This window comes from Rosa rugosa, chromosome 3 (assembly GCF_958449725.1).
Source record: "Rosa rugosa chromosome 3, drRosRugo1.1, whole genome shotgun sequence".
Classification (NCBI taxonomy): domain Eukaryota; kingdom Viridiplantae; phylum Streptophyta; class Magnoliopsida; order Rosales; family Rosaceae; genus Rosa; species Rosa rugosa.
Window position 1 is genome coordinate 4476236 of NC_084822.1, and position 120448 is coordinate 4596683.

At 38.9% G+C, this 120448-nt stretch overlaps 10 protein-coding genes and 2 pseudogenes across 12 annotated transcripts; 7 read left to right on the plus strand and 5 right to left on the minus strand.

The window, feature by feature from the left end:
- The first annotated feature begins 12918 nt into the window (after window positions 1–12918).
- Window positions 12919–14486, plus strand: LOC133735929 (uncharacterized). The gene is made up of 2 exons (XM_062163375.1): window positions 12919–13251; window positions 13566–14486. The coding sequence occupies exons 1-2, from the start codon at window positions 12928–12930 to the stop codon at window positions 14484–14486; spliced, it is 1245 nt and encodes a 414-aa protein (XP_062019359.1). The 5' UTR covers window positions 12919–12927.
- Window positions 14487–14739: 253 nt separating this feature from the next.
- On the minus strand, window positions 14740–16077 carry LOC133737051 (uncharacterized). Its single transcript, XM_062164682.1, has one exon. It carries the CDS (start codon window positions 16075–16077, stop codon window positions 14740–14742), a length of 1338 nt encoding a protein of 445 aa, XP_062020666.1.
- Window positions 16078–16962: 885 nt separating this feature from the next.
- Window positions 16963–22852, minus strand: LOC133738068 (aspartate--tRNA ligase, chloroplastic/mitochondrial). The gene is made up of 14 exons (XM_062165506.1): window positions 22308–22852; window positions 22111–22220; window positions 21854–21965; window positions 21648–21719; window positions 21398–21489; window positions 21133–21253; window positions 20357–20479; window positions 19600–19795; window positions 19317–19504; window positions 19149–19220; window positions 18415–18513; window positions 18219–18299; window positions 17987–18044; window positions 16963–17416 (listed from the first exon to the last, which is right to left on the minus strand). The coding sequence occupies exons 1-14, from the start codon at window positions 22815–22817 to the stop codon at window positions 17247–17249; spliced, it is 2004 nt and encodes a 667-aa protein (XP_062021490.1). The 5' UTR covers window positions 22818–22852; the 3' UTR covers window positions 16963–17246.
- Window positions 22853–29884: 7032 nt separating this feature from the next.
- Window positions 29885–32554, plus strand: LOC133737052 (pectin acetylesterase 12-like; annotated as a pseudogene).
- A 6399-nt stretch (window positions 32555–38953) lies between these two features.
- LOC133738067 (uncharacterized) lies at window positions 38954–41830 on the plus strand. The gene is made up of 3 exons (XM_062165504.1): window positions 38954–39182; window positions 39288–41362; window positions 41495–41830. The coding sequence occupies exons 1-3, from the start codon at window positions 39044–39046 to the stop codon at window positions 41567–41569; spliced, it is 2289 nt and encodes a 762-aa protein (XP_062021488.1). The 5' UTR covers window positions 38954–39043; the 3' UTR covers window positions 41570–41830.
- An 886-nt stretch (window positions 41831–42716) lies between these two features.
- Window positions 42717–46626, plus strand: LOC133738065 (uncharacterized). The gene is made up of 6 exons (XM_062165502.1): window positions 42717–42833; window positions 43511–43640; window positions 43722–45840; window positions 46030–46119; window positions 46195–46276; window positions 46383–46626. The coding sequence occupies exons 1-6, from the start codon at window positions 42767–42769 to the stop codon at window positions 46403–46405; spliced, it is 2511 nt and encodes an 836-aa protein (XP_062021486.1). The 5' UTR covers window positions 42717–42766; the 3' UTR covers window positions 46406–46626.
- A 2746-nt stretch (window positions 46627–49372) lies between these two features.
- LOC133738063 (serine/threonine-protein kinase TOR) lies at window positions 49373–75180 on the plus strand. The gene is made up of 55 exons (XM_062165501.1): window positions 49373–49791; window positions 50536–50874; window positions 50952–51026; window positions 51227–51498; window positions 51904–52063; window positions 52187–52333; window positions 52531–52700; window positions 52799–53003; window positions 53110–53289; window positions 53961–54113; window positions 54382–54503; window positions 54601–54700; window positions 54805–54900; window positions 55592–55722; window positions 56159–56261; window positions 56350–56532; window positions 56822–56914; window positions 57023–57058; window positions 57820–58017; window positions 58101–58263; window positions 59863–59987; window positions 60116–60168; window positions 60784–60907; window positions 60999–61166; window positions 61760–61912; window positions 62025–62177; window positions 63039–63110; window positions 63300–63434; window positions 63513–63574; window positions 63825–63922; window positions 64943–65052; window positions 65124–65297; window positions 65887–65952; window positions 66414–66482; window positions 66629–66739; window positions 67618–67758; window positions 67845–67973; window positions 68091–68256; window positions 68337–68551; window positions 69101–69307; window positions 70394–70507; window positions 70607–70810; window positions 71086–71166; window positions 71419–71493; window positions 71573–71639; window positions 71722–71882; window positions 72012–72185; window positions 72510–72638; window positions 72740–72823; window positions 73028–73089; window positions 73171–73243; window positions 73346–73480; window positions 73859–74032; window positions 74112–74377; window positions 74813–75180. The coding sequence occupies exons 1-55, from the start codon at window positions 49672–49674 to the stop codon at window positions 74829–74831; spliced, it is 7395 nt and encodes a 2464-aa protein (XP_062021485.1). The 5' UTR covers window positions 49373–49671; the 3' UTR covers window positions 74832–75180.
- Window positions 75181–76665: 1485 nt separating this feature from the next.
- On the minus strand, window positions 76666–81764 carry LOC133738070 (inositol-tetrakisphosphate 1-kinase 4-like). 3 transcript variants are annotated; one of them, XM_062165508.1, is made up of 10 exons: window positions 81344–81764; window positions 80255–80336; window positions 79973–80005; window positions 78814–78934; window positions 78573–78665; window positions 78142–78261; window positions 77875–78051; window positions 77741–77796; window positions 77580–77664; window positions 76666–76994 (listed from the first exon to the last, which is right to left on the minus strand). In XM_062165508.1, exons 1-10 carry the CDS (start codon window positions 81502–81504, stop codon window positions 76903–76905), a joined length of 1020 nt encoding a protein of 339 aa, XP_062021492.1. In that variant the 5' UTR covers window positions 81505–81764; the 3' UTR covers window positions 76666–76902. The 3 variants fall into 3 exon arrangements, with proteins under 3 accessions (XP_062021492.1, XP_062021493.1, XP_062021494.1); XM_062165509.1 differs by lacking the exon at window positions 80255–80336 and having other exon boundaries at window positions 81344–81468; XM_062165510.1 differs by lacking the exons at window positions 79973–80005; window positions 80255–80336 and having other exon boundaries at window positions 81344–81476.
- Window positions 81765–85860: 4096 nt separating this feature from the next.
- On the plus strand, window positions 85861–86664 carry LOC133737053 (uncharacterized). The gene has a single exon (XM_062164684.1). It carries the CDS (start codon window positions 85861–85863, stop codon window positions 86662–86664), a length of 804 nt encoding a protein of 267 aa, XP_062020668.1.
- A 669-nt stretch (window positions 86665–87333) lies between these two features.
- On the plus strand, window positions 87334–90979 carry LOC133738069 (pyruvate kinase isozyme A, chloroplastic-like). The gene is made up of 7 exons (XM_062165507.1): window positions 87334–88141; window positions 88457–88544; window positions 88637–88827; window positions 88955–89073; window positions 89285–89528; window positions 89616–89850; window positions 90452–90979. The coding sequence occupies exons 1-7, from the start codon at window positions 87605–87607 to the stop codon at window positions 90778–90780; spliced, it is 1743 nt and encodes a 580-aa protein (XP_062021491.1). The 5' UTR covers window positions 87334–87604; the 3' UTR covers window positions 90781–90979.
- Window positions 90980–100807: 9828 nt separating this feature from the next.
- On the minus strand, window positions 100808–107230 carry LOC133738066 (cysteine-rich receptor-like protein kinase 7). The gene is made up of 9 exons (XM_062165503.1): window positions 106400–107230; window positions 104859–104974; window positions 102853–104234; window positions 102643–102771; window positions 102328–102509; window positions 102002–102212; window positions 101528–101765; window positions 101283–101433; window positions 100808–101201 (listed from the first exon to the last, which is right to left on the minus strand). Exons 3-9 carry the CDS (start codon window positions 103964–103966, stop codon window positions 100902–100904), a joined length of 2325 nt encoding a protein of 774 aa, XP_062021487.1. The 5' UTR covers window positions 103967–104234; window positions 104859–104974; window positions 106400–107230; the 3' UTR covers window positions 100808–100901.
- An 11081-nt stretch (window positions 107231–118311) lies between these two features.
- Window positions 118312–119431, minus strand: LOC133737054 (class V chitinase-like; annotated as a pseudogene).
- Window positions 119432–120448: the final 1017 nt, after the last annotated feature.

A 120448-nucleotide genomic window follows, 5' to 3' on the forward strand; every position in this document is an offset into this window, starting at 1 on the left:
GCAACACTAACACCAGGAACCTTAGGAAGCTTCACCAGGTCAACCACATGTCGAGGAACAGCAGTATAAACTAAGGAGAATGGTGACTTCCCTGTTGCACTATGCACAGCACTGTAATTATAAGCAAACTCCACCTGTGGCAAAGCATAATCCCACTGTTTGGGTCGATCTCCACAAACACTTCGAACCATGTTACCCAAAGTTCTGTTAGTAACCTCTGTCTGTCCATCAGTTTGAGGATGAGCTGTGCTGCTACGGTTCAAAGCTGTACCAAACATCCTCCATAAGGTAATCCAGAAGTGGCTAAGGAACTTTGTGTCTCTATCAGAAGTAATGGATTTGGGTACTCCATGCAAACGAACCACCTCCCTGAAGAACAGTTTGGCTATATTAGAAGCATCAGCAGTCTTCTTACATGCAATGAAATGCGCCATCTTGGAGAACCTGTCAACTACCACAAACACTGAATCCACACCCCTTTGGGTACGGGGTAATCCCAACACAAAATCCATAGCAAGATCCTGCCAAATATCTTCAGGAACAGGTAAAGGTAGATAAAGACCTGTGTTTTGGGACTGACCCTTAGAAACCTGGCAGGTGTAGCACTTCCTCACGATAGTTCCTGCATCTTTTTTCAACTGTGGCCAGAAATACCTCTCCTCAAGGCTGGCAATAGTTTTGTCTCGGCCCAAGTGCCCACTCAATCCCCCTCCATGCAGATCTCTGATCAGTTTCTCCCTCAATGAAGAACTAGGGATACATAGCCGGTTGCCCTTGAATAGATATCCTTCATTCTCATAAAAATCTGCAACTGCATTATTGTTGCTGCACTTGGCCCAAATCTCCTTGAAATCAACATCTTCCTCATACAACTCCTTCAAGAGATCAAACCCCACAATCTCCTGAGCTAAAGTGACCAGCAAGGAAGCCCTCCTACTCAAAGCATCTGCAACCCGGTTAAGAGTACCAGATTTATGCTGAATCACAAAAGGAAATTTCTGCAGAAAACTTACCCACCTTGCATGCATCTTATTCACAGTTTTCTGGCTATTAAGGTACTTCAAGGCCTGATGATCAGTGAACAGTACAAACTCCCTCTGAATCAGGTAGTGCTCCCATTGCCTCAATGCCCGGAACACTGCATAGAATTCTTGGTCATAAGTACTCCACTTCTGACGGGCTTCATTCAGCTTTTCACTAAAGAATGCTACTGGTTTCTTCTCTTGTGACAACACAGCACCTACCCTCACGCCACTAGCATCACATTCAACCTCAAATACCTTGTCAAAATTAGGAAGAGCAAGAACTGGTGCAGTACAAAGTTTCTCCTTGATTAGGGCAAAACTTTTCTCTTGTTCCTCTCCCCATTGGAATTTGCCTTTCTTCAAACATTCAGTAATAGGGGCAGTAATGGTACTGAAATTTTTCACAAACCTCCTGTAGAAAGTAGCTAAACCATGAAAGCTCCGCACCTCAGAAACTGTTTTTGGAGCTGGCCATTCTCTTATTGCTCGCACTTTCTCTTCATCAACTTGAATGCCTTCTTCTCCGACCACAAATCCTAAAAATAACAGTTTGTTGGCACAGAAAGTACACTTCTTCAGGTTAATGTACAGTTTATTTTCCTGTAAAGCTCCCAAAACCTGTCTCAAATGTACTAGATGTTCTTCTTTGGTCCTGCTATAGATTAATATATCATCAAAATAGACCACGACAAAGGAACCCATAAAAGGACGAAGAACCTGGTTCATAAGCCTCATAAAAGTGCTGGGTGCATTAGACAACCCGAATGGCATAACCAGCCATTCGAACAAACCATCCTTGCTCTTAAAAGCTGTCTTCCACTCATCTCCTGGCTTGATTCGAATCTGGTGGTAACCACTTCGAAGATCTATCTTGGTAAACACTTTGGAACCCTCCAGTTCATCAAGCATGTCTTCCAAACGAGGGATGGGAAACCTGTACTTCACAGTTATCTTATTTATGGCTCTGCTATCAACACACATCCGCCATTGATTGCCCTTCTTAGGAACAATGAGGACTGGAACTGCACAAGGACTCATACTTTCACGAATGAACCCCTTTTTCAACAAGTCTTCAATCTGCTCCCTCAAAATCTCATTCTCCTTGGGACTCATTCGGTAATGTGGCAGATTTGGCAAACTAGCTCCAGGAACCAAATCAATCTGATGTTGAATGTCCCTCATAGGCGGTAGTTCGTCGGGCAACTCATCTGAAATCAACTCTTTAAACTCTCCCAACATATTCTGCACTTCCTTAGGGATCACCACATCTTCCTTTTCTGCCGCTAACAACCCCTTTATCACCACTGGGCAGAAAACTTCAGTTTCTTTAAAAGCCTCCTCCATCTCAAATTCACTGCTAGACAAGGTCAGGAAACTCTCCCCTTTCTTTCCACCTGATTTCTCAAATTGACATACAGCAGCCATAGCAATTTTATGACTATGCCACATAAACATCATCACATTATCTTTGCCTTTATAAATCACATCCACATCATATTGCCATGGTCGTCCAAATAGAATATGACAAGCATCCATATCAATAATATCACACAGAACTTCATCTTTATAATGCTTACCAATGGATACCGGTACTTTGCAGGAATCAGTAACTCGAACTTGTGGGCCTTTCTTGACCCAACCAAGGGAATAAGGTGCTTCATGAGGCTGCGTAGGTAACTGCAAGTATTCCACCAGCTTCTTGGCTACAAAGTTTTCACAGCTCCCATTATCCACAATCAAATTGCACACTTTATTATTGATGGAACAAAATGATCTGAAAATATTGCGTCGCTGCCCATCTTCTTTAGGACATAATAAGACCCGCTGCAGCACAATATTAACCCTTTCAGGAGACTCCTCCTCAGCAAACTCAGCCCCATCATAATCGTCACCTCTTCCTCCTTCTTCTTCTTCATCTTCGTCACATTCACCTATAAGAGCAGTTTGTCTCCTCTCAGGACACACATTAGATCTATGCCCAGGCTTGTTGCATCGATAACAGACATCTGTTGTAGGTCTAGCATAAGGATTATTAAACCTCTGGTTCGGGGTCCTGTTTTGAGCACCACTAGAACTGTTAGAACTGTCAGCCCCTTTAAAAGGAGGATTGGAAGCCCTAAAAGTGTTTTCTGTTTTCTGCAGTGTGGTTTTACCCTTGTCAATTGAGGAGTTAACCAAATCTGCGCTCCTTTGGTAGTTATATCTCTGGAAAGAAGAAGCTCGTGAAGGCTTCTCTAACAACTCTGCCTTCAATGCTAGGTTTGAAGCTTCGGCCATAGTATGAACAGTTTGTAACCCAATTTTATCCTGAATAGAAGGCTTCAGCCCACTGATATAGCGAGCCACCTTCTGGCCTTCAGATTCTCCTAGTTCGTTACGCTCTGAGTAGCGTAAGAACTCAGCTGTGTAGTCAGCCACTGTCCTAGTTCCCTGGACACATTCGATATACAACCTGTATAGAATCTGCTCATAATCATCTGGCAAGAATCTCTCCATCATTAACTGCTTCATTCTTCGCCATGTTCTAACACCCTGCTTCCTCTGTTTCTGTCGAGTGCTCTGCAACTTATCCCACCATACTGCAGCAGTACTCTTCAATCTCCAGGCAACATGCTTAACCTGCTTGTGTTCAGGCACTTCCATAATCTCAAAGAATCTGTCCACCTGAAGCTGCCAATCCAGATAATCTTCTACACCCAAGTTGCCCGAAAAGAATGGAATTTCGGCCTTGACTTTGTAATCCTGGTCAGCTTGTCCCTGTTGTTCATATTGCAAAATTTCTTCTTCAGGCTCAGATTCTGAAGTATTAACAACAATTTCACCACGTGGAGCCCTAACTCGCTGGCCTCCTTCCCCGCCTCTATTCCGATTATTGTTGTTGTTGTTGTTGTTGTTGTTCCTCTCACCCAACAATCCACGAATTTCTCCGATCTGATTATTCATGGAATTGATGGCAGCGGTAAACGCTGCTGTAAGAGCTTCGATATCTGATTTCGTGACTTCACCCATTGCTACTAAGGTCAATAAAAGAGACAGGGAAGACCTGCTTTGATACCACCTGACGCAGACGGAATGATCGGATTGATAAACTAGGTTTACCAGCAATAAACCTAAGCAAAGATTCTGGAGTCCACCAGAGATAAAAAGAGAATACTCTCAAATTGTTCTTCAAATTGGGCTGCCATCCATTCTGCATCACGTAGAAGCACAAACAAGTTACTTTTAATCCATTTTTGTTATTTGAAAGAATGATGTGACCTGAAAACCATATTTGAAGTTGGCTCAAAAGTTCAGACCAAAAAAAAAAAAGTTGGCTCAAAAGAGTGATAAATTTCATGTTAAGAAAATGATGATGTTCATAATATACAATTTCTAGATCAATTATTCTTCTATGCGTATATGGTCTATAGAGTTCAGAGGTCTTTCAAATTAGAAGTTAGTAAATTATTGTGATATAGTTGTAGATACCACATGAAGATTAATTGGGAGATATACTAGCACCCAGATATATACGTTATTGCGATAAAAAATCATATACGGTTCATACGACTAAGGTAACTACATTCATGCATGAGGGTTACAAAATTGGATAAGATGTATAACGATCTTGCTAAGAATTGAGATCATATCTGAGAAAAAAAGCAAGTTCATCACATATATACTTAGGAGATTGCATCATTTTTTATATTTGTAGATTTCATACTAAATTACTCCTGTTCCACCTAATCATATGAAATAGTTCCAAGAACAAATTAGTTGCAGTAAGAAAATGATATTTTTTGAATATTTAATACAATTTCTAGATCAATTATTCTTATATGGTCTATAATTTTACTTGCTATTTTTCAGGTTAGTGAGAACGAGAACAAAATTATTTGCAATATGCACATTTAAAAGGTTGTAAATTTGTAATAATATGCAATATCCAATATAATAAGTCAGAGCTCCTCCTGGATGGGTGAAATTGAATGTTGATGGTGCTAGAGCTCAGAATGGAAGTATTGGAGCTGGGGGGTTATTAGAGATTGTGATGGTAATTGGATATCTGGTTTCTCTACTTGCTTAGGGAGTGGTTCTGTTCTTGAGGCAGAAGCTTGGGGTCTCCTGCTGGGTTTAAAGCTCACATGCTCCCTTAAGTGTGCTTCTGTTCTCATAGAATCAGATTCTGAAATTTTAGTTCGAATGCTTAATCAAGGGGTGGATGATTTTTATCCTTTGCATAGTGTGATAAGGCAGTTTCCGCAGAATAAGCTCTCTACGTGTGAAGTCTCACATGTGTTTAGAGAGATCAATATTGTGGCTGATATTCTCTCCAAGTCCAGATTGGGGTCTGAGTTTGGAGTGCAGTACTTTCAGCAACCTCCTCCACAAGTTGTGAATGCTGCTCTTGATGACTTGTGTGAAACTGTTAGAACTAAGAACGTAGTTTTTACTTCCCGATTGTTTTCTTTGTGTTTGTTCTTTGGGCCTTTTGGCCCCCATATATCCAAAAAGATAATATATATAAAATAAGTCAGAGGTTTAATCCCTTCCGGTGGAACTCAAACACAATGAAAATACAAGGACATAATACGTTTTCTGGAAAATGGGGATTGCAGTATACGGATCAATCCCTACTGGGCAGAAATCAGAGATAACGAACCAAAACTCCAGATTTTTGGTTACGCAGTGAAAATCTCAAATATGAGATTAAAAACACTGTGGGGCTCTTACTCTTGAGAACCCAAAATAAGAACAATTGAATTATGATGAAGGATATGTTCTTTACAACTTCAAATAGCACTAGCGCGGCTACAATGAATAGATAAAACTAATATGCAGTTTGTCTTCAATCTCGAACTCCTTCTTCACTTGATTGTTCTTCGATTTTTCCTTTTCTTGCTTCACAGCAACTCTTCAGATCACAAGTAACTCCATACGCATGAGCAACTGACCTATAACACTTAACCAAGGAACAAGTGTTTAGGATTTTTATCACGACACAATATCAAGCAAGACTCTCAATTATTCTTGCGTTCCTCATTCGCTCCCTGTGCAGTTTGCATCCTCTATATATGTGTAGAAGCAACGCCAACCCTAATAGACTTCTAATAGGAAAGGATCTTGGTGATTGAATATTGACCAAATAAAATATCAAGTCCTAGAAAACTTAGGATTACACTACATCACCTTAAAAGCCACGGGAATACATTTTCTAAAGGGTTATTATCACAAATGGTACCTGAAGTTATCCTCTATTTTATCGATGATACCTGAACTTCAATTTTGATCACAACCAGTACCCGAACTTTTCGATTTCATTTTAAATGGTACCTAGAGCCACCTTTGGTCACTATTCCGGCCAAAAAAGGCAAATCAAATTTAAAAAAAAAACCAGTTCAAGGCAAGTCTATTACCAAAAAGATCATCACTATAATCGCAGCCCTTGAAATCACCAAAGATCATCACTATGATCACCTCACATGCCGTTTTTAGTCGGAATAGTGACCGAAGGTGGCTCTAGGTACCATTTAAAATGAAATCGAAAAGTTCGGGTACTGGTTGTGATCAAAATTGAAGTTCAGGTACCATCGATAAGATTGAGGTATAGTTCAGGTACTATTTGTGATTTTTACCCTTTTCTAAATAAACATTGAAACCAAAAGATAATTTCCCTTAACAGCATCTTTAAAACAACATATCAGTTTGTATAGGAATGCCAATAAAAAAAACCGTATACCAATAATCTCCCCCTTTGACATTCCTATACAAAACTGCTCTACCATATGTAAACTCCCCCTCAACAAGTACTTGAGAAACATCACAACTCTTCATTCATTCATTCCTGAAACTTTATCACACATTAGTTAAAATGCATAAGATAGAATAACGTTATCACAGTTATGAATCTGTTTTCTCCCCCTTTTTGAATAGGAGGATCACACATAGATGAGGCACAGTAGACACTAGCCCAAGTCGAATCAATCAGAGGAAGATAGTCCAAGTATTAATACTCCCCCTAAGTGTGATCATGTTATGAAAGATGCAAGAATGAAATGCAAACACACAATGAGTGGGGTTGTATCCAAATGCTAAGAACAGATTTAATTCGCATAGCTTTTCCAACAAGAGCAATACCACTTAACCAGAAACAAGAGTGCAACAAAATAAGTTCACACGAGTGAATTTATTCCAACAATCACAAGGTAAGATAGAGGGTGATCGAGTATTCTATACCTCTTGTTGTGAAGAGTGAACATATCTCAAGATGGGGTGTGTAATATTTGTGGAAACCTGAAAAGCAAGGCTCACATACGAAACACATTTAAGCACATAAACTTTAGGGGAAATGATCATTTACCCAATTTCTGCTTAACAATTGCCCACTTGCACAACGAAGAGTTTAAAAACCGCATTTACCCAAAACACTCTACGATATTATTTCCCCTTTACCCAATTAATTCTTTTTTAATTCTTTTTATTTATTTTTGGGACTTTTTTGCCCTCTCCTTCTTTCTCACTTAGAGGGAGAAATCATCATCCACCTTGCCGGACTTCGGTGACCAGTGGCCGGCCTCGGACTCCGGTGACCGGTCCCCAATAATACCCAGTAACCATATTATTGCCCCCCAAAAATCATATTATTTCCTCCCAAAAATTATATTATTGCCTCTAATAATCATGATATTGCCGTCCAGTGAATTGTATGAACTCCCAAAACCAAAATGGATACACTACATGCACAATTGATCAATTTATAATCAAATTATTGGCTCCCAATAATCATATTAGTGCCTCCCAAAAATCATATTATTGCCCCCCAATACAAAGTCCAATGTCTCTACTGCCTCCCAATAGACCACCAAAAATGCACCATTTTGTAGGATTCACAGATAATTTGACTATAATACACAGAAAACAACAAGTAACTTATCAAAACACCACACTATAGTGATCCCTGTCCATAGTATCAAAGTCTACTGGGGGCCAATAATGTGTCTATTGCCTCCCAATAATCATATTATTGCCTCCCAATAATCATATTATTGCCATCAAGTGAAATGCATAAACTCCCAAATCCAAAATGAAACAGACGCAATTGATCAATTATATATTCAATTGTATAAGTTCACTTTTTTTTTTCTTCCCCATTCTCAGAACTCAAAGTATACCAAAAAAACAAAAACAAAAAGTTGCTCTGGGCACCCTATTGGATTGACCGGGATGAAGTCACCGGCAATTGCTCTGGCCCAAAACCACAAAGCCGTTTCACCGGACAAAGACACCAGCGCCGAGATCCGTGATCATCATGAACCTCGACAACCGACCTTCGCTTCACGATCTGCAGAAGCTAAGAGGAAGGTCGCCACCGATTTTCCCGACCTGTTCACCTTCCCTCCTCCTCCGAAGTCGCCGGAAGCCTTCCTCGCTCTTCCCCTCCCTGCTGACCTGGAAGATCGCCCTCTGGGTCGACCCCGCCGTCGTAGTTCCCTTGGATATCGTCGAGGAGGACGTCATGCGCTCCAGGCGATCCATCTACTGTGACCAGTGCCGAGTCGTGGGTGAGAGAGAGAGATCGGTGAGGAAGGGGAGGAGAGAGAAAATCAGTTTCAATTTAATAATAGGGGGCACAATTGTCAAAAGATGTTAGATTTGGGTAAATGAGTTAAAAAAAACTCTTAGTGGAGTAAGTGGGCAATGTTTATGCTAAAATTGGGTAAGTGGTCACGGCCCCTAAACTTTATTCCCCCTTATAACACCGTGTGGGCATGATTTTGAATTTTTCTTTTGGCCTTTCACACAAAGTAACATTTTTGCTCAAGAAGACTACGACCCATGTAACGAGTATTATGCTAGCAACTCCCAAGTCAGATGACTTTAGGGTACTAGATGTAACAAGGACATCCCAAAGAGCACATCTACTCGAGTCAATAGTTTCACAATCCACCGGGGTGACCAAACCATTCCCGTTTCTTCCCAATCCTCATATCGTTCGTCACGACCAAGGCCTGTTTACTTTGGGAATAGCCTGGCCATGCTCCATAAATCATTCTTCTTCTTTTTTTTTTCTTTTTTTTTTTAAAAGGAGCAACACAAAAGGAATAATTTCGAACATGAGAATTGAGAACAGGCCAACCAACAAATATGACTTACCACCACTTAGAGTATGTGTGCATGTGAGGATTCAAAGTGATAGAGAATATGTTGTTCAAGCTCACAATTACATAGTGATGCAAGAACAAATTCAAAACATGCTAGGCACCTCATTGCACACAGATTTAAGGAAAAGAGTATGGCCCTTGTCAATCTAAGTTCAAAATAATCTGTCAGACACTCGGGGATACAAACCACTATTTTTCAATCTTGAATTTCCAGAAACTGAACCTAACAATGCAGAAACGTAAAGAAAATGCACCTATACTATCATGAAGACATACACCATGAATGCATGCAAAATGGATCAAATGAAGTGAGAGTATCAATACTTAGAGCATCCACCAACGGTGCTTCTAAGTGATTCAAATTGAGTTCTGTCTAACGGCTTAGAAAAAGAATTAGCCAATTTATGTTCAGTAGGAACGAAAGCAAGCTCAAGCATATTACCAAGATTATCTGTATGAGCAGAAAAATGATTATTTGAACCTTTTTTAATCCAGATTTGCTTCTGCTTTGTTTTTGTTTCCAGATCCACGGGGATTGAAGCCAGCTTTGCAATCCTGGCGAACAGATTCAGACCCTCTTTCAACTCAGCTTGCAACGAGGCATGTGAGTTAATTCTCAACGTTTTACTCTGATTTTGAGTAGCCCTGCGAAGCATATTGCACCTAGGACGTATGTGTCCTAATTTTCCACAATAATGACAAGTAGGAATAAAGTTTTTGGGGTTGTTAATATACCTGGGCTGACCAAGTTTGTCAAGACTTACCGAGGAGCTTTTCTGAAGTGTTTGGTGAGTCACACGTGGTTCTGATTTTGCAAGCAACTTGGAACCAGACCCATTTTCACAAGACTTTTGTGGCTGACTTGATGAGCTTTCACATTCCACACCTTTTACAAACCTTAAAGGCTTGCAGGTCTCACCATTGTATCCTAATCCCTCTTTGTTGCAATGAGCTTTGCCTAATCCAATCATTTTTTAGACTTTTTCATACCCTATAGAGAACTTGTACAAGCTTTCCTTGACCCTTAATAATTCATCCTGCAACTTCTCATTTTCAAGGGTTAGTGAAACATTTAGATTAGATTGGGCTTTTATTTCAACCTGCAAAACTTTGATTTTGTTAGTGAGCTCATCATGTTCCTTGTCCCAATCTTGAGACCTGGCCTTACCCTGCAAAACTTTGATCTTATCAACAAGGTTAGCACGCTCTTCTTCCCAATCTCTCAAAGAAATTTCAAAATTTTGCTCAATTTTTTCTTTTTCCACTCTCAATGATTCAACTTCTTTTTCAAGTTTGTAATTTTTTCAAAGAACAATCCTAGAGGCATTATACAATTTCTTGCATTTTTCATTTGTTTCTTCATCAAGAGTATCAAGGAAGTAAGAGCAAGATTTACCTCTTCACCATCAGATTGAGAGCCTTCATCACTATCACTCCATGTGGATTTTAAAGCCTTGTTCCCATGTGAGTTATACTTCTTGTTGCCACAATTGGCAGCAAGATGTCCAATTCCACCACACTCAAAGCATTTAGGTTTGTTAGGAAATTTTTTTGAAGAGTTTCCAAAGGAGTTTTTGTTTTTTCAGAAAATTTTTGAACTCTTTTGTCAACAACGATAAATCCACATAATCATCATCAACATCATCTTTCTTTTTAACAGAAGAGAAAGCAATATTTTTTACATTTTTCTCAATTGGCAGCAAGATGTCCAATTCCACCACACTCAAAGCATTTAGGTTTGTTAGGAAATTTTTTTGAAGAGTTTCCAAAGGAGTTTTTCTTTTTCAGAAAATTTTTGAACTCTTTTGTCAACAACGATAAATCCACATAATCATCATCAACATCATCTTTCTTTTTAACAGAAGAGAATGCAATATTTTTTACCTTTTTCTCGGGCTTGATCCTCATCTCAAAGGTTTTGAGATTACCTATCAATTCGTCAAGAGAATAGGTGTCCAGGTCTTGAGTCTCCTCTATGGCAATTTGCTTGGCTTGAAATTTTGAAGGAAGAGCCCTGAGAAATTTCTTGACTATTCGGTGCTCCTCAAATGGATCATCAAGGCTACGGCATTGGTTTGTCACATTGAGAAGTCGAGCGTGAAAATCATCAATTGATTCATCTTCCCCCATGGTCATGTTCTCAAATTCCAATACGAGTCTTTGAAGCTTCTGACCTCTAACCTTCTTGTTTCCCTCATAAGTAGCCTGAAGTAGATCCCAAGTTTGTTTGGATGTGTCACAGTGGCTAATTCTCATCCTCTCCTTCTTGGACAAAGCTGTGAATAGTGAATTCCTTGCCTTAAAGTCACAAGTTCTATCACGAACTTCCTCTTCTATCCATTCCTTCATAGGTTTGAGAACCCTTGTAGAGGACCCTTCTACTTTCTTTGATTCTTCTGCCTTGGTTGGGTGTTCCCATCCATTCTCAACTATATTCCACATGTTTTCATCTTGAGAGTAGAGAAAACCCTCATCATGATCTTCCATTGTGAGTAATCTTCACCATCAAACAAAGGAGGGCAATTTATCGAACTGGAGGCTCTGTTATATTCATGTTCCATCCTTGACCACGGATCAACTAAAAACCTTTAGAACCTGCTCTGATGCCAAGTGAAAATACAAGGACATAATACGTTTTCTGGAAAATGGGGATTGCAGTATACAGATCAATCCCTACTGGGCAGAAATAAGAAATAACGAACCAAAACTCCAGATTTTTGGTTACGCAGTGAAAATCTCAAATATGAGATTAAAAACACTGTGGGGCTCTTACTCTTGAGAACCCAAAATAAGAACAATTGAATTATGATGAAGGATATGTTCTTTACAACTTCAAATAGCACTAGCGCGGCTACAATGAATAGATAAAACTAATATGCAGTTTGTCTTCAATCTCGAACTCCTTCTTCACTTGATTGTTCTTCGATTTTTCCTTTTCTTGCTTCACAGCAACTCTTCAGATCACAAGTAACTCCATACGCATGAGCAACTGACCTATAACACTTAACCAAGGAACAAGTGTTTAGGATTTTTATCACGACACAATATCAAGCAAGACTCTCAATTATTTTTGCGTTCCTCATTCGCTCCCTGTGCAGTTTGCATCCTCTATATATGTGTAGAAGCAACGCCAACCCTAATAGACTCCTAAGGGCAAGTTCACCGGGCATCCTATTGCCCGGGGCACCACGTCAAAAGCAGCAAAAATGGTGACCCAGCTCACTATTCACCATTCCACTGGGCTTGGGGCAAAACCACAGTGGGAGGCCCAGGTCACGAACTCGGGTAGGAGGGTGACTGAGCCCGTGACCCAGGATGCCAGCGTGGCCCAAAAAGAAGAAGCTCGGGGAGACGCGCCGTGGGGGGGAAGTGAAGCCCAGTTTCTTGTCGTCTAGCGGGGACAACGTCTGCAGGCGCGTAGCAGCCGTTTTTTTTGTCGTCTTCTGGCGTGATGCGGCGACGTGGCGTGTAGCCGTTGGGCTACTTTGCAGATTTGAATGCAACGGTCCACAGATCTGGACCGTTGCTTATGAAAGTGAAATGGATCTGACGGCTGGAGATCAAAATCGATTTGCAGAGGTTAAAAAAAAAAAAAAATACCGTTATATTTCAACGGTAACAAAAAAAAATATAACCACAATTTCCTATAAATACCTCACCTCCTATTTTACTTCTCACACCAAAAAAATCATCTTTCTTCCTCAAAATTTTTTGTTCCTTCTCCTCATAGCTTTCATACTCTACACTTTTTTGATTCCAATATGAGTGTACGAGGCAATACGATTGTCCAACCCGTAGGAGATCCAAGTATTGACGGGACACGTTGGCAGACTATTGAAGACATTCAATTGTGCAAGTCTTGGAGGGCTGTTAGCCAAGATCCGGCAAAGGGTACGGAACGAAGAAAAGATGATCTATGGATAGAGGTACGCCAACACTATGCCGAACATTGGGATGGATATGTCCGATCATTGCAAGCTTTTCAAGGGAGGTGGAAAACCTTGAAAGTCGAACTTTATGCTTGGCATTGTGCGTTAAGGCAAGCGAAGCTTTGGTACAAGAGTGGTGCGAATATGATTGATGAGGTATGAATTTGTAGTGTAACACGAATATTAATTTTTATGATTCTTTTAGTGTATATTAAAATTTAATTAGTTGATACATCTTACTTTAAATTATTAGTTGAAATATTTTGTTGATAATTATACTTTAAATTATTAGTTGATATATTAAAATTTAGTTGATAATTATACTTCAAATTAGTACTTCATAATCATACTTTAGACTTCATTTTATTTAAATTATACATTATACTCACCTTATATTTAAATAGTTGATACATTGTACCTCGTTTATATTTGTACTAATAGATTTATACTTTTTTGTTTAAATTAAATAGCTACGTCAAGCACAAGATTTGTGGAGAGCTGCGATGACCAAATCGAAAGGAAAACCAAAAAAAGGTGATTTCATTAGTTTAGAATGTTACGAGATTGTTAAGGGGTTTCAACAATTTGATGACATTCCAAACCATTCCTCTTCGGCTGGAGGAACCTCCAGGGGAGGAACTGAACGGATGCACACACAACAATCCGTTCCTGACTCTCATGTCCAGTTGGACATAGATGTAGATGAGGTAAACGCTGATGCAACTCCCAATCCTTCGGTGAGGCCTCAAGGAAAGAAGGCTGCCAAAGAAGCTCTTCGGAAAGGAAAAAAAGCATCTAATGATTCCAGTCCTCTGACAGCCGCTGTGGAGACTATAGCAACCAACCAAACATCAATGTTGTCTGCCAAGGAGAAACGTGATGAGGAATATGCTCGACATCTCCGTGACCAGCAACAACGAAATTATATACGCTTGCAATTGGATATTCAAGAGAGGGAATTCAAAAATCAAGAGAGGGAAGAGCGTATTATGGAGATGGACACAAGTAAGATGACGCCAACCAAAAAGAATTACTGGCAAAGAAAACAAACAAAAATTGCGGAGAAAGAAGCTGAAGATGCAACCCGTGGATCTGGCTTCCCACAACCACCATTCACCGGTGGATATTATCCACAACCTCCTTTTGTCGGTGGCTATTCACAACCTCCTTTCCCCGGTGGCTATCCACAACCTCCTTTCCCCGGTGGCTATCCACAACCACCATTCCCCGGTGGGTATTATCCACAATCTCCTTTCCTCGGTGGCTTCCCACAACCACCATTCACCGGTGGTGTCCCTTCCCCACCTTTCTCTTCGGGTGAATCCACCAACCCCAACCATATGGATGACCCCACAAACACAAATTGGATTCCTAATGAAGATGAGGATTAGGAAAATTAGGGAGTTTTATATTTTAAATAATTGTATTGTTATGATTCCAATGCTTGGTTTTTCACTTATGTAATATTAGATTGATGAAATGAAAATTTATTTGAAGGATTAATTTATTTAAATAATACCCTTACAAATGAAAAGCTAAATGAAACCACACAAACATAATTAAAAACATAAAAACTAAAGTAGAAACCACACAAACATAATTAAAAACATAAAAACTAATAGAAAACACACACAAATAGCAGATCTAGATACTCCTATTGGCTTGAAATTCCCAAAAGTGTTGAATGAGGTCTTCCTGAAGGTTGGAGTGACTGTCCTCAGATCTAATTTGTTGGTAGCGGTCCATGAATCCGTTCATATGATGAGCATCTCTACCAACAGGATCAAAGTCTCTACCGGTTGGTCCCTTCCATACCTCAGCAATCCTGGGCCTCATATTGTTATCCTCCTCATCATCGGACTCTAACTCATCATCGCTGTCTTCAGGTCGTTCATTTTCGACAATCATGTTGTGTAATATAATACACGTCAACATAATGTATCGAATGTCCTCTTTATGCCACCCACGAGCAGCTCCTCTAACAATACCAAACCGTGACTGCAATATACCAAAACATCTCTCTACATCCTTCCTATACCCCTCTTGAGCCTTTGCAAACTCGATTTCCTTGGGCCGTGTAGGATTTCGAACAGTTTTCAAGAAAGTCGCCCATCGAGGATAAATACCGTCGGCGAGATAGTACCCTAGACTGTGGGCTCTATTGTTAACTTGGAATTGGATCAGAGGTGCTCTACTGGCGGTAAGCTCGTCAAACAACAGAGACTTTGCCAAGACGTTCAGGTCGTTGCATGCCCCGGGCATTCCAAAGAATGCGTGCCAAATCCAGGTGTCGTAAGATGCCACTGCTTCCAGGATGATAGTGGGGATCTGTTTCCTTCCACTATATTCTCCAGCCCAACCTGTCGGACAATTCTTCCATTGCCAATGCATACAGTCGATGCTCCCAATCATTCCTGGAAAACCTCTCCCCTCAGCTTTGGCAAGAAGTCGTCTGAGGTCGGCTGCAGTAGGAGCGCGGAGGTATTCTGCTAAGTAAAGATCAACAATTCCTCGTGTAAAGTGCTGAAAGGCTGCGACGGAGGTGGATTTCGCCATCCGACAATACTCAGCACATTGATCTGCCCCTGCACCGTAAGCAAGCATTCGCAAGGCAGCTGTCATCTTCTGCTCCGGAAGCAGTCCGACTTTGCCAGTAGCATCTGACCTTTGAACAAAGTAACGATCATACTGGCAAAGGTCAGTAGATATACGCTTGAAGAGATTGTGACTCATCCTGTAACGTGTTCGGAACACCGGATCTTTAAACACTGGCCGGTCGACAAAGTAGTTGGCCAACATACCTTTGCCCCTTTCTTCTCTAAGTCGTTCCTCATTTGGTGCACGACCCGGATGAGAACCGCGCCCTCGGTGTTGGTTTCCAGATTCTTCTGCGACTGCAGCGATGACAATGGCGTTGGTGGCCATCATCTCTTCATCATCTTCATCCTGAGACCGTCGAATTTGATCCCACAAATTGTTCATTGCAACGAGGGAAATTTAGGAAATATGTAATGCTAGATATATGAAAAGGGTGAAGGTTTGTTAAGCTCGGATGGTGTGTGTATGTAGTGAAAACATCATGTCTATTTATTGAATTTTTTCACACATAAAAGTGTCGGTGGGTTATCTCTCACTCATTTCAAAATTTTTGTCGGTGGTGTGCATGTGATAAAAGTGACGATGGATTTTTAAATATTTTCACACTTTTCAAAAAACTTGTCGGTGGTGTCGGTGGACAAAATTGTCGGTGGAGTTAAAAAAAATTTCACACTTTTCAAAAATTTTGTCGGTGGTGTCGGTGGACAAAATTGTCGGTGGAAAAGCAAAAAAATTTCACACTTTTCAAAAACTTTGTCGGTGGTGTATATGTGATAAAAGTGTCGGTGGAGTTAAAAAAAAAAAAAAAGTGTCGGTGGACATATAATTTGTCTACCAATAAAATTTTCTTTGATTGCATTTTCAAATTGTTTATCAATACTATTTATTTACATCATACATTTCTCATTTTACAAAAAAAAATTAATAAAATATTCGATGAACAGTAACTGACTGGTGACCCTGACCCAACAGGTGGAAGCAAAGATCCAGTGGCAGTGAATAGGTTCCTGCCCTGGTGACCCAACGGGTGAACTTGCTCTAATAAGAAAGGATCTTGGTGATTGAATATTGACCAAATAAAATATCAAGTCCTAGAAAACTTAGGATTACACTACATCACCTTAAAAGCCACGGGAATACCTTTTCTAAATAAACATTGAAACCAAAAGATAATTTCCCTTAACAGCATCTTTAAAACAACATATCAGTTTGTATAGGAAGGCCAATAAAAAAACCGTATACCAACACACAAGAAATGGACGCAAGATGGAAGCAAAAAAGAGTCATCAATCAACACTATTATTCTTCAGACAAATAATTATTGCGTTTTGCTTCGTCAATAACATTAGGTATGGTTACAAGTGAGCTTGTCCGTATGCCACAAGCTGAGGATCTCGATCATGGATCATTATAGTACAAGCAGTATTACCGAGAAGAAATTAGTCGCTATGGTTTCCGTAGCTATGACATCAAAAAGGAAAGACCAAACAATACTAGTACCCTGGACCATCAAAACTGAGCTTCCTCGGATAATTGAAGATGATTGTAGTCTTCTAACGAGTCTGAAATGACAAATCCTTTAGCTGCTGGGGATCCACCTCAGACGGTGATCTGGTAAGGGCACATTGTGCGGTTGTAGTTTTAGGGAAAGCTATGACATCCCTAATGGAACTAGCACCGGCCAACAACATGACCAATCTATCCAAGCCATAGGCGATTCCTCCTGCATCAGATAGCAATAATCACTCAGCAATTTTTTTTTTAATTGTTTTGAAATAAAAATCACTCAGCATTTAAATATATTAATAGAACATGAATGTGGTATCAGACCTACTTTATTCAGTTAAAATACTTGTCTGATATAACAAAAGCAAATTCAGATTCAGGAACCATATTTTCTGTCTTAACAGGCATCCCATGGTATAGACAAATAGACAAAATAAAACATAAGATGGCAACCCTACATATACATCAGAACAAATTTCAAATCTATAGCGGAACCTAAGCACCTTGTTATGTACAAAATTATTAATATTATTTATCTCTATTTAATCAGAGATAAAATAGCTAAGAACATTCAGTTCTTTCTCTGAAACTTCAATGACTTGAGGTTTACTTTTATTTTCAGATTGCAACATATGTTTTATTCATATTATATCTGATGAACAAATAACAACGGAAGCATAGGAGGTCCATAAAATAGAGTAAGGAATAAAATATAAGTGACCGAAATATCAAACATGCTCATACTGCTAGTTAGACTGTTATACAGCGATGTCATAGAATTCAATACCATGTGGAGGGGCACCCATGTCTAATGCCTCAAGAAGATAGCCAAACTTCACTTCAGCCTGCAGATGATGTACAATGCCACCACATTAGACATATAGTATATTAGTAGCCAAACTTCACTTTAGCCTCCACTCACTCAAGCATAGACTAAATTTCATTTGAAAAGACTACTAAAAAGTAAGAATCATATGCCCACATGCCCAATTCGAATAGAAAATAGATGATGTACACACCTCTTCAGGGGAGATGCCAACAATTTCCAAAACCTTTTGCTGCACCTCACGTTTATAAATTCTCAGACTTCCGCCACCAATCTGATGGTACCATAGGAAACAGCATAGCACATCAATTTATTATCTAGGCGTGTATACTACCAAATGCATTAGACTTGAAACTGCTGGAGAAAAAAACTAACAAATGATAGTATACCTCAACTCCATTGTAAACCATGTCATACGCTAAAGCACGAGCTGTAGAAAGATCATTTATGTCTTCAGGGTTCGGGGCAGTGAAGGGGTGGTGCAAGGCCTGAAACAATAAGGAGTTTCAGCATATATGCACAGGCAAGAGATGAAGATGCAATAAAGAACTTCAACTTTAAGTCACAAAGTGTATTTTCAAAACCAATTACAGTACTCAAACAATTATGTAATTTCAATTCCAATCAGTTGTCTTCGTTCTTCACTCAGAAACTTTCTTTGATCTAATTAAATTCCACTGAAAATCCATAGGCCACATACAACCAAAATCCAACAAGTACTCTAGGCCATTATGCCTGGCATGCAAAAAGCACAACATCAGGTTTTCAAACACTTTCATCTATACCCAGAACTGAAGTCCATCTACAACATAACTGCAAAAGGTAGTAACCAGGGGCCTAATAGAAAGATGAGAAACATAAGGCCAGAACTTATGGGTATACTGACAGAACTAAAATGAGGCGTTCCCTGATCTAAAGCACTGAACTCGGATATACAGAAAGAGACAAAATGTTGCAGCTCATAAACATCAACTTGGTTGCAAGGAGTAATATCACAACCAAATCAAAATTCCCATTGATGAGTGATGATAACTTAATTATGAGCGGTGTTTAGTACAAACGTGTGCTGAACAAAAACATACAACACTTGGAAAATATAAGCAGCAGGAGATGTGATACAAACCTCGAGCCTTTGCTCTAAATCATTCCATTCAAACATTGGGAAATCAGTCACCCACAGAACTGAATGCCTGGACTACATATCAGCCATAAAAGCCAAAAGAAAAAAAAAGGGTTAGCAATCAGAAACACTATGATAATGTTCACCTCATAACATGAATGGTACACTCACATCATCAATCAAATCAAGCTCATGGGCAACAAAGACCCGTAATCGATCTAGGGTTCTATGAACTGATGCCTGATGACCCACTGCAAACAAGATCAGATCCCCTGTTCTAGCAGAGCAACGACTCAGAAATTGCTCTATCTTTGTTTGATCCAAACTAGATGTTAATGCAGGAATTCCCTCAACTCCACCTAAAAGAAAGTATAAAAAATATCACTAGTAAGTAGTGAGATACTGAAATAGAGATATCTCTTAAGCATCACAAAGATTATAAATTACTTATTACCATCATCCAAGACCTTCAGGAAAGGCAAACCCTTCGCTCCAGACTTGATTGCTTGATTATAAATTTCTCCCTTCTTTAGAGCTGTGTTCGAATATCTTTTAGCTCCAGAAGGCACACATAAAACTTTTATAATTCCTCCACTTGTCAAAGCATCAGCAAAAACCCTGAATGTGGAATCTGAGAAAATATCAGATACCTGCAATTCCCATCGAAAGAAACATCTTTTCAATACTTGTTCTGAAAGCATCGGCAAAAACCTTTCTTGACTTTCTAATTAATGTAGTAGAAGACTGTATTGGTTACATAAGGAAAGATAAACCGAACACTTCAAGTTTGACTGCAACATGCAAACAATTCGAACTTTGGTATTAAACATATACATGCTAGAAATACTTCAAACTTCTGGTGATATCTACAGAAGATTTGCAAAAAGGAAAAAATCTTTTGAAATGCCAAAAATTAAGAAAGATGCAATTATATGCAATTTAAATTTTCAGAGGTTTGACTGCAACATGCAAACAATTCGAACTTTGGTATTAAACATATACATGCTAGAAATACTTCAAACTTCTGGTGATATCTACAGAAGATTTGCAAAAAGGAAAAAATCTTTTGAAATGCCAAAAATTAAGAAAGATGCAATTATATGCAATTTAAATTTTCAGAGGTTATTAAGTGGCTGGTTCTGTATGATCTGTTATCCGCTATCTGAAACCCATCAAATGTTAAAAATAGTAATCAAGGAAAAGATTATTACATCTTTCAGCTCAAGATCGAATCTAATATCTGGCCTGTCCGAACCATATCGACTCATTGCTTCAGCATACGTAAGCCTAGGAAAAGGGTTTGGGAGATGTACACCTTTGATCTCTAAGAAAACCTGCAACAATTATAGATTAGATTTCTAATTATAGCAGTAAGAGTGAATGAATATCAAACAGATGTAAAATTTATCAATATATGCAAAGAGAAAGTATAAAGAAGTAAGATAAACTTATGAAATCAAAAATTGATGCATCGAAGCCACTAACTTTCTGAACATGCCTAAAAATAACCCAAACCAATAAGTTTGTATAGCCTACTTGATGAAACAACTCCAGCACATAATTGAACTTTAAAAGAATCTGGTTGAGGAATATTATATAGCTCAAATGGCAGAAAGTTATTATGTCATGTACAAATGAAGTAATGAAAAGGCTCATTCAATTGCTAGATAAAAGTTCAACCACATTATTCTAAAAGGGAAAAGGGGGGAAAATGGTTCCGTATGCAACTTAGACATTCAATTTCTAAGTTTTTTGCCCAGTAGTTACATAAGTAGCTTCTTCTGCCCCCTCTGGGATGATTCAAAGGTTTATATTTGCTTTCATATAGTTGTGTACGTGTTAAACAAACTTGTTTGTGAGGCCCTAAGAAGGAAATGCTTTTAAAGGCTTCCAAATTGAATAATAAGGATTGTCATATTTCAATTTATTATGATCTCTCTAACTCCTTTACCGCTCCCTCTGACAAAATTAGGCAAGTAACGCTAACCTTTCTAATCAAATCTTCATTAAGCCTCAGCATGTCCTCTAAAGGAGTGAAAGCGAGCTCCATATCAAGCTGTGTAAACTCAGGCTGCCTATCAGCTCGTAAATCTTCATCTCGAAAACATCTGCAGAATAAGAAACCAAATCTTGCACCGTTAATCCTAATATTGGTAGAAGTGGCATAAAAATCACTTTTGAAATGAGCAACTACTAACAGTAAATCAACTCAAAAGAAAACATCTCAGACAAAAAGACAGCACAAAATTTACCTTGCTATCTGATAATACTTATCAAAACCAGAAACCATCAACATTTGCTTGAATAGTTGCGGACTTTGAGGCAAAGCATAAAATGTCCCTGGCTTCAAATTACATATTAGAGAAAATAAGCTCCCCAGACTAAGATGGAAGTAACTATTAAGGTTAAAAAAAAAAAAAAAGTATGAATGTCCACTGTTGCAGTTCGCAGACAAAACATCAAAATTATGAAGTGAATGCCAGATGAAAAATTGTAAAGTACCTGAACTCTCGAGGGTACTAAATAATCTCGGGCTCCTTCGGGTGTAGATCTAGAGAGTATTGGAGTCTCAACCTACCTTATAACCACGTGTGAATATCAGAATCAAAACAAAACCTTCCCATTTCATCTTTCCTTCTCGAAAAACACAAGTACGGAAATCCAATACATAATGGCATTCCTTTTTATCAATAACTAACAGACTGTACCTCCACGAAATCATGCACATCCTCTAGATACCTTCTCATCAGTTTCACCACCTTGTGCCGCAGCATTATGTTGGATTGCATTTGCTGCCGGCGTAAGTCAAGACACCGGTACCTATCAACAAGTATCTGAGTAGCATTACTAAATACAGCTCCAAACAAACACTCTCGGCAACAGAAACCGAAAACAAAGAAACAAAATTCAAGTCCTTTCCCTCGAAAACAAACACCTTCATTAGCAAGCTAAGTGTGAAAATTACCTTAACCGAATCTCCTCCTTCACCGAATCCTTTGCATCCTCCACAGTAGTAACTAAAAATGGCAGCTTTGCCCTCACTGCATTCAACACTTGAACATTCTCCGCCGCAATCTGCCCCCAACATTGATATATCAAACACTTTACCATTGCCGAAAATCGAATAGCGTTTCGGAAATAGGGTTCAGGGTCTAGGGTTACCTCAATTGAGCCGGTTTTCATTTTCTTGTTGACGGAGTCGGGCGGTCTAGACCGGACGAGGCCTTCAACGGCGACGACGTACTCGAGCCTCAGGTCGTTTACGGCGGAATGCGCCTCGGGAAAAGCGTCGGGGAGAGTGGTGACCTGGACGGAGCCGGTGTGGTCCCTGAGGTTGAGGAAAGTGAGGCCGCCGTGGACGCGGTGGAGGGCGACCCAGCCGCAGAGGGTGAAGCGTTTGCCGACGTCATCGGCGGAGAGTTGGCCGCAGAAGGCGGTGCGGGGGACCCAGAGGAGGGGAGATGGGGGTTTGGGAGTGAGGGTTTCTGGGGGAGGTGGGGTTGTGGAAGAAGGTGAAGCTGAAGATGAAATTGGGGAGGAGAGAATGGAGGTGTGGTTGGGGAGGGGTTTAGAGAGAGAGGGTTTAAGGAAGAGGAGGGTGTGGGAGAGAAGAGGGAGGGGTTTAGAGCGGAGAGGGAGGAGAGGGAAGAAGGTTCTGCGGAGGAGGGACATGACTGTGTGTGGGAGTGGATTATGGAAGAGAGGAGAGTACCCCGGATTTGGTTTTGGTTTTGTGGGCTTTGGTGGTGATTTTGAATTGGGTTAGGTACGTTTAGTGGCCCAATAAGTTAAAGCATAGAAAACATCAAAACAAACATAGCTTAAGGTATAAAAAACACAAAAACATCAAAAATATTGAGAAAAATTGCTTTGCCTGATTGAAAGGAATGGAGTACTCAAACTCTTAGGAAGGATTACGAAACCAATCCCAATCAACTAGGGGAGTTGAGGTGCCCAAGGTTCTGAAGAAAGGTAGCATCACAAGAGCCAAAGATATTGTGTCCGACTGAAAGCTATGTGGTGGAGGCATGCATCAAAGGTGTCTTGTTCTGGTAGTGGAACGGGAGCAGCTCGATTGAAGCTTTACGTGAACTTACGAAGTAAGCTGCAATTGGAATAGAAGCTTCTGAAGTGACTCGATCATGAGCTAGCTATTTGAGGCGGATTTTCTAGTTCATGCACTACCACTCCCAAAATAGATAGACAGGGGGCTGATGATCAACTTTCATGCGAGACCTCAATGTGAATGTCTTTCACTTCTCAGTAACAAGTCGATGAGGCGAACTGGCACGTGTTACAACTCTTTTTGTTTGCTTAACAAAGGATGATGAAGGAACCTTAGGTGTTGTCCTGTAACGTTTTCATGCTTGCATTTTCATTTGAAAATAAGATGAAAATGCATTCGATGCTTATTTTTAAACACGTGAAAAATAGAATAGAAAATATTTTCAACTTTTACGCGGAGAAACTGAAAACAACAATTTGACGTTTTCAATTTTTTCTTTTCCCAGTTTAGAAACTATGGAGAATAATTTTTTGTTAAACTAGTGAACACATTTTCAAATTTGAAAAATACAATCTCGTTTTCTCATTTTTATTTTTTAAAAAAAAAATTAGATTATTTTTTAAAACGTTAGCGAACATTCGAAAAGGTTGCCTCTTGGAAAATTCGAAAACTGAACTAAAGAATAGTAATTAGAACTGGTTCCCAAATCCACCTAAGCTTGCAATGCCCGCATCAAACTTTTTCACCTTTTTGTAAATATTGCCTGGGTAAAAAGAAAAGGACATTTTTCAATAAAAAAAAAAAAAGATTTTCTTGGATGAATAGTAGAATTTTGATATCAATGTCATTAAATGTTTTTAAAACAGAACGCTTTACTCCCATTTTTTAGTTAATTACCTTTTTCTATTCTAAAGTTATGAGTAGATGCAGCCTGACTAACATGCAGTTAATTTCCTTTTTCATTTTGAGAATACTATCATTTGTGAGTAGATGCAGTAAATAGACTAACATACATCAATAATACCATATTCAAATGTCAAAGTTAGGTTTCATGGTTCACACTTGAGTTAAGATAATGGAGAAAACTAAAATTTCAAAGTTACCAACTACTAAGAATCGAAAAATTCATAAAGCAAAGAAAATAGGAGAGACTATTTACAGACTTACAGACCAAGATTGGCCCGTAAGAGATTTCAATTGATGAAACTCCAAACTGAAATGAGAAGTGGCGTTGCCACACTCCCCATGATCAAACCCACCAAAACCAAAATTGTCCTCTATTTCACAGACAAGGACTTAAGTACTTTCCACCAAGAAAGCTTCTTGGCCTTCGATTGTTGGACTCGTGCTTTGGCGTCGACCTTTGCTTCCACCCTCTCAGATTCTCTTTTCTCCATCCTTCTATACTGGTTTGTTGTGACATAGGCTCTGTCCAAGGAACCCTTTTGGGGTTTATGGCTAAAGATGTTTGACGAGGCATGATGATGAAGGTGATGACGATGACGGTTTTTGGGTAATGGGATTTTTGGATGAATGAAATTAGCTCACTACTGCACTTATTCTTCTTTATAAAGTGTTTGTAACAACCAATTTCAGTCGTAACAAACTCTTAGTTGGAAATGTTGCGAATTTACCAAATTCACCCCCAAAATGAAAAATCACGTTTTACTTACACCCAACAAGTAACAATGTATTGAGGCTTCTTACTAGAGCTAGTAACAGGACCAGAAGTAGATCCCACTCTAAAACCCGAAACAGGCCCTGCAGGGCCTACTTTAGAAGTACCAAAAATTTGGCTGAACTTCCCCTAAAAGTGGATTACCCAAACAGAGAACATTTACAAAGAAATCGAAAAAACGAAAAAATGAACTAAAGAACAATAGAATCCGGTATCCAAATCCACTTTAGCTTACAATGCCTGCATTAAACTTTTTCACCTCTCCGCAAATGTTGTCGGGGTAAAACGAAAATGGCATTTTTCAATCAAAAAGAAGAAAAAGATTTCTTGGATTAATAGTAAACTACAAGAACAGCAAAAAAGAAATGGAAGAAGAAACTTACAGGCTTTGTGGATTGGGATGCCCTCAGAGCAAAGAAAGTAGAAACGAGGCTGTGCAGCCGGCCAAACCTAGAATAATCAGCCATTGTGTTGTGGAGAATCCGCGGAGAGTTGTGAAAAATCCTAGGTTTTTTTTCCTTCTCTGTTGCGATTCGGCAGCTTGGTTTGCTTTGTCTTCTCCTCTTTGGACCTTTCTCTCATTTTTCCTCTTGGCTTCATTATTGGGGTGCACTTTTTGATTGTGCACCTCCTATTCGTGATCAACGGTGTGGTGTATGGCCCCGCCATGGATGGTGATGTGATTTGGGAGAAAAGCAAAGGGTTTAGGAGTAAATGTGTTGATGGTGATGTGTTTTGGGAGAGGAAACATAGGGTTTAGGAGTATAAAACAGGGGTGGGTCAGGTAAAATGGCGGGAACGGTTGGGCTAACCGCTAACGGAAAGCATAACTGAAAGAAAAAAATGTAAAAGAGTTGAGAAAATATGTGTTGTACAAAATTGTTAAATACTTTTTTTTTTTTTTAGGAAAATTTAATTTTGATTCTCTCAATAAATATTTTTCCTCAACTCAGAATGAGAAAAAATCAAACAACACAAAATATAGAGAGTTTCGAGAGGCAAAAAAATGCATGACAAACTTTAGTTCTCCCTAACCTTTGACTGCTCTCATGATGTGTGCGGACGAACGGGTACCGTTTCCTTTTGAGCTAGTTGGCTTCTCAGAATAAGGCTTCGATGGCTACATCTGAGGGCTCTTTGATGACAGTGACAGACGCAACAGATATCTTTCTCAAGCAGGTGGCTCTGCAATAGTGGAGAAAGGCTGTGAGGGCAATGTGGAGATTCGGTGCAGGGACGTACATACCGACATAGCAAGAAGGGATCGAGTCAAAAGGTTGGGTAGGAATGTTCGCTTTAAACGGATATGGTGGGTGCTGACTCCATTCCTTCCCGCAATCCTGTTGTTACATTGTAATGATAGAGCGATGACGTTGGTGGCGAGTTCGATGTTGGGCTATAGAGTTGACTCAATTTTGGTCTTGCTGGTAGCATTAGAGCAGGCAAACTTTTCTCCTTGTTTAACGGTTATGGGGATGTGACGGATGTGGTGGTACGCTGGTGGCGGTGCTGCGATGGTCATGGTGGAATGGCAAGGATGAATAGGCAAAGCTGGGCTCCATTATTGGGCTGGAGCAGTCTGTATGCGCTCTGGCTTAGGTCTTGGGTCTGGATTCAATTATTGGGCCCAAATGGGTTTCTTTTGCTTTTTTAATGAGTTTCTTTTGCTTTTTTAGCTCTAGATTTCCATACCCTTTTTCTGTTGGGTCAATGTGGCTTTATGCCAGTCTGTGCTGTATCCGCTGTGTCTATCCTAATTAGGTGGCTAGTTCCTTATTTTGTCAAACGATCGCAACCTTCTAGTGGCAGAATAAAATGAAGTGTCATTGGATCCAGTTCGATCACTAGCCCGGGGAGCCCTAATAGTGGAAACCCTAGCCTTTCATCCAACACTGCCAAAGTCGCCATCCACTTGGAGGCTGCGCCGCCCTGGAAACCGCCATCCCTATAGTCGACAAGCGACGACCAAAGCCCAGTACTTGGCTGCACAAGATCTGAAGCCAAAACCGCATTGCCAATGCCACTAAATCTCCACTACCGTCTGCGCTGGGGGGGGGGGAGGGGGGAGCACAGCCCTCGTGCAGCACTAACAGAAGAAGACCTTCCGTCATGCAGCAATGTATTAAGAAGGGGATGTCGGCCAAGCCACCTAACCGTCACATCAATCCTCTAATCCGACAAAGACCGAGTTGGATCCAGCTTCCACCACTAAGAAACAGGAGCCATCCACGGCGCCAAACCGCCCTATCCCCTCTCATATATCCACCACCGGGATCGACCCCCCACAAAATCGGGTAAGATTTAAACCCAATCTTCCACACCGCAACCATCGCTGAAAGTGGCAGACACACAAAGGTGTAGCAGGAGAAAGCCTGCTATGGTCTCCGTTGACAAATGGAAAAGGTACAAGAGATTCACGTTGCAAGGAGAGCCTCTCTCAAACCCTAGCAGAGCACTAGATCGGAAATATAATAATGTAAAGAACATCTTGTGGTGAATGTAAAGTTTAATATTTTTGATGGAGTTGTGGATTGGTTTACTTTATTATAAATATTTGAAGTTATTTATTCTAGAGGAATAAAAGTATTATTATGTTCAAGTTGTAAATTAATTAGCAGAATTTTTTTCTTCAATGCTATCACTCTTGCACACATAAATGAGTGAGAGTTGGGGTATAGTGATTTCACACATAAATCCGTGTGAATAAGATTTTGGAATAATTAATTATTACATGATTCACGAGCCCCCTGTTTGGCTCCAATTTTGTTGCAGCTGGTCAACAGTCTCTTTTCTGCGCGGGCGTGCCAGCACCGTTCGGGTGCGGTCGTCGGGGGTGTCCCTTGACCTGACTTCTGTTGAGCGATTGTAGACGAGGAGAGCACCAACCTCGTCGTGGGATTCTTTCTGCCTCGTGGTGAGGACTTTGCTGAAGTTTCTTCTTGTTAACACAATCGATACTCAATATTGTAGATCGAGCAGAGCGACATCACCGGGAAATGTTGAGATCTTGCTAAAGCGTGACTTTAGCTTGGCTGGGTTGCTAGGGCGTTACCCTTGCTTGGCTGGTTCTGTAACCGTTGTGGTCGCGGCACTACCGTCGGCTCCCGAGGAGACTAGGACCGAAGCACGTTGACAGAGGGTTTGGTGGCACTGAAAGTCGGCTTCTGAGAAGACTAGGACTAGGAGTGTGATCACCGGTAAGAGAAATAGAAAGAGAGGGAGAGGAGTTGCTCTTAGAGAGGTTTGCTCTAGAGAGAACTTAGATCATCTTAGAGATGTTTTGATGTTGTGTTGTGAATGTGTCTTTCTTGGTGTCGGTGTTTGGTCGTGGTACTACAATCGGCTCTCTAGGAGACTAGGACCGAAGTACGTTGACAGAGGATTTTGTGGCACTAATAGTCGGCTCTTGAGGAGACTAGGACTTAGAGTGTGATCACCGATAAGAGAAAGAGAAGGAGAGGAGTTGCTCTTAGAGAGGTTTGCTCTAGAGAGAACTTAGATCATCTTAGAGATGTTGTTGTTGAATGTGAATGGGTGTTTTAGAATGAGAGGAGAAGGTGTTTATATAGGGAAGAAAAAGAAGAGTGAAATGATGAGTGGAAGAAAAATAATGAAAGTAGATCTAAGTTCACTTGTAAAATATGGAAAAGATAGAGAAAAGATGAAATGAAAGCAAAGCATGAAGGTGCAGCAACATGGAAGTGGTGATGATCTATTAAAGAGATTGTAGAAGAAAAATATATCCAAAGAAAAAGAGAAAAGCATCTAGCTTTCTTCATGAGGGTAGGAAACATGAACATGTGAATATTGACCTGGTTTTAGGTCAGTTTCTGCCCCTTTATTCCTTCAATTATTTCTCCAACAAGACTTCATAATGAGCTTTCGACTTCTTCATAAAAAATGTTCCACTATGAGTGTAGATCACCCTGACAAATTTTCAGAGCTTTATTCCATGAGGTTGGGCTGGAAATGCTGCTGGACCTCTTACAGGTCCAGTTTTCCAGTTTTGCTTCTGTAGAAAATTGGACTGATTTTTTGAAGGCCTTCCACTCAAAAACATCTCTGGCACTCTTCATAAGAAATTATCCTTGGGCTGTCTAGAATGGATCTGCAGAGTTTCAGCTCATTTCAAGTTCATTTGGTCAGTCTGCCGCCCCTCCTTCCTTGTTTAGCTCGGTTTCTCCTAGCCGAAGTAGGAAAATGTGCTAAAGTTGACTTTTCATGTTTCCATGTTTCCATAGTAGGCTTTATTTAGCCTCTAAATATATATTTCGAACTTGTCGACAATATATAGCTTGAGCCACTGACATTGGCTCAATTTCTCCAAGACACGCCTTGTCAGGCCAAAATGTTCATTTTGGGTCCAAACACCCCCCAAATCTCAAGTCTGTGAAGTTCTCATAGATTTTGGAATAGTGGAAGTCAACCGATAACTTTCATACTAAGTGTGCTACATCAATATTTAGTGATATTTCGTGAATGAAACTAATGTGTTTATTTTATCTTGTGATCATGAATGCTATTATTTGTGAGCAGATGCATTAAATAGACTATTGTACATCAACAATATCATATTGAAGGATCAAATTCATGTTTCATAGCTCACATTTGAGTTAAGATAATGGAGGAAACTAAAATTTCAGCTTTTGTATGCCAACCAATTTAACCATATTACATGAAGTTCATAGGTGTTGGGATAGAGGAAATCAACCTTTCATACTAAGAGTGTGCTACAATGATATTTCGTGAATGAAACTAATGTGTTGTTCTTATGATTGAGAATACTATCATTTGTGAGTAGATGCAGTAAATAGACTAACGAACATCAATACAAAGTTGTTCTTATGATTGAAGAGCTTTTTTAACTTTTTACTATCTTGTACTCCTAATATAAAGTTGTCGTCTTTAACATTTTTTGTAAAAGGGTTGCGCATGAGGTTGGGTCTCTGATTATCTTTTGGATTACAGTAGTAGTTTCCCTTAAGCATTTCCTCTTTAATAGGCATGAATTTTTATTGAGGTTTTCCTGGTCACAAAATCTTAAAATCTTTACATATGAGGTGAATGGATTAGTTTTGTGGCTGGCAGGCATGTTTTTACCTTTTAGCTTCACTCTATACAATTCTCAACATCACACTGCAGTTAAGTGGTGTGACCTATTGATCTAATAGCTTTTAGACGAGAAACTAATGATAACGCCTTCAGTGGTGGAGTATCTCTAGTTCAATTACAAACCATATCCATCGACCGTTCTCCTGAAAACCTATTAAATGTATGAAGACCTCAAAGTGTGTTATGTATTGAATATTCTGATTTGTAGAGTGTTTCTTCATTTTCAGGCTGCGCGCTCAAATTAATTTTTGAGGGCAAAAGATTTGGTTAGTTGCTATGGATGAGTTGATGTTCAAGGGAATGCAGAATGCTAACAAGGTTTTTCACTGAACTAGCATCAATGTGACTGGGCTTCGATACTTTTGAGTTCCATTGTTACAATTTATGTTTTCAGGCTCTTCTTTCTGGATGTTCCGCTGGGGTTCTGGCATCCATGCTACACTGTGATGTGTTCTGGGACTTGTTTCCATCTAGTACCACAGTGAAATGTTCCTTGATGCATAAGGAATTCATGGCTTTTATCAATGTGGAATTTTTGATTGAGTAATAAGTCTTTGACTGCTCATTCTGTTATGTTTTATTTTGTAGAATTGGTGTATTTGGTGGGCACACTCTAAGGAATTTGTAAGCAGGAGTACTTCAGCTGTTTCTATTTTCATGTTTGATCAGAGTCAAGCTTTAAGTAGAAATTTGGTTTAGTTCTGACATCAAAAGGACAAAGCTTTTTTTGAGGTTTTTACCCATTCTTTTAGAAAAAGTAAGAGCTTTCGGTTAATTATTTCTAATTTCTTTAGGATTCAGTTTCTAAGCTTCCATAGTTTTGTTGTAGCTTATCACGATAAGGATAGTCCTTCCTGCGTACAAAATTAGAGAAACAGTTCAGTTAATTACCTGTTCACAACTTCTTTTGAGTTGCTTCCTCTAGTGCGTTCTTTGTATTTTTTTCTTCTATAAGCTATATTTTGCTTTGTTCTGAAGTTTCCTCATGTTTATTAACATGTTGTGGCACAGATTTGAGACATTAGATGTGACTCGTAAACTTTAACGAGTAATGAATTGAAATTTAAAATATTGTCTTAACCAAACTGCTGTCACATTATGGGTTTAGAGTATGCGTCATCTCTCTCTGTTTATCTGACATTTGATCGTTATAAACGTTACGTATTTTAGGAAGTGCAAAACAATCTTCCGAAGACTTGTATCAACCACCTAGATCCAACTTCTGTAATTCTCTATATCGTATATTTCTATTTGTTGTCATGGAAATGCAAGTATGGTAATTATGAATTGTAAAAATGTCTATCTCTCTCTCTCTCTCTCAGTGCTTCTTTCCCCAGAATTTAGTTGCAAATGTTAAGACGCCAATGTTTCTTATAAATGCAGCCTATGATGCTTGGCAGGTAATTTCTTTTTTGTCTTATCATTATATCGACAATTTACTTTTTGTATCATATCACATCAGAGGGCATGGAAGTACTTTTATTCTATTTTTCTAGACAGGCTCTCATATAAATTAATAGAAAAATTAATTTGTTGATAATTTGGTGCAAATGTCTTTTATATGTTTTCTTTAGCTTCAAGCTAGTTTAGCCCCTCCATCTGGTGATCCTCATGGTTTATATATGGAATGAATGCAGATCAAACCATGCAAATTGTAATTCATCACAATCCAGTTTCTCCAAGGTAATTTGATATTTAAAGCTTGTTTTGATTTCTTTGATCGATTGTGCGGGGCAAGTATTCTTGTAAACTGACATGAGCTGACAAGAAGAATTGCTTCTTAATGCTGTTCTCTTATCCCTTCTATGAAGCAGATTTCAGAAAGCAAATGCTCAGTGCTGTGAAAGATTTCTCAATGACCAGTGAAAATGGTTTATTCATAAACTCTTGCTTTGCTCACTGCCAGTCTGAGAGACAAAATACATGGTTTGCTGATGATTCTCCTCTTCTTGAAAACCAGGTATTCCTTTTGAAATATCTATTGCTTTCTTGAATGATTGTGGAGGTTGTCTTATAGGTTTAACATGTGAAGTGTGTGATTTTTCATATGGGTGGTTTTTATTAAAAATCTGTTTCTTGTAATGAGGCAGAACTATTTCAATTTAGTTAGTTGCAATAATATTGTAGCTACACTGCATGAAAGACTGTAAAAGTAGGTAGCAGAGAGAATGTGGGAACATGGTTTGATGTCTGAGGTTTTGGGAGGTGTGGAAGACTAATAACACCAAACATGTTACTTACTATCCAACTGCAAGAACTGTTATGATAAGGTTGAAACGCTTACATCTAGTCTAGAGTACATGTTGTAAAGACAGGTTCCTTCAAAAGAAATTTCAAAGGCCTAACTCACCTTTAAAAGAAAAAGAATGACAAGCTTACTGTGGCTAGATTATTGTACAATAAAATGCAATATCGCAGTAACATGAAGAGTACTGCCTTCAATCAAGATGCATATTGCTTATGTTCTGTCATTTAGTGAGATTACTATCTGTCAGAATGCATGAATTTAGTTACAATTCTTTTTTTATGCAGGCAATTGCACTTTTCTGGGGGACCGGTACTTTGATTGAAGGCTGGTTAAGCTATTGACTGTGCATACCCCTGTGATAACACCAGTCACAATCTTAACTCAAGTGAGTGAGAATTATTCTTAAATCTATTGTAGTGTCTGGATATTGTAAGAGTTCATTTACTACAATATAATGCAAGCTGCTTGCTCTTCTCCAAGAGATCATGCTGTCTCAGTAGAACTTGACAATTTTAGAGGTGGAATAGGATCATGTTAATGCTCCTAATTAATGCACCTCTTTTGGATTCTTGGCTAATACTTTATACTTCTCGACTGTTAATTCAGAGAAGTATTCCAGTATACAGAGAGATTCAATACGACTGTCAATTCAGTGCATTATTTGATAGAATGTTTATAAGGAATCCATTAGGCTTCTGATATTTTGGCACTCTTTTTGACACACTAATTTTACTGCAATTGGTAGGTCACCCTTTGTATTAGATTTTAAGAAGCTAGCAAACCACATAGTGACCCAGCTTGCCGGAACTTCTCCTTGACTTTGCTACCTTTAAAACTTAAAAAGCTACTCAGACTATGTAACAGAACTCCTTTACAGTTTTGAATGCTCTGTATTAAGATGGGACACATTGCTAATTCAATCCTCAGGTTGTTTGAAGTTCACACTTATCCACAGATAAGCAAGCATAGGTATTTCATGGTTTCCTTTTGTGTTCTCTGTTTCACTGAGAGTTTGGTTCTTAAGAAATGAAAGTAGTATGAAGTTACAAGAGATTGACAGTCGAACAGCCTATCATTAATTCTTGGTTTCCTTTTGTGCTGTCTCTGTTTCACTGAGAGTTTGGTGCTTAAGAAATGAAAGTAGTATGAAGTTGAAAGAGATATGATTGACAGTCCCCTGAGAACAGCGTATCATTAGTTCATACTTTATCACTTTATGTCATAACATGTCAATGTAGCATCTATCTAGCGATTAAGTTCCTAGTAATCGTCTTTCAAATTCCATGTTGTGCAGACGTGTAGTATGTAAAAATTACCTGTAGTATATTTGCTGCTTGTCCTTTAGTAAAAACAATGATTATGATAAGTAACTGAATGATATTGAAAATGGCAGGTACCTAGCAGAGGCGCATGTCCAAGTTGTGCAATAAGCAGAAATCTCTAGTATGAAGACTCTTGATATTCACATATATGGATAATCCACAAGGGAATGAAGACTGTTGAACCATTACATTAGACTCTTTGGCTGTTTATTCCCTTACTGCCAGTTTTGCTATCTATCTGAATTTGTAGATATTCATTGTATTAGAAAACTTTATGTGATTCAATTTCCACTCATTTTCCCTCTTACTTCCCTGTAACTCCTTAGTCACTCACTTGTATCCTGGATATTTTCCTTGGAAAATTTAACATGCAAGTTTCCACATGTGAGTTTCCAGTACTCAACATTCAAGACTCAGGAATTCAGTCCCCAGGTTATTTGAAGTCACAGTCATCCATAGATAGTCAAGCATACAGTATAGTGGCATTTAATGGTTTCCTTTTGTGCTTTCTGTGTTTTGGTTTTCTAAAAGTACGTGCCCAGATACAATTGAAAGGTAAACTGAAGTGAATTTCCAGAAGTTAAGACATTCAAATAGGCAAAAGTAGAAAATAAAGCCAAGACTGAGGGATGAAGTTCAATCACAACACCAGAAAGCAGGTAACTTGAGGTCAATTCCCAGAATTTAAGACACCCAAATAGGCAATTATGGAGAAGCAAGCCAAAAAGTAAGGGATGAACTCAATCACAACACCAGAAAGCAAGTATTTTTCACATTAATTTCTCAGTTAACTGTTGATGTACATGAAACACATTAAGGGCCCCATTGGACCATTGACTATATCACATAGAATATTCATCAGTCTTGTACAAAATACCCCTAATTACATAGAATAACACCAGGTTGAAGCAGCAACCCATAGTAGTGAAAATCAGAGCCCCATGACTTGTATCTACGAACCCAGATGATAAAGGAGCCTCAATTGCAGGTTGCCACTTGAAAGAACTAAAATTTTCTACAGAGACCAACATCAGTTAGAAGCAGCAACCCCCCAGAGTGAAAATCAGGGTTTCAACACTTCAAATATCTAGAAAACCCAGATGATCAAGAAGCCTCCTTTTGCAGGTTACCACCTCCAAGAATCGAACTTGAGACTAAAAAGGCCTCGGTACAATTTGGTGAGATCCACCAACTTATAAGTTATATTTTATTTGTCACTTTTCCAATGTGGGATTTTTCCTCTTCAACACGCCCCCTCACGTGCAACCTAACTCTAGGTCTGCACGTGAAATTAATTAAGCTAATTTCCACATTGGAAATTGGGACACAAGTCTCATATCGGAGACTTGGTCAATACAATCCAAGGCACACATTGGACACTTGGTAATTTCGATGGCAATACAAAGAACCCCAGTTTGGGCTCATGATACGTGCCTACGTGGAGACGCAATTGGAGAAGGACCCGCTCTGATACTATGTTAAACAGCAACAAGCGTGGCCCGTGGCCCACCATTGTACCGATATTGTCCCAACTTAACCACCCAATAGGTGTTGGGTTTTAATCACAAAATGCCTCGAGTACAATTGGGTGAGATCCACCCACTTATAAGTTATATTTTATTTGTCACTTTTCCAATGTGGGATCTTTCCTCTCCAACATTAACTGGTGTGAGAGAAGCAGCAACCCCAGAGTGAAAAGCAAAGCCCCAACAGTTGAAATCTCCGGAAACCCAGATGATAAAGGAGCCTAAATTGCAGGTCGCTACTTCCATGAATCGAAGACTGAAGAGAAAAGCTAACCCATTTCTACAGAAATCAAAGCAAATGTTAGCAACCCAGAGAGAAAATCAAAGCCCCGAAAGATCAAATCTTCCCAAACCCAGATGATAAAGTGTAGGTACAAGTTTTTTGTGTGTGTGTTGGCATCCCTATACAATGCTCTAAAGAAGTCATCTGAGTTAGTCCTATGATTTAGGAAGGTCGATTTTGGGAAGTTTCTTTTTGGCTTTAAGTTGTTGCGTTTCAAAGATATTTCCAACTGTTAAAATCGTGGTATTAAAGTCCTGATTGTTTTAGGATTTATTGGATATCTCTTATTAAAAGTTCTTTCTTATTAGGAGTCGTACTAGGCTTGAGTCATGGTTGAGGATCTGTAATCTCCTCAATATATTATCAAAGTGTGCGTTCTTTTGGAGGGGGGAGCGAGGCAAGAATTATTGGAGAGTCTTGCTTGCTTAAGATCAAGTTTCATAGAAGTCCAAGACACTTGTTCAATGTTTAAGTGTTCTTGTTCATTTGCTCATGTGCATTGATTCTTTTGAGCTCAGTAGAGAGGCTGTGAAGCAAGAAGAGCAATAATTGGAGATCGTTCAAGTGAAGAAGGAGTTCAAGATTGAAGACAAACTTCTCATTAGTAATTTCTAGTAATTGTAGCCGAGCTAGTGCTACTTGAGTTTGTAAAGAACATATCCTTCATCATAAATAAATTGTCTTTATTTTGGGTTCTCAAGAGTTAGAGCCCCGCAGTGTTTTTAATCTCATATTTGAGGTTTTCACTGCGTAACCAAAACTCCTGTGTTCTGTTTGAATTTTTGGTGTTTACCAGTAAGGATTGAAACGTGCCTATCAATCCCCGTTTTCCAAAAAAACGTTTCATCCAAGTATTTTCATAAAGGAGGCCTCAATTTCAGGTTACCAAGAATCCAAAAATGAGAGTACCAGAACTGAAGAAAAAGCTACACAGAAAAGAAGAGAGGAGAGCTATGTACAAACTTACGGACCAACCGTAAGAGATCAATTGAGAAAGTTTTAGAGGGAAAGAAAGAGAGGCGCTGCGGCATTCCCCATCAGCACAATCACCAACACGAGAATTGAGCTTTGTGTCCAAGAAAGCTTCTTGCTTCCATTGCGTGTCTTTGATCGATGGAACTGTGCCTTTGCGTCGGCTTTGGCTTCCTTCCTTTGAGCTTCTCGTTTGTCCATCCTCTGAAACTTATTTGACGAGCCGTGGGCTCTATTTGATGAACGAGTGGTGGGGTTTATGCCTGAGGAAATTTGACGAGCCATGGTGGATGTTGACGACAATGGTTTAGGGTAAGAGGATTTTGGGTGATTGCGGTTTTTGAGCGAACACTTTCTCTTCTTTATAAATTGTAACAAGTTAACAACTAATTTCAATCCCAACAACCTCTTGGCGGAAAATGGTTAGCTAAAAAATCACTTTTTTTTTTTTTTTTGATGAAGAGTATAACATTAAGAGACATTCAACAACAAAACGTCTGAGGCAACCAGAATTTACAAGGTCAAATAGTAAGGCTTGTGCAGCCTGAGGTGGAACTCTATCATTCCAGGTGGCATACAAATTGGTAACTTGACCTAGGTTGGCTAATGCGTAGCAATAAAATTAGCTTCCCTTAGAACATGTTTGAAAGCAATTGTAACGCCCCAAGCTGCACGTCACAGTGCCACGAGTCTCTAAAACATAAACCGAACGCTCAGTTTACCTTATAGAGGACCGCTAGGCATTTTGTGTGAAAAACTTTTCGCAAAACACAGCAGAAGGTACCAATATTTTTGAGGTGAAAATCCTTGAATCGCTAAATTCAATTTGTTCGTCTAGACTTGAAAAGAACGCTCGCTCGGAAGGTACAAAGTTCAAGGAATAAGACATTAACTAAGTTTGACACAAGAATAGTTTCACTCGAGTTCCGAGATACAAAATTCGAGAAATAGATATTAATTAGAATAAAGTCCAGAAGATAGTTTACCAAACTTGTTCCGCACACCCAGCTCCGTCCGCCATTAACCCGTCACCAGTGCACAGTACCTGCATCCACACTATTGTAGGGGTGAGCTTTCGCCCTCGCTGCTCTACAGGAACTCAACCACAACTAGGTTGAAACCAGTAAATATATATTTGGGATCCCAGTATGAAAACATGCTTAAACCAAAGACTCCAAGGAACAACAAACCTTATAAGATTTTATTAACTTAAAAACCGATGCATGATGCTTTAATAAATATGGAGCCAAATCCAAGTATTACCTGATGGCCGGTCCCATAGACCCACTACACGACCATATCTCAAATTAATTTATCACCAGGTAAGTGTAGCGAGAGCGTCCACTACCTAGCTACACACACGTACCGAGTTCGTGATTGCGGATACTCGGACGACCGGCATAGCTAATCCTCCGGAGGTTTAGGGAATCGAACCCAAGGAAGTCGGTGCCCCTTTCGCTCTCAAGCCATCACATTTCTCACGATTTGGTTAGTATGCATTGCACTTTAACATAACCAAATCATACCACGTAACATGCATCATTTTAATAAGGAAAATTTTTAAGAACAGTACAGGAACTTAAGACCACTCCAAATTAATGTGGCCAACGTTTATATAACCTTCCATACCTTCCATAAATTGAAGTCTTTAGGGCTGAACAAGTTAGCCTAAAGGAAAAAAAAAAAAATTAGAAAGGCTAAGGGCTAAACAAGTTACCAATTTGTTAAATATTTTGAACCATTGGATATATTACTAATCCAATGGTCCAAAATATTTAACAAAATGAGGGTATAACAAACACCAAGGTACCCAAGAATTCTCCCGTTAGGGATACTTCAAAAAGAAAATGAATTTTTGAATTTTTTGGTACCTAGCTACTTGAGTTTTCAGTGTTTCCGAACATAATGAAAACCAATAGAAGATAAGGAAAAGAAAGTGATAAAAATTTGTATCTTGGGAACACATTTAATCCACATAAACATGTTATATACATTTTAATCACACTAAATGCTCACTCTCAACAAGTATGCTTTACTATTAGAGTTAAATATACGAGGCTACAGTCTAGAAAGATGTATGTGAAAACTAAAACATTATAGAGTTTAGACATAACACCACATTTACACCAAAAGAAGACAATTCCCTTGTTTGGTAACTCGAAGACTAAAGGGAAAAAAGATTAATGGATGAAATCAGAGGTCTGCAAAAATTTGTACATTCAAATTTTGCCAAGATAGACGTCATTTACAAATTCATAAACCACACATGTTCTGTTTTTCCGTTCGATATCATCAACCTCTTTAGGTCCTCGCTCTCCACATGAAAACTTCTATCTCTCTCTTTGATCATTTGTGAATCATTGATAGTTTGAGTGAAATTCTCGTACTTCAAGGATATACATACATAATTCTATTTTGTTACCTGAAAATCCTCGATAATAAAAACAATTCAATAGTAAGATCAAGTCAAACAAACACCCTCCCACCTCAGCCCTAACCATATCAAAGCAGATCCTCAACGGCTACTTCAAGATCCAACGGCCCTTTGACCCTTTTGACTATTCAATTCCATTCCTCCAACGGTCCGCAAAACCCTTTCCTTTTCAAATTCAAAAACCTCCTCCCCCACCCCTTTATAACTCTTCAAACCTAGCCGTTACAGATTTCAATCTCAGATTTCACAAACCCTCCTCATTTCAATTCGTCTTCAATTCAATTTCGTTCCCAATTTCACAAGCCTAATAATTCATCATGGCCGCGCCGCCGTCGAACAAGTCCCCAATCGCCACCCGAGCGAGCCCTAATTCCCGAAGCTCCGAAATCGCCAACCCCGTCCGGCGAAGCTTCACCGGAAACCCATTCGCCAAGCCTTCAATCGTCGCTAATTCAGGTTCGTCTCGTTGTTTTCCCCCCCAAAAAATTTTCAAGAAAGTTGCGACCTTTTTCACTTTCAGGGTTTCCGATTCTGATTTCTGTTTGTGTTTTTGTGTTGCAGAGACTCCTCCTCCACGGCGGAGCTCCATGGGGAGAGAGACGGTGGTTACTTTCTCGGAGGACAAAGAAAACGGGAAAGATTCGAGTTGGAAACAAATCCGGGTCCGGTCGCCGGCGGCGAAGAATTTCATGTCGCCGACCATCTCCGCCGCCTCAAAGATCAACGCTTCTCCGAGAAAGAAGATCTTGACCGAGAGGAACGAGCCCGTCCGGACTTCTTCTTCTTCTTCTTCTTCTTCCGAGTTCAAAATCAAAAGCGTGTCCTTTGCTCCGGTACCGGTGGAATATTCCGATCACAAGGAGGAGGTGGGCCCCACAACCCCTAAGCCTCCGAAACCCTTAACTGGGGTTGAAGCAATGGTGGGGCCAGTTGAATGCCCTGAACCTGTTTGTGAAAATGCCTCAGAGGAACAACCTGACTGTGTGAATCTTGACCCGAGTTTCAAGATTAGTCCTCCGGCAGCGGTGGCGTTTTCGGGTTCGGGTCATCGGGTCATTGCGCCGCTGGATGCTGACCCATCTGCTCCTCCTCCTTATGATCCCAAGACCAATTACCTTTCTCCCAGGCCACAGTTTCTTCATTACAGGCCAAACCCAAGAGTTGAGTATTATCTGAGTAAGGATGGTGAGGGCAAGAGGCTTGAGGAGAGCTTTTCGGATACTGAGGAAACACGGTCGGATTATTCTCCAAAGGAAGTAGAAGATGTTACTTCCCCTGCTGAAGTGGTAAAGGAGGAGGAGGAAGAAGAAGAAGCAAAAGAGGAGGAGGTACCTGTTTTGGAACCAATGCCCACCATCATCAGTCCCAGCACTAAGTCTATGCCAAAGGAGGAGGAGGCTGTTGAAGTAGAAACGTCCAGCAAGCCACGCTTCTCGTGGAGATCAAAGCTCACTGCTTTGATAATGGTTTTGGCAGTTGCGCTTTTCGCGGTTTTGGGTGTTGAAGTGAATGTTCAGGTTTGGTCTGCAAGCTCTGTGTCTTTTGTTTCTGAGTTCGTTTCCAATATCAGAGGTGCCAAGAATTTGGGCCCATTGCAATATTATAACCTCACCTTGATGGAAGATGCTTGGGTTAATGAGTATCCTGTGTTCGATCAATGTAACAAAGAAATGGAAGAAATGGGTGAGTTTGATGTGTTTGGAAATGTAATGGGAAGTGTGTTTGAGGTTGAAGCTTCGGAAGAAAAGGGTCTGCAAGAGATTGGAGCAGCTGAATATGAAGAACCAATTGATCAGGAGGCTGGTCTGGCAGAGATTGGAGCAGCTGAATATGCAGAACCAAGTTATCAGGAGGCTGAAGTACCACAGATTGAATGCTTGGAAGAGAACCAGCCAGAGATTGGAGCCGACGATGTGGAGGAACATGTTGAGCAAGGGAATGAACAAGTTGAGAATATTGAAGCCTTAGAAGAAGAAATGAGATTTTCAGTGATCAGAGCAACTGAGAACCTCGTTGAAGTACATACTGATCCAGAATTTGAGGAAAAGGCTGAATCAACCAACATGGAAGAGGTTTCACTGGAAAAGAATTCTTATGAAGATGTGGAAGCACTTCAGGCTACACAGGCTATAACTGAAGAAAATATTGTTGTTGATCATGTACATTCCGAGCCAGAAAGTATTGCAAGCATTAAGGAGGAGATTGTAAGCTCAGAAGTATTGAATCTCACAGCTGAGGGGGCTGACAGTATGGTTTCCATGGTGAATGTGCTGGGAATTGCTTTCTTGGTTCTCACATTGGTCGGATTCACAGCCATCATCTACATGAAGAAACGAGAGAACTCACCTTCAAATCCTGCAAACTATGCTGTTCAACCATTGGTGACCGAGAAATTAGCTGCAAGTCCCATTGTTCCAATTAGCACTGAGCACACCTACTGTCCTTCTGAAATGAGTAGCTTCCAGACGAGTTCAGGGTACCGCTCAAAAGGACTAAAGGCATCAGATGAAGTAGAAAGCCAGGAGAAGAGGGCCAGGAAGAACAACAGGAGAGACTCCATGGCTTCAATTGACTCCTCAATGGGGTCGCCATCTTATGGGAGTTTTACAACATATGAGAGAATTCCAATTAAGAAGGTAACTATCTATTCATGATTCGTATTGTGCTTATGTTGTTTCTTATGCTGTTTTCATGATCTGCGATTTGTATTTGTGCTTATGTTGTTTCTCATGCCGTTTTCATAATTTGTGATTTTGTGAGTTCTGCAGGGATATGGAGAAGAAGAGATTGTAACTCCTGTTAGGCGCTCGAGCAGAATTACTAGGAAAGTCACTTCTCCTTGATGAATTAGTGCAAGTCATCTATCTCTTTTATCCATCGCACTGCTCTGCACTACTTCATCTGGTTCATGAAGGAACCATTGTTTAGTTTGACTGATTGTTATTGTTTGATAACTTGTATTAGGGTTTGACTGACAATGTCTACGGTTAGGAGTTTATTAGTACTAATTCAGTAGTTGAATGACATTGTAATCTCCTGCCATTTTCTAATGGTTCCTGTTTGTAATAACAGTCTTGTTTCGTCTTCCACACTTGTCATGTTCATTGACTATTGAATTTGCAGATACTGTCCTTCATCAACATTTGATGCATTGAATCTCATTGATGCAATGACAACCTTTAGACAAAGGCTCTTGAATCTTGATGCTTAAAACGAAACAAAGGAGACAATCACCATCCAATCAATCTATGATTTGTTTGCATTTCAGTCTTAAAGTTGCTGTATCAGAAATTTCCCAGGTCGATAAATAATCAGTGATGCATGAAAGCAAGTTAAGTAAACTTGTTTTTCTTTTTTCCTTAATCTTGGGATCACACAGATTGCGAATAACTGAAATTTGAACAAAATCAACGAGATTTTTTCTCTCACTAAAAGCAAATAAAATCATGGACTAACCTAATTCCGGAAACAATGTCTTCCCTAAGTTTCAGTTTGTTCTGACTAAAAAAAAGAATAACAATGGCTTCCCTTAGTTTCAGTTTGTCACTTTCTTGTTCTTTTCCTTTTCCAGAAACTGTACTACAAGTCTACCCTTCTCACAAATAATAAGTTTTCCAAAACTGTAGCTATATATAACCCTTGTACTTACTCCAGTTTCTCCCTTTCATTTAATGCCAGCTCAGCTCTTCACAACCCAAAAAGGTCTTTGCTCTTTCTCTTGGAAACCCAAAAGACTAGTTGAACTACACCGCCGGTTTGGAAAAAGTTTCAAAAGCTTGGTTCAGATTCTTCTTGGGAACAGGGGAATAGCAGTTATAATGATGAAGGAGAGAAAATAAGTCAATGCGTGCAGCATTTGAAATTCAAAAGCTTCTGTAGTATGAGTGAAGCTTCAAAAGGGTTTATAGGGGATCAGAAGCCTTTGAAAATAAAAAACTTCTAAACCAGTCTTGGTACTTTTCGACCAAAAAAAAAAAAAAAGTCTTGGTACTTAGCTACTACAGTGATAGAGATAGAGAGTTCGAGACTGACTGTAGAATATGGTGAAGTCTCAAGGATCAGGAATGGCTTCTAGAGCAGTTGATCATCCTCCACAACAAGCCAGAGGTTTTTGTTCTTATGCTTAATGGGGTTTTTGTTCTTGATGATTATTGTCTGGTTTTGATGGTTAATCTTCTAAAGTTTGGACCTTGAGCTGGTAATGCCCATTTTTTACTTCAAACCCAGATAGAAAAATCTGGAACCCATATATTGAAAGACCTGGATTCTGATGTTTCTTGGCGCCTGTTTTATTTACATATTGATCATTCTTTTTGTTTTGACTTTCGGCTTTCGTCATTCATGGTTGGTTTACTTGTTTAATTGGAAAGCCCAAGGGAATGACAAGATAAATGAGCATTGACGCTGTAATTGGTTTCCTGGATTACACAAGACTTTACCAAAACCCATTGAAGCTTTTATATTCTTCAATTCCAAATGGCTATAACAACATGAATTTATTTTCATTATTTTTCCAGAACCGAATAGAAATAGTTGCTTTATTTGTTTAAGGGAATGACAATGAACAAGAGAGTGTATAACATCTGTTTAGTTTTCTGAATCACGAAAAGTTCCACTAAAACCAAATAGAGGAGTTCTTTTTCTTGGAGTCAACAATGTCATAATTTTCTTCTTCTTTCTTTTTTTAACCAAACAGAAATAGGTGCTTTGATCTGTTCTTGTATTATACAGATTAGAATGGTTTATATGATTGACTATTGAGTTTCCCGTGTTAACTGAGGCAGTTGTAGGAGGAGGAGGTAAACCAAAGAAGAACAGCTTGGCAGATGGGAGAAACCGAAGAGCACTAAAAGAGACTGGAAACTTGCCAAACATTCGAGGAACTGAACCTAACCCTTGTCGCCGGATAACAAGGTTTCTTTCTCTATTACTCTTGTCTTTGTGCCTATTTTGGTTATTACTGTTCTTCCTTACTAATGTTCTGTTATCTTTTAGGAGTTATCGTGCTCAGTTAAAGGCTCAAGCTGCAGAAGCTGCTGATATAATTGACCTAGAGAGTTCAGAAGACGAGTTGAGACAAGCAGAACAGAGTAGTTTTGGTTTTGGGAAAGTAGTGCATCAGACGGCTCATTTTCATGTTATTGACTTAGATAGCTCAGAAGATGAGCAGAGTCAAGCTGTAAAAAGTAAGTTTGCTTCTGGGGGAGTAGCACAATCGGCTGAACAGATTGATGTGATTGAACTTGAAAGTTCAGAAGACGAGCAGAGTCCGAAAGAAAGTGTTGGTGACCACGATCCCAAATGTAGTGTAAGCATGGAGGAGACTCTGCTGATTCCACAGTCCAGTGAAGTTGAAAGTACCATTACTACTGAAGCTTATGAAGTTGAGAATCTTCAAGCTCAAAATGAGATGACTACTAGTGTTGAACTGGAGTCCGTCACTTTGGAGCCCTTGCATGCTGATAGCTTGACTGATGCTTTGACAGAGCAGGTGTGGGTTCATGAGCATTATGTGTGTGATTGCAGTGATCATGGAACAGGAGGAAGGACCGAGTACGTTGTGTGTGGACATACAATTGGGAGTGTCTCAGACATTGCAGCTTTTGAAGAAAAGGATCAACTGGAGATTGGAGCTGCTGACAGCATTGGAGAAGTAGAGGAGACTCTGCTGATTCCACAGTCCAATGAAGTTGAAAGTACCATTACTACTGAAGCTTATGAAGTTGAGAATCTTCAAGCTCAAAATGAGATGACTACTCGTATGGAACTGGAGTCTGTCACTTTGGAGCCCTTGCATGCTGATAGCTTGACTGATGCTTTGACAGAGCAGGTGCGGGTTGACAAGCATTATGTGTGTGATTGCAGTGATCATGGAACAGGAGGAAGGACTGAGTACGTTGTGTGTGGACATATTGGGAGTGTCTCAGACATTGCAGCTTTTGAAGAAAAGCAGCAACTGGAGATTGGAGCTGCTGACAGCATTGGAGAAGTAGAGGTTGATCTCGAATATGAAGAAGTTGATCAACAAGCTGAAGCACCAGTTGACATTAAGGATTTGGATATGAAGGGTCAGCTAGAGATTGGAGCAGTGGGGAACATTGTAGAAGTAGATTTGGATCAAGAATATGAAAAACTGTGTGAGCATCTTCAAGCTCAAAGTGAGATATCTAGTGGTGCTGAAGTGGAGTTTGTCACTTTGGGTGCCTTGCATTGGGATAACATGAGTGCTTCGAAGGAGGGGGTGAGTGTTGATGGTTATCCTGTATTTGATTATAGTGATAACGGAACAATGTCTGACTATGAAGTGTTTGGAAATACTATGGGGAGTATCTCTGACGTTGCATCTTTTGAAGAAAAGGACCAGCCAGAGATTGAAGCAGCTGATGACATTGGAGAAATAGTGGTTGATCTCAAATATAAAGTTGATGAAGAGGCTGAAGCAAAAGTTGACAATGATGAGGCTTTGGAAGTTCATCAGGGTCTGCCAGAAACTGAATCCAAGGTTTCCATGGTGAATGTTATAGTTCTGTCTATAATGATTTCAGCATTGATTTCTGTCTTAATAGGATCCACAGCCTTCAGTTATGTGAAGAAAGGAAGCTCAACCTTGAATCTTGCTATCTCTATGTGCCAACAATCACTGCCAAATAAGCAATTGAATGCAAGTCCTGATGTGGCATGTAACACTGCTCACATTTTCCAGCACATACCCTCTTCTTGGAACTGGATTAAAGCGCCATGGCATTCCAAGCTGAGCAGCTTCCAGAAGAGTTCATCATATCGCTTGATAGGACTGCAGGCATCAACTGAAGATGAAGTCCAGGAGAAGAGAGGAGCTACGGACTCTGTCTGTCAACAACCATTGCTGACTAAAAATTTGAGTGCAAGCTCTATGCCAGCTAGCACCACGCAGAATTTTCATTTTGAAATGAAGAGCTTACAGAACAGTTCATTTTACCAAACACAAGGACTGAATGAATCATATGAAGCTGAAAGGCAGGAGAAGGGTGGCTCAGAAAGAACTTTTGAAGAGAGTCCCTGGCTCCAATTGACTCCTCAATGGGATTACTCATATGGGAGTTTTACAACAACTGAGAAAAGCATAATCAAGAATGTGAGTATAATGCCACTCCTACTTTAGATTCTTAAAATAACCTGCATGTTGTGTCTCATGGTTTGTGCCTTTATCGGTCTCCAGGGACATGGAGAATGTCAGTATATGATGGTTTTTACTACTTTGCATTCGTAACATATCCTATGTTGATATTGTTTTTCATGGTTTGTGCCTTTGTTGGTTCTCCAGGGACATGCAGATGATGAGTTAATTTCTCCTCAATGGGCTCGCCATCTTTATGGGAGTTTTACAACACAGGAGACATACCCAATCAAGAATGTGAGTATCTACAATGCTCATTCCTAGAGTAGACTCATAATGATAACCAAGTGTGTACTTTTGTTGGTTCTGCAGAGGCATAGAGATGATGAAGAGGCTGTTACTCCTCAACCTTACCATCTTTATGGGAATTTTACAACAGATTCAAATCAAGAATGTAAGTGTGTGTGTGATGCTTATTCCTACTTTGCGTTAGAAAAATAGTCGACATCAGTACATCCTATATTGATATATATTGTTTTTCATTATTTGCGCTTTTCTAGGTGCTGCAGTGACATGGAGGTGAAGAGGTTCTTATTCCTGTTGGCTCAAGCAGAATAATCGGAAAACAAGTCACCGCACTGTGATAAACTGATAATGTTTCATATAGTCACTTTGTTCTCTATTGAGCTACTAGCTACGTGATGTTTTGGTGAAGGAACCACTATATTTTGAGTCTTTCCGGTTGTAGTTTGGTGATGTTAAGTTGTAACTGGTTAGTACTAATTCAGTAGTTGAATGACTTCGTATCTCCCACCATTTTCAAACAGTCATGTTAATTATAGCCTAGTGTCCTGCAATGTTTACCTTTTACTGGCTCTTTCTCACTTCTCAAGATATTTGACAGTTAGTAGAAGAGCGTAATTCTTGATGCTTAATCACCAAGATCTCCATCCTCATCTGTCTCATCAAATGCCACTTGAGAATTGAGAAGAGACTTCCACATTAGTAATCCCAACTCTATTTGGAACTAAATCCAGGTTTTCAGTTTTAACCATCTGAGTCTGGACATAGGCTAAAGCTATTCAAAATTCTCCAAGTTGATAATGTATGCACCCTCCACTCTACTCATCCAACTGATTGTTTCACTCAGATCTCATATCCGCTATACAAACTTGAGATTTAACCTAGTTGCTGGGGTGAGGAACAATTTACTTTCTAAGCTTAGACAAGGATTCATAATGGGATCTATGTGTTTGAAAGAGTGGAGGTGAAGAATGAAGGTGGATGTTTGTTGAGGGGCTGAATCTTATGGGCAGTGAAGTCACTGGTTAGTTGTCATTGGTTAAAAGGTGCAGCACAGCTCTTGTTGGTTGTCCTAGTAAAGCATGAAATGCACTGTGTCAATGGAGAAGTGGAACTCAAGGAGGCTTTCTATGCTTGCAATATATTTTTATTTAATTTTTTTTTTTTGAAAGGATACCCTAAATCCTATGCTTACAATATTTTAGTTTGCTTTGAATTTTTTTGTGCATCCCCCAGTGTGTCGGCATGCAAGTTTAGAGTCCTTACTTGAACAGGACAGTTCTGAGCTGGAGTCCTTCTGGCTTGGGGTGGTCACACGGATATCTGACAGGTTGCCCCCTCTCTTTTTATCTCTCTCCTTTTCCTTCATTCTTTTTTGGATAAAGAGCATAATTAGCTCAAAATGGTAAAATTATTTGTGCTATTGCACTTTTAATTTCATTCAACAGTACTATTCTCATTTTACTTTAGTATATGTATAATTACATACCTATTTACTCAACAGTTTTGATCGATCTTTTCCTTAATTTTGTTGTCTAACTATTATATGAGGTAGCGTGGTTTTTGAGCAAAAACATTTTTTGAGACCATATTAGTGTGCTTAATTCATGGCCATTTTTGAACGTAAATTGTAATAAATGTCAACTGATATTATTTTGATTGATTGAAAGTAGCATATAAAATGAGGGAGAGATTTTAATGAGGACTTCATAAGAATTTTCTAATACACGGTTATGAGATTGACTTTTTGATTATATTTCGGCATATTAACTATTAGATGTTTATGTATGCACGCATGAGTAGATCACTTCTGAACATTTCTTCCAAACTATTAATCGTTAAGGTAGCGAACTAGATAAAATCAATGGTCAAACCAAATATGTCAAATCTGAACCTTTCATGTGCATAAATGACAGATCACGATTATAAATGCCTTAAGGATCGATGTTCAATTTAAATGAAAATTTACAGAAATAATCTACTCATGAATATCTAAACATCTAACAGTTGATATACTGAAACGTGATTGAAAAGCAGGTCTCACAATCGCTGATTATGAAGTTCTCATTAGAGCCCCACCCTACAAAATGATAATAGTGATATAACCCGCCTTACACAGTTCACGTGGAAAAGAAAAGAATATTAGAATAGGGGTGTAAATGAGCTGAGACGGAGCGAATACCAATGTGATCATGTTTGGCCCATTTACTTTTTGTCAAGCTCGAGCTCAGCTAAAACTTGAAACTTGAATATTTTTCTTAAGCCCGAGCTGGGCTTGGCTCGGCTCGATTTATTGAACGAGCTCGAGCTTGGCTAATTTGGCTTTAAGTTTAAAAAATAAAAAAGAAGAAATAAAATTAAAAATAATAATCTAAATTTGATGTCTAACCATCACACAAATCCTTTTTATCTGGAATAAACTCAAAATGACGAATCCAACTCAAAATTGCACTTAAACTAATTAAATAAGAATGGGGCTGAATCATTTTACTTAAATTCTCAGATTCTCTTCCAATTAAAAAGGAAGGTAATTGTTGCCTCCATTTTACGAAAAAAAAGAAAAGGAAGGTAATAAAAAGAATCAAAAATCTGAGATTAGAAAAATTAAATATTTTTTTTGAAATGAAAAAATCAAAAAATTATATTTTTATTTATACTATAAATTTTCATGAGTCGAGTTTTAACAAGCTCGAGATACTCATCTCACGAGCTAGACAAGTCGAATATATCCTTGTTCAAGCTCGACTTGTTTTTTTTTATCAAGCTTAATATTGAGCTCAAACTCGCCTCCCTTATCTTACAAACACGAGGCTAACGAGCTAAAATTGAGCTCAATACGAGTCGAACACGAGCTATATCGAGCCTATTTACAGTCATAGAAAACAACAATCATTTACTCAATAAATTTAGGAGATTCAAACAAATAGTGAGGTACCAAGCAACCCCAACCAATAATTCCCAAATATATTGGATATATCACGTGATAGTACGCAATGATTTATTCTACCAATATTGTTACTCTACACGCGACAACTTTTTTCATTTGTTGGCATCTCAATAGTAACCAAAGACTTTTCTCTCCCTTTTCAAGCTCCTAGCGATAGATTCTAGTAAAACGGTACTCGAGAGACTCCATGTGAAACATCACCGAGCGTTTTGGAGTAGGCCGTGACGTGTAATTTTCTTATCTATTTAAATCAATATTTAATATCTTAGATTATATAATAAAAAAAAAAAAACATAATGAGCATGATCGGGCAAGCAAAGCATCCAAAGAAGGCAAGAACTTTAGAAGCAGCCGCTATTAGCCGCAGCCCGAAAAGGCTTTGATAGCGTTAATCTCAAACCCCTGACCCTGCTCCACACTTTTGCTGCTGCTCCTCAACGACCAAGCACGAAAGCCCCACGCTTTTCCCACCACGCGTACTCATCACACGCCGAGACACACTCTTACAAACCCTCACCATCGTCGTCTCCGATGCTCGGAGATCTGATTCGCTACGGACATTGATACGCGCTTGGGGAGGGTTTAGGGTTTACTCTAACATGGCCGTCTCGGTGCAGTCCCTCAGGTTCGGTGGCCCCGTCTCCGCCCCACCCGGCGGCGGAAGCTTCGACGCCCTCAATCGTATCCTCGCCGACCTCTGCACGCGTGGCAACCCCAAGGTACGCCGCACTTCACTCTCTCTCTGTTTCGGTTTTACTGAGAAAGTTGAATGCTTGGGAATGTGGAAGAAGAAAGGGATTGAAACGGCGGCGTTTTGGTTGGTGAAGATACCTAATTGTAGTATAGAACAATTTTGAAGTTTCACTAAATTTGAAAAATTTGTTAAGAGAGACTTAATGTGTGGTTTGTTGCTAGTGAATAACTAACTGGGTTTCGTGGACTATGCAAAAAATCGGGGAGGTCTTGGTCTTTGTTATTCGGTGGTATAGACTAATTTTAAGTTAGCTCAACTCTGTATAGGTTATGAGCTGATCATACATATTCTTGAAGTGAAGCGTAGTAATATCTGCTGCTAAATTTGTGTTCTTTAGTCCTAAGCTAGGAGTAGTGTTAAGAGAATGTGGAAGGTAAAAGAAATAGAAACGGATTAAGCTATGCCTTTTTTTTTTTTTAATGAATAACTAACTGGGTTTGGTGGGCCATGCAAAATCAGATTTTTGGTTTTGTGTTTTTGGAAGTATAACCCAATTGTAAGCTGACCTCAGTTTAGTCAATCTTGAAAACTTTCTCACTCTACTTAAGAGCTAATTATACAATTTTTTTTTTTTTGAGAGTAGGCGTTGTAATATGTGCTGCTAGATTTATGTTCATTAGTCCTAAGCTAGCAGTAGTGTTGGGGGATCTATGATATTACCCTAAAAAAGTGCACTGCCTTAAAGCTGCTTAAAATCTGTTGTGAGCAGGAGGGGGCTTCGCTGGCTTTGAAGAAGCATCTGGAAGAAGAAGCCCGTGACTTAAGTGGAGAAGCATTTTCTCGTTTCATGGATCAGTTGTATGATCGGATTTCTGCTCTTTTGGATAGCAGTGATGTTGCAGAAAATTTGGGAGCTCTAAGAGCTATTGACGAGTTGATAGATGTGGCACTTGGAGAGAATGCATCAAAGGTTTCAAAGTTTGCTAATTACATAAGGACTGCCTTTGAGCTAAAACGTGATCCTGACATTTTGGTCCTGGCTAGTAGAGTTTTGGGCCATCTAGCTAGGGCCGGGGGAGCAATGACTGCAGATGAAGTGGAATGCCAGGTTTGTTTGCTACTTTTACCACTTTGATATAACTCTGGAGTAGTGACTAAAGAATCTGATAATTCTTGATGTCTTAGATAAAAATTGCTCTGGAATGGTTGCGTGGAGACAGAATTGAGTATCGACGTTTTGCTGCAGTCTTGATTTTGAAAGTAAGCACAAAGTTTTTCCTTTGTACTACAGTATCTATTTCACTCGTGAAGTTATTCCAGAGGCAATACTCTTTCCACTCCATTTATGTATTAGAAAGAAACTTGTGTGATATCATTGCATGGATTCTTTTGCCTGATTTGTCTTTGATTCAAATTCCATTACAGACATATTTGTTTAATGCTATGTTCTGTTACTATAGGAAATGGCAGAAAATGCTTCCACAGTGTTCAATGTTCATGTACCTGAGTTTGTTGATGCTATCTGGGTTGCTTTGAGAGATCCAGTATTGCCTATCCGAGAGCGAGCTGTGGAAGCTCTGCGTGCTTGCCTTGGTGTTATTGAGAAACGTGAGACACGATGGCGTGTACAATGGTATTATCGTATGTTCGAAGCTACACAGGATGGATTGGGTAAAAATGCTTCTGTTCACAGCATACATGGTTCTTTACTTGCAGTTGGAGAGCTTTTAAGGTTGGTTGAGTTGGTAAAGATGTGATTTTTTTTTATTTTTTGGGTCTCTCTCTCTCTATATATATATATATATATTTTTTTTTTTTTTGGGTACATAAATGTGTCATATGGATGCCAGTTCAAATGAAGATTTTGCATGAGATTTAAGTTATCATGTTGTACTAGTGACTGTACTCTTTTAGGTGAACTATATGTGATGATAATGGCAGCCTATGTAACCTAAGAAATTGAAAATGGGTCCATGTAATCATACTGTGGGAGCAAGTAAAATCAAAGTTATACATTTTTTATTTATTTAGTGAGACTTTGAAGAACGGTCCTTATCTGGAAATATTTAGTGACCCAGCAATCTGCTTCTCCAATCTGCTATTGTCACGTAACATAAAACTTATTTCATCTGGGCAGGAATACAGGTGAATTCATGATGTCAAGGTATAGGGAAGTTGCAGAAATTGTCCTTAGGTATCTTGACCACAAGGATAGGCTGGTTCGCCTGAGCATAACTTCACTGCTACCTCGAATTGCTCATTTTCTGCGTGATCGATTTGTTACAAACTACTTAGAGGTTTGTTAAAATGTCTGCTTTATTTTGCAATTGTAACTCGTAGACAGAATGTTTGGGTCAAATGTCTTTTACTTCTGTTTTCCTTTATCACTGAAATATGCAAGGAAATGCTATTTCTTGCAGACATGTATGAATCATATCCTCGCTGTTCTACGACAATCAGCTGAACTACGCTCCAGTGGTTTTATTGCACTTGGGGAGATGGCCGGTGCTTTGGACGGGGAACTGTTTTTGTATTTGGGCCAAATTACACCTCACTTACGTGAAGCAGTATGTCAACATGACTGATCTTTATGGACATTAATCTATTTGTCTCTGCTGTTTTATGTATGTAGGTTGTAGGTTATAATTGTGATAGTGAAAATATCTATTACGACTGTTATCTCATTTCTGTGGACTGCTCCTTGTAGAGATAGTACATGCTTGTGAACATTACTATGACTGTTATTGTATGATATATTCTGCAGATTGCTCCACGTAGAGGGCGACCCTCACTTGAGGCTTTGGCTTGTGTTGGAAATATTGCAAAAGCAATGGGGCCTGCTATGGAACATGATGTTCGTGGTCTTTTGGATGTTATGTTCGCTGCTGGTCTTTCCCCTACGCTTGTTGAGGCCCTTGAAAAGATAACTACCAGGTACACTGGCTTGTTCAAGAACCTTTTTCTCAAACACTTTTGGCGAGTAGTCATCCTAGTGACTGACTAGTTTTCTATATTGTGGGTTGTTATTTCAGTATACCATCTTTGCTGCCTACCATCCAAGATCGGTTGCTAGAATGCATTTCAGTGGTTCTTTCAAAATCCCAACATCCTCAGGGAAGGCCAGTTGTTGGAATGGGTAGAGGAAATTTAATAAATATCCCTCAGCAAGTTTCAGACCTCAGTGGCTCATCCCTTGTGCAGCTTGCTTTGCAGACTCTAGCTCGTTTCAATTTCAAGGTTCGTGTGCATATCGATATCCATTGTGCATCCTAGTTATACCTTTCCTTAAGAAAGATTTTATTTTTATTTTTTTTAATCTCACACTAGCTAATATATGGTTCAGGGTCACGACCTTCTTGAATTTGCAAGAGAATCAGTTGTTGTATATTTGGATGATGATGACGGAGCCATCCGAAAAGATGCTGCCCTATGTTGTTGCAGATTGGTTGCAAATTCCTTTTCTGGTGTACAATATGCTTCTGGTAGGTCAAATCGGGGAAAGCGACGCCGTCTTGTCGAGGAGGTTCGTTCTTGAACATAAATGCTTATTAAATTGTAAACCAATTTTAGAAGGTTCCCCCTTCCCCCGAAAAAGAGTAAGAAGGAAAAAAAAATATATCTAACAGAAAAAGAAAAAGGAAACCACTTATAGTCTAAGTCTATAATAGTCAGCAGCCTGTTTCATCATATTCACTCCCATTTGTTTGCTTTTTTACATTCTTGACTGTCAAGATCACATACCTTTCTGGAATGTCATTTTCTTTTATTAAATGCCTACATTCTGATTGTACAGCTCCAGTCCACATTATTATTATTTATGCTGATACAAGTATCTACTCAGAGTTTAGGGATGTAGCTATTTTTTTCTTTGGAGGGTTATCATTTTGTAGGGAAGAATTTTGGTCATTATAATGTAGTTTTTTTTTTTTCTTTTTCTTTTTTGTATAGGATGTTAGATTTGGTTCTCTGTGAACCAAAATGTCCCCTGTAATATATGAACCTATTTTCTTCCAAGTATAAGTAGAGTAACAATGTTCCACTTTAAACTTTAAAAGATTTTTAACGTCACACCACTAAAGTAATGTATACCATGAGTTTTAACTTATGAAAATATTTATTTTTTTTGTTTTTGTTTTTGTTTTCTGTTTTTCTCTTTTCTGGCCTTAAGTTAACAGGAAAATGGCCTCTGTGCAGATTGTTGAAAAGCTTCTCATTGAGGCTGTTGCAGATGCTGATGTGATTGTTCGCCATTCAATATTTTCTTCTCTACATGGGAATAGAGGCTTTGACGATTTCCTGGCTCAGGCTGACAGTCTCAGCGCAGTTTTTGCTGCTTTAAATGATGAGGTTTGCTTTTTTTTTTTTTTTTTTTTTTGTCCCTTTTTTGAATAAATAGCACTCTATGTAATGTGTGCATGACTTAAATTTGCTGGACATAATATACAAATAAAATGTGAAGTTGGAAATATAAGCTTTGTTGCTTATGCATGGATATCTAGCATATAAATGTGCAGATTTCATGCATGCAAGTTGTTAACTTTTAGTTTCCAGTTATTAGATGTATTGTGTGAAAAATTATCTGTTTCTATGTGTAATATTGTATGGTATGTTATAGGATTTTGATGTTCGCGAGTTTGCAATTTCTGTGGCTGGGAGGTTGTCAGAAAAAAATCCTGCTTATGTTCTTCCAGCTCTTCGCCGCCATCTTATACAGCTGTTAACTTACTTGGGTCAGAGGTGATGTGAAAAATTATATTTAAGGTTACTTGTAGTTAGGGAATTTAATGCTACCTGTCAAAATGTCACATATTGACTTCTCTTGTGATGTCAGCAGTGCAGATAGCAAATGCAGGGAAGAAAGTGCGAAGTTACTGGGTTGTTTAATACGTAACTGTGAAAGACTAATACTTCCATACATTGCTCCTATACACAAGGTTGAATAGGTTATTTTGTGCTTGTTTTGTTTTGTCTTAGTTTTTTAATGATAATAATTTTTGAGTCCTTTTTGTCTGACACTGTTTGTTGCCTTGTTGTTCAGGCACTTGTGGCAAGACTCTTGGATGGCACTGGTGTCGGCTCGAATAATGGCATCATTAGTGGAGTTCTTGTAACTGTTGGGGATCTTGCTAGAGTGGTGAGTATTGGGTTTAGTTCATCATGGTGTTATTTATTTATATATTTATTTGGATTGGAGAAACTCTGGCCGTTTGAGTGTGCCTAATGCATACTTTATGATCACAAGAACCTGAGAACATGCTGAACTTAAGTCTTTGGGAAATGAACAAAAATAAGTTTTGAAAATGTGAAATAAAGTACAGGAAGAGATTAGGGTCCATGCATGCCTGCTAACTAGTTCATGGTTCTTTGTGCTGAATGTTATCTAAAACTTGACATGTGACCAGCTAATTTTAATCATTTTTGTAACCTGAATTGTTCAGCTCTAATTGCTGTTTAGCTTCTACGTCTCTCTCTCATTTTTATAATTCTGGAGTATCAGTGGGAAGTGAAATCTATCTGGTACATCTGATTTCATTACCAATTGTTTAGACGGTTTCACTTTTCTCAATTTTCTTTTTGCTACTCGGGACTTTATTCATTATGGTCTCCAAGTTTGCTGATATGTTCTTTTGTTGCTCATGTTAGTTGCATTCCTTTTCTGTGATCAACTATTTTTTGGCCTGCTCAAAGATAAATATTGTTATCATTTGTTTGCAAATTACTAGATCTTACCACAAAATCAATGCCATTAATTTTCTTAATCCTTTTATTTGATTTTGTTTTTGGTTGATAAATTTGTTTCTCTTTTGATTTTTTGTTTTTCCTAGGGCGGGTTTGCAATGAGAAAATATATACCAGAGCTTATGCCTTTGATCGTTGATGCTTTATTGGATGGAGCGGCTGTCACAAAACGGGAAGTGGCTGTAGCTACTCTCGGTCAAGTTGTACAGAGCACTGGGTATGCACCACGTTCCTTACATTACATCTCTGAGGCTTAAACTTGCTAAACTCATTGGAAGAGCACATCAGACTGATATTGCCAATTTGGATATTCATGTTATTTGGAGTTCTTATTTGTCTTCCTTTTAATGGAGAATAATTATAAATTGGTGGCATTGACTGAAAGTTCTGATAACTTGTTAAATTGTAAATCTTTTTTTTGTTTTGTTTTGTTTTGTTTTTGGCAAATCAAGAAAATACTTAAATTAAGAGTTTGCATCGGCACGGATGAAAACCCAGTGTGATTTATTTTTTGGAATACAATGAGACCTGAGTCCAACTGTTGATAGTGAAATTATGGTCTGAGAGACTTTGTATGGAATCATGTTTTTGTGGAAGTGCTTCTTAGTCTGTATTAAATTTTGTGCTAAACTTTTGTTCTTTGCTTGTGACAGGTATGTCATAACTCCGTATAATGAATATCCACTGTTACTTGGCTTACTCTTGAAGTTGCTTAACGGTGAGTTGGCATGGTCTACAAGACGTGAAGTACTAAAGGTATACTTATAACTGGATTGTGTGGTATCGTTTTAACTTTTAAACTATTGACATCTTTTATGATAATGTTGATCTTGGGTTTCGACAGGTTCTTGGAATTATGGGTGCTCTAGATCCTCATGTGCATAAACGAAATCAGCAAAGCTTGCCTGGGTCACATGGAGATGTTCCTCGTAATGCCAGTGATTCTGGTCAACACATCCAATCTGTGGATGAATTGCCTATGGACTTGTGGCCATCATTTGCAACCTCTGAAGATTATTATTCTACGGTATACAGTCAACCAGCTATATGACATCTGTTACTCTGTTATATGAATTTAACTGTTTATATGCATCTTATATTTATTGTGCGCGATAGCAATGCATGATGCTCCTCACACCACTGGTTGTCTTGAATGTTGACTTCATTAGTGGCCTGTGGTAATCCACAGCTTATGCAATGCATGCAAGTGAAACTCTTCAAATACACACACACACACGTATGTTATGTACATCAATACGAAAATGATTTTTATTTTATTTTATGATATGTTTTTTGAACATTTATTATGGGTACAGGTTGCAATCAATTCTCTCATGCGAATACTTAGGGACCCTTCACTTGGTACTTACCACCTAAAGGTTGTCGGATCACTTATGTTCATATTCAAGGTATTTAGACTTAAGGAACCTCGACTTGTATTCTTTTTTTAATTTATTGATAAGCATTGGTGTAATTCTTTATGACGTCTAATCTTCTCTCTTTTATTGCGAGATTAGTCAATGGGTCTCGGTTGTGTTCCGTACTTACCAAAGGTCAGTGATAAATGTTTCAGTTAAAATTGACTTCTTTAGAATTAGAGACATGCACACACTCACAGATTTGTGTGAATTCATGCTTATACATGCTTATACATGAACATATATGCTTTATGGTGGACATTAGTTTCATAAATTGAACCTATTCTGTATATTTGCCTTTCATTTTTCTAGTAGAAAACAAGATTTTATTAAAACAAGAAAAAATGTACAAAGCGGTAAAGAAAAATCTCATTACTTGAGAATAAGGAAGACCACAAAATTTATATGTAAACTCAAAACACAAAATCAAGCACCAGTGCTAAACAGGTAGTTTGTCCAACATAATAGAAGAAAGAAAGGAGTCCTAAAATTTACAGAAAGAAAATCCCCTTCCAGCTGTCCAATACTTCCATTTATAAGACTAAACATATTGGAAGTTTTTTTTTTTTTTTTTGGGGAAATTTATTATTTACTAATGGAAATACCTCTCCTCATTTAGTAAAACTAGTTGTGTCATGGACAGTTGATATTTTACTGTATTAGGGTTATATGTCCTTAAGTTGATGTTTTTATCGTCATAAGACCTGTGTAACATTCTATTTCTTTTGTAATAGAAACATGTCCTTTTTATGTGAAAAAAAGAAGAAGACATTATTCTTGAATTCCACCTGTTTAGCTAATTGAGAGTAAAATACCTGTTTAGCTTATTAACGGTAAGATACCTTTTTTTTAGTTTGGTTTACTTAAAGTTATGTTTTTACCCTTCTTACTTGTAGGTTTTGCCTGACCTTTTCCATATAGTCCGCACATGTGATGATGCTTTGAAGGATTTTATAACATGGAAGCTTGGAACTCTAGTGTCTATTGTGCGTCAGCACATACGGAAATATCTGCATGAATTGTTGGTTCTAATTTCAGAACTATGGTCAACCTTTAGTTTCCCTGCTGGTGTCCGTCCTCAACCTGGCTATCCAGTAAGTTGGGTATTTTCTTTTGGTTACAAATACCTGGAACTGATAGTGTGAGACTTATTGTTGCTGCATGTAACCTTTCTCAGGTTCTTCATCTGGTGGAGCAGCTTTGTTTGGCCCTGAATGACGAGTTCAGGACGTATCTTCCTGATATTCTTCCATGCTGTATCCAAGTTCTAAGTGACGCAGAACGGTGTAATGACTACACTTACGTTCTTGACATCCTCCATACACTTGAAGTATTTAGTGGTTAGTACTCCATTTTTAATCATCTTTGATACTGCTGTTCAAATCACTTTTGCCGGTTATTTGTACTACTGAGTTATAAATTATCAGTATGAAATTGTTGTGGTGGCAAGAAGCAGGAAGTGGTATTGGGGAGATCTTGTATGATTATTATTTTTTGGGTTTAGTGGATGGAAAGGAATAGTAGGGGTCTTTGATGTGCAAATGGTGAAGAGGTTAAGCATTTATGGGAAGGGTTTGTTCAGGTAATCGACTGTGGTTAGAAACGAAGTGTTTTCTGGGTATCGAAGCGGACTGGAGAAGCATCTGTGAGGAGCTTCCACAGGGAGCACTCCCAAGTGCTTTAACAAGAAGAACTTGGCCCTAACTACCAAAAAAGACTTATATAGAAGAGGAATTGCCTTATTTTGCTCAAATGGAAGATTTGAGCACTCACAAGTCGATATAAGCAGTCCCAAATAATTCTGGATATTTATATCCTGAATTTCTGGAATATAAATCTGCGAGTCATGAGAAATTGCAGTTTTCTTATTCACATGGAAGATATGAGCATTTGAAATCCTGAGATCTTCTTACTGACACTTCACGAGGTAGAAATATAGAATCCAAAAGATTTGGCCTGAAAAAGAGAACTAAGAAATGCATGTTCTGAGTCTGATTATTAGAACAGTTTTGATGCCCACATTGGATGGAATAGCTTTTACTTCTGAACCACGCTAAAGTGACAGTGAGAGGATTATGATTCAGGGATGACTTTGACTAACCAAGGCTGCAGGCATAGAAGAAGTCTTAACTTCTGATGAGAAAATGGTTACGGAAACCTTGAGTTGTTAGTAATCTCCATCTTTTGAAGCTGCTGAAGTCTTTGAGATACATGTTCAGAATATGGAATAAACTCGGGGATTGCATGTGTAAATTCTGGGATAATAACCAGTGCTTATAAAGCCAGCATTGTGATTCTTATTTTGCATTCTGGATTCAGTTAGATATGGACAAGAAAATGAATATTCATATGCTGCAAAGAATCAATTACAGCATCCAGTGATATTTTCAAATAATAATTAGCAAATTTGGATAAAATTCAATAATGAAGTAGTGTATTTGGATATTATTTTCAATTAACAGTTACCCACTTGTCAACTATACTTGACTGGTATCCAAGTTTGTAGACATCTGGAAAAAGGATTGCATGATACACACATACAGTTTAACACGTTAATATATGCAGATTGTTATCAATATATTGATGGTATATGTTGAAAAACTTAAAAACTGATGGGGAATACAAGTTTTAGATATATTCTGGCATTGCCTTTCAAACTGATAGCTTAAATTAGAGCCTTTTTGTATTTATTATCTTTTAAGATTGAGAATACAAAGAGTTTTATGCTTTCTGCTTCTGGAGGCTGGTGAGCATGGGGCATTCAAGTGCCAAAAGAATTAGATGATTTCTGCCTTTAGAGCTCAAAAGGCATTGTATTTTATATGTTCATTTCTCTCATGAATATACAGAAGTGCTATTATTGTGCGTTTGTTGTCCCAACTATTCTTGTTAGTCCCGATGCCTACCTGTAGATAATCATTCCAATTTCCAAAATGTAGGAACATTGGATGAACATATGCATCTTCTTCTTCCCGCTCTAATCCGTTTGTTCAAAGTGGATGCTTCAGTGGATATAAGACGTGCTGCTATCAAAACTTTGACCAAACTCATCCCTCGGGTGCAGGTTGTTATATGTAAACTTGTTTCTTTTCTCTTATAAAGTATTCCAATTGCTGTTATATGGTTATTGACATTATGTTGATTTTGACGTGTCCCTATTATAAATTTTTAATTTGCTATATTTCTCTGCAGGTTACTGGTCACATATCTTCCCTTGTGCATCACTTGAAGCTAGTCTTAGATGGGTCTGTTTCCTTTTTCCTTGATTCCGATAACATGCTTTTTCTTCACATCTGTGCAACCTGTCCATCATGCTACTTGATGATTTACCTTGCGCATTTCTTGTTCAGAAATTTTATCATTGAAAAATATGTCTTCAAGGAGTAACTCATACATTATCTTTTTTAATTTACTTTTTTTTTTGTTTTTTTGTTTCGGATAAATCTTATAAAGTGTGTGTGTGTATTTTTTAATTTAGTGATTATTTTAGAACACTGTCCACTTCTTCAAGTTGCAGTGAATTCCAATTTCTGACAGCTTGCTTCTATCTTGTTCTAATTTTGGTGACAAAAACTTATGTTTTCCTTATGATTGTTTTAGACACTATTTACGTTTTATAAGCTCTGTTTCTTATAAAAATGTTAGACCGCTAAAGTTAGGATTTCAACTCTTAAATATTTCTAGCTTTAACACTATCGTGGCTATCTGGTTCATTTTCTTTATTGGCAGAAATTTTGGAGCAGTATGCATGACCCCATAATTTGCATCTATTTTTCATTTGTTCTCCTCTGTAGAGGTTTTTTTTGTTGAGGTTTTAGGTGATTTAGACACTGTTAACTGTTAAAGCTTTTGCATTTCAGGAAGAATGATGACCTCCGGAAGGACACTGTCGATGCGCTTTGTTGTCTAGCTCATGCCCTTGGGGAGGATTTCACCATCTTTATCCCATCCATACACAAACTTTTGTTAAAACATCGCTTACGGGTCTGCTTGACTTTATCCCTTTATTATTATTTTAAATGGTGTGATATACATTCCCTCCTTCTGGTGGTAAATAATAATTATTTCATTCCAGCACAAGGGGTTTGAGGAAATTGAAGGCCATTTGCAGCGACGTGAACCTTTGGCTCCCCAAAGATTAAGTCGACGACTTCCAGAGGTTGTTGCTGACCGTTCAACTGATTTGGAGATTGACCCTTATGATGATGTGACTGATGTTCAGAAAAAACTTCGAAGCCATCAGGTATATCTCTTGTAATTATTGTCCTCTAATTAATGTGGTATTTCCATACACCTGCTGTCAAAATGTCTACCAAAGAAACCAAAGTTCCCTAAAAAATTGACTGGGGTAGTATGTCGTGAGGTCGTATTTAACTTTGGACATATAAGTAACTTGTTGAAAACTGCTCTATCTGGGCCATAGCTGTTTCTGAGTGTCTTAATATCAATTTTGGAATGACATGTCAAGCAGAGGGTGCATTGGATAACCATGTCTAATCACGTGACAAACCGTTTTGCAATTATATAGTACTTTACATATAGTTACCAGGGAACATTTTCCATTTCTGAAGATTCTGTTTATGAAATATGGATGGGTTTCTTAAATTTCATTGATTTTGTATTCGATTTCTTGGTATGACATAGTTAGGCCCTTTTTCTTTTCCTTTTTTTCATCTTGTGCCAGCATTATAACTCCATTATTGTAACTTATAAATGCTTTAGCGATGCCTAGATCTGGTTATATCTGATCGGTTTTGCTCCAGTACCATAGCTCTTATCAGTGTTCTTACTACAATTTTGTCTTTAAGTTGGATTGACTTGTTAAAGTACATGCAGGTCAATGATGGTCGATTACGCACTGCTGGGGAGGCTTCTCAGCGCAGTACCAAAGAAGATTGGGCAGAATGGATGAGACACTTTAGTATTGAACTTCTGAAGGAATCTCCTTCTCCTGCACTACGAACCTGTGCAAGGCTTGCACAGTTGCAGGTATTGCTTAAAATACATCTGTAGTTCTATCTGTTGTTTCTTTTGGAGCTTTGGTTGTTTTGTTTTTATTTCTTTTTGTTCAGTTGTCGGTTCTGATTTACTGCTTTTGCAGCCATTTGTTGGGCGGGAGTTGTTTGCAGCTGGATTTGTTAGCTGTTGGGCACAGCTAAACGAGACTAGTCAGAAACAGTTAGTTCGGAGTTTGGAGATGGCATTTTCATCTCCAAATATTCCTCCTGAAATTTTGGCAACACTGCTTAATCTGGTATGTTAATATCTGTTCCTGCTGGTATGATGTACAGAATTTAAGATCACTATTGAACTGAGCTTTCATTATGATTTAATATTTGAGCTTGGAATGCATAAAACTCTGTTGTCGGATAAGTATATGTGTACGGCTTTGGTACTTTTGCATAAAACCGTAACTGCTTTCGGACACGTGTCATTAGCATCATACAAATCTGGCATCATAGTCATGACCAAACTCAACCTATAATTGCAGCTGGAGAAAATCTCACCGAGTGTCAGTAACATTTTGAATGCAACTGACCATAGTAAACATTACATTTGGAATATTACTCCCTGTCAGCAACTTTGTCCTCTAAGGAGATATAATTTTCCTTACTTTTTTGTCAAAAGGTGGATTGACCCTATTTGTATTGTAATGTTTACGAGAGTACTGTTCACCCGGTCACCAGGTGACTGAGGATTTTGTGGTCACCCACCCTTTGATTCAATTTCAAGAGTTGAGATTAAAACACTAAGGATTTAATCTTTTAATTTCAACCCTTGATATTAAATTCAAGAGTGAGTGGCCACAAAATCCTGGGTCACCTGGTGACCGAGTGATCATGACTGTTGTTACAATATTTGGTTGCTTTAGCTCTGTTGGAAAGGGATTTTAGGAAGCCTAATCTGAATTGTGGCAATCCAGTGGATTGTACGGACATGTTGTCCTTATTATTCAGTTCCTTTGCTTAATCTCTTAAGAAAAGTGTATTTCTGACTAGAAACAAGGAGGAAGACACTAAACCATGTCCTACACTGCTACTGTATCAAATATCTCTTGCATCAGATTGCAACTTTATTTCTCTTTGCTGATAATTTGAAGTAATTGATTCTGAAGGCAGAGTTCATGGAACATGATGAGAAACCCCTTCCTATAGACATTCGCCTACTTGGTGCTCTTGCAGAGAAGGTAAATTTTTCTTTTTTTCCTTGTATAATATATATGTATGTATAACTATCTATATATATCCCTTGATCCACTGCATTGTTCAGAATTTTGCTGTCAAATTCTGCAATCTCTATTCTCTATCGGAAATATGTACAGGTCCAGATTCTTACATATCTACTGTATGTTTGCATTATCTGTACTACACTACAGTGTCGTGCATTTGCAAAGGCCTTGCATTACAAAGAAATGGAATTTGAAGGAGCACGTTCCAAGAAGATGGATGCCAATCCTGTTGCTGTAGTTGAAGCACTTATACATATAAACAACCAGTTACAACAGCATGAGGTAATTTTTAAGTCACTTTTATCTCTCTGTGAACATGTATTGATCCATTTAATTGAAAATTTTGTTTTTTTTTTTTAGGCTGCAGTTGGAATATTGACCTATGCCCAGCAAAATTTGGATGTTCAACTGAAAGAGTCATGGTAATTTTCATTATTATACACTTTAATACACAAGTCATTTTTATTTGTGTGCTCAACAGATTAAAGTATTACCCTCAACAAGATTTGGATATCAACTGAAAATTCTACTCTCAGTGCGTTTGGTATCCTTTTTAATTGGGTTGTGCCCTTCCATGCCATTTACTCTATTTCTTATCTGAATTGAGTGGGACTTCAACCTATCTTCATAAAAGCATTGCAAAATCACTCATATCTAGTTGTACTTGGTTAGGTATGAGAAGTTGCAGCGATGGGATGATGCTCTCAAGGCCTACACTGCAAAAGCATCTCAAGCATCGAGTCAACATCTTATTTTGGATGCTACTTTAGGTTTGTGTTTACCATAGCTCTCTCTCTCTGTCTCTCTATGTGTGTGTTAACTATGATCATTTTGAAGCCTTCAACTTCTGTATTGAGTTTATTGCATCATGCTAAGGCAGCTTGTGCAATTTTTGTGGTCTCTTACTGGTTTCTACCACATGCAATCATGCTTAAATACAATCTTTCATATGATATGTCACTACTGCTGCCTTGTTGGCCATGATTGGTCATGGGTATGCTACTGACCTAGGCATCAAATCCAATTCTTGAATTAGTAGAAAACAATGATGAAAAAGCATTTTGTATTATTGTAAGATTATGGAGTTCAGAGTCTTGAAGTCAGTAAACTTAAGTAACGGTTGACCCTAAAATTCAGTTGTTTCTCTTTTGATTTTTTAGCTCTAATAAAATTCTGTTTCTGTCTCCAATTAAGTATATCAATTATTTTCTACTTGGTAGAGTCAAAAGGTGATTGGATAGGATGAATGAATTGTTTAGATAACTACTTTTTGCTTTATTTTTTTTAGATAGAAACTGCATTTTATTTTTTTAGATAGAAACTGCATTTTATTAGAGCTAAAAAATCACAAGAGAAGCAACTGAGGACAAAGTCCTCAAAACAGCCTAGGAGGGAAAAAAAAACGAAACAGGACCAAAAAGAGATCTCTAGACACTACAGCTCTCCAATTTAATAATAAGGTTGATAGAGAGTAGTTTCTAAAGTCTGGGTTAACTGAAGGCAAAAGTGCGGACCAGAAGCTAATTTGATTCCAAATTTTGTCCACACACAACCCTGGGAAATTGTCAAATATTATCCTATTCCGCTCCATCCAAATGGCTCAAAAAATTGCCAACAATCTACAATTCCAGAAGGTTTTTAGCCTTTTCCACTGCAATTATAATTATAAGTCAAATAATTGATCAGGTGGTTGAAACTAAAGGTCTGTAGGAAGAAATTAGTGTCAGTAGCAGTTTAAACTTTGCTTTGCACTAGTTGCTGAATATGATTTGTATTGGTTGCTTCTGTAGGTCGTATGCGATGCCTTGCTGCCTTGGCTCGATGGGAAGAGCTTAACAACCTGTTTAAGGAACACTGGACCCCAGCTGAGCCTGCTGCTCGACTGGAAATGGCCCCATTGGTTAGTTTATTATTAATTGGTGCTCACATGTCCTCCTTACTTCTCTAATGTTAGACATTTGATTCTGCCAGGCTGCAAGTGCTGCTTGGAATATGGGAGAGTGGGATCAAATGGCCGAATATGTGTCTCGATTGGACGATGGTGATGAAACCAAACTTAGGGGATTGGGGAACACTGCTGCTAGTGGAGATGGAAGCAGTAATGGCACATTCTTTAGAGCTGTTTTGTTAGTTCGAAGAGGCAAGGTATAATTTATTTTTGGTCCTCTTTTTACTTTGATTAAGAAAAGTACTTTTACTCTATATTCATAGGTTTACGAAATATCCAAAGTAGTGTTATAAAGTATTCTGTGACATAAGATTAATGTAAGAATATTCCCCCGAAATCTGTTTTCAAAGAATCAGTGATTAGCACGCCAAGACAATTTGAATAAATACCAAAGCCATTTAAATCATGTATGTTTATTATTATAAGTATTGCGTCTTATATTAATGTATAAGGATAAACCTCTTTCTAGTTAGCTTTTTATTTAAAAGTTATATTCAATTGCTCTGCTCTTGTATGCGTAATAATTTTATTTTCTGGAAGGCCACTTACTACAATTGTAATCTTTCTCCATTGCATAATGACGTTAGATTTAAGTATACAATTATATCAATGTTTTGTGGCGCTGAACGTAGGTAGAACTTGCAGTTGAGCAGAGAATATAATGACAGTTCCATAGTAGCTAAAGGATAAAAGATGGAGTAACTTCTAACTAGGGCGCCTGACATTTTTTGAATCTTAGTGTTTGTTATCTGCTTTATTTTGTTTTCTATTGCTTTTGGACCTCAGTATGATGAAGCACGCGAGTATGTTGAGAGAGCCAGGAAATGCTTGGCAACAGAGCTTGCTGCTTTGGTGAGTCTACCATCTTTTCTTTAGAACTCTTGAATGTGTGTGTAAGCTTCTGTCTATGTTGGTGTTTGAAATTGACCATATTGATGTCGATATTGAATGATGCTGTTCATGTCTGTCCTAATATACTAGTGGACTCCTTGTGCACTGATCGTGTTTCAGAGTTGTAGGCTCACTCGTGTTGACAAGCCCTAGTATGCCAGTGTTGTATTGTGATGTAATGTCTATTCTAAGTTAGGTCTATATAATGTATGCTAAAGTAAATTTGCACGAAATCTTGTAGTCTAGCCAGTTGATCAGTTACAATAAGCTGAACAAACTTCTTGCCCTTTTGTTAGGGAAACAATTTGTAATAACAGTGGTGATGGAGTTAACTATGGCAATATAGTATCTTGTTACTACAAGAGCATTTAACGTTTAACATTTCCTCGATATAATCATCATCCACATCCTTTACTGTGTAGGTTTTGGAGAGCTATGAACGTGCATATAGCAATATGGTTCGTGTTCAGCAGCTGTCAGAACTTGAGGAGGTCTGCCCTTTGGTTTTGCCTTCTTTTCTTTTTCCTTTTAATTTAATTTTTTATTTTTTTGGGTGGGAAGGGTGAGGGTATCCATTGATTTGCGTTTTTTCTGTTTTCCTACATTTTTGAGTCATAATATGAAGATCAATAATTAGGTCATCGATTATTGTACACTTCCTCTGGGGAATCCTGTTGCTGAAGGACGACGGGCCCTTATTCGCAGTATGTGGAATGAGCGGATACAAGGAGCAAAACGTAATGTTGAGGTATATATGCTTTATAGTTAGTAACTCTTACTGTCAAATAATTATGTACATAAAGGTTCCTCATAGTAATAATGGCCTTTTGGGTTTAGGATGAGACTTTTTATATATATGAACTCTCTTAACAAATTACCTTTTTTTAATTATTGCTAACTTGGTTTGGGATACTTCTGCATAGTTAAATAATAAACTTAGTACTATGACGGTGCAAATTTTTGGTTATCAATTAACCTGTGCAAAATGTAATATTCCTCCCCCCCAACTGTTTGTGGTTCAATACAAGTCTATTTACTTGGTTAGTTGCTGGAAAGAACTGTGATGTTCTGTATTTATATGATCATTGCTATGAAATGGTATGCATGTCTATGCAATACTAATACCTCATATATAAAGGAAAATGATTGTGACATTACCTATATAAAGGAAAGCGATAGTGTGATTGCTGTTCTTCTGAACTCAAGACAGTACTCAGTTCCATTTGGTGTCATTCACCTGGCTTCATCAGGAGAATAGGATGCATTGTTGCTAATACAGAGTATGGTTAGATTTCCCCTAGTCTTTTTTTAGGGGGAAGTGGGTGACAATGTGGTCGAGGGTACGAATTATGGGAACTGGTTATAGATTAGGTCTTGTGTATGATCAATATCGGATGCACAAATGTCTTCCAAGCTCCAAAATCTGGAGTAAATTTTTTTTCTTGTAATGGTTGATGATAAAATCATGTGAATACCAGATTTTAGTAATTAAGGCTTAGGAGTTGTATGAAATAATTACCCCACTTCAAGAGCCAATGCATGGAAATACACATTTTGCTGGCTTCTGGCTTTGTGTTCACGAGCTAATTTCTTTACCTCTAACTTGTTCTGTACTTGAATCTTCAGGTATGGCAGGTGCTTTTAGCAGTGAGAGCACTTGTTCTACCTCCTACTGAAGATGTTGATACTTGGCTAAAGTTTGCTACCCTCTGTCGGAAAAGTGGGCGACTTAGCCAGGCTAGATCTACTTTAGTCAAACTCTTACAGGTTGGTGCTGCATAGTTCATGGATGTAAGATTTGCATTTACTCCCATATTTTTCTTTACATTAACTTTGGTTTTCATTGTTCTTAGTATGACCCCGAGACATCTCATGAAAGCGTGCAATACCATGGGCCTCCACAAGTGATGCTTGCATACTTGAAATACCAATGGTCACTTGGAGAAGACCTCAAACGCAAGGAAGCGTTTGCTAGGCTGCAGGTAGACAATATTTTCCTTTTTGTCTAAGCACCAATGAGAAATAGTTGTGCTTTAACTACCTATGAACCACCTTCCTTTCAACCTCTTACTGTACTTGGCTGTGACAATATGGTTCAGAATTTGGCAATGGAGCTCTCAACTTCACCTACTATTGAATCAGTTACGCCAACTGGCTTGATGAGCTGTAGTACTCCAAGTGTTCCACTCATTGCCCGTGTGTATCTCAAACTCGGAGAATGGAATTGGGCTCTTTCTCCTGGATTGGATGATGATTCTATACAAGGTAATTTTTACTTATTTAAGTTCCAGATAGTCAACAGATGTTTCCTAGCTTCTTTTGCTGACTAATTTTAACTTTTGCAGAAATTCGTGTTGCCTTCCGAAATGCAACTCAATGTGCAAATAAATGGGCAAAGGCTTGGCACACATGGGCATTGTTCAATACAGCTGTTATGTCTCTTTATACTGTCAGAGGGTATGCAAGTGCTGCTTCCCAGTTTGTTGTTGCAGCAGTCACTGGATATTTTCACTCAATCGCCTGTTCAGCAAATACTAAAGGTGTTGATGATAGCTTACAGGTAAAGTGTAGTCCTTTATTGAAGGATTTGTTTTAGACCTACCTCTTCCGTCTGGTTTATTTTTGGGTATTTGGCATATCTTTATACTGCATCTAAAGAGCAATGCTTTTCATTTAATTCTAAAAAGCACTTTTTTTCTTTTAACTTTAGTAATCTTAGGAAGGTGATGAAGGTTAAAGAAATTTGTTCTCTGAGCAAACATGTCTAAAAAGAAAAAAAGGTTTATGTCCATGCAAGCCGCAGTTTGTATTTGAACTTTTTTCTGAGGAAGAAATCCATGCAGGCATTTGATATATGTTGAAGGTGGTATCCTGCTCGATAGAATTATTATGTGCATAATAATTAGTATGGGAATTCTGTATTTGAAAACTGACTCAGACAGTAGGATACCAACAGGCCCTGAGTAACTTACAATTCTTATCTATGAAAATCATTGTTGTGCATTTGTATTTCCAGATAGAAGTGTAAAAAGTAAAATTTACTAATCAGACATCACTGCCTGTATATTCTGCCATGGCATTTCAAGATTTTTCTTTTTATCTGCTTCAGGATATTCTTCGTCTTCTTACATTGTGGTTCAACCATGGAGCTAGTGCTGAAGTTCAAATGGCGTTACAAAAAGGGTTTGCACATGTTAATATTAATACATGGCTGGTGGTTTTACCCCAAATAATTGCCAGGATACATTCTAATACTCATGCAGTAAGGGAACTCATACAGTCGCTTTTGGTGCGAATTGGACAAAGTCATCCACAGGTATGCTTTGGATGCCTGTTATTTGTACCGAATGAAAATATCAAGATATTAATTTGGTTTATTAGTTCTAGAAGTGGATTTTTTATTCTTTTATTATTGTTTTGTACATAATGCTTTAGAGGTCTTGTTTCTGTTTTATCTGTGTGTTTATGTGAGTATTGCCAGTTAGAATTAGCATGTGCTCCAGAAAGGAGACAACAAAGTGTGTTGTGCAAAACAGCAGGAGAGAGATCTCTTTTTTTTTTAAATAATTTTTTCATTATTTCATTGTCCCATCACGGCACCAAGTTATTCATTTCTCTGAGTCTGGTGAATCATTCTGATTTCAGAGCCAAAAAAAAAGAAGGCAATTTGTCTTTGCCAGTGTTGTTTGGCTTATTTGTGGATTTTCGATTGGAAAGGAATAATAGGTTTCTTAATGACAAGGTGGAGGGAGAATATATACTTTAGACAAGATGAAATATTTAGCTTCTCTCTGGGGGTGGTTTTGAAATTGATTAGGGATGTTTCTTTGTGTAATTCATCTTGATCTAGGTAGTAATTGGTTGAATCTAGTTTATTGCTTGTATGATGCTTGCAAGTCTTATTTTGATGGGCTTCTCATCCATCTCTGTGCTTACAAGAAGCGTCTTCTTATTAAAAAAAATGACAAAAAAGAAATAAACAAGCTTGTGATTTCACTGTTTCCTTTTTCATTCTGTCCCTAAAATTTTGGTTTTGAAATGATGCAATTCTTCGTTGGCATTCTACTTTCAATCTCAGTAGAATATTTTTCAGTGGATTTAAAAACCAACCATCATCGGACTAATTGCCTTGTTTGAATTCTTTCTTTTTGTTTTGTTTTTCTTCGCACATAATTTGGGTTTCATTTGACTTATTGACTGAAAGTGGGCTGTGCCATTCTCATCTAGTTATACTTTCATCATTTGTCCAATTTCATGTTGCATGCAATAGCAAGATCTCCTCTTTAGATATGATCCATTATTGCTCAAATTCCTTTCACACATCTTACAGTAACTATAAATACCAATAATTTATCTAATTTAGACTAGCACATGTCGTCTATTAACTGAATTCCTTTCACAGGCTCTTATGTACCCTCTCCTAGTAGCCTGTAAATCAATAAGTAATTTACGCAAAGCTGCCGCTCAAGAAGTGGTTGAAAAAGTTCGACAGCATAGTGGTTTACTTGTGGATCAGGTGAAAGAATAGTTGAATTTAATTTCCATCATATGTTCAATTCTTTCCCCTCGACAAAAATAAAAAGCAACGGTCTTACAGAAAGTTTCTTTCGTACAGGCACAACTTGTTTCAACGGAACTAATCCGGGTCGCAATACTTTGGCATGAAATGTGGCATGAGGCTCTGGAAGAAGCTAGTCGTCTGTATTTTGGTGAACATAACATTGAGGGCATGCTAAAAGTATTGGAGCCATTGCATGAAATGCTCGAGGAAGGGGCTATGAAGAATAATACCACAATAAAAGAGACAACATTCATTGAGGTAGTTTCAGTACTTGTGGTGACCTTGAACTTTAGGAATATTTACTTTCTTCACCCAGAGAAGAAAAAGAGATTTTTGCATGGGTATAGGATTCTACATCACACCATCTTGAATAATTTCCCCAAAAGAGTCGGTATCTTTCCACACCTAGAATATTAATTATGAAATAAAGACCAAAAGAAGAGCTTGAAAACCTTCCTAAATTACACTGTTTTTTCACTTCAGTGTGATATCAGTCCTTTACTGTTTAATATAGCACCTGCGTTTGATCGTAGGCCTATCGTCATGAATTGCTGGAGGCTTATGAATGTTGCATGAAATATAAGAGAACTGGAAAAGATGCCGAGCTTACTCAGGTATGGAAGTTTTAGTTAGCAGAATATGTTCATTTTCCCCATAAACCTAAAGAAACTCTTATCTTAATACTTATTTTTCAAGGCCACGTTGTATTTTACGAACTAAAATATAATAAATTGCATAATGTTCCCAAGAATCAATCTTTCCAAGGATGAAATGGGTCTGCATAAGTCATGTTAATTCTACTTGTGACTTACTTTTTCTTTTGTCATTATCTTTGGGGCTAATGATTTAATTCATTGCTCTATTAGGCATGGGATCTTTACTATCATGTATTCAGACGAATAGATAAGCAGCTGCAAAGTCTCACTACATTGGACTTGGAGGTATTGAGATCTTCCTCCTTTCAGTTGGACTTATTGCATTGTCATTATATGTGCACTGACATATCTTTGCATATGGCAGTCTGTCTCGCCAGAGTTGTTAGAATGTCGTGATTTGGAGCTGGCTGTTCCTGGTACATATCGAGCAGGTAAGCGCACATTCGCATTCGAGCAATAATATAAAAACTGGTATTCGACCCAAGTTACTAAATATATAATTTCTTGATGCAGAATCTCCGGTGGTGACAATTAGATCATTTGCACGCCAGCTAGTTGTCATAACATCCAAACAGCGACCAAGGAAATTAACAATTCATGGGAGTGATGGTGATGAATATGCCTTCTTGCTGAAGGGACATGAAGACTTGCGCCAAGATGAACGTGTCATGCAGGTACTCTCTTCTGCCTACCTCAGTAAATGGTTATAAAATTTTCCTTATATTTTGGCTACAGCTTCCAAAACATTTATTTCTGTTTTCTGTATTCATTATAATAATTCTGACATGTTTCCATTCTCTTAGCTTTTTGGTTTGGTGAACACGCTGCTGGAGAATTCTAGAAAAACTCAAGAGAAGGATCTCTCCATTCAACGATATTCTGTCATTCCTTTATCTCCAAACAGTGGACTGATTGGTTGGGTCCCAAATTGTGACACCCTTCACCATCTCATTAGGGAGTACAGGGATGCCAGAAAGGTTAGTGTAATCTCTCTCTCTCTCTCTCATAGGAGTCTGATCTGATATCTGATAGCATAGTCCCACACTAGCATAGTCCCACACCAGCTGGGTACCTTGGGTGGTAATATTATGTAAAGATATGGGCACTGTTCCCTTATCAGCTGCTTTGCGAGTTTTATCCAATAAAAGCAGATGTACTAACAGGGGAGTGTCAGTGTAGTCACACATGGTCTAGTTACCGTTGCGCTATGCAGATATAACCTCTTGGTGTTAATGGCTGGATACATAGATTTTATTGTTGGCTGTATATATATCCGTATTCTAAATGCTTCATTGTTTCAGATCACTCTTAATCAAGAACACAAATATATGCTCAGTTTTGCTCCGGATTATGATCATTTGCCACTCATAGCTAAAGTGGAAGTATTTGAGTATGCCCTGCACAATACAGAGGGAAATGACCTTTCAAGGGTATGATTCTTTTGAAATGCATATTTTCCGATATGTTCATCTGTGTGTTGCTTTCAGTACCTTGAGAGTGGTTGGAAGGTGACTAAAGCTACTTTTGATAGGTTCTTTGGCTGAAAAGTCGCACTTCGGAGGTATGGCTGGAGAGGAGAACAAACTATACGAGAAGTTTGGCAGTCATGAGCATGGTATATGTTTTCCTTGTACCATATTTATTTCTGCACTACATTTGTGGTTGGAATAAAACAAATTTATTAGTTTCTTAACCTTAATAAAATGGATCGGAAGCCCATCTGATTGGTAAAACTTGTACTTGTCAGAGTAAATATTTACTCATTGAACCTCTCTCTCTCTCTCTCTCTCTCTCTCTCTCTCTCTCTCTCTCTCTCCAGGTTGGTTACCTTCTTGGTCTCGGTGATCGTCACCCAAGCAATCTTATGCTGCACCGCTATAGGTGAGTACTGATTGGTAATTTGGTCAAAAGCAAATCTCATTGTTAGATTTAACTTTTGGCATCTAATATGCTGTTGTACAGTGGGAAGATCTTGCACATCGACTTTGGGGACTGCTTTGAAGCGTCTATGAATCGCGAAAAGTTTCCTGAGAAGGTATGTTGCTGCATTCCAAATGTCTTGTTTGATTTTCTTACATTTATTTCTTTATACAATATTTTACTTGTGTGTGTGTATTTATCTTTTTATTTTTTACAGGTCCCCTTTCGATTGACTAGAATGCTTGTGAAAGCAATGGAGGTTAGTGGTATAGAGGGCAACTTCCGTTCAACTTGTGAAAATGTCATGCAAGTTCTGCGAACACATAAAGATAGTGTTATGGCTATGATGGAGGTACGAACGACAAGATCTTTTGCTATATTATTTAACTTTAGTGGAAGTTGAATTTGAACTTTGAAGTGTATGCCACAGTATTGATTATGGATAATAATTGGGTATTTCAGAGTAATACTTTTTTGGATGAGAAGTATATACAACAATGTAAATGATAATATCCGGGGAAAGATATCAATAAATAGGCCTTCCTATTTAGCCAATTTGTCATAGTAGTCATTTATTGACATGCACAGAAGTAACCTTGAAAGTCAAAATAAGTGCCCTCCTGATGTGGGCTAGCTGGGTCTGGCTTTTTCAGTACTGTTGCAGTACTACACGTGAACAATAGCAAATTCTCAAATAACGAAGCTAATTCGTAGGTTTATCTGTATTCAGGCCTTTGTTCATGATCCTCTCATCAACTGGCGTCTCTTCAACTTCAATGAAGTTCCACAAGTGGCAATGCTAGCAAATAGTCATGTTCCTCCTGTTGTGGATGCCGAAGAACCGGCTCCAGCTAGAGAGCTTCCCCAACCTCAACGTGGTGCTCGTGAAAGGGAACTTCTTCAGGTATGTTAGAAATTCATCATGTCAGGTACTTCAAAGTGATGGTGTTATGTATGCTTAATTCTATTTGTAATCCATGTAGGCTGTTAATCAACTTGGTGATGCTAATGAGGTCTTAAATGAGCGCGCTGTGGTTGTCATGGCTCGGATGAGTAATAAGCTTACTGGGCGTGATTTTTCCACCAGCTCCTCTGTATCATCTAGCTCTATTCAACATGCAGTAGACCACAGCACGCTGATTTCTGGAGATACTCGAGAAGTTGATCATGGTTTATCTGTTAAGCTGCAAGTTCAAAAGTTGATTGGCCAAGCAACTTCTCATGAAAATTTGTGCCAGAATTATGTCGGGTAAGAGACTTTACAATTTTACCTCTTATGCCAATCTGAAGGTTCTCATGCATGTCCAAAAAGTATAATGAGTTAAAATAAGGATGAAGAGACCTGCAATAAGTTTAGTCTTTGGCTTTTCTAATGGGCATGAGGAGTGTTGAGGCAATATAGAAGGGTGGAATCTCTAAGGGGTATTTTGCTTCCCCAGTGTACTGGTAGCTCAGTCTCTGGCTTAGAATAGGGGATCTTTTGCATTGACATAATGGGGTGCTCTTGCCCCGAGGTTCGTATCTTATATCACTCGCTGGACAAGCAATATTCACAATTTGATTGAATGGTCAAGAGTGCTTGGAAACAATATTAGATGCCAAGCTGGTCTCCCTCTCTCTCTTAATTAGAAATTATACCAAGTTGATGTCCCTTTGCTAATCACTGCTATTATGCTTCTTTCAGGTGGTGTCCTTTTTGGTAAGCAGCAGACGACTGTACATAAACGTGTACATAAGTTGTACATAGTAGTGTGTTACAATAAGACGTTGTATATGCCAATCATAGATTAGTGTGTATAAAGTAGTCGACTGTTATTGGCAAATTCTTGGTTGGAATCGAACCTGTTACCTGTAGTTCTACATCAGTACATATGTAAATAACAGTGTAAAAATTAGGAGGCATCTTTTGTAAGTAATGTTTATGCCCAGGATGTAAGGGAGGGGAACTGGATTAGCACTAATAGGTCAGCGGTTTGATCCCCCAATGTAACAAACGGCTTCTATTGAAGTCAAGTGGCCAGATGTTTTGAAATAGAAGATGGTCTTTCTTTATACCGTTGATCTTGTCAGTGCTTCTAACAAAGGAATAGCAGTAAATTGAAAATATGAGCACTAGAAGTTTGAAAGGTGACATTTAGTTTTCGTTGAACTTGAACACCTTCAAGTTATTTATTTTTTAAGAGTTCAAAATCACTTTCATATCCCAATTTTCTATTAGTGACCCTCACTTTTGATACCGGTAAAATTGATACCTTTGAGTGCCGTCACTTTGAACAAATAAAGTCATGTTTTATCAATAGTGAAATTATGACACGGTGAAATTTAAATATAAAGTTTATTGAGAAATTAGAAAAATTATAAGAATATATAAATTCTAGTTAAATAATGGCACGGTAAATTTTGTCAAACCTTTGGTTGGAGTTGTACAGTAGTGGAATTATCATGGTTGAGCCCAAAATCTTGTCCCATTTGTCTGAGTTAGCGAACACTAGGCCAACAAACCTCAAAGGACAATGAGTCAAAAGAAATTTTGCGTCACTCCCAATAGTTCTTTCCATGTTGATGGCAGTAAAACTAGGTGTGCAACTTTGGTAAAGGCTTGACAAGTTTCGCGTGGTGGGAGCTAGAAAGGCATAAGTTTAAGAAGAAGATATCCCGTCAGTAATGGTATATTGGTTGAGGTCTATGGAACAAGAGATTTAAACAAGAGGTGAGTTGGGAATGATGGAAAACTAAGGATAGATTCGGGAGAGATGAAGAAGAGATTTACACCAGCATGATAAGTTTGAATATACAAAGGTTGATGGGATTCAGGATTTGGATATTGTTTTGGGATTAGAGAGGGAGAATTGCTTAGGTTGTTTAGCTATTTAGCGGATACAAATTTTTGAGTTTCATCCATTCTAGTATTGGTTAAAAGTTGCGCTTTACATGTGAGAAAATAAGAATATGCGACTTTGGCAAAAACACAGTCCACAGTGGGAAATCATGGTTTGAGACATAGCTTTTTTTTTATATTATCATTTAAGGAGAAAGTTTTGGGGTTGGTTTCCACTGGTTTGGGAAAGGTTAAGACATCTTTCGGTGTACTTAATCTGGCTTGAGGAGGCACCGTTCACCTCGCTTGCATGGGTGTGCGAATGGAAATCGTTAGCTTCATTAAACATACCCATTGTAACCACTCTAGACATGTCCACCATTAACCTCACTAAACATGAACATTGTTAGCCTCACAGTCCTCGCCTTGCCCGTAGTTAGCCTCACTTGACATGTCCACCATTAGGCTCACTGCCTTGCCCGCGTCAACCTCACTTCACATAATTCCATGGCTAAATTCTCTCATTATTTCTATGAGATATTGGTGTGGTGCCCGAAAAACATATTCTAGACCCAATATTTTTTTTTTTTTTTTTTTTTCCCAGTAACCTTTAATGTCAATTAAAAAAAGAGTGGTTGCAAAGCTGCTTCTCTTATTCACAAGCTTATTGAAATTGCTTTATAACAAGATACAAAAGGCATGTGCACCAAGCTGACCTATACAAGAAGAGAAAATTTTGTCAATGATTTATTGGACGTGATGATTTGTTGAAATGGAAAGTTCACGTGTACACATACAGAAGAGATTTATAGGCCTTAGATAGCAAGAACATTCTGTACATGCTTGTGACTTGAGCAATCACCAGAGTCTAACCTATCAGTAATCTTACACTAGTTAAAACTACATATGACAGTTCATCATTCTACGTGACCTACAGCTCTGGGTACTTGCGGTGGTTAAGTAGCAGGTCTCTTCTTGTACATGATCTGCGGAAGGCTTAGTAGAAAATCTGTGAAGATGTGTTCATACTCGGGCATTTTCCCGTACCCTGAAAAGCAAATGAATAATGCATTAGGGGAATATAATGAGGAAACTCCAAATGCCGCACAATACATTAGTTATAAATCTGGTAGAAAATGTTTTAATTTCATGTCTATTGATGCTTCAGAATTTAACCTATAAGAGCCTCCTAAACTGTTACCCTGGAAGAGCTTGAAAGAATATTTAAATGCTTCAAAAATGGAACATACCAGTACTTCATGATAGAAATATGAGATGTATACCCTAAGATATTTGAGAGAGGAAACGCATCAATCTATGCGATGTATGGACTGATTCCAAATATACTCTTCCTTTCTGATAAAACTATTCATGTACTAGTGATGCTAACTACATCTAGACCAAACACTCTCCCTTTCTGCTAAAACTATTCATGTACTAGTGACGCTAACTACATATAGACCAAACAACCAAAACCAATAATATACAGTTTCAATGATCCACCACTACCTGACATCGGCTCAGGATTTCAAAAAGGGAAATAAAGAGAAAGATCACCTATAGTTAATTTCAATTTCGAAAGATGTATGTAAATCAACAGCGATCACATAGAGAACAAACAAATTATACTTGCCAGGAAAGTAGTTGATGTCGATGACATAAAAGACATCCTTTGTCCCGTACTCTCGGATCATATCTACATTGAATAGCCGGAGTCCCTACAAAAAGTAGCATAGTATGGTCAGAAAGAACACTAAACCAGGTTGATGGGAAGGGAAGGGAGAGAGAGGTTACCAATCGTTGACGGAGCTCCCTTGCAAGCCTCTCTAGCAAAGGTCGTTGAGGTAGTTCTGCCACAACAATTACGTTTAGTTTAAGCTTCTCCAGTTTGTTAAGAAATCAAGGAACAAGCTTTCATATGATCTTACCAGCAATACTAGGGTCCAGGTCTGCATCATCTGCTGAAGCTGCCGCACATGAAACCCTTGGGAAACGGAAAACACCAGCAAGTTTTTCTAGTTCACGTTTACTGATATTAGGGAGAGAGAAACGCCTTACAACCTTTATGGCTTCCCCGACAATATATATTTTAAAGAGGACACCACCTACAATGAAGGCAACAGTATTCTTTATTAGAACTATAATGCAGTTGGAATAAAAATAATAACATTCATGTATCAATTACAACAGAATACCATGATTTACAAACTCCTGCAGGACCAGGGGAGGTTCAAGTTCTGAGAGGGAGCATTGGTCATAAGCAAGAAACAGTTCATGTGACTTGGCGCTACCATCCACCAATAGTGGCTTAACAACTGTGATACAAAGTAACAAGTTAGGACTCATCAAATTGCAATAGCTGAACTCAAATCCCCATAATAAATTGCTCAAAGAAACCTGCCTCTGGCCCATCACTATGGATTATACACCTTTGTACCAGGACATGCACTAGCCATGTATCCCAAGAAGATCTCTAAGCCAACCAGTCGGGTTCGTAGATGGTAGCAGTAAACAAAAGTTCATTTCATTCAAAGGGGAAAACAGTATCTTGACTCTAAAAGCTAAATGATTGTACCTGAAAGCATAATCCATAAACACAGCAAAAGAAAGGAAAAAAGAAATGTACCTAGTGGCAATTTTAGCCCAGCTTTAGCTACTTCATTAGGAATAGATGATGGATCTTTTGTGATAGTCAATTGTTTTGGAACACAAACCGTTCCTGCAGAAACCAATATGATAATTGGTCAAAAACTATACCCATTACTTCTCCTATATAAGATCTGCAGTTTTGCACAAAGAATGAAGAGAAAATGAACTAAAAGGGTAGTTCCTACAGTTTAAACATGGTCATTTAGAGAAATATGTACCATGGGAGTCAGACAAGTTTAGATCTGCCACATCTTGAAGCATGGACTGGCGATTGTGAAGATGTTGTACCGCATTTGGCGGATCGAGGACAGTTACTTCCGGATGTTTTTGCCTGTATTCCTTCAAAAGAAAAGATTCAAACAGTTAGGATCATTATGAAGCACTATAAAGTTGATTGCACTTTAGCAAATCATGAAACCATGAAACCATGTCAAAATAATTTAAACACCAATGACAGACCAATAAGCTCTCAAGGAGTATTACTCTGGTAATATATGGGGAAAATCCCAAGATGCAATGGAACTCTTCATACATCAAGGATAGACCAAAAGAAAACTAAGTTACTGGTACGTTAGAGTTAGTGTAGACTGTAGAGGATCTGCAACTGTATGAGTAATGGATCTAGGTATCTGATGCTCAGCACTCTTAACATCTTTTTACGTAGTCAATAGTGCAGCATCAGTGTGTGCGTAGGACACAAAAGTTGATCAAAATGTGGAGATAATTTCCATTCCTTAAAGTTTAGGAATTAGAATTATACTAAAAAAATTAGAAATCTGCAACCAAGGATGGTTCAATCAAAGTTGAGACACGATGCACTCGTCTCCACATAAAGGTAAAGATAGATCCTTATTCTTTATTCTACTTCCAGGCCTGCATGCCTCTTCCTACAGAAAAAGCCTATATGACACAGAGTACTGTCTCCTCATTACAACCTCATGAAACCGAGACCAAAAAAAAAACAGACCATCTAAGTACTGACCAAGACAAATTAGAATCCTAACAAACTGTGGAAAGAAAATACCAAAAATATTTGCAACCAAGCTCACCAACACCTAAATAAGTAATCTCTAGATGGATTACAGACATAAAATCCTCACTTGCTTAAATTCCTGGGGAACTGATTTCAACTATCTGATCAAGATTCATAACAAGGAGAGAAAGAACTCTGTAAATTATGGCAGACGAAAATAGTTTTATGGGTTAGGAACTTAGGATATATGGCTTTTAACTGACTACCACCATTCATATCCAGCACTATATAAAGCACCCTTTCATACCATCAGTTGTACAGAAAGAATATGTAGCACCAAAAGTTAATTTTCAATGCAAGACAAGAGGAAAAGGAGGATAAGGAAGAAATTTAGATGAACAAACCTCTATAACCTCGCACCACTCTCTTCCTGGCAACTGGAAGGAAAAAAGTTTGTCAGACATACACAATGCAGAACAAAAACATAAATTGGAGCCTTTGTCTTTTATTTTTCAGTTAATAAATAAAAAACCGAAAGTTAAAAAATAAAATAAAAATGGCCTGATCACCAGTCCAAATCATACAACCCCAAGAAGCTTTTAAAATAGAAACAGAAGCTTTAAGGACACAAAGAACTCTCAAAAGTGAAAATGATGGGGTCTAAAGGAATATATGAGGGTACTCACCTTATGCAAAACAACATCAAACGGACCTTGATCTGAAAGTGTCCGATTTGGATCAATTGCAATGAAGGATATACCCTTATTCCTGCACCCCAGATAGAAAATTGATACTCAGTGTTAAACTTGAGTAACAGAGGTTATGAGCATCAATCACCCTTCATACGAAACTTGAGTACGTATATCTTGGTTTCTTTACTGATGTCAAAATAATTGACCAAAACCAGCAAAGCCAATAAATGATTAAAAGGACAGGAGCCAGTGAGAAATTCCATTTAATTATGATGCAAAACTTGCAAGCAAAAGCGTGAGCTTTTTAAAATGAATTATCAAGTCATTGGAAGGAAACAGAATTGGCGCAGTCTGCATAAAGTTATATATATCAAGTCAACCTTATGGGTGCTGACTCGTTAAGAGTTTCATTACAACACAGAAGGCAAATGATTATACTACAACTTTGTTAGCTAATTAACAATCTGCAAAATATCTGTTTAACATGTGCAGGGAGCAAGAAATGTAAACGCGCCTAAAAGTTTGTGGCATTAGTTAAGCTCCAAGTATCCAAAAATCACCAATGCAATTACATAATACTTGAAGGACAAGAATGTAAAAAAATTATCAGTAAGACAGAAGTGGCGAATTTTTTTGCGTTTTTAAAAGGCCATCAACAACATAAGCAAGCACCAAGAATTGACTTTAGGTTCCTCACTATGGACTATTCCAAATGGTATATATGGTGGAATATTCCCATTTCAACTTGTCCCGAGTGAAACAAACCAACTGCCAAGGTTCCAGATACCACTAGATGAAGCCTGTATTCTAAGCCAAGAGACTCACTTGCTGCTCATCAATATCGCCAAATCTAAACGACATGGACAAAAACATCTATATCCCCCCCTCCCCAAAACTCACCTTTTCCCCCAACTTTCACTGTTCTCTAATAAACCAGAGATGCATTATCACAGACTGAAACTAGAAAACAAGACTAAACCTTTGGACACCCAAAAAAGGAAACCACAAAACAAAAACTCACATAGATACAAAATATATGTTTGTTCTTCTAGTTAACAAGAAAAAGATAGTTGGGTATTTTACCGAGCCAATCCAACAAGTTTAGGCTGCATGAAGCTCTTCTTCTTCTTTGAAGTTAAGGCGTACCCAACTACGAGCTTGGTTGGAACAACCGAACCCGATTCTTCAACTTGTTCAATTTCCTTGGTGAGCTTGTCCTCACCTTCATCTCCGTTCACCTTCATTTCTCAATTCGCAAAAACCCTAACTCCTAAATCGATTCCCCCGCGCTCCAAATTCCCAGTCTTTTTTCGACAAAGATCGAAACTTTAGCAAACCCAAGAGATTCAAATCACCAATCAGAGATGGAATTGCAGATTAACGAAGAGGGTTTTCATTTCCTTCTGGGATGGATTATGAAATTGCAACCCAATTGGGTCTGTGTCTCTGTCAAGAAGGAAGCTTTGGGTTTCTGTATGTTTTGTACTGGACTCGTCTGTATGTGCTTCTACTATATATAGATACGTTAGGGGAAGAATCAGATGGACCCAGGTGTAAGGGAGTGGAGGATGGACGGCTGAGATGGGACACGCAGCGCGTGTGAGAGTGGGAATGGATGTGTAAATGGAGGATATGGAGGAGGGGATTGGATTTTGGAGGGAATATTCAGTTTGTAGAGGAGGAGAGGGAGGACTGTGTCTATGTTTAAATATTAAAAACTATTCTATATAATGATGATCAGATAAGATAAGAGTGAAGTATTCTCTTAATTTTTGTCGTTTAAGTAGAAAATGTTACATTTCCGATTTCCCAACCCAAATGATCATTGTCTCATGAAGTTAATTGAAAAAAATTATTTATCTATGAATTAAAATTAGGTTTCCCCAATTGGGACTTGTCGCCATTTTTGAGTTATTAGCTCTCGCAAGTTGATTAAGCTCGGTGAACTAACGTGTCTAACAAATAACGGTTTTGATTTTAAATTTCATATCTCGCATATTTTTTTTTTTTTTTTGTTACAAGCGGGGCCTAAAAGACCCAAACAAAACAACAAAAGAAACTAAGAACTGGAACAAAACCCAGTCCTCCTAGCTCTAGTTACAGCAGATAGATCATCTAAGAAAACCCATATCTCGCATTTTAGTAAAAAGTTAATTTTTATTGCTTTGAGAAAGAAATTGAATATTATGATCATGCAAGTGTAAACTAAAAGACAATCTATATTTGATTAATGCACGATGTGACAATAATTTAACGGTTATACTGAATCTAGATATGATTCTCTGTATTTTGTTTCTCAATTTTGCCGCTTTTGTATTTTTGAATTATTTTAGTTCACAATCGAAATAAATTTTTAGATACTTATTATTGGCGAGGGACTAAATGAATGAAGATGTCGACACAATGTAAAACTCATTGACTATATATGCTTTTCTTTTTTTTAGAATAAAACCTTTATGGTACGTAAATAAGTTGTAGAACATCCATAACTTCAACTATCACTTTTCGACAAGCTCGCTTACTTAAGGAACAGTTTTAAGAGAATGTGAGGGACAAATGCATCTCAACAACTTGTATTAAATTAAAAAACTGAAATTATAACAACTTAAAGCTTTACATTTATTTTCAGTCATCAGATTCACTTGTCTCTCACAATCCCTTAAAAAATGTCCCTTAAGTGAGCATGCCTCTACTTTTAGATATATAAGAGCTTCAGTTTGTTGCATAAAATTTCATCATCCTCAATGTTATGATGCACATTAGACGAGCTCATTTAAACTAATTTAGATAAGAGTAATTTTCTTCTCAAGCTTAGCTAATAATCTTTTATGTCGAATACCAATATTCTCCTCATCTTCTTGAGTTTGTTAATGATATGAACTGTTTTAACTTTTAACTCAATTGTTTCACGGTTTTTGTAAACTACTCTTTTCATCAGAAAAACTACCTTCCCCAATTCCAAATAAAAATTTTGTAATGCTTATGCTTAATTTGTTTTTAAAGGTATAGAAACTTTTGGCTGCTTAGCATAAATATACTAGCATCTTAGCAAGTTGCAAGTGGATAATGATCATATTTAAATCCCAACTTTATGATCTTGTCCTAGTTATAAATACGATAAACATGTTAGATTTTATAATGGCCAGCACCAATGAAGATTCTGAGCCATCTCACATTCAACCCAACACACATAACACAAGGAAATTTTCTTAGAATACCAACATATATATAAAAAACAGAAACAAAGTATTACAGGGTCCCATTAAATCTCTCTCTCTTTTTTTTTTTTTTTTTTTTTTTAAAATAAGGATCCCATTAAATCTCTTATTTTCTCACAGTTGGTTCCCATATTAATCTCTTCAATTAATATGAGCACTAATTGATGAGAAAAAGCCAGAATTGAGTAAACCTACATAATTGGCCTGCTGTTCCTTGGATGATACAAAAGACGTTGATTCCATATAATCGAGAATATACTCTTAGCAAAAAAGGCAGAGAATATGCTTCAAGTTTTTTTTTTTTTTTCCTTCCTAACTACAGTAATATTAGTTCATCTTATGCCCAGCTAACTTGTTTGACGAAATACCTCTTAGAAGAAGGGGTCATGACTTATGTCTTATGACTTATGAGGCTATGAAGCATTAGATGTATTGCATGTGATTTTTTTTTTTTTAATCATATCAACAATTAGTCTTTTGTGAGTCGAACTCACAACCTCTCACTTACAAAATGGAGACTTATGCCACTAGACCAAATGGTACTGGGCATTGCATGTGATTTCTTTTGTTTGTTTTTTCTACCATAAGAAAAATATTATCAGTTCAATGAGTTTTTAATGTTAACTATAATGTGAGTTATTCTTTAGTCGCTACTACACGTACATCTATTTTCTATTTTCTATTTTCATTAATTTTTAGTTCCACCATTGCACCCTCGCATGTCACATATTGCAGCACACAAGTTCTTGTGCCAAACATGTTTCAATTTCATGTTCATTTTATTCGCTTTTGTTCCCAAATAAAAATTAATATTGGTTCGATGATTTTTTTAGTGTTTTGCCGTAATATGAACTTGTTTATCATGCATCTATTCTAAAGTCTAAACACTGGACTCCACCACTGCGCCCTCGCGTGTAAGATACTGTAGCCCACAAAGTTCATGTGCTAGACATGTTTCAACTTCATGTCTACTGGGACACATTATTATGTGGCAAAGGCCAAAGGGTTGCCGTAAAGGGTTCACCAATAAGCCAACAACGACAGTGACCCAACATGAGAGAATGAGACGTGACATGAGTGCAACACTATTCCACTTAAATAAGGCACCGACACAACTGAGTAATAGTTGCAATAACAACGTTGCTGATTGATTTCACATGATAATTGTGATAGCAGGGATATGTTGGTCTTTGACGGTAAAAATATACAAAGAAGAATAGGCATAAATCCCACACCAAGTGGCATGTGCTGTTTTTTTTTTGCTAGTAACCCTTTTTACTTGGATGAGTTCATACGAATCTAATAAAAAAAAAACAATGAATTAAGAATATAATAGAAATTTTTTGAGTCTCCATGTTGAGAGAAAAATGGAGGAGGGTGTAATTTGATTAAAATCATAGGGTAAAGCTATGGTATGTTAACATTTCTCATACATCAACTATTTTTACCACTTTAAGGACTCATGTTACCACTTTGAGGACTAATATTACTATTTTGAGGACTCATATGGTAAACTAAGAAAATTTACCACTTTAAGGACTCATGTTACCACTTTGAATACTAATATTACTATTTTGAGGACTCTTGTGGTAACTAAGAAAATTTACCACTTTAAGGACTCATGTTACAACTTTGAAGACTAATATTACTATTTTGAGGACTCAAATTACCACTTTTAAGGCAATTGTATGCATGTCATACGTTAACATTTTGTAGAATTTTCCTAAAATCATATTAAGTCACAAGTTCAGTGTGAATGATCAGAGACCAATAAGCATCGAATGATAGAAGTATCTTTTGCACATCACTTATAGTTCTACGTCTTCGAGCTATACACCCTCGTTTAATTCTGGTCATTGAATAAATGAAACTTTGATGAACAATTAATTGATTTCCTTTCTTTCAGTTATTCCCTTCATGTGTCCTAGTCTATTAATAACAAAACGGATTCTTCCAATGTATAAAATAAAAATTCCAATGGCTTTTGCTATATAATCCTTCCACCGTTTCTATGGTTACTTCTTAAACGGCGAGGTCCTCTCAATACACCGGAGCCCTTTCTTCATTTAATCAGTGTTTTTGTTAACTTGTACAGTTCTTTTTTGACATTAGAGCATCTTTAACAGACTCTTTATTTTTGCTCCTTAGCTATTTTGGAGAGCATGTTTAGCTTTTTATATATTTTAGCTACTGCACCAGACTCCTGCTCTCTATTATAACTTTTAGCTATCTCGCTCCTAAATATAAAGAGCGAGATGAGGCTCTCTATAATTTAAAACATTCCTATTGAGTTATTTTATATAACATATAAATATATTTAAACTATTTAATCTTCATTTAAAAATAATATAAATTCAAAACTAGTAGAATAGAGAGCACTGTATGTGGAGCTGTCCTTGGTCTAAGAAGGTTTGGAAATTCTCATTCTTAAATGGAGTTTATAAACAATGGAGAGAACCTAGTTTCATTGACTTGCTTGCGCATGTGGTTAAAACTTCCTCCAACGAGGAGGTTGAATTGTTCAGTGTTATCTGTTGGTTACTTTGGAAGAGCAGGAACAGATTTAAGCACGAAGGAGTTGTGGAGGAGAGTAAGCATATTGTATGGAGTGCGAATGAGTGGTTAAACACCTTCCAAGATGCACAAAGGAGTAATGAGACCGTGACTAATGATGCAACACAAAAGAGAGTGCAAGTCAAGTGGAGGCCACCTACTGCACCAAATCTGAAGTTAAATACTGATGCAGCAATAGATTATAAAAAGAAGAAGGCTGGTCTAGGCATGGTTGTACGAGATGGTGAGGGGAAATTGAAGTGTGCAGGGCACAAGGTACTGCCAGGAAACCCATCTATTGTTGCTATTGAAGCTCTTGCTGTCTATCATGGACTACTTTTGTGTAGAGAAGCTGGTTTTCAGAAATTAGTAGTGGAGAGTGATTCCACCATAGTAATTGATGCGTTGAATAAGACAGAGCTTGATCTTAGTGTGGAGGGTGGAGTCTTGGATGATATTAAGTGCTTGGCTTCAACTTTCAAATCAGTCCTGTGGAAGAAAGTCAATAGAGAAGGCAATATTGCTGCACACAAGATGGCAAAGCATGCCTTGATAGCTGACAAAGATAGACTCTGGCAGGAAGCAGGGCCACCTTGGCTTACTGATATCATTTTAGATGAATGTAGAAATTGATGATATGGGGGGTGGTGCTCTTTTTTACTTGCTCTGATCATGCAGGGTTTTTAGCGAGGCCACCTTAACCCCGAAGGTTGTATTCCATTTGTTATCAATGAAAGTTTTTAACTGATCAAAAAAAAAAGAATAGAGAGCACTGATGCAGATGTATTTCTAAAATGGCTAGCCAAAATGACTTTTTAGCTACTTTAGCTAAAATTTAACTCAAAAATAACTAGCATTGTTAAAGATGCTGTTAGTGTCCTAAATGTCCGTCAAATCAAGAAGGATGCTAACAGGTAGCAAAAATCTGCCTAACCCACAGAAACTGATAACATAACATCGAAAGCTTTTTCGAATCCGACAAAGAAATCAATTCAGATCTCCAAATCCAGAAAAAGCACCAAAAGGCAAACTGGCCTATGATATCACTGATTGTGGTTGGTTTTGGGACCACGTGACCTTGTGACCAAACAGCCTGCTGGTGAAAACTCACGTGCGCCTTCTGTAAAACAGCCAAAACCCTAGCTCGCCGGGAAGGTTAGTTGACCGTTAAGTTCGGAGCTAGTTCTCTCGTAGTACCTAGACTACTATTACACTTTGACTGCCGCCCTTTTTCGTTAGCCTTCACTGTTCGAAATAGTTAATGTTCCAAATCTAAAACCCTGCAACTACTTCTTCAACCTCTTTATTTCTCTTTCTTTCTTATTGGTCCCCATATGTAGGTAGTCTTCTTCTTCTTTTAGAATATTCGTCACGCCTTCAAGCCAACTGTTTCTTCTTCTTCTCGTAAACTCCATTATTTAATTCCAAAACCAAACCTTTGGCGGAGTTTCCAACCCAAAAAACCACAGGATTCAACGTCAAACTCCCCTCGTTTTCATCCCCCATTTTGGTATTTCATACTCTTATTCACCAAGAACTTCATCTCGGTATTCTTTTCGTTTAGTTTAAATCCATGGCTGTCTCATCTAGCCATTCGATTCGTACGTGTTTTCAGATCAAAGCCAAGAGCCCGGGTTTGAATTTGGAGAAGAGGGTTTTTGGATTACCAGTTTTGCAACATGGGGTTGCTTGTGTTGGGAAGAAACTCAAGGCTAAAGTTGGGACTAAAGTTGAGGCAGTACAAGTGGGTTTGGAGGGGTCAGAGACTATGACTGATCTCAAGGGTTTAGGGAGGGCTTTGGAGCTTGATGTGGTGTCAGAGAGGGAGCTGAGGGAGAAGGGTTTCTTGGGGTTGAGGAAGACCAAGCTTGTGTGCACGATCGGTCCGGCGTGTGATTCTTTGGAGGATTTGGAGAAATTGGTGTTGGGTGGGATGAATGTGGCAAGGCTCAATATGTGTCACAACACTAGGGAGTGGCACCGGGATGTGATTCGGAAGATTAAGAAGTTGAATGAGGAAAAGGGGTATTCTGTTTCGATTATGATTGATACTGAAGGGAGTCAGATTCATGTTGTTGATCATGGAGAGCCGACCTCTCTCAAAGTTCAGGTAACATTTCTAAACCCCACTAGCTAGTTATTAGGATAGGATATGATTTCAAAGTTAAAAAAATTTGTTTATTCTTCTGCATAAGTTTTTGTAATGGTTTTGAACTGAGATAATCCGATATGAAAGTCACATTCTTGATAAGAGGTGGCCAAAATTCACATTCTTGAGAAGAGGTTATGTTTATAAGTGGCTAAAAGACACAACCTTGATTCAGAAAAAGGTTCAAGGGTGTTTTTATGTTGGATTAAAGGGTAGAACTAGTAGTTATTGGTATTAGAAGGGATATGATTGATTAATATTTTCTTGGATTATCAGGAGGATTCAATCTGGCTATTCACCCCTGAAAAATTTGAGGGTTCTGTTCCATTCACAGTTCAAGCAAACTACGAAGGTTTTTCTGAAGGTAGTGACACAATTTCAAATTGCATTAGTGGCAGTTCTTATAGTGGATGAGGCATTTTGTATTGATGCTTTCAAGTGATTAAATATTGGCAGGTATTAAAGTGGGTGATGAACTTGTTATTGATGGTGGAATGGCACGCTTTGAAGTCATTGAAAGGCTTGGAAGTGAGCTACGTTGTAAGTGCATAGACTCCGGTTTGTTCCTGCCTTGTGCAAAGTTCAGCTTTTGGAGAGATGGGAAACTTGTGGAGAGGAACTATGAGCTTCCTACTCTGTCAACAAAGGTCAATCTCTATATGAATCTTTTTTAAATCCAACTATGTGGCCTCTTAGTGAATGAGTCCTTGGTCTAAATTACAAACATTGTCTGTTGCAGATTTTGTGCTCATGTTCATTTTTTCTGGTATACAGGATTGGTCTGACATCGAATTTGGAATTTCTGAAGGTATTGATTTCATCGCCATGTCCTTCGTAAATGATGCTGAATCTGTCAGGCATTTGAAAGATTACCTCACTATCAAATCACTCAAGTAAGCAAGCAGACAGCTGCAGTTTACATTGGCTTTTATATAAAGAGATAGTTTGTAGTGATGCTATATTCTTCTGCATAATGTGATTTGAGCCACTTTCTCTACCACAATCAAATACTTACCCTTTTTGTAGGAGCCACATAAGTATAAAATTGATTTTTTCAACTCTCTTTTGAGACTCCAAGCATGATATCAAGGTGTTTGTTTGCAGATCCGTTAGAGTTTTGGCAAAAATTGAGAGCTTGGAAGCTCTTCAGAAGCTGGAAGAAATCATTGAAGCTTCTGATGGAGTCATGATTGCTCGGGTTGATCTTGGAGTTGAAATCCCACTCGAGCAGATTCCAACAGTCCAAGAGGAAATAACTCAAGTGTGTAGGCAGCTAAACAAGCCAGTAATTGTAGCTTCTCAACTACTTGAATCCATGATTGAATACCCAACCCCAACACGCGCTGAGGTACTACTCTTAATTGTACTAATGATACTGATAACAGAGGAAGATCAAGCAAATAAATTTCCTCTATAATAACTACTTTCTCTAAAGGTTGCAGATGTCTCTGAAGCTGTTCGACAGTATGCAGATGCGTTGATGCTAGCTGGGGAATCAGCCATTGGATTATATGGGCAGAAGGCTCTATCTGTCCTTCAAATGACCAGCAGTAGAATGGAGGCATGGAGTCGTGTAGAAAACCGCCAAGATCTTCTGCATCTACGGCAACTAGGAGTCTCATTGCCTGATCGCATTGCTGAGCAGATATGCAATTCTGCTGTCGGAATGGGTACTTTTCTTCCATTCCTCTTTTATAATTGACTCCATTCTACCACAGCATAAGTAATTTTGGTGTAGTAACTTTATGTTTGATTACCTTCTTAAAATCTTACACATAAAAACCATATTAAAATCTGCTAGGTTTCTTAGGAGAATTTCTGAAACATATATTTGATAGAAAAAAGTGCTCGAGTATCGTTTTGCAGAAATTTTTGAAAGTGTTATTTGGGTTATAGAACTTTTATGCTTCTTGAACAAGCATTTTCAAGTACATTTAACATGAAACTGATTTTCAATAAAAGATACTTATGTGCTTTGAACAAAAGTGTTACTGTCAGACCAGAAAAAAAAGAAAGAACAAAATTGTTTTTAATATAGGCGTTACATAGCAAAAGTGGTTCTTACAGAAGCCCTCCAAAGATGGCTCTAATTTCCAGACAGAACTCGTTTGACCATATTGCTATTGCTAACCACTTCTTTGCCCTGAAGTCTGTGAGTCCTACTATAATAACTGTAATTCATATGTAAAATGTGGTGCTAGCATTACTCCTAACCTCTGTATAACATTATGCACATCAATTGCGACTAATCAACTTTTTCTCTATGTGCAGCTAACAATCTCGCTGTGGATGCAATCTTCGTATACACCAAGCATGGACACATGGCATCACTCCTGTCACGCAACAGACCAAACCCTCCCATATTTGCTTTCACAAATGATGAGAGTACCAGAATGGCTCTGAATTTGCAGTGGGGAGTCACTCCACTTCTTGTTGATCTAACAGATGACATGGAGTCTAACATCTCAAGCACCATCAAACTCATAAAATCAAAGGGTTTGGTGAAAGATGGAGACACAGTTTTGGTGGTCTCAGATGTCACACCAACTCGCTCTACCCTGATGGCATTCCAATCAATCCAGGTGAAGACCATTGCGTAGGAGGAACTTCTTAATTATTTCTTTTCTCAAGGTAATGTATAACAAATATAATGTCTACTAGTACCAGCAAAGGTAATTTTGCTGGTTATATTTACAGATGCGGTCATCTAACATGATGACCGCTTAGTCAAGTTTATTTTTGATACTCCATTGAATTTGAGTTCAAATTGTGGAAAGGAAAATTTCACCTTCAGTTTCACTCCCCTCTCCTCTGTTCCTAACTTCATACCCTGTAGTCCCATGCTCCCCATTCTCATGTAAAAGCAAAAATGTGGGAATTGGGGTTGGAGGTTTTAAGCCTAGGTCCTTCGATCTGTAAAGAATCGGATATCATTTTAGATTGATTTCAAACTAATATCCCTAAAGTGGAGACAAATCCACCATGGCCATGGGGCTTCATTCAATTAAAACTCAGTGGTTCAGATAATAGAAATGCTCTTTGTCTTTTGCCTCTGAGCTTGTCAACATGAACCAACCTGGCCAGATTAGGAATAGAAATGCTTCTGCCATTGACTGTCACACCTCCCTGCACTCCCCACCTTGTGGATAAGTGTCCCGGTAATTATGATCAGATTTTCACAAAGATTCATAGGCGATCTGGTAAGGAGTTTGAGAAGTTCTTAAAGAGTGAAGGGAATTCCTTTTGTGGTTGATTTTGGATCTTTCGTGGCAAATTTTCAATGTTCTTGCAACCTGGGGCTAGCCTTAAACAAATCCTACGTTGCGTTTGGAACCTTTCAATCCTGATTTAGTTAAGGCAAATCTAATCTTCTGTTTTTTTTTTTTTTCCTATATAAGTTGTCACGTAATTATCAAGTTTATAATTTGTTTACTCGATTGTGTTTTAGATCAAAGTAAAGATCACTACTCTCACTAGCCCTCCCAAGGGAGATTTTGAGCCCAGATTCTTCTGTACAGACTCTTATGCCATATATGACACAACTGGATCCCAAAACTTTAAGCAGTACTCAATCATGTATATCAAGCCAACACCTAAGGCCATGACCATAACGGCATAACCATGATGCTGCATGACATGAATCTCAGTTACTTTAAAGTCATATATGGATGCCATGGTCCTTTTACCTCTCAGGTCATCAGCATGAACCAATCTTGCCAGATTAGACATAAAACCGCTCCGATCCTGCTTGACTCCCACATCACTGTGCAGTCCCTTCTTAGTGATAAGTGTGCTGATGATCAGCTCCTGACAGACTGATAGGCAGTTGGGTAAGTGTGAGAAGAAAAGGCTGGTATCCATGGCTAGCCTTCGAGTAATGCAGACAACCTCTGTTGTGAGTCCATAGAAGCACACATCTAGTTACCATTGTTGAACTAATGTTTGAACGGTGTATCTGGTAAAAGACAATCCTCATTTAGGTTCCTATTTTTCTTTTTTCTTTTTTACAGAAGTGGCTTGCGTGACGAGTCATTGAAGATTAGTTTTGTTACTCCATTACATTTTAGTCCAGATGCAGAGAGAAAAGTTCAACCATTTCTTTCATTCCCCCTCCATCTCAGTTACTTTGAAATAATCTATGTATTCCATTTCCTTCTACCTCTCAGGTCGTCAACATGAACCAACCCGGCCAGTTTAGAAATGTAAACTCTCCAGACCTTGACCGCCAGCAGTTCTTCCTTACTGATAAGTGTACTCATCATGATGATCACCAGCACTTCACAAATCCTGATGAGCTTGACAAGAAAAAGCCCAACTTCTTCCAGACTGTTTTCGGGTTTATAACGTACCTTGCTCTGGACTTTTGGTTGTGGACTCTTTTGCGCTGAGCCCTTGGGTTCCATGACCAGCCGCTAGCCTTTGCTTCCACCGATCGTGGGAGGAGTTGAGCAGATTGACAACCTCAGTGGTTTGTCCACAAAAAGTACTACTAAGCCAATACTCTGAATTGTATATCTAGAAAAGACGATTCCACTTCTTACATTGTATGAGCATGAGTGCATGACAGGTTAATCAAGCTTACTTTTGTTACTCGATTGAATTCAAGTCCAAACTAAGATAGCAAATACCGCCTAGTCTCATTCCCCCTCCCATTTCCACCCATCCATTTCCCTCATAATGACCATAATTGGATCCCGAAAAATACGCATACTTGTAGCATAATTCTGCACATGGAGAGATAAAACGTGCTAAGAAATGCTCGGATACTTTGTGAGACAATTGTTGGAACCCAAATGTTCAAAAGCTAATACGAATAAGCCAACTTATAATGTCTCAAATTAACCACTGCAAGTGGCCTAGTGGTTCTTGCCTAGTTGGGTGTGCTCCCCAACCTAGGTTCGAACCCCGAAGCTGTCAAAGTGGGCAAGCACTGTGCTGCAATGCACAGTTGGAGCATTTCACATGCGCCGAAGGGATTTATCTTGGGCCTAGGAAGCCTTTGGGTTCCCCTTGACAAAGTCAAAAAAAAAATAATGTCTCAAATTAACACCTAGAAGGCGATCGATGACAATGGTGATTACACAAGATGAAACCCACTTATTCAATTCCTCTAAATTAAACTCGTTACTAATATGTTGCATTTTGCTTCACCTCTCAGGTCGTGATCGCTGAGAACAAACTTCCTGTAAATGCTGCTGATGAGTTGCATTATTTTCTATCAGTTATTTTCTTTCTTCTGGGGGCTCTTTTAGATGTTATTGTAGCTCGTGGCTAAGCCTTAGTTGCTTCTAGGATATAGTGGAGGAGTTGAGATATCGATCTGCGATCAGTTTTTTGTTAAGATGATCTAAGTTCGACGTCATTGCTATTCCCACTCTTAGTATGTCTTTGTGCGCCTTGCAATTTATGTTTTTCTGTTTTCTCTTTTGTAACTTGTAAGGAACCTCATTATTTTGCAAGGATGGATAGAAGGTTTGATAACAAATTTGGGGGTACTGCTGTGAAGGAAGATGAGTTTTCGGGGAGGAGAGTCCGAATATCAGAGGGAATCGAATGCGAGTTCGAGTTCTTTGAGTAAGAGAGGAGGGAGAGAGGTGGATTCGGGTTTCAGACAAGGCGGCAAGGGGTTGAGGAAAGGTTGCGGTGGATGATAGTGAGTGGAGAAGAGGAAGAGGAGAAGGAGAACAAAAGACAAAAAAGAAAAGAAAAAAAGAACACGTGTTGGACCGATAGTTAGACATGCCACTCTTGGTTAGGAAGGGCTGCCCATAGCTGAGCAGCGAAATATTGTCCTAATAAATGGGCACCCTAGATTTTGTGACTTGCAACATTCTCAAAATGGAGATTTTTCCGTACCTCTACCGACCCATTCAACCTGCCGTATACGTTATTGTGAACTGTTAAAGAATAGAAGGATATTATTGGTGCGGTAGTGCGTTACGTTTGTTCCTATCTAACAATATTGAACAAGCACCCATTTTTGGTTTCATATATAGTTTGCTGCATGTAGTTGATTTATAAAGATTTTGTTGTAGAGAAACTGAAATTGAGAGAAATTCGCTGTGTCCTCTCATTGATAATAGGGGCCTCTTTATATAGAGGATTACAATGCATAGAGTCTGAATCATACAAGGAAAGATAATCTCTAGATTCTTCTAATTAAACCCTATTACCACTAGGTCAAGTAACCTAGAGTTTGGGCCAAACACAAATTAGGGTTTTACTTGAACACTCCCCCTTGTGTTGCCCAAACGCGGTGCTTCTCTCGTTGCCTCATTAAAAACCTTGCCGAGTAACAAAAACCCAGTGGGACAAAAATAACCTCGGTCGAAGGGGAAAAAGAGCACAACACACCCTTCACGTTTCGAGACCATGCCATACATGTAGACATCTCCCCCTGATGTCTGCATCTCCCCCTGATGACAACGGTCATGGGAGTTCGGATAACTTCCGCAAACGATGCTACCAACATGTTTCTCGAAAGTGGAATTGAGGCAATGACTTAGTGAGGAAGCCTGCCACACTGTCCTCAGATTGAACCTAGTTCACTTTGATCTTGAGGAGAGTCTGTTGTTGCTGATTATCCTTGGTGTTGTCGCTTTGATGTAGTCTTGATTCATTTGTTCAAAATAAGTAGCATTATCCAAAACGCTCGTAGTCTCATCTGTGGTAGACTTCAAACCACAGTTGTTTGAACATGCATAATTATGGATCCAATCCATATACATTCACGAACCTCTTCGTGAAGAGCAATGATCTCTGCATTGTTCGAAGATATAGCGACTAGGGTCTGTTCTGTAGACCTTCAAGATATCACGGTCTTTACTTATGGTGAACACTTAACCATTTTGGGAATGACCTTCGTGTGGGTCAGAGAGATACCCAATATCAGCAAAATCTTCCAAAACACATGTTGTTTTGGGATGGGGATAATGGACGCAGGCCAGTGTTGGTGGCGTTCCTGGTGTGTGATGGGTCCAAGTCCATCATCTCTTTGTAGGGATAGAACAAGCCTATATCAATCATACATCTCAAGTATCGAAAGATATCTTTTATACCAATTCAATGACATCGCGTTAGCGTAGAGCTATATCTAGCTAACAAGTTCATGGCAAATGAGATGTCCGGTCTTGTGCATTGAGCTAAGTACAATAATGCGCCTATTGTACTCAAGTAAGGCACTCCTGCCTCTAGCACATCTTCATTCTCATCCTTTCAACGAAGAGGATCATTTTCAGGATCAAGACTACGGACTATCATGAGGGTGCTTGAAGGCTTGACATTGTCAAAATGCCTAAGCATCTATCAACACGATGCTCAAGTTTCAAACCGAGACATAATCGTGTTCTCCCAAAATCCTTCATCTCAAACTCGGATTTCTAGTGTTCAGCGGTTTCTCTTAACTCTTTAAGGGCTTCCAATGAAGATCATGTCCAACATGAACCGCGATAGAATCCGGAACTTGTTATGAAAACGCGTGGGCATATCCCTTCCCAATCAAGTAGTCACTTTAGTGAGCATTTCAATCTTATTGTAAACGCGCTCCGTGGTTTAGAGCCACTTGACTTGGGTAGATGAAGTTCACCATGAACCTTCATGTATATTCCATATCTAGATCCCCATATAGATATTTAGTGACCACATTTGTAAGCTGCATGTTCAGTTATTTGGAAATTACCAAACTGACAGGGTAGTGGAGTGCAATAACATCCATTACGAGAGAATATGTCTCATCGTAGTCGATTCCAGGGCGTTTTGTGAGAAGCCTTGCGCCATAAGGCGAGATTGCCATCTCTTTTTCTCATCACGCTTTCTAACGAAGACCCATTAGTCAATAGGTTTTATGTCAGGAGGTGTTGGCATTACTAGCTCAAAAACCTTCCTCTTCGTTTAGAGAATCCAACTTAACCTGGATCACATCTTTCCATTTAGGCCAAATTTATCTACGTTGGCATTCATTCATCAACGGAGCGTGGTTCGATGTCATCAGACTCAACAAACTCATGCGCAACGAAATGCGGAACTACATCATCAATCATGATGGAGTTTCTATCCCACGTCTCATGTACACTAGTGTAATTTTCATAGAGCTCTATATTCTCAGGAATAGGTTCTGACGTTGAGGCGTCCCCCAACGATAACCATAACCCGGAAGATACTCATGAGACGGATTTTGAGTGTCGATGATCAAAGGATTGGAGTGTGCAAAAGTATCATTCGAACCCACAGGCCTCCCACGCATCCTAGCTGGGGCCATGACCTGTAACGCCAAAGTGTCACTCTCTATGGCGTTGGCGCCATGCCTACCTCTGTGTAGGGTGGCGCTACGTCCTCTCGTAGGGACGTCTATCCTTGTAGGAATGTTTGCAGCATATTTGTGTGATCTCGTCACTTTAGTAGGGATCGAGATGAGACATAGTGGGGACAGACCACGACAATTCCTATCGTTCCTGCTGAACATCTGTGTTCTTATCTCCCCCTAACGACGAGAAGACTGTCTCATCAAAGTGACATCCGCAAATCTAGCGGTAAGGAGATCGCCATGCAAGGGCATTAAGTGGCGGACGATTGTTGGAGTCTCAAATCCAACTGAGTTGCTCGTTCATCTATAAGGACCCATTATAGAGCGCTGTGGCGGCGCAATTGGCACATAAATGGCACACTCAAATATGCGTAAGTATGATATTTGTACCCAGTCACTAGCTGTAACGCAGAGGTAGATTGAGTGGCAGTGGGTCGTAGACGAATTAGCATAGCTGCATGCGATATTGCATCACCCCAAGCGGATATAAGGAGGTTGGTGCGCATTACCAATGTCCGGACTACCATCGTAGTCGTTTCCGCGAGACCATTTGGGTGTGCTAATGGGAATATGATGTCCAACATTAGTCCCAAATGCAATAACCATCGAAAGTCTTCGATGTAAACTCACTAGCATAGTCAAATCCAATTGACTGAATAGGATGATTCGGGGAGTGAACCCGTTGTCATATGATGTGTGCTAGGAGTGTTTCATAAGCAGCATTACAAGTGGACAATGGCACAACACGTGACCAGCGTGTTTGCATGTCAACCAACATCATGAGATATTTAAACGTTCGCAAGTTGGTTGAATCAGTCTAGAGAATCCCTACGGATTCTATGTAAGAACATAATGAGTATTGTCATATCCTTTGCATAGGACGGTCTCAGTCCTAGTTTCTCTAAGGAACGGGCTTTGTAAAACGAGCGAGAGGCTTTAGAAGTAACCAATGAAGATTTTGGTTGGGCCTGAGCGTTTGAAACGCTATTTGAAGCAAAGTTGGTGATTGCAACATCACCTGGGGCGCCATCACCATGATGGACACCATCCATGGCGTCATGGATGAGGACTACACCAGCCCTAGGCTGGTGGTGGACGGAGGCGGTGCCCTAGGCAGCAGCGTCAGTCACACTTAATCCAGGAATCAACTTTTGATTCATGCTTCATTTCGCTCGATAGAAAAGATGTCCATGTGAAGTCTGTTGTAGACGGATCATCATATCATGACTAGGATGATCTATCCTGTCGTGACAAAGCCAATATGTGTCTAAATCCAAGAGATCTTCTCTCATAACTTTATTGGATTTAATAGCTCGAATAGTGACATAAAGTCCACTAGAGAGGCACATAAACTTCTCTAAGATGCGCATTTGTTCGCAATCATTAGAGGTATTGCAAAGGAACTCATTTCCGTTCTCTACATGCGTTTTCGCATGGAATCCGTTGGCAATTCATAGGTGCGATTTGCTCTAGGAGCGTAGAGAGTTTTTGCGACAGTAATCAAGGTGCCATTTGGCAGGGGGAACTTGGGCTATTCCATGTCCTTGAATTAATATTGATGACTCAGCCATCGTAGTCACAAAAGTAATATGCTCAGAATCAAAATTGAGTCATCATGAGAAGAACTCGAAATTTTATTCATAAGCCAACGGAGTTACATCATTGTCTCTTTGACCAAAGAAAATCTAATCCAAAATGCTAGCTAATGCAAACAATGGTAGTCGTCTAACTTCTTTCGGTAATTCCAAAATAAATGTGACCAGGTGAGTAGAGAGATGTCAGTGGAGCAAGGCTCGCTTAAGTACCACTAATCTCAGAACCTTCCTAGACATCACACTTACTTTGGGTGAGCCTACTTTGAAGAAAGACTAAACCATTGGCATTTACTACAAAAATATATGGCAATTGCCTATTACATCTCTTGGAAAAATAAAGACTTAAACAAAATTGGCGATCTATTAATCCTAGCCAGATTTGTAGTCTTCAACCCTTCACTCTAGATCATCTTCTAGATCTTCTTGTTCCACATAGTGAGCTTATCTTGCTTCACAATATGCTTTGTAGGCGGTGACGATTTCTTCACGAGCTCTACAAATGTGTGCCCAATGATCAGACACTCCACATCGAGAACATACATCTCTTTGCTCAAACTCCATTGATTGAGGCGCTTTGAAAGCGTCATTTAGATGGCTCTTAGTGTTGGTGGCGCCACCAACATGGCCAGAGGCGTTGCCTCCCTCTCTCTTTCCATGTTGACCTCTTCGGTTCCGTGTTCGCCTATATTGGCGGTTACCTTCCCAAGTAGATGGACCAGAACGTCCAGAAGTATCCCTAAGGTTAGGGTTTCGCTCTTAGCGCCTTCTCTTAGGGGCGCGACTATAATTGGATTCCGGAATATGCTCTATTCCCACGGATCTCGAATTATAGTTCTTCACAAGGATATTGTCATGCTTTTCAGCGACATTCATAGCTCCAATGAGCTCATGAAACCTTGTGATCCGTCCTGCAGTAACATTGATTCGATAGTTCTTAGCAACCATCAATGCAGAGACGAGGAAGGTAGAGAGAGTCTTCTCAATCAACATCGCATCTGTGATCTCTTTACCACAGAATTCCATTAAGGATTTAATGCGAAGTGCTTCTGAGTTATAGTCAAGAACTGACTTGAAATCACAGAAGTGGAGTCTATACCATCTCACTTCTAGGTCAGGAAGCCAAGAGTCACGGACGTTGCCAAATCTTTCTTTGAGTGAGACCCACAGCCTTCTGGGGTCTTCTTCATTCATACACTCGTACTGGAGCGAATCATCCATATGACGAGTCATTAGGATGATGGATTTCGCCTTATTTACCTCTAAGGCTGCTCTATTTGCTTCCAAAGCTTGAGCTTGCTCAACAGTAAGCACGTCCTGGCTAGGCTCGAGAATCATATCCAGGATTCCATCAGCCTTGAGATGTTGGCGGACATCACGAACCCACCTGTGATATCCAGAGCCAATTGTTCCCAATGGAGCAAAGTCCAATTTGTTCAGGTTACTCATCCTGAAAGAGAACAAGAAATTAGGGTTAGTTTCGGAGCGAAATAGGCTACCATGAAAACATATAAAATTTCTGAGCGTAATCGCTTCCAAGAGATTAGGAATTTCCGAGCGTAGTCGCTTCCAAGAAATTCGATTCCAAGAGATATTGGATTAGATCGAAACAATGACGTAAGTGGTCGATCATAAATTCTCTACAAACTCTAAGTTTGGAGATCTCAACAAGCTCTAAGCTTGGAGTGAGCACGAACCCCCACAGTTCGGCTTAATTTGGTCTCCCCTATGATGAAGAAAGGGGGGTAGAAGAAGGGAGGTTGCAAGTCCCCGAAAAAGAAGAGAAATTGAACTAAAAAAAACGGGAACGTTTAGTAAAAAATACCTTGAAATAGGTCGTCGAAAAATTTGGCCAGAAAAGTCGCCGGAAAATGGCAGGAAAAGTGCCTGGAAAATGGCCGGAAAGCCGCCGGTGGTCGTTGACTGGCGTTGACCTGTTGACTGTTGACCGGCGTTGACCAGGGGCTGACCGAGCTGACGTGGCAGTGGTCCAGTGCTGACGTGGCAGAGGGTCCTAGGGCTGACGTCAGCGGCTTCTGGGCTTGGGTCAGTGGGCTTCTGGGCCTTCTTTCTTCTTCTGGGCTGGGCCTTCTTTTCTTCTTCTGCCGGTTTTCTGCCGGATGATTTAGTCGGCCGGTTCAGTGAGTTTTAGACCGGTTTTCAGTGTTTTTCTTCCGGTTCTTGAAACTTCATATCAAGAGGCTTCTGCTATCAAAATTTGGTGGGAATTGGATGTCCGGAAGATGGTGAACCGGTGGCATATGTGATGCGGGTTGTATGGAGCTTCCGGTGGCCGGTTCGATAGATTTTCGGCCGGTTCTTGGGGTGGCGCCGCCGGTTCTAGACTCCTGGGATCGAGTTCTTCAAGGTGTGAGGTGGAGGCAGAAAAGGCTTCAACGTTTTGTATTCGAATTCAAGGTTTTTAGCTTCTTGAATCAGGGTTTGGCTATTTGTTTTAGGGTTAGGGCTTCGTGCTGATAACGTGTTGTAGAGAAACTGAAATTGAGAGAAATTCGATGTGTCCTCTCATTGATAATAGAGGCCTCTTTATATAGAGGATTACAATGCATAGAGTCTGAATCATACAAGGAAAGATAATCTCTAGATTCTTCTAATTAAACCCTATTACCACTAGGTCAAGTAACCTAGAGTTTGGGCCAAACACAAATTAGGGTTTTACTTGAACAGATTTGTATTTGTTAACATTTGGTTGTGAATGGAAAGAAAGAAAGAGATGTTAAACAAGGAAATCAGTTATAGATGTAACATTGTAACAGAAGAAATTACTATACAGATACCTTTACATGTTATGTTTCAGAAAGAATTGTCATCGGGGCACAATTTCGGACATTGTTGCATCATTGACTGAATAGATTTCTTTGTACATATGATCCTCATCTTCATCCTTCTTAACTGAGAAAGCAGGCTTTTTAGGACTAATGACGATTGCACTTTCGCTCTTGAGCATCGAAGAAACCTCCAGCATGGATGGTCTATCTACTGGATTTTCTTGGACACATAATAAGGCTACCACCATGCATCTTAAGAGCTTGCAAGACGAAGTCGAATCATCAAGGGTTGGATCTATGAAATCCATGCCTCGGCCTTCTTTCCACAATTCATATGCCTGAAATAGTCCGAGTTAATGTTATGCAACTCTTGCATATAAAATGCAAAACTCTGAAAGCTTTGGTAATTATCAACTTACGTGTTCTAGAATGTTTAAATTTTCATCTAAGCCATACAAACATGAACTTCTCTTGCCACTTATGATTTGCAGAAGCAGAACACCGAAGCTGTAAACGTCGTATTTCATTGAATAAATGCCTCTTCTTACATATTCAGGGGGAACATAGCCACTGCATTTCATATATAAAAACCTGTGAGTCTGTGATCAATACTAAATATGAAGCATATCGATCTACTGAAAATGTGAAGAGCAATTTCACTTACTATGTTCCTACAATGCGACCAGTATTTGCCTCATGTTCATTCTTTCTGAAAGCTCTGGCTAGACCAAAATCTGATATTTTTGGGTTCATCTCATCATCTAACAGAATGTTGCTTGCTTTCAGATCACGGTGAATTATTGTAGAGTTTGAGTATTCTTGGAGATATAGAAGCCCTTGAATTACCCCTTCAATGATGTGGACACGTTGCTCCCAATCCAAAAGATTACAATTACTTGGATCTGTATGAAGGTGGATTACCAACCACAATAAATTAGTCATGTACACAATGTTGAGTAGAGTGGTTCACACATATCAAATTGCTAAAATGAGCTTAAATTGGTCTTAGCAGGCTTCTTTCAAGCTTATATGAGTGTCACTTCGCCTTTGGACCTCGTATGGAAGCGCTGATTATGCCTTTTTAAGCTATAGAAATAATGTAATGCATGTGATTCAAAGCAAAGGAGAATGTAGATACCAAAGAGGTAGTGATCCAAGCTTTTGTTTGGCATGTACTCATATATCAGCATCTTTTCTTCCCTCTTGGTGCAATATCCCAGAACTCTAACCAGATTCACATGGTGCAGTGTTGCAGTAAGCGTAACCTCATTTTGAAACTCTTCAAGGCCTTGGTTTGAAGTTTTCGAAAGTCTTTTAACTGCTATTTGCTGACCCTTCCTTAGTGTACCCTAGAAAAACCACACCAATTATTAGCATTCTCCTTCACCAACTTTAGACAGTAATATGAAGTAAAGATTCTGCATTGCATTTCAAAATTTAGATAATGATTGTCATTGATGCTACCTTGTATACAGGTCCAAAGCCACCCTCTCCAAGCTTATTCTGACTCAAAAAGTTATTTGTAGCCGCTTTGATGGTTGTATAACTGAATACTTGCAGATTAGGAGCATTGATGTCAAAATTGTCTGTACTAGGAACTATATTCAATAGCCTGTAAATTGATCTTTTGATATTGTCTTTAATCTCTAAGCAAAAAAAGAACAAAGAACAGATTAGAATTTTTTTTTTTGTGCCCAACGTTTAGCCACGGAACAAACATAAAAAATAACAGTGATTCAACATATAAATACATATATATTCACGGTCTAAGAAGATTACCAATTGACTCGAGTACTCTCCTTTTTTGGTAACACATCATTGTTCCCAGTAGGACAATAATCATAGCAATTGTGACCAGAACAATCACCAGTAACCGTTTCTTCTTCTGTTGACCTCCTTCCTCTTGAGCTGTCAAGGTAAACATGGTGGTGACCTATTTTCTTATCAAAATTAATCATGCTCAATACCAGGAAGCTAATATCAACCTACCTGCTGCCCTAGAGAGCACCCAATTGTCATCATTGCCAACTTGAAACACATTGTAGCCAAGAAGCCCCATCTTCTTAGCATAAGAAACTTTCGCGCTGATAGCCTCTACATCATCAAAATCAATCCAGCTTGACCAAATTGTGCAGTAATTCACCACAAAAGTGTCATTGTACATAGGAACGGCACGAGATCCATATTTCTGCTTAATGTACCATTTGATTAACTTATAGGATATGGACCCGTCTTTGGCAAACGAAGGACCTGATGCCGCTGCACCAACATTATAGTCATTGGGATTCACAAGAGTCCAACCATAACCATGGTAAGGCAAGCCTAAAACCAGCTTGCTAGCCGGTAGTCCTCTGCTTATCAAGTCCTTAACACGACTATTCGTGTTAGTCCCATTTGATATTGGGTCATATAAAGCAGCATGAGGGTGTGTGAAGTTTTCCTCTTTAGGAAGATAGTAATCATATGCCACAAGATGAACCCAATTCAAGTTCTTCCTAATTGAGTCAATCGGATCAGTCACGGTGTCCATTACCTGCATATGATGATAAAGTGCCATTGTCAAGAGCAAACCTGACTTTCCTGACTTTCCTGCTTCAGAATCCACCGCAGCACGCCACTCATTTAGAAATGTTCCCAAAGATGTGGTGTGCATGCTTGTTCTTGGCACAGCCCCAGAAAGGTCTAGCCCATCAAACTTATAAAGTCTAGCTGTCGTTATTGAAGATTCAATGAAAGATCTCCGGTGAGAAGACTGGTTCAGCAGAGAAAACAACACTGAATAGTCTTTTCTGCCACCCTTGATGGATAGCAAGGTTGAGACTTTTGGGTTTTTGCGATTGACAACATTTGTGAAAGTGGAGAATTCTTGTTGGGTGGAGGAGTTGATTGACAGCTGGTAAGTGGAAGAGTTTATATAGGCAAAACCACATATAAGGTGAGTGAACAATGTGGAATCTATGTCAGAAACAGGGAAATCACCGGCGCGATGGTAACCGGCTTTGATCCATGACTGAGTGTTAGAACAATTGAAGTTCGCAGAAAAGAGAAAGAGGAGGAGAACTTTGGTAGCTATTGATAAATGGTATTGCATTTTCAACAACATATGTCAGTAGTGTGTTTTCGAATAGTGTGTTTTCAGAAACACAAGGAGAACCTTCAACCACAAAATCTGGTGTACAAATTTCCTAGGAAAGTGATACTCTTCTTTATCACAAACACCTAAAATTTAATGTAATAATGTGGATATGTAAAAGTACCAGATTTTTGTGACGTACGTGTATGAGAAAACAAGAGAGTTAGGTTGCCCCATGAAAATGATGAATAAAGACACCATCTGCACTTGTGTACAAATTAAGTCCATCCATTTGTTTCTGCAAAAGAGAAATGAAATTCTTAAATTCATAGATGATTGACATCAAAAGTTTAAAACTTCCAGTGGTAAATGAGATATAAAATCCAGATTAAAGGTTTCATATGTGAACTAATATGAATTGTGTCTCATTTTAGTAGCTCCTCCCAAATCAAAATGGACTTGGGGGGTGGCTTGAATTGCCTAGCAAAGATCTTAATGGGTTTCTTTTTATGTCCTCGAAAAAGGTCCTCTTAACTCTTCAACTGACTTCTCATCCATGTCCCAAAAAAAAAAAAAAAAAAAAAAAAAAAAGAACTTCTCATCCCTCACAACTTCAAGCTTCCTCACATTCCTTAACTGAAACAGTACCCAATTCAGAATTATAAATAAAGAAAAACAACAAGAAAATCTGATAAAATATGAGAGTATCATTCCTTAGTTTTACTGTTTTCCAACAAAATCGATCTAATAGTAACCAAATAATAGAAAGGTTTTAAGCCATTGCAATTACTTCAAAAGAAAGATTTTAACGAATTTTGTTTTTACCTTGGAGAGCAGCATTAAGAGATTAAACCGAATGGAGCAATAGTAATTGTGAAATCAAACAAATGAATTAAAGTAACGTGAAGATTAAAACGGTTACCTTGTTGCAAATGGAAGCTAGCAGCAACAATATATCTATATGCTTCAAATCATATAAATCCGGATCAAATAGCAGCAAAACATGTCCAAATTTCACTAGAATTAAGAAGATTGATCCTGCCTTTTCAAAAAAAAAAAAAAGAAGATTGATCCTGCAGAAGGGCAATCAATTAGTACTAATGGAGGAAAAAAGACCGACTCGTATAAGGGAAGTTCTCTATGTTTAAGGACAATCTCATTATTACTAGCACAAAAAAGATAGTTATGAACTTGTAGAAATATATATAGCCATATCCTGGATTTCAATTATGATTTGGAGACTTTTGTGCGGTCTATTGAGATACAAAGGACCAAATTAGCAACCGGAAATATATGGTGCACTACTAGAAAAACTAGTCAATGCACACAGATGGGGTCCACACAGATGTTCACGTGAACATTTGTGTGGAAAACACGTGGACATCTGTGTGGAAAACATTGCAATACACATAAATACCTACGTGAAAATTATATTCACACACTCATCTGTGTGAAATATATTTGAAAAGTGGGGCCGTAAAAATTCGTACGGATTTCTGTATTAAGTTCACACGAATGTCTGTATGAAGATTTACTTCCGCTTAAGATAATTATGCATATGTGTCAGATATTCACACGTGTCATATGTGTATATATTGGACCAAAATAGTTGGATAAAAGAGGTTGGAAATGGGTTTTTTATACATAGAGGGAAAGGTCTACGTTTTTGTTATATGAGGTGTGTGTAATATGTATATGTAAATGGCTCAGAGAGAAACTGTGATACTAAGCCAAAAAGAGACACAGAAGCCGATGATAAAATGGTTTGGCTACATGAAAGAAGCAATTGTCAGGGACTCAGGGTGATAAAAGATCTGCAAAGACACGAAAAATTGGTAGTTAAAAAATCAATTTGCAGTTGCAAAACTAGTTAAGAAATTAATAGAGAATGATGGTGGGTTCAATCAACAATAGCATACAAATCAACCACTACGCAAAACCATGAATATAATTTTCATTCTGTAGCTGCATACCAGAGTAGGAAGAGAGAGAGAGAGAGAGAGAAGAATGAAAGACAGAGGGAGGAAGAAAATGCCGCTGGAGACGAGGGGAAAGATGAGCCGCCAGCGACGGTTGACTGAGGAACTCCACGTGTACTGCAATTTTCTTCATAAACGCGTCTCTTGATTCCTCGTCCGCTTCATGTCTTTATCGAACCCTAAGACCAAGAAATTAATTAACTTGTTAACACCTGGTTATTGAAGTAAAGCTTAGATTAATTAGCTAATTATTGTTTGGAACCCCTCAAAACCAAGATATTAGGAATGGAAACGCACAGAAAAGTCGGCGGATTAAGGTTAAAGTAAGTTTAAAGAAACAAATTAATTATTTCGTAATTGTCACCATTGTCTTTGATGATAAAATTAATTTTTTTCAAAGTAAAGAGATTAAAACAATGTATTTTCTTCTCATACATCAGTTATATCACTATACGTATATAAAGTAGTTCAAACTAGAAGTTACCTATTGCATTGGGATCAACAACACCTCATCGATCTACAACGTGGATTGCGTGGCCTTACCCCAACCAGACCATCTAGATTTCCCTAGATTTCCTATCAGTAAGACAGGGGGGGGGGGGGGCATAGAGGGAAAAACTAGAAAAGGTCGAAAAGTGGATTCCCATATATGGAAACGGGGTAAGGGTGAGGAGTGAATGATATGGGAGTTGAAAAACAGGGGGGAACAAGCTGGGTCGAAAGGGCTTCAAATCTTCTGTCTCCATTTTCCTATCCCCTTCCCTGTCTCTCTATCAAATGTTGACATGTGGCATTTGTGTCTCCTCCCTAACCAGCCTCTAACCCGACTCTAACTCACCCTCTCCCCTTCCTCTGATCCTCTCTCCTTCCCATTGCCATTCTCCCCCCTTCTTCTTCTCTCTTTCTCTCTTTCATCACCAACCTGCTTGCCTCCTGCTTCTGCTTCTTCTCATCATCTTTATCTTCATCTTCAGCCATGAAGCTTATGAAAATCAACAGCCTCAGCCCCAAACGCCTCTTCCGCTCTAAGAAGGACCGCTCCGCCGTTTCCCACTCCGACCCACCGTCCTTTGGCTCCGGAACGGCGTCGTCTTCCTCCTCGGAGCTGCGGGAGGACTTTGCTCTTATGATGGAGCTGCAGAGATGATCTTAGATCTCTCCATATCACGTTTGAATGTTTGATGTATCCGGAACAAGTCTCTGATTTTTTTTTTTTTTTTGGAATGGGATAATGGATGTTTGGTTTTTCACCGTATAAAATGGAGGAAATGATCAGAGAATCTGATGGCAGTTAATTGTTCAAAAAAAAAAGAAAAAGTATTGTTTGGCTCCAATTTTGTTGCAGCTGGTCAACAGTCTCTTTTCTTGCGCGGGCGTGCCAGCACCGTTCGGGTGCGGTCGTCGGGGGTGTCCCTTGACCTGACTTCTATCAAGCGATTGTAGACGAGGAGAGCACCAACCTCGTCGTGGGATTCTTTGTGCCTCGTGGTGAGGACTTTGCTGAAGTTTCTTCTTGTTCACAAGTCAATACTCAATATTGCAGATTGAGCAGAGCGAAATCACCGGGAAGTATTGAGATCTTGCTAAAGCGTGACTTTAGCTTGGCTGGGTTGCTAGGGCGTTACCATTGCTTGACTGGTTCTGTAACCGTTGTGGTCGCGGCACTACCGTCGGCTCCCGAGGAGACTAGGACCGAAGCACGTTGACAGAGGGTTTGGTGGCACTGAAAGTCGGCTTCTGAGAAGACTAGGACTAGGAGTGTGATCACCGGTAAGAGAAAGAGAAGGAGAGGAGTTGCTCTTAGAGAGGTTTCTCTAGAGAGAACTTAGATCATCTTAGAGATGTTTTGATGTTGTGTTGTGAATGTGTCTTGGTGTCGGTGTTTGGTCGTGGTACTACAATCGGCTCTCGAGGAGACTAGGACCGAAGTACGTTGACAGAGGGTTTGGTGGCACTAAAAGTCGGCTTCTGAGAAGACTAGGACTAGGAGTGTGATCACCGCTAAGAGAAAGAGAGGGAGAGGAGTTGCTCTTAGAGAGGTTTGCTCTAGAGAGAACTTAGATCATCTTAGAGATGTTGTTGTTGTATGTGAATGGGTTCTGGTGTCGGTGTTTGGTCGTGGTACTACAATCGGCTCTCGAGGAGACTAGGACCGAAGTACGTTGACAGAGGGTTTGGTGGCACTGAAAGTCGGCTTCTGAGAAGACTAGGACTAGGAGTGTGATCACCGCTAAGAGAAAGAGAAGGAGAGGAGTTGCTCTTAGAGAGGTTTGCTCTAGAGAGAACTTAGATCATCTTAGAGATGTTTTGATGTTATGAATGTGAATGTGTGTTGTGAATGTGAGGAGAAGGTGTTTATATAGGGAAGAAAAAGAAGAGTGAAATGATGAGTGGAAGAAAAATAATGAAAGTGGAGTATGAAAGTGATTTGTAAAATATGGAAAAGATAGAGAAATGATGAAATGAAAGCAAGGCATGAAGGTGCAAAAACATGGAAGTGATGATGATCTATTAAAGAGATTGTAGTAGGAAAATATATCCAAGGAAAAAAAGAAAAGCATCTAGCTTTCTTCATGTGGGTAGGAAACATGAACATGTGAATATTGAGCTGGTTTTAGGTCAGTTTCTGCCCCTTTATTCCTTCAATTATTTCTCCAACAAGACTTCAGATTGAGCCTTCGACTTCTTCATAAAAAATGTTCCACTATGAGTGTAGATCATCCTGACAAATTTTCAGAGCTTTATTTCATGCGGTTGGGCTGGAAATGCTGCTGGAACTCTTACAGGTCCAGTTTTCCAGTTTTGCTTATGTAGAAAATTGGACTGATTGTTTGAAGGCCTTCCACTCAAACAAATCTCTGGCACTCTTCATAAGAAATTATCCTTGGGCTGTCTAGAATGTATCTGCAGAGTTTCAGCTCATTTCAAGTTCATTTGGTCAGTCTGCCGCCCCTCCTTCCTTGTTTAGCTCGGTTTCTCCTAGCCGAAGTAGGAAAATGTGCTACAGTTGACTTTTCATGTTTCCATGCTTCCATAGTAGGCTTTATTTAGCCTCTAAATATATATTTCGAACTTGTCGACAATATATAGCTTGAGCCACTGACATTGACTCAATTTCTCCAACACATGCCTTGTCAGGCCAAAATGTTCATTTTGGGTCCAAACAAGTATGTATGTATGTGATGATGGTGGGAAAACAAGTAATATAAGCAGCTGGGTTCAATGATGTGGGTTTTTGTTGGTTTGAAGATGAAGATGATGAGAAGAAGAAGAAGCAGAAGCAGGAGGCAGGTTGGTGATGAAAGAGAGAAAGAGAGAGAGAAGAAGGGGGGGGGGGAGATTCGGAATGGGAAGGGGAGAGGGTGAGTTAGAGTTAGGTTAGAGGCTGGTTAGGGAGGAGACACCAAATGCCACGTGTCAACATTTGATAGGGAGACAGGGAAGGGGATAGGAAAATGGGGACAGAAGATTTGAAGCCGGTCGAAAGAGGTGTCGGTTAGGGAGTCATCAGACAAAGGAAGGGACTGGAGTGAGCAGCTTCAAGGTTGGGACAGTTTGATCAGACCCCAGTACAAAACTGTTGGAATCTATCTCTCTCACACCTACAATAACTCTCCAGAACTACAATAACTCTCACACCTACAATAACTCTCCAGAACTATATTGAAGTAAAGAAGAAAGATGTAGGTGAGAAAACTTCAGAAAGATAAAGAGATGAATAGAGAGCAGACCATGTAGCTCTTTTAGTTTCTATTCTGATCTGAAAAGATTACACCAGATGCTTAGGCTTATATCCCAAGACTTGAAGTGCTGCTGGAACAAACTAAACCACACAAGGCTAGATGTCTCTCAGCCACAAAACACTTAACATAAGGTCAAAGAACTGTAAAATACAAAACTCTGACCATTTGACTTACACTACAGGAATACTGATCATTCACGACGCGTGATTTACGACATGTATTTAATGCGTGCCGTGAAAGAATATCATTTACGACGTTCATTAAATGCACGCTGTAAAACTTGCATTTTTACAACAAAATTTAAGGCGTGCAATGAAAGACGTCGTGTTTGTGTACTAAAATCGTCAGAATATTTGTTAAAATTAAATCTCTCTTGTATCAAAACTTAAACTCCTCCGATTTCCCTTCTCTCTCTCCCTCTCTCTCTAATTCCTGAGTTTGCGCAGGTCAGATTCGCACTCTAAATTTCGCTTTTCTAGGGTTTGGATTCCAATTTTTATTGAGCCGATTGTGTTCTAGGTGTTAATATTTGTTGATTTGGTTTTGGACTAAATTCAGTTTACCCCCTCCAACTTAGGGGTAAACATCAAGTCAGTCCCTAAATTTTTTTTTAATCAAGATCGTCCCTGAAGTTCTGTTTTTCATCATCCGCGTCCAAATCTCAAAATTCTCTCCGATCATGACGTCACTTGCTGAGTTGGCCCCGACATGGGGCCCCACTTTTCAGTTTTTGGGCCTCAATTTAGATGAAATGTCGAAATTACCCTCTCCTCTCTTATTCATGTCATTCGTCTCTCTTCCTCTGATCCTCTCCTCCCTCCTCCCTCCTCCCTCCTCCTCTACTACATCCCACAACCCCCTTTGGGGTTACACAAATCCCTTCGCAGCTCCGTTCAACCGCCACCATGAGCGCAACACAACCCTCCTCTCCTACCTCACTTCCCGCTCTCAATCTCTTCACCATCAAAATCAGTCTCTGACTACACACTCTCTCCTCTCCCTCATCTCCCAATCTCCCCAAACCCACTCTCTGAGGCATCCCCCCACCACCCAAACCATAAAACCAGATTTCACTTCACCTTCGCCACCCAAATCATCAAAACCATAATTCAATTCGCCTTTACCATTAAAACCAGATTTCTGCTCTACCTCCAAGAAGCAACGCGCTGCACTATATTCCACCATCAAAAACAAATCATCAAAAACAAACCCGTGCTTAAGAAACCACCTGGAAACTATATTCCACCAATAGAAACACAAAACAAATAAGAATTCTGATACTTAGTGATCTGATTCAGAACCCAGATTCCATAGCTGAGCAAACCTACACAAAAAATAAAAGCCTAGAACCAAAGATTGAAACTTTAGCCAAAATGAAAGAAACCTAGAAGAGAAAGATCAAAGCTTTAGAAATGGGTTACCTTGGAAAATTGATTAAGGGAGTTTTTGAGGCCGGTATCCCGTCAGTGGAAGGCCAAATGGGGCTGCTCGAATCTGAGACCTTCATCTTCATCATCTTCGTTTTTGTCTTCTTGTGCTTTACAACCATGGCTGCCTACACCACCACCCCGAACAACAAAATCCTACTCATCGAACATAGCCTGGCCCATGCCCAGCTCGCCGGAACCCATCTCTTCCACGTCGTCTCCACTGAAGACAAACTCGAACTTGAAGTTTAGGAATGGATTGTATGAGTTGGAATCGGGATTGTATGAGTCGGAATCGGGGCCGCTGCCGCGTGCTGAGATGGTTTCAAGGTCGTCGCTGGAGGTCAGATCGTCGTCGAGCATGGCAGCGGAGAAGGATGAGGGAGGAAAGGGAGGCGTGTGGTCCTTAGATGCGAGCTTGTGCTTGTGGATATAGGAGGTAGTAGAGGTGGAGGCCAAGTGGGATGGCGACGGGGACTATGAGCTCTGCGAATGGGTGGAGACGGCGAAGTGAGAAGAAGAAGAAAAAGAAGAAGAAGAGGAGGAACCGAGGAAGAGAGACGAGGAAAATAGTATGGGGTAGAGGAGAGGGTAATTTCGACATTTCATCTAAATTGAGGCCCAAAAACTGAAAAGTGGGGCCCCATGTCGGGGCCAACTCAGCAAGTGACGTCATGATCAGAGAGAATTTTGAGATTTGGACGCGGATGATGAAAAACAGAACTTCAGGGACGATCTTGATTAAAAAAAAAATTTAGGGACTGACTTGATGTTTACCCCTAAGTTGGAGGGGGTAAACTGAATTTAGTCCTTTGGTTTTTGTGTATTGTGTTATTGATAATTGGGAAATTTAGATGGTACGAGAAATTTGTTTGGGTCTGAATTGCTTGTTTTGGGTTTGCAGTGGGAGATAACTTGAGAGGAGCAAAGGAGTTTGGGAAAACTAAAGATGATTTGAAGTCGCATCCAAGGTTCTAAAAAACGCTAGGCAATAGTCGGGCGGTGACCCTGGGACTAGCGCGTAGGGGCGTAGGCGGGGACTAGGCGGTTTTAATTTTTTTAATTATTTTTATGACCTATAATAATAAAAATAAAAATATTTAAAGTCTAAAAATTAATTAAAAATATAAAAATAGTCAAAATATAGAATAAATTAGGGTTTAGGGTCGCCTAGTCCCCGCCGCCTAAGGGCAACGCCTAGGCCAAAATCCGATCGGTTCCTTACCGCCTAGCGCCTAGGCGCCGCCTAGGCCGTTTTTTAGAACATTGGTCACATCAAAGTGTCGGTCAGATTATAGGGGAAGTTCTGAGACCTCTCGATAATGAACGCTGTAAGTAAAGGTTTTATTTTAGGGAGCATGACTTCTGTTTGATAGAGAGATCGAAATAATGCTCTGAGTTTCTAAATTGTAAAGTGTAAACGTTGTTTGATGTTATGTAACTATATATGAGTTTGGTTTTTGTTGAATTCTGTGGAGAATGGAATAGAGTTTTTCTATGATTGAGTTATTTTTGTTGACAGGATTTTGTCAATTTGTAGGTTTTGTTAGAGGACTTTGTCAAATGTCACATTTATTCACATATGTCATCATTATTTAGAAGCATAGAGTCATCTGCTGCAAGCTCAAGACATGCAAAAGTAAGAATCATACTTGGTTGCTTACGTGAATTTGCTCAAATGGGAACAGTTGGTTCCTTCTTTACAGTTTTCAAGTCTTCGTCCTACTTTTGTAAAGCCTCAAATGGACTAATTGAGTTTCTGGATTGATTGCAGGTAGTCGCTAGTACACCCTTTAACATATGTATAGATTTAGTAAATAACTTCTTCCAATAGGTGACATCTTCTCTAAAGAAGTTCTCTTACTCCAGGTCAGCACTATTCTGTTGATCTATGATTGTAATTCTTTACATAAAGGTATACGTGCAGCCTTCTATTCATATTCCTTTTACTGTTTTGGTCATGTTATCACCATTGGGTGCCTAGCTAACATTTAACAATGCCTCAGCTCTCAAATTATAGATCTGATATGAGTCATGAACTCATGATATGATTCCTTTTGCTACAATGATATATTATTTTAGTTAGGAGACAGCTTTCGGCTTGGTGTAGCAGGAGGCTTCTAGACCCTCTGCTTAAGGTTATTATCTCAAAATTTTGTTGGAATTTTATTCGACTTTTGTTTCTCTTTGTGATTTTCTCCTTTCAAGCTGATCTGCTGTCATGCCCCGAATTTCAAACACAATAATAATACAATTACATCAAATACAGAGCACCGGGTGTGATGGTTCGGACACCAATACTAATAGTTGAGAAAATTTTCCTTTAAATAAGGCAACAAACGATGTCCCGAACCCACAATGTAAATACAGACTTGTTCTTCAAAGTCACATATTACAATAAGCAAAGTTTACAAATTAAACTGAAATATCAATTCAATAAGTAACTGCACACACTAAGCTCATTACATAGCGGAAGACAAATAAATGCGTAGCACAATTATGTAATAAACCACTGCAACAACAAGGAAAATCTACGGCTTCAACCACACTCACCCTAACCTGCAGGATAAACTCCTATACCATGGAATAGTGCACTGGGTTGCAAACACAAACCCGGTAAGCTTTTGCAAGCTTGTATGAGTAAACTGAAAAACTAGCAACGAAAACACATGCTTAAGTCTTCTTAATCTGACAGTCAATAAGCATATTTCATAGCATCAACATTCCACTTATTTCAATAACATGCATCAACAAGACTACTCATAAAGGAATCTATATGGTCATGTCTCAATTCAGCATTCAAATCCATGATCATAGTCCAAAACAAAACCCTTCAAGAAATGTTTGAAATCATATTTGACGCTCAAAGGCGAATTTCCAAATCACGATATCCAAAGTCATGGTAATGCAACTCAAGGAAGCAACTCACCCAATTGATAAGGAAAACAACTCACACTTTGATTCCTTAACACACGAAATAAAGGAGAACAACTCACGCTTTGATTTCCTTTCAAATTGTAATAAACGAAAGTAACTCACACCTTGATTTCTGTCAACACAAAATAAAGAAAGCAACTCACACCTTGATTCCTTTCAAGTCGTAAATAAGAGAAAGCAACTCACACCTTGATTTCTGTCAACACGAAATAAAGAAAGCAACTCACACCTTGATTCCTTTCAAGTCGTAAATAAGAGAAAACAACTCACACCTTGATTTCTGTCAATACGAAATAAAGAAAGCAACTCACATATTGATTCCTTTCAAATCGTAAATAAGAGAAAGCAACTCACACCTTGATTTTTGTCAACACGAAATAAAAAAAGCAACTCACACCTTGATTTCTTTCAAATTGTATATAAGGAAAACAACTCACTCCTTGATTCCTTAAAACACATACTCATGAGTTAGATATACAGGCCTGCTGTACGTGCTGCAAGAGTGTGAAGGAGGGGGAGAGGTGGACTGGGTGCTCATCAACTTGCTGGGCTTTGGGCTGTGACTTTTCTTTGGGCTGCTTTTTGGGCTAGGGTTTTGCTCTCAGCCCATTACTATGTTTTTAGTTAGTCTAATTACAAATAAGTTCCTTGTATTAGGAACACTCTATGTACTTTGCCTACAGAATGATCGGTGTTTCTACACATCTAGTGCAAAGTTATTTGATGCACCGCAATTGAGCGCATTGGCACTGGGACCTTTGTCTGCTATTATTCTTAGTTTAGAATTATGTTATTCTGCTAGACTCCTGCAAAAGCAGTGGAATTGTTTCAATTGTAATGGCACCTATCCCCATGATGGGAACTATGTATTGGGCCATTCTAGCCTGTGTTTGCTATGAATGAATTCATTACTTTCAAAAAAAAATATATATATAAGTAATAATGATTAAAATCTAGTTTGAGAGGCGGAACAATATTTTGTTGGATGATGTCAATTGCACTTGGGAAAGTCAAGCTCAAACTTTTATTCCCTTTTTGTGTCACCTAAAGGTGGTTAAGATTCAGATTAATCAGGATGCTTTTCTTGGTTTGATCAGTGAGAGAGTGATTAATTTCACAAGGTTTTTGCTTGAATATGGTAGTGTGTTGCAAGAAATGATTCTCAGTTCTTAGAGCCCCAATTGTCTACCTCTTTTGAAAGATACAATTGCTTTACTAGAGGGACTTCCTTGTGCATCTGCCAACGTTAAAGTCCCAGTTTCCTGATGAACGACTATATGTTTAAATGATTTTTTGGTTCATATGAAGGCATTGCCCATGCCTTTACATACGCGTTCATTTTGTTTTTCTTTTCATGATGTCCTGGATAGTGTCACTTAAATAGTAAATCAGTCCATGCATGTAATTTTTTGAAAGGAGAATGAATCAACTGCAACGGTCAAAATAGCACATCTGTCAAAATAGACATAAACATAGGCTTACGCCTAAAATGATACACAAACTACTTCATAGACAATAAATTACAAAGTCTAAATCTAACAAAAGAAACTTCGCATTCAAAAGAACATATAGGTTGTACATGTTATCTACCTCTCACCGAGCACGCAATTGTGGTAAGAAAAATAAATAACACTTCTAAGAAGATTCATAGAAGATCTTCAGCTAGGCTAGACTAGACACATCGACCCAACTAAACAAGAATAATCACCTCCCCTTGAAACTAGGCCCAAAGGCCCAATTCCAAGAGGAGGCTACATGGGCCCAGCCCAGCACCATCAACACAAAGACGTCTGGAGGGCAACCTCCCCCGAAGACCATGACGGCTCAGCGACTAGAAGGCAAGCCCACCAGACTGGATCGGCGACGTCGATTCTTTAACCAGTGGGCGGCGTTGGGTGGGAACCGGTGTAGATGGTGAGCTGGAACCGCGACGGAAGCGATGGAGACAAGGAAAACTGGAAGTCTCGCCGGAAGCGGTGGGACTAGAGCAAGGGATGGAAGCCGCGACGGTGGAGGCTAGAGCAAAGGAATTGCTCTGCTGGAAGCCGCGACGAGGCGATGGAGGCTAGAGCAGAGGAACTGCTCTGCTCGAAGGTTTCGAAACTTCCTTATTTTTTCTTCTTAGTCCATGCATGTAATTCATTTTACTGCAAACGTCAGAAAATTATTTAACCTCTGGATCGATCATTAGCCATATTGCAATGCAAGTAAGACAGCAAAGCTACTTGTGGCTTTATTGTGGGTCACTAACATATATTATAACATCCTATATTACATGTCAACAATGACTGCTCATCCCCATGTACTGGCAGCTGCAAAACAGTACAAATATGGAGTTCAGATCGACAAAATAGTTAGCTAAGGTTATAAAACCATTAGGGGGTGTTTGTTTCACCGGACTATCACTCCCGACCTTAATTTCTACAAGAGTCCTGGACTCTTTTAACTTGGGTTATGCTATAGTAAGCCATGAATCTTGTTTGGCACTGTCTAGGACTAAGGAGCAGCAAGAAAGAACACAGAAGCAACTAATGAATCATATGCACAATCATCCATGAATCACAACAAAATTGGGTCTGTCTCAACAATAGAAGCAAGCCATGAATCATATGCACAATCCTCACAATTCACAGAACAATTCTGAATCTCATAAATGAAGCAAAAGCAAGCAAATCAAACACAAATTGCAAAACCCTCTCCTATACCTGGAATTGAATTGGTTCTATCTCCAACTCTTCAATTCTTGCAGCCAACAACCAAATATCAATTGGGTCTTTCCCAGACCTCCCAAAACTCAACGATTCATGGCAAATAAATTTCTGCAAAATCCTCCTTCACTCATCACTTTGGGCTTAATGGGTACCCGTCATCTCTGAATCTCTGTGTTTTGGCTGGCAGAAAACTGAGGGGATTGGAGGGGAGAGTGAAAAATTGAACCTGCAGAAGAGATGGAAGGAGACCCAAGCGAACAGTAGCAGAGAAAACCACGAAGCTGAAGTGAAGAGTTGAAGAGCGAGATTTTGGCTTCCACAGTCCGATGGTTTTTGACATCGCTGTGGAAGAAGGTGAGAGCAGGTTTTTGGGGACTCTGGAGTCTCATTAATTGAGTCCCAGTTGTTGCCAAACACGGGATGATGTCTGTTGGACTAGATAAGCCAGTCCAGTCCCGTCCAATCCCACGAAACAAACACGGCCTTATAGTATGACGTAGTAGTGTAGTACTATATGAGATGTGATTGTTACTAATTTATAGAGTAATTACCTGTCTGAGAAAGAGTCCAAATAGTTGTGTCAGCACCAATATGCCAAGCAAAGTAACTAAGAAGAGACTTTCCTTCAGCATACGAAACCTTGGCCCTAAATAGTCCTAATCGTCCCACTGTAGCAATAGTTACTGACCACCGTGTCATTGTACATTGTCTGATACCCGCCCTATTCCGGTTGTAGCGCTGGTCTCCATAATCCCCGATACCCGAGCGATCAGCCTGACCAAAAAATCCATGGTTGTTAGGGTTTAACAATTTCCAAACGAACCCGTAACACGGAAGACCAATAACTATCTTCTTGGTTGAGACTCCGGCGTTGTTGATCCATGACACGATTCCGGCATCTCCGTTGATGAGACTGGTTGATCCACCGTTGTATAATGCAGCTGGTAGATAAGTGTTGGTTTGCCTTTTGCAGAGCTAGGGCTGTACTAGTGATACGTCATGACGTTGATCCAGTCTAGGCTGCTTGAAACGGCCTGGAATGGATAGTTTACATTGTAGTAATCCGCACTGCGGAAGACTGCAGCGGTCAGCAGCAAGGCGGTCTTGCCGGAGGTGCTGGACTCGTTGGCCACCGCGGACCGCCATTCCTTGAGGAAGCTTCCGCCTACGTGTGGTTGTCTTAGTTAAATCCAATAAAGCTTGTCCTGTGTTCAAATAATGCAAATAATGTCAGGGTCTTTCTGGACAGAGTTTGCATTCATTTTAAAACCAGTATTACAATTTGGGTTGTTTGCTTTCATCATAATAAATGGGCACCCTAGATTTTGTGACTTGCAACATTCTCAATAATTTAGATTTTCCTTACCCCTGCCGATCAGTCAACCTGCCGTATACGTTATTGTGAACTGTTGAAGAATAGGATATTATTGGTGCGGTAGTGCGTCACGTTTGTTGCTATCTAACATTGAACAAGCACTCGATTTTGGTTTCATAGTTTGCTGCATGTAGTTAATTAAAGATTTGTATTTGTTAACATTTGGTTGTGAATGGAAAGAAAGAAAGAAAGAGATGTTAAACAAGGAAATTAGTTATAGATGTAACACTGTAACAGAAGAAATTACTATTCAGATCCTTTACATGTTATGTTTCAGAAAGAATTGTCATCGGGGCACAATTTTGGACATTGTTGCATCATTGACTGAATAGATTTCTTTGTACATATGATCCTCATCTTCATCCTTTTTAACTGAGAAAGCAGGCTTAGGACTAATATTGATGGCTGCACTTTCGCTCTTGAGTATACCTCTTGTGGCACAGCTGGACCAGCTACTGCAGCCGCTCCAATTCCATTGTCATTCGGGTTCGCAAGAGTCCACGCATAGCCATGGTAAGGCAATCCCATAACCAGTTTGCTAGCAGGAAATGAATTGTTTAGCCACTGCCTTATACCATAGTCTGTATTAACATGACTTGTTGGGTTATATATATAGAGCATCATGAGCACCAGTAACATTTTCCTTCAAAGGCAGATGATAGTCATACGCCGCCACGTGCAAAATCCAAGTTCCTCTTCATAGACTCAATCGGATAAGTCATTGATCTGAAAGAAGGCACATAGTTAACGGCCATTGTCAGCATTAATTTCGACTGACTTGAGTTTCTTGGCTCAGAATCCACAGCAGCTCTCCATTCATCCAACAGCTTTCCCAAATTGATCATATGTGCTTCTGTGTTGGGCCACAGCCAAAACAAGTCTACCCCCCAAAAGCCATAGCGCCTTGCGGTTTGGATTGAAGACTCAATGAAAGACCTTCTGCTAGAAGATTGATTGAGCATGGAACTCATGAGTTGACCTTCTCACCCAATATTCCTTGAGCTCTTGAAGCTTGTCCATTCCAGATGGACAGGAGTGTGATGATTGATGGGTTTTTTTGCTTAACGCTGCCAGTGAAGCTGAGTAGTACTGCTGATCAGCTGAGGGAATGATGAGCTGGTAGTTGAAGGAACTTACATTGGCAAAACCACATATAAGATGAGTAAACAAGGCAGAGTTTTTGTCAGGTATAAGAGACCCACTACTGGCATACCAGTAACCAGCTCTAATCCATGTTTGTGCATATGAAGAATGAAACTGAGGAGAAATGAAGAAGATGAAGAGGAGGATCAGGTGGATTGTTTTTTACTCCATGGAAAGTTTTTTTTTTTTTTTTTTTTTTTTTCTAATAAGAAAGGAAATGTTTAAGTAAAATAGATTCGAGAGAGAATGTAGAGAGAATTGTAGGGAGAATGTAATCATATTATTGAGAATAGGAGCCCTTTATATAGGGATTACAAAGTACTAGTTCTAATGTTACATGGAATACTAATCCGTGTAGGATTGGGAAATCTAGAACCTTCTCTCCTATTGCTACTCCTAGTTTGATAAGGCACACATAAAACTGATTTTCCTTCAACACTCCCCCTTGTGCCGCTCAAACTTGGTGGTGACGCTTCATTCGTTGCCTTGTTAAAAACCTTGCTCGAGTGAAAAAAAACCCTGTGGGAAAAAATACGCTCGAGGAGGAGAAAAGAGTACAACACGTCCTCTACTCTTCGAGATCGAACATGTAGACATCATAACTCCCCCTGATGTCGATATCTCCCCTTGATTGCTATAATCATGGGAGTTCGGATAACTTTCTCAATCTGATGCTCTTCACATGTTTCTCGAAGGTGGATTTAGGTAACGACTTAGTGAATAAGTCCGCTACATTATCCTCTGATCGGATTTGATTCACTTCAATCTTTAGAAGTGATTGTTGTTGCTGATTATAAAAGAACTTAGGCGATATATGCTTGGTGTTGTCGCCCTTGATGAAACCTAACTTCATTTGCTCAATACAAGCTGCATTATCCTCATAAATGCATGTAGGTTCATCTGTGGTAGACTTCAAACCACAACTTCCTTGAATATGTCTAATTACAGACCTTAGCCATATGCATTCACGCACAGCTTCATGTAGAGCAATAATCTCTGCATGATTTGAGGAAGTAGCAACAAGGTCTGTTTTGTAGACCTCCAAGATATCGCAGTGCTTCCCATGGTAAAGACATAACCCGTTTGAGAGCGACCTTTGTGAGGGTCAGAGAGGTATCCTGCATCAGCAAAACCCATCAAAACATCACTGTCGTTTTGATGGAGGGGAATAGGGTGAGGCCGGCCACCCTTGGTGGC

Coding starts and splice junctions, on each gene's coding strand:
- LOC133735929 (XM_062163375.1), top strand. CDS start 12,928: ATGAGTGTACGAGGCAATACGATTGTCCAACCCGTAGGAGATCCAAGT. Junction 13,252..13,565: donor GTGCGAATATGATTGATGAG/GTATGAATTTGT, acceptor TAAATTAAATAG/CTACGTCAAGCACAAGATTT.
- LOC133737051 (XM_062164682.1), bottom strand. CDS start 16,077: ATGAACAATTTGTGGGATCAAATTCGACGGTCTCAGGATGAAGATGAT.
- LOC133738068 (XM_062165506.1), bottom strand. CDS start 22,817: ATGTCCCTCCTCCGCAGAACCTTCTTCCCTCTCCTCCCTCTCCGCTCT. Junction 21,966..22,110: donor AAGGAGGAGATTCGGTTAAG/GTAATTTTCACA, acceptor ACTTGTTGATAG/GTACCGGTGTCTTGACTTAC. Junction 18,300..18,414: donor TGGTTTACAATGGAGTTGAG/GTATACTATCAT, acceptor TGGTACCATCAG/ATTGGTGGCGGAAGTCTGAG.
- LOC133738067 (XM_062165504.1), top strand. CDS start 39,044: ATGGCCGCGCCGCCGTCGAACAAGTCCCCAATCGCCACCCGAGCGAGC. Junction 39,183..39,287: donor TTCAATCGTCGCTAATTCAG/GTTCGTCTCGTT, acceptor TTTGTGTTGCAG/AGACTCCTCCTCCACGGCGG. Junction 41,363..41,494: donor AGAGAATTCCAATTAAGAAG/GTAACTATCTAT, acceptor TGAGTTCTGCAG/GGATATGGAGAAGAAGAGAT.
- LOC133738065 (XM_062165502.1), top strand. CDS start 42,767: ATGGTGAAGTCTCAAGGATCAGGAATGGCTTCTAGAGCAGTTGATCAT. Junction 42,834..43,510: donor TCCTCCACAACAAGCCAGAG/GTTTTTGTTCTT, acceptor TAACTGAGGCAG/TTGTAGGAGGAGGAGGTAAA. Junction 43,641..43,721: donor CCTTGTCGCCGGATAACAAG/GTTTCTTTCTCT, acceptor GTTATCTTTTAG/GAGTTATCGTGCTCAGTTAA.
- LOC133738063 (XM_062165501.1), top strand. CDS start 49,672: ATGGCCGTCTCGGTGCAGTCCCTCAGGTTCGGTGGCCCCGTCTCCGCC. Junction 59,988..60,115: donor AACTCATCCCTCGGGTGCAG/GTTGTTATATGT, acceptor ATTTCTCTGCAG/GTTACTGGTCACATATCTTC. Junction 60,169..60,783: donor TTGAAGCTAGTCTTAGATGG/GTCTGTTTCCTT, acceptor TTTGCATTTCAG/GAAGAATGATGACCTCCGGA.
- LOC133738070 (XM_062165508.1), bottom strand. CDS start 81,504: ATGAAGGTGAACGGAGATGAAGGTGAGGACAAGCTCACCAAGGAAATT. Junction 77,797..77,874: donor CCTGGACCCTAGTATTGCTG/GTAAGATCATAT, acceptor TTGTTGTGGCAG/AACTACCTCAACGACCTTTG. Junction 77,665..77,740: donor GGGAGCTCCGTCAACGATTG/GTAACCTCTCTC, acceptor TACTTTTTGTAG/GGACTCCGGCTATTCAATGT.
- LOC133737053 (XM_062164684.1), top strand. CDS start 85,861: ATGTGGAGCTGTCCTTGGTCTAAGAAGGTTTGGAAATTCTCATTCTTA.
- LOC133738069 (XM_062165507.1), top strand. CDS start 87,605: ATGGCTGTCTCATCTAGCCATTCGATTCGTACGTGTTTTCAGATCAAA. Junction 88,142..88,456: donor CGACCTCTCTCAAAGTTCAG/GTAACATTTCTA, acceptor TTGGATTATCAG/GAGGATTCAATCTGGCTATT. Junction 89,851..90,451: donor CAATTCTGCTGTCGGAATGG/GTACTTTTCTTC, acceptor CTCTATGTGCAG/CTAACAATCTCGCTGTGGAT.
- LOC133738066 (XM_062165503.1), bottom strand. CDS start 103,966: ATGTTGTTGAAAATGCAATACCATTTATCAATAGCTACCAAAGTTCTC. Junction 102,510..102,642: donor GAGAGTACTCGAGTCAATTG/GTAATCTTCTTA, acceptor TTTTTTGCTTAG/AGATTAAAGACAATATCAAA. Junction 101,434..101,527: donor GGTCGCATTGTAGGAACATA/GTAAGTGAAATT, acceptor TATGAAATGCAG/TGGCTATGTTCCCCCTGAAT.